The sequence below is a fragment of the Triturus cristatus genome, chromosome 4_2 (assembly GCF_964204655.1).
Source record: "Triturus cristatus chromosome 4_2, aTriCri1.1, whole genome shotgun sequence".
NCBI lineage: Eukaryota > Metazoa > Chordata > Amphibia > Caudata > Salamandridae > Triturus > Triturus cristatus.
The window spans coordinates 283217816-283361994 of NC_140586.1; the positions used below are offsets into that span (position 1 = coordinate 283217816).

General features: G+C 43.9%; 1 protein-coding gene across 1 annotated transcript; it reads right to left on the reverse strand.

The window, feature by feature from the left end:
• Window positions 1-3801: 3801 nt before the first annotated feature.
• Window positions 3802-115281, reverse strand: RNF2 (ring finger protein 2). The gene is made up of 8 exons (XM_085601521.1): window positions 115098-115281; window positions 73999-74060; window positions 65965-66053; window positions 64852-65012; window positions 38940-39155; window positions 37659-37931; window positions 20480-20651; window positions 3802-5786 (listed from the first exon to the last, which is right to left on the reverse strand). Exons 2-8 carry the CDS (start codon window positions 74024-74026, stop codon window positions 5685-5687), a joined length of 1041 nt encoding a protein of 346 aa, XP_085457647.1. The 5' UTR covers window positions 74027-74060; window positions 115098-115281; the 3' UTR covers window positions 3802-5684.
• Window positions 115282-144179: the final 28898 nt, after the last annotated feature.

A 144179-nucleotide genomic window follows, 5' to 3' on the forward strand; every position in this document is an offset into this window, starting at 1 on the left:
GGAGACACTGCAAGCAGTGCAATTAAATTGAGTAAACTCCGTTACCTACAAATGCAAACCATTGACTCCATCTGGAGGAAAATGACAGCTAAAGGGCCAAGGCGAAATCATCTTCATTGTGTTTAATGTATTACAACCTTGGGAAAGGTCCTGCCGGTGACCTTATAGACAATACTATAAACAGAGGGTTGAGTGTCTCCCCAAGATTGGTCAGTAATATCCCAACTTCCACTGACTAGGACAACACCAAGAGTATCATAAGACCTGGTGGTACTTTTCATATTGTTGCTACTATAAATATTTCCTTGAACATTGTAAGCTTAAAAGCGAAATTACTGGATACAGGTTCAATTTGCGTTCCACCAAGAAACATGGGCTATTGTTTGCACCCGTAGGTTGGACTACAACAGTGGTCACATTGAGGCCCAAAACACGCATGCTGGTAGACCTCGGATGGCCTGATCGTATGATAAAGAGCTTCACTGTCTTTCACCATAAAACAGATCCTAGCAGCCTCCTCAGACGTATTGGTGATTACCCCTAGTTACACGAAATTGTTTAGGTTAAATATTTGGAATAGGAGCATTACCAAGTCTAAAGTATCTACTACTATTTTATTTCCAGTAATTCCAAAAGCCAATAGTAAACATCACCATACTATTGTTGCAGTCAATTTTAACACAAAATTTAAACCGCCTGGTTTAACTTTCGATCTGGCCAAGGACAAGAATGCATATTGGGGCATCCCTGATCTAGCAGCGCCTTGTAGGAAACACTTCAGTAGGTCCGTCCTTCAATTTGAGGATATTACTCTATTGTACAGCTTGCATGCCTGTAATGGTCCTATGTCAGACAACAATTGCAGTCCCACATTTAAGAGGGGTAAATTATACAAGTTACATAGATTACATCCTTTTGGACCAACGTTTTTGGTGTGTAATGATCGATGTGGCTGTAATCCACAAGAATGAGAGTGATCATGACCCCTTGGTTCGCCATTTAAACAGTACCCTGATTAGTGACTTGTCTGGTTCAGCGAGCCCAAGTGCTGATGCTTTGGCAATCACAAATAAAAGACAAAACGTAAAATAGGTGGATATTAGTTGACGTACCATTGTTATTAAAGTGAAATATGAAAATGAAATCCCTGCACTGGTCCTTTCTAGTAATAATGTAGACTGTGAGTAAGTATTAATAGAAACACAATACTTTATTTGATAATCTGAACGAATGATTTGAGGGACCTAAAGTTGTACAGGAGAGCGCCTTAATTCGCACTGTAGGGCAGCTAAGAATCATCTTATTCCTTCTTTTAAGCAGGGGCGATAAAGGGAGGAAAAATGCTTGCAGGACCATCTATAAAAACATCCTTAGATTAGCGAAATAGAAATGGGAAACTGAAATCTGGGAGGATCTCCTTAGAAGCTGCCAAAAGAAAAGAATCAAAAATGTTACGGTAACAAATAAGACCTGAAGTTCACATTAGGTGAACCACTGGGTTGCACACTTTAAGGCCCTCTACTCTACTTCTTCCTAGACTGATACTACTGATGCCTCCATAGAAGTATGTTATGACTTGAGCATAACCGATTATTCCCCTCCGATTCTCTTAATGCTATTTGTGCCCAGAGACTGAGTAAACCCCAGGATTAGATCCCAGCTGATCTTTTTTGATCGGACCCCTTAATATGATTGCCTTATATGAACATGTCAAATGCTAAAACAGCAGCTGTTCCCATCTCGAATTCTTGGAAAGGTACAGGGATAAGTCTCATGCCTAAAAAGGGGTGCCAAAGTCTGCTGGAGGACTAGTGTCCCATCTGTCTTCTAGATAACATCCCAAACGTTTTTGCCAGCAGGTTCCTTACAAATTGACAGCCTGGATTTCTAATTTATATGTTGTCTTTGTTGATCCACGGGCCGCTTTCGACTTGGTCTGAAGAGAAAAGTTGCGTGAAGTGCTCTTCCAGATGGGTGTTCACTCAAACCTATTGCAGATAACTATGCAACTCTACACAACCAAAGATGTCCAGGTATGGTGGGGTATTACCGGGGAACTCTGTGAAAAACAATGTCAGCAGAGGAGTATGCCAGAGCTGTGTCCTGGCTCCTACCCTCTTCTTCTTTTCATCAATGTGTGTGATGCTTTTTTAACAGACTGAGATTGATTTGTAGTTACTGGCAGGCCAGAAGGTGCCCACACTCGTTTTTGCGGATGACATCTTATATTAATCTCGAAAACCTCAAGAAGTCTCTACATTGTACTGGAGAGGTTCTCTCTATTTTGTGCAACCCGTGGCCTGCAGATCAATGCTCTGAAAACTAAACTTATGGTGTTTAATTAACCCTCATAAAGCTCTAGGGGTAGGATAACTTTGGGAGAAACTATCCCAGCGAAGACTCCGAATTCTATTATCTTGGTTTCAGAATAATTCATTCCCATACATAGTCTGCGCAAAATACAAAAAGCTCAACTTTGCTGAGCTTTAGAGTGTCAGCGATACTTACGTTTCAAAGAATATACGTTTTTATTCTTTATCTGTATATATGGACATATTTACATATATGTTTAATAAAGTACTCCAGGAATGCATGGGTGCGCCAATTTAGTGCTTATGTCTATTGATAAAGATACCCTGGAGAACAAAGGAGCATTCTTTCTCAACCTCCCATAAGAAACATTAAAGGTTATAGGGGTATTCTTTCTCTTCTGAGCCTATCAGTGTTCTTCAGAAAGTCCCTCACACAGGTTTCCTTCCCTGGACACTTTGGCAGTCAGATTGAGGCTTTTCAAAAGGAACAGTGGGCATGGCCTTTAACCAACTCTGTTGCAGCACAGTTGTTAGTACTTTGACTCCTTAGACGCAGGCATCCCATCTGAAAAAGAAAAAGGCCCTGGTCACTCATTTGTCTCCTGTTATCTCTTAACAGCTTGACTGACACACCCTCAACAAAGATCGGGGGGATATGGCACTGTAATTAAAAAGGTAGCCAAAACATTGGATTGCCAAAACCTTGCCACCTCACTGAATAGGGAGCCTCATTAGTCTTCATTATTTACAGAGATACTGTCAGAAAAATAGACAGAAGAACTGATCCTCCCTTTCAATGAGGCACAGATGGAGCATGTAAAAAAGGCATGAGCCAAAACTGTATCAGCACCTGGTGATACTGATTTCTTGATACAAGTGTTAAAAATGTCACCCCTATTATTTCTTCAGGCTAGGAGGCAAAGACAATGGGAAAGAAAATGTTTTCATTGAGTAGTCAGGCCCCAAAAAAAATCGAGTAGTTAAGCCCTAAAAGCATCTGCCACTTGCCTTCTGCAAAGATCCACCCCTGCCTTATGAAAGATAGATGCGGCTCTGACTACTCCAAACTTTCCAAAGTCCTACAGGCAATCCTCTCAGGAGCCACTGCAGGATGGCATTGCAGCACCAACATAAGCTATTTAGAGTGGTGTGGGCACAGTAGTCACAAACGTACCAGATCTATGGGGTTCCATAGGGCTGTCTGGATGAAGCAAAGGTTTTTCAGGGTATGTTCAGGCACCATTATCTGATATGCTCTGTCAAATGTGAAAAAACCGACATAGGTCCTTGGCACAGGGAGTACTCTGGCTCTCCTCTTAAATGTTTTCATCAACAGCACAGAAAATTAAAAAAGAAAACAAGTGAAAATGGTAAAGTTGTTTAAGGTGAGGACTTAATCGGATACTGCAGTTGACCAATGTTTGAATCTAATGATACACTAGGCATTTAGTAATGCTTAATTCGCGCACGAATAAACCTCACACTAATGTTACTGTTCAACAGATGGTTTATCCAATGCATATATGTTTAAACAAGAACATAAATACTGAGTAAATTTGACATTGCTGTGAAAAGAAAATGGTGTTCACAAATCGGCTGCACGTTTTTATACACATTATATAGATACCGGAGAAGAAAAACAAGGACACTTTCTATACATATACACAATTCAGCTTCACACTTGCCTCTTTGTACCAAAATTCTAATATAAACCACAATGAAAACTGGATATTTTGCAGCTGCACTTACTACTTTTTTGTCTGCACATACCCCTGCTTAGCATTTAAAATAGGCTTGTAGTCAGTGGACATGCAGAGATTAAACATAGCACAGTAACAAACTGCATTAAAAAACAGATGCCCTCCAGGTGTACAAAGTCAGTTGTTCAGTTTCAATGTCATGGCACAGTCGAAAATGTCATTTTGGAAAATGTACATAACTTTTGTTTGAAGTACTAAAAACAAATATAAAATTGTATACGAAAGTAGCCAATGATGTGTTCATGCAGGACTCTGCCTGTGGACTTTCAATCAAAACGGACCATTCTGCATTTACAAATAGCTGTTGTGAATGACCAGGCTCTTCTATGTTATTTTTACTTAGGTCTCCTTGTTTTTGTTCCCACCTCAGAACCAGAAGGAAATTTGTGCCACAAATGGAACATACATTGGTTCCAAAGAGAATGGTACATGAGATGCTAAAATGTTGATTTTGTTAAATAGAAACAAACCATAACTAAATTACATGAGGCAGAAAAGCGCAGTCCAACCTAGGAAGTGATGTAAGTGGAGAGGTCCAGAAGCCCGGGTGTAATTTTAGGTACATAGCCAGAGTTTTCTTGGTACCAATTCTTGCTCAGCACCAGCTGCCAAGAATGTTTGGTACAGCTTTTCTTGCGTGGTGAGACAGATAAAGCGTTCAGAGCTCAAGCTACTTCTGGTCTCAAATTGAAAATGTTCAAATGCAGATAGCATACAATATCAAATGCAGTGGTAGAAATCAAGCAATCGGTGGCCCCTTGCATGAAGTATTCATTTGGGTGAGTTTTACAACCTCAGGCTGCTTGCGAAATATATCTCATGGGCAGCGGTACATATATTAGGATCAGTGGAAAAGTAGTAGACAAAAAAAAAAAAACAGATAACCATTTGGGAATTGAGGAATAACTTGGAAGTGCTGCTAATCTTAAATTCAACCTCCATTTTCTTTCTTGGGGCCATCACAAGCAATACTATTTAAGCAGCTTCATTGAGTCAGCTGGAATTGCATGTCTACAGATGACCTTTCACGCACTCTGGACTGCCCATGCCTGGAGATTAACTATTAAATGGAATTGTAAAAAATAAATAATTCAAAGTGTCCTTAAAGCCAACTTGTCCTGTTTCCAAAGGAAAAAAACACACAAAAATGAACCAGGGCTGAAATGAAACACTGCCAAGCCAATTGGATGAAAGAAAGCGGAACAAAGCACTAGGCAATAGTGTCCTATACACAGACCAACCAATGATGCAAATTCAAAGGCAGACTTGGCTGCCAGGAGGATCTGGCACGCAGGAAATTGAGTCATTATGTTGCTTTATGTAATTATAGTAACCTGGTGGCGACTTTCAAACAGGTAGTCTTACATTTCAGTTGCTGGTGAACTTTATGCCTTTGATGTTCACATGGAGATGTCTGCGCTTTGCTCCAACAAAAACGCAAAGGAATGTAATAAGCATACTGATGCGCAAAGTGAATCGAGATGGTGAGCTCTGTCATAGTCTAAGCCTTGCAGTATTATTTTCTTGATTCAAGGGAAGATGATGTCAGTCTCTTAAGAAATCACAGCTATAAAAGGGCGAGAGTCTTTACTTTCAGCTTCGCTCAAAAAGCTTATTTGTGCTCCTTTGTAGGCGCATAATATAGTTCCATGGGTTTGTTGACTTTCCAATACTTCTCGCTGACCAGTTCCAAAGAAAAAGAACCATTTAGTACCTAAGCAGAAGAAAAAGAAAGTACGTTATCAGACTAAAACAATAAATGGTGGTTTTGATTATATTTAAAGAATACACACTTAGTACATTTCCAATTGATGGAGAGCTTCAAAAGGATTGAAAGGTGCGACTAGTGTACAGTAAATAGGACTAATCTGATTCGGACTAAACGTATCTGAGAAAATAACACTAAACTTTGCATGCTTTGTCGGTCTGTTTACCAAAATATTACACTGAATTAAAATATCATGTTCTGTTGTAATTATTTATCAAATTAAGAAGAGGTAGAGTATTTCTACTGATTTTGGTCCAGAACCTGCATATAAAATAAGGTCAAATTTGAAGCAAAATGCCTTTCTCAAAATGTGTCAAGGAGATTGCCTTAAATAGCCTAACACATTTACAGAGTATTTTTATTATTCTTTAGCTCTGGTATGAACGTCCAGAAAGGGGTAACTACTCTACTTCATCATTGTCCCCCTGCTGCTAAAGAAGGTTTAGATATGGATGGAAGTACAATGGCAGATAATATCATTCTCTTTAGACTGCACTATAGTTTTAAGAAAAGCAAGGGTGGGAGGCATCTGCAACATAAAAGAGGCACCCACAAGGCACAGCTTTCACTTCCTGCTCCTGCGTTTACCAGGTCTTTTATCACAAATTCAAGATGATGAAAATACAGTAAACTAGTTCAAACGTTACAGATTTGTTTTGGAATTTGTCTTGAATAGATCTCAAGAACTCTTTTGTTATAATTTTCGTCTTGGGCAAAAAAAGGATGTAAATTAATGTTTTGCATTATTTTAAATCATTAATATATGTGCTTAGTTTCACATATTAGGATGATAACATTATTGCCTTTCATATATATAGCAATAACTCTACCCTTGCCCTTTGGGAGCACAATAATTTAATGAAATTACGTTATGTTTTTGTAGCTTTTTTTTATTAGGTTGATTTACACTTAGGGGCTGAGTCATTTCCCTTTTATTATAATAATTTTGATTTAGATAATGAAGATTGTGTGATAGGACTTTAAAATACTGTTTAACATATTGTCTGTAAGTTTAAGTCAAGATTGTTGCAGATTTGAAAAGTCTGAAAGTAAAGCTGTCTGAAGTAAAGTCAATCAAATATTTAGTGCTTCAAGCTGAATGGTTCTCCATACAATGCCAATGTAATTCCATTAATAAATGTTGAATCCTTGAAGCAACGCATGGCAACTCAATATTTGAAAGTGAACTTAAGCACTTAAAAAAAAACAGTTCTACTCTTGCAATTCCCATTGAGTTTCAATGTATGTTTTATTCTCATGTTTTATATAAATATTTCCTGTGCTTTAATATTTGAGAGTGAATTAAACCTTGCACCAAGCTGATGGCAACTAAAAGGGTATGTGCATACTTGGACAATTAAATAAATACTAAGAAGACAGCTTGTGGAAATCTCATCCAGATAAGGTTCTTGACTCCACAGTCACTTCAACCTAACCGTGAACCACTTCATAGAACTTTGCAGGACAGGAGTTGCAAACCACCCCTACTGGGCCAGTTATGAGCAAAATGATGTATGGTATGAACGTGAAGCTTCCCTCAATTACAGCCTTATTGGTAATAACGAACAAGTTACTTACCTTCGGTAACGATGTATCTGTAAGAAAAATTAGTTAGTTAGATTCCTCACCTTAGAATATCCCCAGGCGTCAGACTGGATCCGGAAGATTTTTCGTCAGCAATACCCCTTGCGCGTCGCTAGGCGTCGTCTGCGGCTCAGCGTCCGTCATCGGCGTTGTGCGCCGGAATGACGTCGTCGGAGTACTTAGACGCCGCCCTCGCGCGCTGACGTCAGTTCTTGTACATAGCTTTCCGCGCCAGGAACGCAGAGCCATGCAAAGACCGACACTGGTGCCAAAAATAAAATCTAGGGGCCTGAAAAGGATAACCTTAACCCTAGATGTCAGTTCGCAGAACGGGGAGGATGGGTGGGTCGGTGAGGAATCTAACTAACTAATGTTTCTTACAGATACATCGTTACCGAAGGTAAGTAACTTGTTCATCTGAAAGAAACACGTTAGTTAGATTCCTCACCTTAGAATAGATACCCAAGCAATACCATCCCCGGTGGTGGGTCTGCGAACCAAGATCACACCAGAAAGTCCTGGAGGACAGAACGGCCAAAGAAGCCATCCCTCCGGACTTGGCTGTCAAGGCAATAATGCCTGGCAAACGTGTGTAGCGAAGCCCACGTCGCCGCCTGACAGATGTCCTGCAAAGGGACACTCCGTTCCAAAGCAGTAGTAGCCGCTGTGGCCCGAGTAGAATGGGCGCGCAGCCCAACAGGAGGGTCCTTTTTTGCCAAGGAGTAACAAATTTTGATGCACAAAACGACCCACCGAGAGATGGTTTGTTTGTGCACAGCTTTCCCCTTCTTAGCACCCACGTATCCAACGAAAAGTTGGTCGTCCACCCGGAACTGCTTTGTGCGGTCCAAATAAAAGGAGAGCGCACGTTTTGGGTCCAGACGGTGGAGCCTCTCTTCCTCTTTGGAAGGATGCGGAGGCGGAAAGAAGGTGGGCAAGGTGACAGATTGCTCAAGATGAAATGGAGTCACCACTTTCGGAAGAAAGGAGGGACGAGGCCGAAGGACAACCTTGTCTGGATGAACAGAGAGAAAGGGAGGCTTTGAAGATAAAGCCTGGAGCTCACTCACCCGTCTAGCCGAGGTGATGGCTACCAGAAAAGCAGTCCTAAGCGTCAGCAGACGAAGAGGACAATTATGAAGAGGCTCAAAGGGAGCACACATTAGAAATGTGAGAACAAGATTCAAGTCCCACTGAGGCATTACAAAAGGGACAGGAGGGAACGTGTGAGTAATGCCTTTTAGAAAGCGTGTAACAACAGGGGACTTGAAAAGAGAAGGCTGATCAGGAAGCCGCAAGAAGGCAGAGATGGCAGCAAGATAACCTTTCAGGGTGCCCAGGGCAGAGCCCTGCCGGGCCAAAGAAAGAAGAAACAGTAGAACCTCAGAAAGAGGGGCGGAAAGGGGATCCACAACCTTTGCTGTGCACCATGCCACAAATTTGTTTCACCGGCAGGCGTATACCGTCTTTGTGGAGGGACGCCTGGCTGCCAGAATGATATCACAGACTTCAGGAGGCAAGTCAAATGGCATCAACTGCCGCCGCTCAATCTCCACGCATGGAGGTGGAGGCTGGACAGGTTCGGGTGGAGGACCGTCCCCTGCTGCTGCGACAGAAGATCCTCCCGAAGGGGCAGACGTATCGGAGGATCGGTCAACATACTGAGTAGCTCGGGATACCAGTACCTTCGTGCCCAATCCGGAGCCACCAAGATGACTTGGGCCCGGTCGTGCCTGATCTTCTTCAGCACTCTGGGCAGAAGTGGTATAGGCGGAAAGGCGTACAACAGACCGCAACTCCACTCGTGACGAAAAGCGTCGCCGAGCGAGTGCCGCCTTGGAAATTCCAACGCGCAGAACTGCTGACATTGCGCGCTCTCTTCGGTGGCGAATAGATCTAACCAAGGCTCTCCCCACTGCTGAAAGAGACCTTGCGCCACTTCGGAGTTCAGATGCCATTCGTGATCCATCATGCACCGGCGGCCGAGTTCGTCTGCTCTGGCGTTCAGAGAGCCCGCCAGATGTTGAACCACTAGGGTGACGCCCTGGTGTTCCAGCCATGTCCAGAGGCGCAGAGCCTCCTGACAAAGGGTCCACGACCCCACCCCGCCCTGTTTGTTGCAATACCACATGGCGGTGGTGTTGTCCGTGAACACCTGCACGACACTTCCCCTGACAGAGGGAAGGAAGGCTTTCAGTGCAAGTCGAATCGCTCTCAACTCCAACAGGTTGATGTGGAGACGAGACTCCGCCGGAGACCAGAGGCCTCTGATCTCCGCCTCTCCCATATGGCCACCCCATCCCAGGAGGGACGCATCCGTCACTACGACATGCTCCGGTTGGGGAAGGGAGGAATCTTGCCCTTGACCCAATCGCGGTCCGTGAGCCACCACTGCAACTGCTGTGCAGTGCCCTCCGAGATCAAGACATGGTCGGACAGGTTGCCGTGATGCTGGGCCCACTGAAACTTCGGGTCCCACTGCAGAGCCCGCATGCGCCGCCTGGCGTGATGCACTAGTAGGATGCAGGAGGCCATCAGCCCCAGAAGCCGCAACACTAGCCTGACCGAAACCCAGGATAGAGGCCGAAAGATGGGAATCAGGGCCTGTATATCCCGGACCCGCTGTTCCGGTGGATGGACCCGGAACTGCGCCGAATCGAGAACCGCTCCGATGAAGAGGAGCTTCTGAGAGGGACTCAGGTGTGACTTCGGCACGTTGATGGAAAATCCCAGCAAATGCAGGAGATCCGCCGTAGTCTGGAGGTGGGAGACGACTGTCTGGGGCGAGCCCGCCTTCAACAACCAGTCGTCGAGATAGGGGAAGACTGGAACCCCTGATCTGCGCAGATGAGCTGCGACCACCGCCATCACTTTCGTGAACACCCGAGGGGCACTGGTGAGGCCGAAGGGGAGCACGGTAAACTGAAAGTGCTCTTGGCCCACCGTGAACCGCAGGTAACGCCGGTGGGCCGGCAGGACGGGGATGTGGAAATATGCGTCCTGCAAGTCCAACGTTACTATCCAGTCTCCGGGGTCTAGGGCAGCTAGAACCTGAGCCAATGTTAACATCTTGAACCTTTCCTTCCGGAGGAAGGCATTGACGTTCCGGAGGTCCAAGATAGGGCGTAGGCCCCCTTTGCCCTTCTTGGGAACCAGAAAGTAGTGGGAATAACAACCACGACCTACTTCTGGGCTCGGAACGCGCTCGACGGCCCCCTTGGCCAAGAGGGCCGAAACTTCCTCGTGGAGAAGATTCAAATGATCCCCCGAGATACGGTGGTGCTGCGGTGGCATGGCTGGAGGGGTCGTCTCGAAGGGGAGGGAGTAGCCCCTTCGGACGATTTGCAGCACCCACCTGTCCGATGTGATGGACCGCCAGTGGAGCAGGTGATGGCGAACTCTGCCGCCCACTGGCGTGGAATGGGCCTGAAAGCTCGGACTAGGAAGGCTTTGAGGCGGATGCTGCCGGGGTGGATGTGGGCTGACCTCGTCGTCCTCCAGAACCGCCTCGGCGGAAACCACGTCCGCGACCGCGCGCAGGTTGGTTCTGCGGCTGGTGGCTAGGCGCACGTGAGGAGGCACTCCTTCCTTGGCCACGAAAGGGGCGAAAGGTGGAAGTTTGCGACCGCGGGGCCGAGAGGCCCAAGGACTTGGCCGTAGCCCGGGAGTCCTTAAAGCGATTCAGCGCACTGTCCGCTTTCTCGCCAAAAAGGCGAGTGCCATCAAAAGGCATGTCCATGAGAGTGCTCTGGACATCGCCCGAAAATGACGTGGACCGCAGCCAGGCGTGACGTCGAAGCGCCACTGTGGTAGAAATGGCCCTACCCAGCGAGTCCGTAGTGTCAAGCCCACATCGGATAGCATGTCGCGCTGCATCCCTCCCATCGGCCAGAGCCTGGGTAAGTCGTGTCCGGACCTCCTCCGGAAACAGGGGCAGCACGTCCTCCACCGCATCCCACAGAGAGTGGGAATAACGGTCCAAGAGACAGGCGGTGTTCAAAGACCGCAGGCCCAAACTAAGGGAGGAGAACAGCTTCTTGCCAAACTGTTCCAGTTTCTTGGAATCCCGGTCCGGCGGGGCGGTCGGGAAGGAGGATTGGGAGGAAGAGGCCTGGATAACCAGGCTCTCAGGGGTAGGGTGTTGGGACAGAAAACTGGGGTCGCCCGGAGCAGGGCGGTGGCGCCTGGCGACGTTCCTGTCCACAGGAGGAACTGTGGAGGGCTTGGACCAGGTGCCCTGCAGAACGTCAATGAGGGCCTCATTGAATTGCAGCAGAGGCTCAGTGGAGCTTGCTGCAGACTGAAGCACCTCAGTAAGGACGTTAGTCCTCACAGCCACGGCAGGCAGCTCGAGCCCAAGGGCTGCGGCCGCCTTGCGCAGCACCACAGAGAAAGCAGCGCCCTCCTCCGAAGCCACAGTCGGAGGAGAGACGAATCCAGTGTCCGGAGAGGTATCCAGGCCACTGGCCTCCCCCAGTTCATCTGCCCAGTCCTGTGACATTTGAGCCTGAAGGGCCATAGGATCCTCGGATCCCTCCCAGTTGTCCCCATCATCCGATTCCTGGTATACAGGAGGAAGGAACTGAGCCGGGCGATAGACATAATGTGTCTCCAGCGGCGCCGAACGCGGCGTCCATCGACGCCGTATCGGCGCCGGGCCCGGAGTGGGGCTGAACTGGGGCTCGACGTCGAGCGGAGTCGGCGTCCGAGGTGGTACCGATGTCGACGCCGGCAGAGGAGGCGTTACGAGGTCGACCCGCGTCGGCGGGGACTCGGGAACGGGTCCCTCTGGCGCTTGCGGCGTCGAGGCCGGAGCCGTCAACGGCGCCGGGGCCGGAGCCACCGGCAGGCAAGGCAGCCCAGTCGGGTCCGCGGGGCCCGAAGGCGCGCCAGCGGGCGTTGACGGCGGAGCCAGGCTCCTCATGGCCGAGAGGAAGGCACTGACTTCCGCCGGCGTCGCGTCAGTCCCAGGGACCGGTGGGTATGGGCCGGAGCCGCGGGGGTGGAACCACCCTGACCCTCGGCAGAGTCGCGCGACCGGCGAGGGGAGTCCGAAGAGCGGTGTCGCCTCTTGGACTTCTTGGAATGCTTCGACTTACCCGAAGACTTGGATCCCGACGACCGATGGTGACGTCGGCTGCGGCTCCGCGACCGATCCTTGGACCTCCTCCTGGACCAGGATCGAGAGGCGCGCGGAGCCGAGTGGCGAATCTCGAGAAGCTTACGGGACCGCTCCCGTCTAGCCTTCGAGGTCAGGGCCTTGCAGTCCGAGCACGACTCCGCGTCGTGGTCGAGGCCCAAGCAGTAAAGGCACCGGCGGTGATGGTCCGTAACCGACATCAAGCGGCTACAGTCAGCACAGGCTTTAAAACCAGGCATCCTACCGGCACCGGAGTCGAGACAAGATCAAAAAGGATCAAAAAAGTTAGTCAAAAATTGACTAAAGGGGTAGCTCTCCCGGATCTGCGCTTACTGGCGCGGAAAAAAGAAGAACTGACATCAGCGCGCGAGGGCGGCATCTAAGTACTCCGACGACGTCATTCAGGCGCACGACGCCGACGACGGACGCAAAGCCGAAGACGACGCCTAGCGACGCGCAAAGGGTATTGCTGACGAAAAATCTTCCGGATCCAGTCTGACGCCTGGGGATATTCTAAGGTGAGGAATCTAACTAACGTGTTTCTTTCAGATGCGTATGTAACCTGCCACTGGAGAGATGTAACTATATTACCACAAAAAGGACAGTGGTTGGCATTCAGATGGTAACTACACAATAAGAGAAGTTCCTTACAGGGAAGGATGCATGAAATGAAACGAAACATGCTTTTGAAAGCTGCGGTTCTGCCTAAGGTTCTTTAATGCCTTCACCTGAAAAATTGTGGGAAAGTGATGCTGAAAACTGCACCCCAGGCTTTGGAAGGACACATTACTGGAATCCCCTAAGTGGTCCATGTAAACCCACAAGCTATCTTACTATCTGTATGGCTACCAAAGCATGACTTAAGTTGCAGTTATACGCCAAACAATTACCTAGAGTTCACCCTTTTGAGAGCACGCAAACTAGCTCAACCAGCCTCCAAGAAGAAATCAAGTTATTTATTGTGGAAAAGAATATAGATCGCTCATCAATAGTTCATGGTTCCCATGCAACAGACAAGATTTTAGTGAAACGGTCCATTACACTACCAAGAAGCAGTTTCGAAGATCATACTTGCCTACCTAATGTACTTGTCTGCATTGACACATAATACAACCCCTGGAAAGGAATACTAATTTTATAAGAATCAATTAACCAACAACCAGAGATATTTTAAGGCGTGGGCAATTGCCCAGTTCTACACCTTCCAATGGCCTCCCTGGGAACATTAACTTTTTCTCAAGCTCACTTCCGCATATTTCTGTATCTTAACCTTTAACTTATAATTCAATATTGATAGGCAACTCAGGGCTTGAGTTAGCAAAAAATGAGTAATAAAATTAAAAGTTGATCCAAACGGGCCCCCAAAATATTTAGTACTCGGGGGTGGGGAGAGGTGGGGGGGGGGCAAAATCTTTAAGACAACACTTTAACCTAACCCTCTTATCACTAAGAGGAAAATATTGTAAGGCAAATTTAAAGCCGTGTAAAGGGATTAGGTTTAGGCATTGAATAGTTTCCTGGATAATTAAATCAAATAATACCATGCAGTAATTCCCATTATCTGATAAAGGAGCAGGTAGAGAACAGGGCGAGGGTCAGGCGCCCAAGATGATGGATGTGTGCAAGCTTAGTTCTGTGCTGCTTACATCTTGCCCCCTACTACAAGGTAGGAGGTCAATCTGGCTCTCTCCTGGCATGGTTTGAAACTGGGGTGCCTCCCGGAGTTGACTAAGGGAGAGTTGGACCAGACCAGAGAGTGGGGCGGGGACCGCACCTTCATGATAACAGCATGCTGCAGAGGACGAACCTGGCTCCCACTGGCAAACAGTGAACTGAGCTGCAAGTAGCAGTAGTGAGCTGCCCAACCGTAGGCATAAGCACCTCTGGGCGGATACCCCCTGTAGGCGGAGCCATCTGGTACATGCTGCCATCCTCCAACACAGCCCCTCGATACAATAAGCAGATTTCAGCACTGGAGTTGGGCCGCAGCAACTACAAGTTTCTAGGTGAGGAGTGAGGCTACAGTTGCCCAGTTACCACTTTACCATGAAGTTGATCAGGAGGCCAAACACAGCAGCACCTGACATTGCAACAGGCCTCAAATTACTCGCACCATCAAGATAGCCAGCTCAGTACCGGTACCTTGAGATAGTTCACCTCCATCTTTTTGTTTGTTTAAAAGGAATGATATTGGGGTGCTGCTGGAGTGGGGGGGTACATGGGATGCTGGTACTGATCTTCGGCTGACCCCTGACCTCACAATGGGACCAAGGGACTTCTTTCGGGATTAATTACTCTCTGTTGAGGGTAGATAAGGACTACATTCAATTGTTTGTGCCTGCCTTATCACAAGACATTATCAAATGCTGCAAACAAAGGGTGTGTGGTGGGCAGATGGAGCTTCACCCTCACGACCTTATAGAGGTACCCCTCGGAGACCATTACTCCTGCACACTAAATTCCTGGGCTCTGGCAGACTTGATGGGCTGACATTTTCATTCTGCTCCAGAAACTGCCTCGAACTTGCAATACAGCACCTCATAACCGGCATCTGTCAGCAATTACCTGATTTATCCATTTAGCTGGTATCAAGTAACTCTACTTTCTGCCTGCACCTATGCCACTCGGTGGCCCACATGGGAAGAATTAGAGACAGGAATAAGGTGCACCAGATGCTAAAATGATAACAATCAACTTCCACGCCTACAGCTTCTGTGATAGAAAAGCAGGTGCTGTGCAACCTTCTGGATTTAGATATGGCCACCCTCCACAAACTGAAGAAGATTCAAAGTATGCTTTACAGAGTAAGTTGTCAGAAGGTTTGCAAGGAAAGGAATTGATGTAAGCCCACAGGAGTGGAAGTATCCATAAGAACAGCCCATTGCAGAACAGGAGATACGTGGTGCGCCTGCACGGCTTGACAAATCGGAAAACCCCTGGTACAAACAGAATTACAAATTAATTTTTATAAAACTTACACCAGAGTGTTAGCTCCTAGGTTTGCAGCCTTAAGCAAGGTGACTTGGCAGGAAGGTTGCTTGCCTCCCTCGAACACTGAAGCCATCATATCTTCAATTTCTAAGGCTGGCAAGGACCCATTACTCCATACATGCGTTGCCTCTCCTTCCCGGATTAATAAACTTTAATCAGTTTGGGTTCATCCCTAGACTTAATATCTCTCATAATATCAGGAGTCTTTTTGCACCCTAGAGGAAATCCCCAAATCCTGGTCCGATTCTGTGTGTTTAGTCATAGATCTTAAAAAGGCATTTAACACTGCATATTGGAGTTATAGGACTATGGTTCTCAAGAGAGTTGGATTTGATAAACGTATGCCCGATAGCTTAGGTTGCCCTACTCCAATCCATCTCCTAGAATCCATAAAAGGCTTCTTCTAGTCAGAGGGTAAACTCATACAATGTTGCTGTATGTTGACAATATCCTAATGTATGTTAGAAAAGCAAGCATGATTTTACTCAACTAATTGAGTTTCTTTCGACCTATCAAATTATTGTGGGTCTTGGACTCAACTGGAAGAAATCCTGTCCCTTTCCTTTAAAAAAGCTTCTTAGCATTATCAACCTAATGGACAGGAAACTAAGGTGGGAATGGCATGTACTATAATCTAGGAATCAGAACTACTATTCTGACAGAAAACTACTAGACGGTAATATTGGACCAGCCATCTGTTCTTTTTGGTTGATGTTCAAGTCATCTCTACAGTGGTCAGCTGCTGGCAAGGTTGGCCTCACAAAGATGGATGTGCCGCAAACCTCCTTTATCTTTTTGTCAACTTCACCATGGTTATACCCAAAGATATATTCAAGATTTAAACAGTCTCATGGATTAATTAATTTGGGCAATAGGCAGAGTCGTGTTGAGGATGTTGCTGCTCCATTTTGTTAAAGGGAATCTGGGAGCCCAGGACTTTGAAGGCTACTACCTTGCAGCTCAGTTTCAGGGTCTGCGGTTTAGACGAAGAGCCAGGTCTTGAGGTCCATCCTGCTTGCGGCAGCAATGGTGATTGCCTGAGGTGCAGAGGCAGGGAGTTCCAGGTCTTTGCAGTGAGGTAGGAGAAGGATCCTCCTCCAGCCATGGTCTTGCGGATCTGTGGGACGGTGGCCAGGGACAGTTGGGCGGAGCGGAGAGGTCTGGTGGGAGTGTAAAAGGGGAGGTGGTGGTGGTGGTTGAGGTATGCAGGTCATTGTGGAGGGCTTTGTAGGCATATGAGAGAAGCTTGAAGGTCATTTGTTAAGCGGTAGCCAGTGAAGGTCTCCAAGGTGGCCGGTGATGTGGTTGCGGCGTGGGATGTTCAGGATGAGTCTGGCGGAGGCGTTCTGGACGGTCTGCGGTGTTTTGGGGAGTTTCTGGGTGGTGCCGGCATAGAGTGCGTTGCCGTAGTGGAGTCTGCTGCCGAAGAGTGCATGGGTGACCCTTTTCCTGGACTCGGTGGGGATCCACTTGAAGATCTTACGAAGTAGGCGGAGCGTGTGGCAGCAGGTGGAAGAGACGCCGTTGATTTGGCAGCTCATTGAGCGCGAGGAGTCCAGGATGATGCCAAGGTTTTGTGCGTGGCCCATGTGAGTAGGGGGAGGGGGGGGGGGGGAGGGGGGGGATTTCAAGTGCTGCGGGCCACCAAGAGTCATTTAAGGGGAAGGGGTAAGAACCCAGGATGAGGACTTTGCTTTTGTGTGAATTAAGCTTGAGGAAACTGTCCTTCATCCAGGTGGCGACATCAAGACTAAGGGGCCATCATAACCGGCCCCTTAGTCTTGAAGTCACTGTTCTCAAAGTCGCTGCCTTAATAATATATATACTGTATATTACTGTGTAACTTGAAATAGAGTGCGTCTCTCTCGAATGACTAGGGCGAGTATATAAACTGAAAACAAATTGACAAAGCAGCACCAAACTTGACCATCTTGGAAGAATTCTAGGGGTAGAATTGTCAATTTCATTTTTACCGACCCAAAAAAGCAAGCCACAAATTTTTCAAAATCTGCCTACTCTACCAACACATTTAAACAAGCATTTGCAATGCAATTGTTCTTGCCTTTGCCAAAGTTTAAGCTCTGGCGATTGTAAATGACAATGCTTTTTATTTATCTTTTTTGATCCTTAACAAAAATAAATGGCACTGTCATTTACAATGCGAATAGCTTAAACTCTTGTAAATGCGAGACTTCGCTAGCCACGGGCTGCTTAGAAAGTGAAAACGTGCATGGCGCGCTGAAAGTTGCACTAAAGTATGTCATGCCTCCAGTAGGAGAAACGCATTAAAGAAAATAGTGCTTACAGACTAAATAAGACATACAGTGTAACAATTTAAGAACAAGCATTTACAACGCAATGGTCTCGGCATTGTTAAAGTTAGAGCTATTGGCATTGCTCATGACATTATTTTTGTTTGTTTTTAAAACATTTAAAGAAACGGCATTGTTATTTACAATGTCAATAGCTTAATCACTCTCAAATGCGAGACCTATTGCATTTGCACCCACACACAGTTACCCACCCACACAAAGCCACCCACATAGAGCCACACACACACACAAATAGAGCCACACACACAAATAGAGCCACACACACACACAAATAGAGCCACACACACAAATAGAGCCACACACACACACAAATAGAGCCACACACACACACACACACACACACACACACACACACACACACACATATTCGCTTTCTGCCTTCAGAGGAAGGGCCACCGAGCTCAGAACATCCTGTTCTAACCAGTCATTTATCTGTCTGTGAGAACAGAAAGACTCCCTGCAGCGTGTGCCAGGCGCAGACAAAAGAGCCGACGCGACACAGACAACACACGTACACTGCCCCCACGGGGCCCTGCGCTTTACACGTGTGTGGGGGTACTGAGCTACACTATACAAGCCTGTTAACGCAACTTATAACGGGGTAAAATCAATCCCTACGGTTGTACCCGTGCAGCAACTGTGAATTAACATTCTTCCCACAAGCTTAGCCCGATGAAAACCAATATGCTAACAATGAATGAACATTCTTCCCATAAATTATAGATCAAAGATTGAATAAATTCGCAGAGAAACACGAGAACTGAAAACGAGTACTTGAAAAGGACCCGGGGGAGAAGATTAATATGGAAGATAACCTAGAAATAAATAGCAAGCGGTGCGGGTTATAACGTAAGAAGAACACCTAAATGTTGCTGCCTGACATGACAAATGGAAATAAGTAACACGGCTACAGGAAGTGTGGCGTGTGTTTGAAGTATGGGGGGATACTCAAAAGGAGTACGGGCTAAAGAGAATAATTAACACCCATTTAAGTGATCGAAGACTAGTAAAGAGCGGTCAACGCTCGCAGTCTCACCGTAATATGATATTGCCTTTACATGCACAGTTTACAGTTGCGGAGCCGATTTAACACGTTGAAAGACAGAATCAGTTGGAAACCCGTTTGCAATGTGGCTTTCAAATGCTGTTTGAAGGACTCTAACTGCAGATTATGTCCGTGGAGCGTTTGCAGCGTTGTTAAGACCTTAGCAGGAAGGAGCCTCGGTAGCTTATGTTCTGAGTTAGGGTGATGTTCATGATGCCATGAACACCACCGCCTTTCTCCGAGGTCAAGCAGAAATGCCTCGGAGAAACGCAGCGTCATTTTTGAATTCGGGGGCGTGTTTTTCCTTTCTCTCCTCTTCCCATTGGCTGGAATGTTTACATTCCAGAGGAGAGAAAGAAAGTAAAAAACACGCCCCCGAATCCGAAAAAGACGGGGCTTAAATGGACAGACGCCCCTCTACTCCAATGGCTGGCCTCAGTTTAGGAAGCCAGCCAATGGAGAAGAGGGGCGGGTTCAAGCCCCATACTAGAAAACATTAAATCTCGCGAGCGAGACTGCGCAAGCGCAGCCTTCGCTAGCCGAGACCTAAAAAGGGCCAGTTCTCATGGGAGGTTACAAATGAATATTAATCCACACATAAGATCACAGGGAGAAACCCAAAAGAGAGTGTGTACTGCTCCCTGTGTAAATTGTAACTCACAAATAGCACGTTCTCAGAAAAAATGTGCCATCATTACTGTCATAAGAAAATCTTCAGACTGTTAAAAGAATTCATATGTCAAAATGTCAAGTGTTTTGTTGAGGATGTGGTGAGGCCTTTTTTAAGGACGAGAACCCTCACTCACCCGAGGGTGACATGCTTCATCATAAGGCTCCCTCCTCACACCGGGGCCACAAGGTCCCAAGTGTGGGCTTCAACTCTCCAAAAATGGAAGAGGAGCAGAGGTGTTTTTTGTGGAGGGGACCAAAGTAATCGGTGGGTGAAGGGCAGAGTGCAGACAAGGAAAATGCTGAGTGAAGATGTTAAAACTGTCTCCAAGGAATCCTATAACTTTATTGTGCGGGGTCCTGGGACAGGATTAAAAAATTAAGAAGACAAGGGGTATCAACAAATATATCCCTGTTAAAGGTCCTAAAAAAGGTCTATTCACATCCTCAACAAAACACTTAACATTTTCACTTATGAATTCTCTCAGCAGTCTGATGATTTCCTAACGACACTAATAATAGCACATTTTGTTCTGAGAACGTACTATTTGTGAGTTACAGGATACAAATGAAGATAAGGTGGTACTAAGGAGGGACTAACAAGCCTATTAACGAATCAGAAGCCAGCATTTACAAGGGACAATGACACAAGCCAATGAAAAATATGGGCGGAGGTTCAAGTCCATACTCTAATATGGCATGCTTCGCAGAGCAGTGCATGCGCTGCCCAGGCTCAACTTAAAAATGAGCAGCTTCGGAAGACATGCAACAAAAGGTTTAATTATCTCAGCAGAACCTCTAAACCCAACCAACCTAACTAAATAGTCTGAGAAGTTTATTAGCAAACCAAAGATAACTTGGTGCCAAGACTACTCACTGTAAACTGTCCATTGGCTGTGGCAATGTAAATGGTGTACTGCTTTTCGCTGGCTGTGTCGAGACTCATCTGATTGGATTCTCCCTTATTCCGTAACTCCTCCAATGCCAGCCTGACAGCAAGATACTTGGATAAGTGATCCACAGTCGCGTTGCCTGAAGTTTTAATGTATCTGCAAATAAATAAATCACCAAATCAACAACCTTCAGAAAATTGGCAAACAGAGAAACATCCTGGAAAAACATTTGGTAGTCTGTTTACCATACATATGATTGATTGCTTTTTAGAATAAAAGACCAGCACCCGGGAACATTCTAGCAGCATTACAAAAACCTCTCTCAAGAAATGTAAATGCCTGCAGTGCTCCATTATCGAGTATATAAGCATCCTTTAACACCAGTTTCAGTTTTTGGATTCCCTGATAACACATCTACTTCAGAAAAGGAGCAACTGGATCCCCAGCATAGGCTCTTTTTAAAGAAACACACATCGTAATAACGTATTCACCAGTAAGGATCATCTCAAAAGTCTGGATACCAAGATGAGAAACACCAGAGGGAAGGAAAGTTTAACAGTGCTCTACAAATAATGACCAGGTGTCAGTTTTAGAAACGGAATCTACTTAAGAAAGTTTACATCAAGTGTGAATATAGGTGCACACTACTGCATTTAAAATTCCAATAAGATCAGCGTTACTTAAAAGTTTTGCTCTAGACTTCTATCAAGTTGTCTGTTTTTTAATGACCAACTTTGAAGTAAAGAACAAAAACGTTACTTGCCTGTATCCATAGTTTTGCTACATGAAGCGCTTTTACATTCACAAGCTTTGCATAATCCAGTGAAATGCATTCAAATTGTGTCGACCCTAGGCACGGCAAGATTGACTCATGGGATATCAATCCAAAACCTACAATGCATCACACAATTGTTAAGGTAGATTTTCCTATGGTATTAAAATTGCAAGCTGCAGCACGTTGTACTGTCTCAGCGCCTATTCTTCCGATAGTGGTGAAGGACCTTTTTTGTATTAGGAGTATTCAGGTTTTCTTACACTGGAGCTCAACAAGTGAAAAACTGGGAGAGTCACTGACAGCAAAAAAACAAGATTTACTGAAAGGCATTATGCACATGTTTTAAGATCTACAACTTGCAGATCTGCACAGATGCAACACCATGTCTTAATATTACTTGACTGTGGTCTAGTTTTACATTTAGTGAACTCCTTTCAGTTTTCAATAAATTTTCACCAAGGTTGGTGGATACTACATTTTGGCAAACACACTAATCTTTTCATTATCTTCTTCCACAGTTGCAGCTAATGCTAAGGGGATATGCTGCCCCTATCCATCTTTGTTTACTGTGTTTCAAGAAATATTGCATCCAGCCCTTAAAAGTGAGTGCCCTATGCTTCAAAAGACAATAACTCTATTAGTTCTTTTAGAACTTATATAGAGGTTGATAGGAAGCCGGCACTAACTTAAACATTATTGCCATGAAGAAACAATGTGCGTGTATTATTATTTATGCATTATGTCCATACACATACATCTGTCATATCCTGGCAGTTGACCTATAGGATGCCTTAGTACTTGTGCACAACTCCTTCCTTAAATGGTCACTCTATCATAGCCAAATATCAACCACTAGTCTTAGCCCTTCCTCTTTTGCATTCAAGGACACATCAATGCTTCCCCCAATGCTGTCCCGTAAATGGATAGTCATGCATTACAGTAATGCTAGGCATTGCACTGCTTGAGGTTTTTGTTTTTTAAAACTTGGCTGGATTGGTTCATATCCATGCCGAGGTGTTCTAATGTGGGCAACCCGCCCCCTATGTTTTAGTTTCACTAAAATGTTAATTTTTAGACTACATCGCTATAGGCTACATTTGATCATTGCTATGCTTATTTTGCTGTAACTGTACAGAGGTATGTCAAAACCATTTCTGATATAACTATGTGCGAATCCTTACAATGTATCTGCACAGCAATTTATGATTATACTGAAAATAATAAAAATGGTTTTGAAAAAACAAATGTGCATACATACACCTAAACAGAAGTCTGTTTATTTCATAAAAGCTAGAGGTCTGCCTGGAGGGACTCAACTCTATATTCTTAATGGGAAATCGTAACATGCTCCGTTTGAATGCCTCCTGATATGTAAATTCTAGAGAAAGATGCAAGTCTCATGTGTGGATTCTAGGAATCTAGGTGCCAGGCTAGCAGATCATGAGTGTTGGTTCCGGATGCCTGTTGGGTAGCTTGCAGATAATTAGCAGCGTTGTTGGAGGGCCTGGTCTGCCTGCCCAATGTTGAGCATCATGCTCATTCAAGACATTCTGAAGGCCAGAATACACATAGGTAGCAGGGGATAAATCGGGCTTTAGCAAATAGAAAACAGCTAAACCAACATGCTAAAAGGGCAGCCACCAGAATTATTACCAGATGTGAGCATCAATTTACAATGCGATTTGCCTAACATGACTTGCTAAGTTAAATGTTATCTTATGGAATTTTAATCTTGACTTCTTCAGTATTTTACCACTGATGGTATAGAAGCTGGCATGCATATTAGAGGTCCAGAAACAGTTAACTACATTCTTTAGTCAATATAAAAAAAATGGAAATGCTTTTGTTCGCCTTAAGTTCAGTAGGATAGTTTCAGAGGATGATATCAGTCGTGGAGAGTAAACGCCATCTTTGCCTTACTCACCACCTTTGTGTGTGTTCATTTTACAGTTTGTGATGGAGCATATTTTGGTATTTCTAAAGTGTAAATTCAGCTGGCTAGCAATAGTACATTGTAAAGAGTGCAGGCCTCAATGAGGATACAACGGGGCTACAGAGAAGGAACAGAGTCCTCCACTCCGCTTATCTGCCACATCAAGGACATAGACAAGACAAGAATAAAAGACAACAGCAGCCACTGTTTCTTTAGTGAACATTGCTTTCATTGTTCAGAAAAGGTATGCAAGTGTGAATCATCTATGAAACTAGAGAAGGCCCCTCCTTTGGCTGCCATGTTTAGTTTAGTTGTTCTAGGGAAAGGAGGGGTTGGGGATACTGATGTACAGAACGTCTTTAATACTGTCATAATGTTACATTATTTTCTGTTGTTCTGCTCCGGACAAATATCATTGCCACCATCTTCCTTATTTTCATAATAGTTTCTATTCATATTGCATGTACTAGATATGATTTGGATTTTAAAAATCTATTTCCTCAGATTTGTCTCTGACGAATACTTTTAGAGGAATACCAGAGTTCTTGCCTTAGTAGCTAGGGCTATTGCTTAGACCATCTGAGCACCGAATTTGTCTGAAGTAATTTTTTCAGTCTGGTAAAGTAAATGTGATTTTCTTCACCAATGTGTGTTGTTGGTAGGTAAGCTGGAATGGTAGGACTGGTTCATTTTGTTTGGTCTGACCTTTTGGGTCAACATTTATATTGTATGGACTCGTCTAATGGCCAAGTGGACTAATGCACCAGTGCACAGAACTGTGTTTGACCCCATGCTAGTACGTTTAAATCCCAGCAAGTCTATTCAAGCTTTCCCGGAGTGGGCTATCTGGAGGACTGTGTGGACAGGAACATATTCTCTAACTATACAAGGCTAGTGTAGCTTATAATCACGGTCATCAGGAAAAGTGGAAAGGAAGAACTTGGATCTTGCACATTTGAGACCGTCACAAAGAATATATCTGCCATTTCATGTTCTGCTAGCTATGGAATATATATGTGTTGTATATACATATATAAATTGTGTTCTACTTGTAGCGTGACTTCCACGAGCGCTTACTTTCATGCTCGTGGAGATCACGCGGAGTGTTGTGTTAAGTATGGGTGGTTCGAGGCAGGGACGGTTGAGGGATGAGAACGGATATGATGTAAAGGACTCGGGATGTAGCGGACGTGAATAAATCCTGCTGCTCCAACAAGTAACCTTCTGCGGTGTCTTTATTTCAATGTGGATGTTCCAGGCACTTTCCCACATTGGCAACGAGCGGGCACGGACTTGCCCATCCTCAATTGGATTATTTTCATTTTCATTCATTTTTTTTTTTTTTTTTTTTTTTTTAAAAAGAAGAAAGATTTCTTTTACAAGAAGGAAGCGAAAAGAAGTCTGCACCTTCGCTGATGTCATTTTTTTTTTTTTTAGTTGTATTTCTCGGAAGGCGTAATAATTTTCAGTCTACATTTTCATTTTGTGACTGGCTAAGATCGGCTGAGCATTTGTCACTTGCGGAGGAGACCTGCGTGATTTTGGAAGCCGATTTGGAAAGTTGGAAGTACGTGCACATAATTAAAACCACTCTACGAACATTCATAAAAGGAAGGAAACAGTAGAAGACTCCACAGTTACCGTGTCTCAGTTGGAATGTTGCCGCAACTTGTTTGGGGTTGCAAATAGTGTCACGTCTCTCGGCACGTCTCACTGGAAGCTTCGGACCTGTGTCCATTGTTTGTAGGGCTTTACTGCACGTCACACGTTAACGTGACCCTACGTAATTTTCGTCACAACGTGTTGCTGTAACCACGGCAACTTACTACGCTCTTTGACCCGACGTGCCGCCATTTTGAATTGGAAAAAGTGTAAACAAAGGAAATCAGAGACCGCACTCTGCGAGTTCGTTGGAAGCAACTATTGCTCTTGACAAATTGAGGATTTTGGAATAAACAACACGCACACTGCGTGTTACGAGGTACATTCCTTCACAGTAACTTTAAGCCACGAACTTACATTATTAAGTTTTATTCCAAATTTTAATAATATCGTTCTTCACATGTTAGGAAACAAAGGTAAAATAAGTTTAGTGTAATTAACATTTGATTTATAATATACTGTGTGCTACATAAATATGTCCGGCATTGTACCACCGCCTTCTTTTCTCACATCATCAGATGATCCCCCCATGCCATGGGAAATATGGGAACCGGTATTTCTAGCATATGTTGAAGTACTTGAAGGATAGGACTGTGAACCTGAGAGAAAACTGTCTTTGTTAAAGCATTGTCTTGGGGGTTTTGGTTTAAAGGAGTTTAAAACACTGCCAGCTCTAGTTAATCCTGGCAGAATAAATGTATACCAGTATGCTTCATCACAGTTGAACATTCGTTTCGGGAAAAAAAATGTAGTGATGGAAAGATTCATCTTCTATTCAAGAAAACAACGCCCAGATGAATCAATTGAAGTCTACATTTCTGCTCTCAGGTCATTGGCAGCTTCATGTGATTTTGAACGCATTTCTTACGAACAGGTTCTGAGAGACCAAATTCTTATGCGTACGAATAGTAAGAAAGTTCAAGAAAAGTTGTGGTCCACTTCTGATCTATCATTAAATGCTGCCATCGATATTGCCAAATCCATCGAACATTCAGAGGAATTTGTAAGAGAGATCAGGGGTAATGAAAAAGGAGATATATTTAGTATCACCAAAGAATCAAAGGACCACGATAAACAGAAGAAGATCTCCACTCAGAAATCCGATTACCAAAACAAAACTGAGAACAAATATAAGAACCCTAACACATATTCTGAAAAACGCAATCCATCCTTACAATGTTTTAGATGTGGGAGTATTAACCACTTAGCCAATTTTAAGGGGTGCCCAGCTATTGATAAGGTTTGTTCAAAATGCAATAAGAAGGGGCATTTCAGTAAATATTATAAAACCAATATGAGAAAAGTAAACTATATACAGTGCACAGAAGGTAATTATACTCCTGACAGTAATGATGAAAATGAAAATGAAATCAATACAGTAATTAATATGTGCAGTGATGATAGGAAATCAAAAATTCCCTCATGCATCATCAATGTGGATGGAATAAGTTTGGAATTTCTAGTAGACTCTTGTGCTTTGTATTCTATCATATCATCAAGGGTATTTTATGAAAATTGGCCGAAAAGAACATTAATTCATCCTGATGTATCGCCAGGGGGTTATACTGGCCACAGAATTGACCTAATAGGTTATTTTAATGCTGACATAGGGTTTTCCGGCAACCATACTTTTAGCAAGATATATGTGGCAAAGTCAGGAGAATCTCTTCTAGGGTGGCCACATCAACATGAATTAGGCATTAGACTTGACCCAAGAGCAAATCCTCCTGTTTTTGCTGTTGGTTTTAGTTCCCAGTGTGAACAAGGTGTAGTTGACAAATTGATCAGAAATTTTCCGAGTGTGTTTAGTGGGAAACTTGGTAGATATGTAGGATTTGAACATGTTATTAAACTTCATGAGAATACCACTCCCATCCGGCACAGAGTAAGGAATGTCCCACTTTCTTATAGGGAAAAGTTGAGTGTCATGTTAAAAAATCTCTGCACTGATGGCATCATAGAACCGATAGAGTCTTCTCCGTGGGTTTCTCCCATAGTTATTTCGTTAAAATCGTCAGGGGAACTCCGGTTGTGTGTTGACTTACGCAGTCTAAACCGTGTAATCTGGGTTGATGCTCATCCTCTTCCTAATTTGCATGAAATGGTATCCAGTTTAGGTGACGCACAAGTTTTTTAGTGCATTGATTTAGCAAGTGCATATCACCAAGTGGTCCTCTCAGAGGAATCAAAGAATTATACAGCATTTATTACGCCGGATGGGCTATTTAGATACCGTCGTATGCCGTTTGGTTTAGCTAGTGCGGCATCAGTATTCCAGAGATTCATGAAAGAAACCTTGGAGGGGTTGTCTGGTGCAATAGCTTTCCAGGATGATATTTCGGTATATGGGAAGGATGATGAGGAGCACGACAGACATCTTCACAACGTAATTGCAGCATTAGCAAAGAAGGGTCTTCGACTGGATAAATGCAAGTTGAAAGCAAGGGAGGTAGAGTACTTAGGGCATACAATTAGCGGGAAAGGCATTAAACCAAAGCAAAAACACGTTCAAAGTATCATCAATGCTCCGGTACCTTCATCAAGAGAACAGTTAGTTGCCTTCCTTGGGTTAACTGAATTTTATGCAAAGTTTATTCCTAATTATTCCCTTAAGGTTGATCCTTTCAGGTGTTTACTCAAAAAAAATGCAAAGTTTATTTGGTTAGATGGCATGACTGAAGCATTTTAAAATTTGAAGAAGTTCATAGTAAATGCACCATGTTTGAAACCTTTTGTTCCAGGGAAAAAGTGTATAGTCATGGTAGATGCAAGCAATATGGGCCTTGGAGGCGTATTAATACAAAAAGACAATTGCACTGAATGGGTTGTGGCCTATGCTTCTAGGGCATTACGAGATGCAGAAAAAAATTATTCTGTGATCGAAAGAGAGCTTCTTGCTTGTGTATGGGGGGGGCAGAACATTTTAGAAGTTTTTTGTGGGGCACTGAGTTTATTATCAAAACCGACCATAAACCTCTTGTGTTTCTAATGTCTCCTGGTGGAGGTCGTTCAATGTCAGCACGCTTAGCGAGGTTATCTTCAAGATTACAATCATTTTGTTTCAGTATTGAGTACGTTCAAGGGAAAGCTAATATGCATGCAGATTGTATGTCAAGGTTACCCATAGACAGCGAGAAAAATTATCAAGATGAGGATTGTGAGGTTGCATTCACCACGCGAGACCACAATCTAATACATGGTAAGGGTTTAAATCTGAGTGAGGAGATTTGGTTGTCTGAAATGGAAAAAGACAGTGAATTAAAAATTGTAAAGAATTACATAGTGCAAGGCTGGCCAGAATTAAGGAAATTATCAGGCGACATGATGAGTTTCTCAAAGATTCATGAGGAACTAGCTATTGAAAATGGGTTAGTCATGAGAGAGGACAAAATAATTCCACCTTTTGGGCTTAGGAACACCATCATGGAGATAGGTTATGAGGGTCATCTCGGAATTTCCTTCACTAGAAGACGGATTAGGAAAGCGTTTTGGTGGCCAGGAATAGATTCTTCTATTGAACATTTTGTACGCCAGTGCAGCAATTGTGCTAATAGTGATAAATCTGCTGTTCCTTTACGGGTGGAATCTCACCCTGTTGCTTATCCTGTTAGCCCATGGAGAAAATTAGGCCTTGATATCATTGGTCCTTTTCAAGTCTTACCGAAAGATAAGTGTTTTGGAATTGTTCTTATTGATTATTTTTCGAAGTGGCCAGAGGTTAAGATGGTCAGAGAAGTTACCTCACAAAGTGTAATTGAGTTTTTAGATGACATTTTTTGTAGAGAAGGTATTCCACAAGAAATAGTCACAGATAATGGACCTCAATTCATTAGCAAGGAGATGGAGTCATTTTTTGAGAAGTGTAATATAACACATAAGAGAATAGCTGTTTTCCATCCAGAGGCTAATGGTCAGGTGGAACGGTTTAACCGTGTTGTGAAGGAAGCAATACAACTCTCGGTGAAAGGGGGTTTAAATTGGAGTAATGCACTGCAATCCATGTTACTAGCATACAGAACGTCTCCAAATTCAGTAACGTTAGCTAGTCCATTTGAATTATTAAGGGGGCGCAAACCTAGTACCAATTTAGTACCGTGGTGGTTAAAAAAAGGGTTGAGTGACAATAAGTTTACTGCTGTTGACTATGAAGTGGTTAAACAAAGAGTTAATGAGCAGAAAGGAAAAATGAAATTGTTTATGGATAAGAAAAGAGGGTGTAGCAGTAAAACTAAAGTTGTAGTCGGTGAATTTGTTCGTTTGAAAAGGAATGAAAATGTTCCTAAAGGTTCACAATGCTGGTCAGATCCAAAGAGAGTTAAAGAAGTATTTAATAATGCTGTAAGAATAGAGGGAGGAAGTGTTTGGAATTTGAATAGGATTTCTCTGTTCAAAGGGTTTTCCCACTCAGATAGAAATGTTGGGATAAGTAGACATTCTACTGGTGAGCACAATGAACAACAACCTAATTGTTCAAATTTGAAGGGTGATTCAAGGGGGAAACGTGAGCATCATTATCCAGAAAGATTCAAGGATTATGTCATGTGTTAGTATTCTTGGAAAAAAAAAAAGAAAGGGGGAAGATGTGTTGTATATACATATATAAATTGTGTTCTACTTGTAGCGTGACTTCCACGAGCGCTTACTTTCATGCTCGTGGAGATCACGCGGAGTGTTGTGTTTTAAGTATGGGTGGTTCGAGGCAGGGACGGTTGAGGGATGAGAACGGATATGATGTAAAGGACTCGGGATGTAGCGGACGTGAATAAATCCTGCTGCTCCAACAAGTAACCTTCTGCGGTGTCTTTATTTCAATGTGGATGTTCCAGGCACTTTCCCACAATATGGTCTTACAGAGTTACATTCATGTGGGCATAGAGAACATAGCAGCTGACCAGCAGCTAAACCCATGAGGTTCCATGCTTTGAAAATCCTCTCCTGACATCCCAGCCCGATAAAGAGATATTTCCATAAGTAAAAAAAGATCTAGGGGCACCTGTAGAAAGGAACGTAATCCAGAAAGAACTGTGGCTAGGACTTAGAGCACGATGAATGACTGACTTGCGGCCTGAATCTGGGAGAGTGACCTGTGCAACAGGTATTGGCTTTGTCCCTATATTTTAGACAGGGAGCACAACAGCGCGGCTGCTGTGCAATATGGCAAAAAACTAGAAAAGTAAGTGTTATGATGGAACCAGCACTGGCCACCTCATAGTGCTTTGTTGTTCTGGTGGGGCGAGGGGGAAGCAACAAAGCCAGAAAGCAGAGATGCTGCAAGCGCTCGCCATTTCATAGCACCACAGCACTTTCATCTAGCCGGGGGGCAATGATGGGAGGGGCAAGTAACAATGACAGGAGGGGTTGCAAACTACGACGGTCGGGCAGGCAGCACCGTCAGGAGTAGAGAAAGCAATCAACAACAGGAGCACCGCAAAGAACAATGATGAGATAGCAAGCAATGACGACGGAAGTGGGCAAACAGCATTAATGGGAGGGCAAGATACAAAGACGGGGTGGGCCAGGAAGTAAGCAACAATGATGGATGGGAGAGGCAAACAACAATAATGGGAGTCAAACGGATGCAAGCTACAATTCGGGAGTGAGTAAGAAAATACGACTGTGGAAGTAGCAAGAAAAACAAGCACTGGTAAAGCAATTTGGTCTCACCTATGCCAGAGCTATTGGCTTTCCTAATGTGTGTTTAGCCATGTTATACTGTAGCGTGGTTGCTGTGCAGCATAGTTGAAAGTAAAGGGAAAGAAAGCACTATGACGTGGTCAGCGCTGGCCGCCTTATTTGACTTTTTATCTTTACTTTTAGCCGTGCTGCTTTACAACATGGCTAAACAAGCTATTGACAATGTCAATAGCTCTTGCATAGGCAAGACCTCTTGAGTTGTTTTAAAACTACTTTCATGAACTCCACAGAGAAGCTCAGAGGACAGGACTTGTGAGACCGCAGATTTCATGCTCTAGAACAAAATAAATTAAGAATAAAAATAATTGAAATTTCACAGTGGCTGGAACACTCTTCGAGTCTTCTCAAACACACTGATGACACAGTATGTGACATCCAATCCCATCTTTGTTAAAAAAGAAAATACATATATCTCTAAATGATCCTTCCTGGAACAGTTCTCAGGATCATGAGATGTGCAGTGGTGTAGCTAGATCCCAGAGGTGGTTTTGGAGCGGAATGTGGATTTTGTCCCTAGACTACAGCAGTGAAACTCTTCATTTTCACAGTTTGGGATGCTAGTGAGACAGATGCTGCCTGCCCAGTGCTGTCGCTGGGAGGAAAGACTGAAGGCATTTATGTAAGAAGGACAAGTCTGTGGAAGTCAAAAATCTAATGAGCGAACACTAAAAAAATGAGGAATTAGCAAAAACAACTTCAATGGAAGGGTTGTTGGGGTTACCAGCCTCGTAGATTAGTGGAAGTGTTGTAATTTAGCCATTAAAAATGTATGAAGATTGTTGAGAAAGGTGAGCTGGTTGCAGTGCACCTTTCAAACAATTCTTAAAAATGTATTTTTCTAAAATAGTTAACTTTTTAGTGCTATTATTATGTGGTACTGCAACACAACACTGTACTCTTTTTACTGACATTGGAGGGATAACAGGCTGAAAGGGCTGCTTTAAGGGTCTAGTACAGAAGCAGCAGTTTCCACAGATCTCTTCAGGGAGTCAATAGTTTAATGTTTGCAGTTTTATATAGCACAAACTCAGACCAATGCCTTTTAGAGGGCTTTAAGTGAGCACCCAATTAATAGCTTTAGCCATTAGGTCACAACTGACGGACTTGCCTTTTTTTGCTAATGATATCCCAAATGACTTCTGATATCATCAATGATAATAGTACATGCATCCGACATCATTATTGACACCTTACACACACTATTCGCAAAGTAAAAGCCGAACGAGTTCCCATTGTATGTATATAAGTAACGTAGAGGTAGGAATTTCACAGAAGTACACTGTGCTTGCAAGCAACATGGGGGATGGATGCCAATAATATAATGGAAACTGCTAGATAAAACATGCACTCTTGTGGATTGCTTCAGGAGTAAGCAATGGCACAACAAGCGATGGTGGAGGAAGAATTAAAAAAAAAAAAAGTACCTCAAGTGTGAGCAGGGGAATGACACTAATAAATACATCAATCAGTGCTTGGTCCACGCTCCATCAAAGGGACAAACAAACAAAGAGAAAGGGACAAACACACAAAGAGAAAGGGAAGCCTGCATGCTCGGACCAATGAGGACCAAGGAAATTACTTATGAAGCCAACCAGTGGTAAATAACGGGAGGCTAAAAACCCCTTTTAGAGTTCTAAGAAACAATAGATTGTTGCAAGCGACAGCACATTTCAAGTGAGCTGATGTGTTGGTGGCGATGGAGAAGGTGAGCGCGGATGATATGGCATTTTGAAGTAATAGCCTATGCATTTTCCTCTCTCCTTACACAGATTTAGGAAGTAAATACATTGTAAGGGACTCTGTGGCACAGGTGTGTCCACTGTAACGAAATTCTGATAAATAAGGTTTATTGTTTTCACATTAACATTTCCAACACCCGCAAGTAGGGTTCATTTGCCCCTTTAAAATTCCATTTTGCAATGTGTGGTGGCATAATGCTATTGGATTTCAAAGAGATATGTGAGGTGGCTGGGCATGTTCCAATCATTTTAGCTACATCCTTCAACCCCTTGAAGATTCCTTTGTGCTCCCACGAGGGTCTACAAATGTTTGAAACCCACACAGATGCAGGAATCTTGGTGACGAAGCTTGAGTAATTCTCAGAACCAACTAAGAGCGGCTGGTTTGCTAAATCCGGGAGCAAAATGGTTGAGTGACCTTATAAAGTGCCTTTTCCGCAGTGGACGTTTCCAACAGATCTCTGTCTAGATCGAACAAGAGGCATCCTCATGCATAGTGTCTCTTAAATTTTGGATCTTAAAGGCCAGCTGAGGAACGAATACAGTGAACAGAATCATACTGCCGAAAAAATTGATACCCTGACCGTGACCAATAGACTTAACATGAGCCACCCAGAAGCTATGGAGACAGAATAGGGTCACTGGGGAGTCAGACAACTTGAATAATTTAGCAAACTATGAGCAGCCACTGATTGCACTCTGAGACCTAAACGGCCTATAAGGAATGCAGACAGAGACGAAATTGACAGAGTCCAGTCTCTGATGTTATCAGTGCCAGCACGGAGGTGACAAGTTGTGACAACTCTGGAAATCTGAATATCGGCCTCGTGGAAGGCACCAACAGCTCTAAATATGTGCTTTAAGTGTGGTATGGAGTATTTATGTTTTGCACTTTGAAATGTGCTGCATTCACTTTAAGCTACCGCTTCAGAGCTAGTTTGATATTCAGGCAGGAGTTTATGGTACTGAAAATGACCATCCTAAAATGGCTATTGACCAAAGAAATTCACCTTTTTCATGCTTTCAACTTGAATTTCTCGACAACACAAAAATCAGTTTCTTGTAAGTAGCTAGCAAATCAGGCTGGCATAGCCTTAGATAAACCCATCAGGGCGCAGCAGTGTTACCATGATCTGGGTATCATCAGATTACTGTGAAATGTGAAAAAGTAACGCCTGTGGAACCAGCCTCTTTACAATTTTTTTTAGTTAGTCAGGGTTTATCGAACATTGTGGATGAGTCCAGACTACACAAAGACTGACAACTACCATGCTGCTGCCTGGCCATTTCAATATCAAGCACTTCCTCTACAACGTGAGAGAAAACAGTATGTTTGTTATTGGTCTTTTCGGTACCTGGAAAAATAATAAAACACCAAACAAGTCAGAGATTGATATCCCAAACAAAAGCACCACAAAATTGTGCAAACCATTTCACAGTGACAGGCTCTCAAAAAAATCATGCACTTGCGGAAGGCTACTACTACAAAGTGTCCCATGCTAAGGCCAACTTGTCCAGCCCTGGAAAGCAACTCATACAATTACATCCAATCTCGCTGCTAAGACTGACTCCTACAAACCACCATGCAACAGCAAGAGGTCCCAATAAACTGCGCTGCTCTGGCCACAGACTGCTGCTAAGCCAGTACGTCTCACATTTTGGCTTTTAATGCAGGCCCATTGTCATTGCCAATGCTTTTGCTGATGGTGTTCAGCATTCACACAAAAAAGGGGGAAAAAACTGCAATGATGCATACGTGCGGCTGTGTCAGCTTGCAAGCACACGTATGAATCACTACCGTGGCCACACCATCACCACACAAGTATGAATGAAATTGGATTTGTATAGCGCTTAGTTACTCCCTCTGGGTGGTTGAGTTCCATCCCCAGTTGGGTATCATCTGCTTAGGTAATGATCTTTATGCCGAAAGGAAGGACTATTTCTGCCAGCGGGGCCATGTAAGTGTTAAAAAGCGTGGGACTCAGGGAAGAACCCTGGGGAGTATCACCACTCGTGTGGGCATGAGAAATTATATGGTGGCATATTTGTTTTTGTTCTTTTTTATTTACTGTTTCAAGGTGGTGGACATCCACCTTGAAATGGTAGATGAAAAGCACCCAACTAGCGTGCCAAAGCATTTTGTTTCCTAACTGCAGCTGCTGGGTTCTCCAAAATATAATTTAAAAAACACACACAAAAAAACAAGCTCAGGAGGGGGAGCAACAACGGAGCGGCGTTTGGAATGAGTCGCAGGAGCAATCTGTAGGGAGCAACAGAGGAACTGGAGGAGGGGAGAGGCAAATTTAAATTAAACAAATGGAAAAAGTTGAGAAACCCAAACGGGATGGGGAGAGGGAGAAGCAACAGAGGAGCAGGGGGGAGGGGTGGAGATTTTAGTGGGGGAGGCAGTACAAGAGGGAAAGAGCAAGAAAATTATCCAACTGCAAGGAGTGCTAAAATGAAAAGAAAAATGAAGTTCTCTGAATATAAGCAGTGGAAGGATACAAGTCCCCAAACAAACCATGGTAAAGAAGCTATGCTTTGTGGGGGAGGGGGGGGCAGCAAAACAAGAAAACGAAGGAAAACCGTCAAATCAGAATCAAACAAATGAGATTGACAAACGTGCTGCGATTTCTTTTTAATGCAATAGTTTCATAGTTCGTGTTTTTTAATTGGGGAAAAAATACTTTTGTATTTGGAACAAGCATTGGAAAAGCCAGTAGGTTTCGCCTATGAGGCCCATAGCACCCTCGCTTTGCCGCATGGGAGATTTCATTGCCATATGGGACATTTCTTTAACACGGTTTGTTTGTTTACAGCGTTTGGTGCTACACCACTGCATCTTCCCAAGACCATAAACAAAATGTGTCACTTTTAACCAAGTGGACCACCTTCATTTTCTTGACCTCAGATGAGAGAAAGACTGAGTCCGATAAGTTGCATTTACGCTTTCGTACAACATTTATTAACCTTCTAAGGTAACTCTAAAGTTGTTGATCATGGCCATGAAGAAATCTACTCGAAAAACAGTCGTGTTCTCAAAGTTATTATTTTTTTACAATGTTGCAGCTAGAAAATAACGTTAAGGGGATTCCAGTTTTGCAAGATCCCTTTCAACAGGTACTGCACCAGTAGCAATGACCATGGAGAAAAAAAATGAAATTTTACAAAATACATGCAAAGGACACACAGTATGTGGTCAGCCAGTCTCCCATCAAACTGTTGAGTCATAGAACATAAGCCAAGAAAAATAGACAAGATGAAGGCTGGAAAGATCGCTCAGTTGGATGATGCGTCTGCTCTGCAAGTCACAGGTTCAAACCCCAGCACTGCGGGTTCAGACTTCCGCTTCCAATGAAGCTTGGATGTTCTAACCAGTTAACACTAGGACACTTAAACATTCTGTCGATTGAATGTGGAATTGAACAGGGAAGCTTAGCTCTGTGGCAAGAAGCCTCAATTGAGCTGTGTGCACCACTACACCAGTACCTAAAAACCTGTGTGGATTGCACAGGGGTAAACTGAATGTGCAGCTGCCTCAAAACTATTTGAACAATAAGCATGCAAACGCCGAGGGTTGATCTCTGTGACTCATGCCGCTCAAAAGTCCACACAAACTTGCAATTAATTGCTCATGCGCATTCCCATGAACCGGAAGCGCACTGACACAGTTAAAAGACGAACCAGGTGAAAGTACTGTTTTCTATTTCTAGGCTCGTTTATAATTTATTAACCTAGAGATGGGATTATATTTTGAGCGTCTGCTACGCATGTGGCGCGCCCACTATGAACTGAATGTATGAAAGCACGGGGGTGCAGGATCTGGTAGTCCACAAGGCATGGTTATTGTGTCGTAGAGAGACCACTAGCCTAGGTAGGGGTCAGGCCAGTTTGCCAAAAATTAATTGTGCTTGGGCCCTAGAGAGCACACTTGCTTGAACAGGGGAGAGGCGAGTCTGCACATGAAGGATGATTTTTGGACTGCCAGAGAGGACACTCGTCTGAGGTTCGGTCAGGTCTGGGTCAGTCTGCTCACGAGGGGGCAGACTGTTCTGGTGTTGGCTAAACCTTCTGAAGCACAAAGTGCTTTTTGAAACTCGGAAGCCACCTACACTCCAAATACTAGCGAGTTCTAGAAAAGCACGGGCGGCACGATTTGCCTCGTCTCCTACTAATGGCCCATGCTTTAACATTTCATACAGTTCTTAGACCTGCCAACCTGTAAATAAATGTCACAGTGTGAGGAGGTGGGCCTTGGAGGGGGCGGCGTTTTGTGGCAAGAGCTCCCTATGAGAGACTCTACCCTCCATCAAGCCCACACCCACTAACCACCCACAAACCCCCCCCCAAAAAATACAGAAGTTGCCGGGACCAACAGGAAAAGCGAAAGGGGGAGGGGAAAAGAAGCTGCCAGGACTGCCATGAGTATTAAAGTAAAGCTGGGTCAAATGCTGCCAGCCACGGGAGTCTGTGACTTCTAAATGGCGGATCATAACCCATGCCCTCTCCTCGGCTCTGGGTATGCTCACAGAGCCGCAGAAGAACCAACGCCTTTAGTCTCTGTGCAAAGAGCATTACCGGCACAGTAATTTAAGCAAGTACTGGCACTGTGAATTGCATGACAAAATATTTTGAGGGATTGCAATAACAATACCAAATATGCTTTCGTTTAACCCCTGCAAAGTGACCCTTGGCAGGGCTGCGCTCTTACGAGGCACCCTTACCTCCGTATCCTCCTCCACTCACAGACCCTGGACATGCCGACATGGTGAAATATGAGGAAGTGAAGCTTATTGCATGAAGCAGCCATGCTCCTCCCCCGCAGCGCCAGTGAGAGAAGACAATGATCTTAAGCGTGGCAACCATGAAGTGGGCACCGTTACTGTTTTGTTAAAATAAAAGCCCAGCGGTGTCCAAAAGTATATGAACACATTTTGTACAATTTAAACAGCAACAGGAGCGGAAACTCAGGAAGCAGTAAAAATGTATTAGGATGGGAAATGCACGAACGTGCGTGAACACAAACCTGAGGCAGAACCTAACAAAAAAATAGTGCCAGGAAGGAACGTAAATTTTTAAAAAATGTAAACCCACATGTAGCAGGGGCAGTCCGCAGTGAGGAGCTAAAAAACAAAAAAAAAAAAAAAAAGGCGGGAGTAACTATACATGCTGACCAAACAGAAGCATGCATTTCTAAAAGGCAAGGATGGGAAAAAATGAAAAAGAGAGGAGGGGCTTCAAGCCACAGTGTACATTACAGCATGCCTCACAAAGCAGCGCATGCGCTGCCCAGGCTCGACCTAAAAAGCTTGCTGTGTTGCACAGATTACACTTGTACCCAACTTTTGGTGAGCACGTACCTCGTCTGTGCACTATCATCCTTCTCCATGAGCGTTGGATGGGGCCGGAAAACCAGCTCTATTTCACAGGATCCATCCAGGCTGGGATCCATGGCCACAGTCTCATTGTTATTGTCCAGTTCAAGACCTGAATCATCCGAGGTCTTGGTCTTCTTGTTGCTGGGTCCTGCCTCTTGATTGCTGTGCACTGATGCATTGCTGCAGTGCGAACTGTCTCCGTTGTCTTCAGCGCCACTCCCATTCTCTATCAGCTGCTTTTTACCTCTTTGTAACCTGGTTATGTTTTAAACAGAAAAGTTAAACATGTGAATACTCAGAGTTTTGATCTATGTTCATATATTTCCTTGGGTCAGTCTTGGGAACAACATATGGTGAGATAAAGGTAGCCCTCCAGTAATTGTACAACCCACATTATAGCACTACTATGGTCAGATATTATAGTTGACTGTCGGGAATGTGCTTTTCCAAACAGTTCTGGGCCTTCTCACGGATCAGAGTCTACAAGAGCAGAGCAGTTCATTTAGTGCATCACTTCAATACATGTGTACCTGCAATGCTAACTTGAATCAGGCATTGGGGGCCAGGCCTTGAACGGGTGCTTTTAACTCTGTGATGGGAAAATGTTGGTCTTCAAAACTTTGGCAAGTTAAGTAGATGAGCTCTGCGTTTTTGCATGCTGAGAAAAGATGCTCCTATAACGGTCCATGCATAGGCATGCTATTTTTTAAAACCAATATATGCTGTTGGAGATTGAAGAACAAAATTCAAGATATAAATGTGATTAGTCTTTCAGGAAATGTCCAGCATGTGCTTGATATATGATTTCAGAGCTCGTGTCCTTTAGCAGGTGAAAGAATCGTCACATTCTACAACTATCAATGGTAGTTACTAGGTTTTTTCTTTCTTTAGAAATAATAAAGATTACTATGATAACAAACAAATAAGATCGTATGAGGTGAATTCCTTGTTATATGTTAATTCTTTCACTAGCATGGATGAATTGGGGGCTTGGGGGACTGGGATAAGTTTAAATCCCCAATTTCATCGACTGATTGCCTTAATTGACTTCTCACAAACTTCAATTTGTTTGTCATTATTTTATGTTTATTTACACAAGTGCATGCTAATTTCCTGATCTTTGAACTGTTATAATTCCATCATAATTTTTGCCATATTTTCCTAATGAAATGGCAATATAAAACATAAGAAATGTACTGGCCTAGTCTACTTCATTAAGAACCACTCAAATTCCAACCTCACCTGTCCTAAGGCCTCTCTCACCTGTTCATCGCCTGGATCTTAAGCCCCTCTTCAATACTGTGGCTCAGAGCTTGCTGGTTGTTGTGCTTGTTGATCCTCTGGAGGACTCGTTCCTGGTGGGCTTCATACTCGTCTCGGCTCGGATAGATTTTGCTGATGAGTGCATCAAAATTTGGATCTGGGCGAAGGGATCTTTTGGAAACTAGCTTCTTTCGACACGTGGGGCACTCCTTGTTCCTAGAAGATGGAAAAAAGAATATTAAAGGCAACACTATAAATTAGGGAAAAGATTTGCGGGTTTGTTTGTTCATGAATTGATTGCCAATTCTATAAAGCTAACTGTGTGACAGCTTCCCAAAAATGCTACTTGGAAAGATTTGTTAAATTCAAGTGCTCATAGTTTCACAATACATTTGAGAGAATAAGGCACAAATATACTACAAATAAGACAATGACTCGCTGACTGCTCGTCATGTCTTATTTTTACCTGATCCTTATCCACAGGGTTACTACGATTAAACTTGGTAGACTAGGATATCTCTGAGACAGTATAATATGTCTTACCTCAGGGGTGAGAAACCACCTTGAACAGACCTTGACCCAAGTAAGTATAGTAGTGAACACCAGACAGACAGAACCACATGTGGTATCTTCTGCTAATACTTGTTGCGTTGTTTTTTGTAAAATGTTATTGGTGGATCGGCAAGACCCCTGCCAATATTAAAATTAAAATGGGTATAACCAAAAATATTTTTGGGTTTCAAAAGACCCCCATTGCCATAGCAGTCCTGGGTATTGAAGGCATCTACGTTGTGCGTGGGTATGCTCGTTGTGAATGAGCAGAATTACACCAGTAACAGTGAAGTTTGGCAATGGCTGAAATGGGCAGACCCCCTGCCCCATGTTGTATGCTGTACTGGGAGGAAGCAATATGTGAATGACATTTCAACAGACAATAAAGACATCAAATATTTGGCAGCCTAATGCACCTATTTATTCATATCGGGTACCCCACATTCTCTTGGGATCTATAGACTGCTTTTGGCAAGATTAATCCACACAACATCCAAGCGCTTTGTCTCCTGTAACTTCAACAGCCTATTTCTGAAACCTCCCTACTAGTCGCAATATCTTGTGCCAAGGGTATCATTTGCTGAAAGTGCTTATAAGCCTCTCAACTAAACACATGTTCCTACGAGAAAATGTGACACTGAGGGCTCATGGTATGGGCTATGACTTCAGCAAACAGAGGAAGATGATGGATGGAGCACTGAAACCTTTCAGACACTCACCCCCAGTCACAGATCTGGGTTGAACCAATCATCGTTTTTTAGCTCACTTCGCCACTCCAGTTCAGACCCAGCCATATGCAAATCAGTCTTGACCCTGTTCCTCATGGGAACAGACCAGCCCGAACTGCCAAGCGAGGTCTTCCCTAAAACGGAAACAAGCATCCTAGGACCGGTTTCAGGGTTTCACCCCCTTATCAGCCAGGTTAGCTGGAATCCAGTGGCAAATTGAGCAAAGGATCAACGTTTGGGCATACATTGCCAACTTCGGGCGAACAAATCAAACACAAGGAGATGATTATGGAGCTCTGAAAATTTTCAGACACTCACCCCCAGTAACAGATATGGGTTGAATCTCATCCAGGAATAACCTGGCCTAGCAGTTCGGGCTGGACTGTTTCCATCGGGAACAGGGTCAAGGCTGATTTACGTATGGCTGGGTACAATCTGGAACGGCGTGGCGAGCAAAATGTATGATGGATTAAACCCAGATCTGTGACTGGGGGCGAATGTTTGACAATGTTAAACATTCCGTCCATCATCTTTTTGTGCTGCATAGGCTCTTACTTCAACCAGGAAATTTTTCTCCCATTTTGTCAATCACAGCATACACCTTACATTTTTACTTCAACAGATCCAGTGCTCTGCACTCTAGGGACTAACTCAATGTGACACTTACAGATACACTGAATGCCAGCCAAGCTACGACTAATGCAGCAAATACTGGTTTTATAAAATCCTTCTTGTCCGATGGCTAAGCACACACTACAGGAGCTAAGATTACATCAGTTACGTCTGTGAAATATGTGGCAGGCACCTTGATGTAGCTTTCCTTGCGAAGTGATGCACCAGTTTAGCAGGTGCTTCTGCAGAACCGGTTTGCTAATGCATCAGCTACCCAATGCTTCCTTTTCATCAGTCACTGTTGTGGAATCTACACATCCTAAGAATGGGAAAAGGCCATGATGTAAGAATAGGACACAGTTACCTTTACAAGGAGATGGAAACAAAAGTAGAAAAAGAAAGGAACTGGTGAGTTTGCACACTTGAACAAGTGACAGGGGTGTGCCATAGCATGACATACACCCTTGTGTGTAGTACCAGTTGCCCAAACCGCTATCATAAAACTACAGGTGATGTTTCTGAGCTTGCCATCAACAGAGACTGACACCAATAGGTTGATAATAGGAAACAGCCTTTAATACTATGAGTTACAGGGATCACCCATAAAATAAATTGACCCGCAAGACGTTATGTTATCTGTGGTTAGAGCAATCGTAGCTATTCAACATCTGCAAAGAGTTTGTTTAATAAATCAAACCATAATTAGGCTTTTCAGGAAAGGTTACTAATGTTGGACTTTTCTTTGTGGCAATAAAATCATGCACCGCTTCCGAGCTTGTTATAAACATAAGTTTCAAACAAGTAAACAACAAATTTAGCAATCAACTATTAGAATCACTCATTGACATTGCTAACCAGTGGGGGATAATATTAAGGTTACAGAAAAGCAAAGAACAAAATGACTGTATGAGATTTGTTTTCAAATGAGACTTGAAGTATCTCCGAATACATCAATCGGATATCGTACTTATGCACACAGGTGTCACCTGCCTCCTGCAGGAAGCCACTTGGGTGTTAGCCCTAAAAGGCAGGCTTTGAATGTGAAGCCGCCTTTGAAGGGCAGATGTGTAACACCAGGGGGAAGGGCTGCCCCATTGTTGAGTTAGACAGGCTGGCACGGGGAGCTGAGAGGTGAAACCAGTTGCCAAACCGGCTTCCCCAGGGACGTGTAGCCCTGAGGTAGCCACACAACAGGGTTGGCTAGTAAGGTCTGAACACAGAGAGAGTGGTCTTGCCATCTTGGGAGTGGGCAGAATGGTACATCCTGGGATGCAACATGCCACAAGAAGTGGTCACCAGGTGGGAGGTAACCTGGTGGCCCATGGGTTACGAACCACATCCTTCCCTGGCACCTGGACCTCAGATCTTGACCGTCTTGGAAGAAGGACCGAAGAAGGACTGATCTGCTGCATTGAGGGACCAGCAAAGAGAGTCTGCACCGATGAGGACTACACTTGCTGCACGGGGTGGCTAGGGAAGACAGGGACTGTGCCTGCCGTGTCCTACTCAAGTAGAAGCTGTCTCCAGACTCCAGTCAAACAAGAGAACTACAAGGGCCAGCTGACTGACTCCTGTTCACAGCACAAGACAGAATAACTGAAGTAGCATGCTGGGGGGAATGGTAGCCCAAAGTCTTTAAACAGACACCACAGCCTCCGAGTAGCATCAAAGACCGAAACCCGCCACACAGAAATGTACCCAAGTTCGCTGAGCCCGGGAGTGCTGTTGGAAAGTTGCTGGGACCCTCAGAAGGCAAGTTATCGATCCATGAAGGATTGGCCTGTGACAGCAACACCGGGCAACTGGTAGTCCAGTGTCGACTGGACTTCCGCCAGACCAGGGAGGAACTAGTGGAACGTCGACCCTGCAACCAGGCCCCCCCTCACCATCTTCATGGATTGAGGAACCCATGCAGGAAGACCCCTGTTGATCGCGTCGCATCCCCAACGTCCTTGGAGCATCTGCAGCATCCTTAATCATTTGCATCAGGACCACCCCATTAGAATCCATTGCAATATGGATTAAGTGTCTGCAACTGCTGAAGGACTGCCTCTCCTGTGGAGGTAACTGTTTCTGAGGACCTTGGTGGTCCCTCTGACTAGCTCCCTATCAGAGTTGGTCGCCCTAAGTATTCCTAACTGACTGGAGCGACACTTACCTGCGGTTTCTTTTTTTTTTTTTTTTAATTAAGTGTCCTGGATTTCGTTGATTTTGCCAAGGCTTGTTCGTGGCTGAGTGAAATTGCTTTTAATTATTACTGCTTGTAAAATCTACATCTACAGAATGCTCCATTGGATCCTTTTCATTCTACTGTCTAAATTCCTATAAAAATACAGTCTATTTTTTATAAAAATTGGGCTCAGATTTCTTGAGTGTTGTGTCAATTTCTTCAATTAGTTTAGCATTGTTTAAATGCTGCACACTCGCTCCTCTGTGTAAGCTTTGCTGCTCAGAGCCACAGCTATTGAGGGTTGAACTGAGTGTTTAACAGAGGAAATCCAAGGGTCCTGATGAGGTTGGTAAGAGTAATACACGGTGAGGTTGCACCATGCAATGCATCCCATTTCCTCACTATAGCGAAACTTAAACAAGGGGGAAAGAAAAACATTTTAATGAAGAGGCAGGATGTATATGAACGTATATTTGGGGTTGTCAGTATTCAGACCACATAGGGCTTCCTGTTTGTCCAAAGAGCTACCTATGTGGGTATGAATGGTGGCAAACAAAAATATGAGATGGGCTGAAACAGCGCACTAGCTCAGCTGTGCCTGTTTTCTAACAAGCACGTCCCTTTCAACGAGTGCAGACAAAGAAGCATTCGGTATTTTCTTAAACACAGGCGGTTCGGCATTAAAGTACAATTTAGAATCCTGCACTCCAAAGGTGACTTTGTACCAAAAGCAATGCAATGGCATAGATCTTTCACTTCATTTTTACGTCTTAGAGAAAGGTTTGCATGTGTATGTAGAGTTCCATTCATCCAGAAGCATCCACCTTGATAAGGGACAGAGAAACAAAGTACTTGTCGCACTCGACAGACATTTCACTCTGGAGATTACAGGTCTAATCACAGTTCCACAACTCCGCATTCATCACGGTATACACATACACACAGGAATTCAAACAACTTTACATAATTGGTGACAATTAATTCACTTAGTTCATTGGATTCCTGCTGGAACAAGATCACAATGCCATTGAAATTTGACACGCATCACAAAAGAATGAAAAGAAATCTCAAAACTAAAGAAACAAATAAAATAAGTACCTAAACTTCTAATACAACTTTTGCCCAAATTAAACAAATGTGGAAATGCATCACAAGCAAAAATTAAATTAAATTGTTTTCGAAAAACAAAATTGATACCGAAGGAATAGACATTTCTGGCGTTCTGGGAACAGTACTTGGCTTGGAACTATTACAGGCTCACTACGTCTCAGCCAGCGTTGGGTCTTAGGCGACATTCAGAATATTTCGAATGGGACACAATGGTTTAGTAGGATTTGTTTTGGGTTCTAAACTAAAATGATTCGAACACAAATTCTGTAGGTTTCTAAAAATTAAAGCAATTAAGTAAAAGACCAGTTTGCCATGCTCTACTGGTGCTATATCACTTTTCGACAACAAAACTGTAACATGTACTCTCCAGCACAAATTAGTAAGCTTAAACAGTGCATGATACTTGCAAAATAGGAGTTCATTTTTTTTTTTTTTTTAAGAAAAACAACTGTCTGGCTCACACGTTTTTCACCAAACTTGGGAAAACATTTCTTATGGTTTGCCTCCTCTCCAATAAAGGGATATATGCAATAGCTTTAGGACTTGGATGACTGTAATAATTACCATATTGGCCAGCGAGGGCCCTTGGTTCACCATAAATACAAGCACACTGTGGCTAGAGTTTCCACAAGCCGTAGGCCATTATGCCATCATGTTTCAAGTGAAGGGCTTTTCTGTGACAACACACTGCTATAAAATTGGCCAATATATTTGCCTCAAAAGAAGCAAACCTAGACTAAAAATCTCAGAACGCCTGAGATTCTCAAAAGAAAGCACAAACATCAAAGTAGTGCTATTTTTGGGCAGTGCCTCGTGTGAATATATTTTTTCTTTTTAGAACCCATGTATGCGGATTCATCCGAAGAACATTGATGATTTTCTTATGAGATTTTTTCTGGTCCAGTTTGTATTCAAAATACTCCTGCTCAGTAGTCCTTCAATGCACATAATGTCAAACAAAATATATTGTTAAACAGGCATTGTAGGAATTTTGGAAAGTTTCTTCGTTGTTCATAGATCCGTTGTTATCTGTGATGATATCTTAAAGCAAAGGAAACTGCAGACATTAAATGAAGTATTGGAGGAATACCCCCCTCTCGGGAAGCTGTAAAACTGCTTTCTGAATATCGCTGCACAAATTCTGCAAAAAGTTTATTTAATTACGGACACCAGAGCAGCTGCTCAAGTGTGATAATAGATCGGCAAAAATATCTTAAAGTGAACATTTTCAGTGCCCTCCATCCTATAGAACACCCTGGAGGATAAAGTTACCTTCATGTTAACGAATCAATTTAAGTCCGCTGGGTGGCACTTCTTTTAAGTGAGTGACCTACCAGGCGGTTGGACAGAAGCATGCTCCACAAAGGAGTTTAATACAGCATGTTGTGTGGACATGTTTCATTGCTCTGGGGCACCCACTCACCAGTTCCCTCTTTTGAAACGCTGCATTTTGTTATGGTAGTTTTGACCCATGTCATAGGGGTAGGCAGTAATGTGCTGGGAATAGGACAGATCCAGCGAGCCAACGCAACACTCACTATAAAACGCAACCATATCATAATCTTATGTCCTTGGTCTGTAATAATCCCACAGCCAGTGATAATCGCACAGCCAAAGGGAAAACAAATAAGCAGAACCGATAGGTCTGCCTTGCTAAACTTTTAATTTTATTATTTATGTCAAGCATATACCATACAAACCAAAAACAACAAGCAAGCAAGCATTGGCATAGCCAATAGGTCTCGCTTTCGGGACCTTATAAGTGTTTAGCCATGCAACAGTTGATGTTGTTGCACCAAGGATATTGTGCTGCCTAACGGCGAGCTGTGAACCTGATAAGTATTAGGACAGTATGTGGGGTAGTGGGGGTAAGCACGGCCAGCTTTGAACCTGATGATAAGTGTTACGACAGAGCGGGGAGCCATGCAACAGTCGATGTTGTTGCACCAAGGATATTGTGCTGCATAACGGCGAGCTGTGAACCTGATAAGTGTTAGGACAGTGCGTGGGGCAGGGGGGTAAGCACGGCGAGCTTAGAACCTGATGATAAGTGTTACGACAGAGCGCGGGCAGGGGGTAAGCACAGCGAGCTTTGAACCGGATGATCTGTTTTAGGACAGAGCGGGGGCAGGGGGGTAAGCACGGCGAGCTTTGAACCATATGATCAGTTTTAGGACAGAGCGGGGGGCAGGGGGGAAAGCATGGCGAGCTTTGAACCTGATACGTGTTAGGACAGAGCGGGGGCAGGGGGGGTAAAGATGGCGAGCTTTGAACAGGATGAACTATTTTAGGACAGAGCGGGAGGCAGGGGGGTAAGCAAGGCGAGCATTGAACCGGATGATGTGTTAGGACAGAGCTGGGGGCAGGGGGGTAAACACGGCGAGCTTTGAACCGGATGATAAGTGTTAGGACAGAGTGGGGGGCAGAGGGGTAAGCACGGCGAGCTTTGAACCTGATAAGTGTTAGGACAGAGCGGGGGCATGGACGGCGAGCTTTGAACTGGATGATCTATTTTAGGACAGAGCGGGGGCAGGGGGGGGTAAGCACAGCGAGCTTTGAACCGTATGATCAGTGTTAGGGACAGAGCGGGGGGCAGGGGGTAAGCATGGCGAGCTTTGAACCTGATGATCAGTGTTAGGACAGAGCGGGGGGCAGGAGGGTAAGCACAGCGAGCTTTGAACCTGATGATAAGTGTTAGGACAGAGCGGGGGGCAGAGGGGGTAAGCAAGGCGAGCTTTGAACCGGATGATAAGTGTTAGGACAGAGCGGGGGCAGGGGGTAAGGACGGCGAGCTTTGAACAGGATAATCTATTTTAGGACAGAGCGGGGGGCAGGGGGGTAAGCACGGCGAGCTTTGAACCATATGATCAGTTTTGGGACAGAGCGGGGGGCAAGCATGGCGAGCTTTGAACCTGATGATCAGTGTCAGGACAGAGCTGGGGACAGGTGGGTAAGCACGGCGAGCTTCGAACCTGATAAGTGTTAGGACAGAGCGGGGGCAGGGGGGGTACGGACGGCGAGCTTTGAACAGGATGAACTATTTTAGGACAGAGCGGGGGGCAGGGGGGTAAGCAAGGCGAGCATTGAACCTGATGATAAGTGTTAGGACAGAGCTGGGGGCAGGGGGGTAAGCACGGCGAGCTTTGAACCTGATGATAAGTGTTAGGACAGAGCGGGTGGCAGAGGGGGTAAGCAAGGCGAGCTTTGAACCTGATGATAAGTGTTAGGACAGAGCGGGGGGCAAAGGGGGTAAGCACAGCGAGCTTTGAACCCGATAAGTGCTAGGACAGAGCGGTGGGCAGGGGTGTAAGCTCGGCGAGCTTTGAACCTGAGAAGTGTTAGGACAGAGCGGGGGCATGGACGGCGAGCTTTGAACTGGATGATCTATTTTAGGACAGAGCGGGGGCAGGGGGGGTAAGCACGGCGAGCTTTGAACCGTATGATCAGTGTTAGGGACAGAGCGGGGGCAGGGGGTAAGCATGGCGAGCTTTGAACCGGATGATCAGTGTTAGGACAGAGCGGGGGGCAGGGGGGTAAGCACAGCGAGCTTTGAACCGGATGATGAGTGTTAGGACAGAGCGGGGGGCAGAGGGGGTAAGCAAGGCGAGCTTTGAACCGGATGATAAGTGTTAGGACAAGGCGGGGGCAGGGGGTAAGGACGGCGAGCTTTGAACAGGATGATGTATTGTAGGACAGAACGGGGGGCAGGGGGGTAAGCACGGCAAGCATTGAACCTGATGATAAGTGTTAGGACAGAGCGGGGGGCAGAGGGCGTAAGCATGGCGAGCTTTGAACCTGATGATAAGTGTTAGGACAGAGCGTGAGGCAGAGGGGGTAAGCACGGCGAGCTTTGAACCGGATGATAAGTGTTAGGACAGAGCGGTGGGCAGGGGGATAAGCACGGCGAGCTTTGAACCTGATGATAAGTGTTAGGACAGAAGGGGGGCATGGACGGCGAGCTTTGAACCGGATGATCTATTTTAGGACAGAGCGGGGGCAGGGGGGTAAGCAAGGCAAGCTTTGAACCGGATGATCAGTGTTATGACAGAGCAGGGGGCATAGGGGGTAAGCACAGCAAGTTTTGAACCTGATAATAAGTGTTAGGACGGGGGGGGGGTAAGCACTAGGTATTAAGGGGAAAGTGTCTGCTTCTATGACATACCTAAAGCTGCTGGTTGAGAAGCTTGCAATGGACCCAGCCTCCCTTCCCCTCCCCTATGAAAAAGGGGGGGGGGGGAGAAGGAGGAGAGAAGAGCTGCAGAGTGAAGCTGCTAGCAGACTCTGACCTTGAAGCTTAGAGGTGGGGGCCAGAGGAGCAAGCAGCCCAGAGTAGAAAGGGAGACAGGAACACTTGTTTCAAGAAATGAAATGCACTGTTCATGCCCTATTGACAAACTTCCATGGCATGAATAGTGGTGAGGCTTGCAAACGGGAGCAGTTTCCCTCCTCCCTGTCCAAAGGGAGGGGTCGAGAGGGAAAAGAGCAGGCTGGAGAAGGTCTGCGGAATGCAGAGGGCGGAGAGAACAGCCAGGGCCTGTGACCCATGACGAGATAAGAAAGCCATATGCTCACGCGTGCCCACACACATGCATTCAAACTCTAGGCCACAGGGGTAGCATTTTCTGAAGCCCTTACTAAAAGTCTCGCCAGAGCACAGCGCATGCGCTGCTCTAGGCTCGACCTAAAAAGGACACTTAAAAGTGGCAGTCAATGCATTCAATACAAACATTAACTTAAGAATGAATTTATCTAGTACCGAAGGGTCTGGGGGAAATGGCTGGGCAACATACCATAAAAGTGCTGTTCAGAAGAGGGGGGGGGGGGGTGGGGGGGGGCGGTTCGGGGGTGGGCGGGGCGTTTTCATGCTGTGTTGCTGTATGGTGGTGGTTCGAAGGGCTCAAAAGTTTTTCATGTTGTACAAACCAAAAACAATAAAAACTTGTTTATCAAAAAAAAAGAATGAATTTATCTTGCATATAATTTTAACAGGACGGTATGTTTGCTTTCTATCTAGTATACTCGGAACAGGTATAAAAACATCTCTTTAGTTTTAATACACATCAAAGGAAAACATGATTCTTACTGCCAGAAAAAAGGCACCATCAGCTTTGAAATGTTGTAACCAGAAGTCATAGTTTAAACATAAGAATGGCTAAAAATTGATAAAGAATAGAGAGAGGGGTATTGGCAAAGTATAGTATACATCCAATAACCCTGGCACTGACATTTTGGCTTAATGTGCTATTGTGGTCAGGGCACAGTGCAAGATATCCAATGGCTGAAGTGGGGTGAACTCTTGCCCCATGCTATACGCTGTAGTGGACGGAAGCAAAATGTGAACTACAGATGAACAGACCAATGGAGGATAAGGAATGGCCCAAAGTCCTGCTATGCATCTATCAAGTGTGTATTTTTTCTGTTTACGATTCCTTTTGATTACATGAGGCTTGTGAGACAGCTAAAGCTCCCTCGGGGCCAGATATAAAGGTAGGAGGAAAAACAACATTGGGCAGCTAGAGAATTTAGAGTCAAGGTCCAGTGAGACCAAGAGTTGCAGACCGCAAGTGGTGTGACCGAAGTAGTTGAACTGAAAATATCTGCCTGAAGAGTGCAACACAAGCCGCCCTGGCTCTGAAGGACTGTGTGCTGGCTTTTGAAACATAAGTCTTCTGCTTGCAGAACCCAACAATAAGACGTAAAACCAGTTTAACCTCAACTGGAATAACCTAAGCTGTTTCCCATGCCCCGGGCACGAACCCCTAGATCCCTGGTAGCCATCGTTTAGCAGGACATCATGACTTAAAACTCGAAAATGTATTTGCCCTCCATGATCAATAGTATGAAAGAGAAAGGTCAGAGTCTTATAATCCTCATTCCAAGAATGCATGTTGGGAAAAGGAATAACAGCGCCTTTGGGTGGGTGGGTGGCCAGAGGCCTGGAGTCAGTAGGTTCAGAAGGCTTCCAGTATCCGTTATTGTTCCTGCACCTTCTGCACATTCGAGAACTGTGGCAGCGAGATAAGATAATTGAAGGAACTTACTACCATGCGCTTCTTTACGTGGTGAAGGCCCTCATACAACAATTTGGTGGCCTTCTTCCTCTAAACTACCTTTGGCACTACAAGGGAATGATAAATAACTTGTAGAAAGCAGTAGGCGTGCTACTGCAGACTCCTTGCATCACTAGAAATCTAAGAAAAACGTGCAGCTGACACCCGGTGAGTGGAAGAGCTAAGCTGAAATAGAAGCATGTACCTCCTCACAACTAGTAGTATAGGAAACTGGAAAAGGAGTGGGAGGATTGAGCTATGAACAATGACATATACAGTTTATCTGCAGCACCAAGCTTTTAACTTTAAACCTCATCAAGCAGTGCCACCGATTCAGAAATAGAAGAGACCCACGCTGTAGCAGTAAACAGAGATTTGGTTCCAATGCTTTTTCAGCAATGGTGTTTTCTAGTCATGAGCAACAAACCAACCTCGCATACTCTGAAGGGACGCTGCTCCTGACTTTCATTCCAAATTGACAAAGGAACTAAAAAAGCCCATGTAAAGCTGCCCCTTTTGTAAGGTCTCTAACATAATAGGGACAGTAAAGTTTGAAGTCCAATTGAAGATAGAAACTAAAACATTGTCTTTTTAAATGTTCAGAAAACTTCCCCCTAAAGCCAGAGTAGTGTCATTAAAACAGATCTGTTCAGGCAAGCTTTGGGTGACAACAAAACTACCCGCTGCAAGCAGAAATCTAGCCCTCCCCACCCTGCCCCTTCTGAAAGGCTCCCTATACCTCATATCATGTTAAGCGTACTTACAAGGCATAGGTCTAGCCACACCTACCAACATTCTGCCACAGTAAAGCAGACAGCTGGGCCTTCATCAACATTACCTTAACATTAAGATGCACGTGTCTGACAGGCATGAAAACTACACTGCAGTGTCACTATAAATGGCTGTAAGGAGACATGACCCTCAAAACAAATAAAATCGCATATACATTTTCCTTGCCAGAAGGAATCACAAGTCCAATCTTTCTTCCAGCTGTGAAAAGAACAGACAACAGATAAACTTCAACCTACAACGAAATTCGGTTAAACAGAACATATGCTAAGATGCAAAAAAAATGTGGAAGTTGAATTGAGACCCTGGGGAAGAAAACACTTCCCAACCAACTGAAAATTTGGACTAAGGTGTGAAATGGTGTTCGACAGTAGCAAGAGTCTTTGATGGCTCCATCAATCATCAAAGAGATTGTGAACAGATGTATGTCCCTTATATTAGTAAACAAATCCCCAAAGAAATAGAACACTAATCAATCACACAATTAAGATTTTTGTTCACCCGAAAATCATTTGCAGATAGAAACATAAAATTTGAGAATTACTATACAACAGTCTTCAAGAACAAACCTTAGCACAATTGTTTCCACAATTTATTCGTATGATTTACTGGGTATTCAGATTTATTGATGCATGGTGGTTGTTGGGATGGAAAAATCCCTCGCATGGTGACTGATGTGTACCCCTGCCATGAGTACCACAACTGCAATGATGTTTGGATCCCCAGTGCTGATTTTTGATGTCATGGGCGAACACAGATCATGTGCCAGGACATAGGCCTGTCTTACGGACTGCGGTCTTGTTGGGCCGGTAGGGGCACTGAATGTGCTACCCTCATAGTGGTGAAAAGCAACTGACCTTGCAAGAAGTTCAGCAGCACAACAGCAGTGGTGACATCATAGCGTGTAGTGATCAGTATAAGTGAACAGGCCCTTTTTAGGTATTGCCTGCAGAGCACATGCGCTGTGCTGCGAGACGTATTGTTTACAATTGAGCTTACAACCCACTCACAGTATGCCATTAGTTGTTTTCGTTGTACCCTAGTTTGCAATTTTTAAATTTCTTAGCTCCTATAGATTTCCCTTCCTTTCTTGTGTTAACTCCTCCCTGGAGCATGTGATCATGATAAATGTGATCCACCTCCTTTATTCTTCCTCATCTTTTTGCAACACCCATAACTGTACTACTCTACACCACTCCACTCTGTGGTCCTCCACTCTACTGTGTGCCATTCCACTCTGTGACACTACTCGGCACAATGTCAATCTATGGCATTCTACTCTAAGCCACTCCACAACACTCGAAGCCACTCTCCTCCAGGGCACCCCACACAATGCCACTCACACCATTTTACGCCCCTCTACTCTACGCCACTAAATTCCACACCACTCTAGGCCACTCCACACCATTCTTCTCTATGCCATGCCAATCTCCACTTTATGCCACTGTCCACTTTACACAACTAACTTTTAGCCATGCTAAACAGCAGCCACTCTGTACAACATGGATAAAATACATGGGCAAAGCCTATAACTCTCACATCAGCGAGGGGCTGACTGGACGAGCATGAGTAGGTAGAGGCATTCCCCCAGAGAGAATTGTGGATTACTGCATTCCTATAGGCAGGGTGGGATGCACACTTGAGAAGGAAGAGCAAGGCTCTCCTGCACACTTCAAAGGGTGCTCTTTTATTCAGAGCAAGGTCACTGGAAGGGGGTCTAGGCCCATCTCTGTAAGGATGGGGCTGATAAAGGAACCATAAAGAGTAGAGCCGAGCCCATCGGCTAACCTTTTGATATACATATTAGTGTGACCGATACGCAGGTGTGAATCTCTAGTCACTACCATGCCCTGTGTTGTGGGGCTATGAAGTTCAGGGTTGCCCCTATTGTGACAGACTGCTTTTTGGAGGAAAGGCAAGACAGAGGAAAAGAGAGGGCACTTCAAAGGGAAGTAGATTTCCAACACAAACTTCAAAGACTCAGATCCTAAATTACATTTCGGGTTTGGAAATGGGCAATAAGAAGGGTAGCTCGAAGTCTTCAAAACTGTCTTCTGTCAAGCAGCCAGATGGGCTGTGGGAGGAGGGGAAGCGCTACAAGGCTACAGCTGAAAGCTAGGGGCTGTCAGTCTCCCAGCTAAGTGAGGGGACTTCACCCGGGACATCTAAAGACAATCTGCCCTGGAGCCCCAATGTCTCCCTGCTTGCCAAGAACAGTAACCCCTATGTGGAAGAGGAGAGCTAGAGGGAGCCCAGGGGGGGATCCTGGCAAGTGGATCCTTGTAGCGAGTGATGAGACAGCTGTTGCACCAATCGGGTCATTGCTTGTGGGCAGATTTAAGTCGGCAAGCCTCATATGCCAGAGAAGGGCCGCCATAAAGAGGAGAAGATGTGGCCTAAAGACTAGGGTGGTCAATCTCAAATCTGGGGAACCAGGTTCGAGTCTCTGCAATGACGCTCAACATCCTGTGATTAGGGACAAATCACTATCTCCCCATGCCTAACAAAAATGAATGTGTCCTTGTAACATAACTGGTAATCATGTAAAGCGCTCTGATACCCAGTACCTTTAGGTCAAGTTTGCACTATACAATACTCCGGAAAAAAGAACAACCACCTTTGCTGCAGTGATCGTCATTGCCCGTTAGCAGGTTCAAGTCAGCGACCCCCATAGGCCAGAGGAGGGCCACCATGAAGTGAGCCGTGAGCTTTGCTGCACCGATCGGGTGATTGCACATGTGCAGTTTTAAGCTGGCGACCCTGTATGCCAGAGGGGGCCGCTGTGAAGATTGCTGTACCGATCAGGCTGTTGTCCATGTGCAATGTGAGTCGGCGGTCTTGTATGCCAGAGGGAGCTGCTGTGAGGACTGGCATGCCAATTGGGCCATTGCTCTTGTGCGGTGTGAGGCAGCAACCTCAGAAGCCAGAGCTGGCCACGATGAAGAATAACCTGCAGCCGTGCCGATTGAGCCATCACTCAAGTGAAGAGCAGATGTGGTGACTCCACATGCCAGAGGGACCACCAAAGGAAGACATGGAGAACTGTCTGTTCGAGGCATATGAGCTGCAGAATACATACTTGTGCACAGATCGCCATCTGGTGTTGGGCTCGGATGATTGCAGTTTGTTGTAGTCTTGGAAGAAGTCTTTGTAGTCACGTGATAGGTGACTCCTCCCTTGGACAATAGTGCGCATGAGCATCGACTCCATCCGCGATTGGGTCCGGGTGTGGCTTTCGGTGCTTCGGTTCCGTACCGTGTTTCCAAACCTTTGACGCACAAACCATCATTTCTCGACGGTATTGTTTCGTTCGCGTGACTTTCGACACGCAAACTCAAAACTCCTAGATTCCGGTCGTCGACGCGGGCCGCTGGGCCGATCGGGGCCTACGGCTAATGGAAAGGACTCCATTTAAAAAATGCCCCCAGTGTGGAGCTAAATTTCCACACAGTGAACACCACAAGGTCTGCAACCTTTGCCACTCGCCAGAGCACGAAGAAAAGGATTGCCAGGCCTGCACCTCTTTTCGATCTAAAAAGACTATCCGTGATCGCCGGGCTCGACGACACGTTACGGCTCAACAGGCTTCACAGGTGCCACACGACATCTTCGACGAGGGCCCCGATGTTCCAGAGGCAGCGGTGGAACTCGACATCGTCTCCGAAGCCGATGACTCCGGTTCCGATGACCACATCACTCCAGGTCAATGAGTGAGTACAAACGCCCCTACCCTGGCCCCCTTAGGAAAAAAAGGCTGCTCCGGTCAAAACTTTGCCTGAAGGCCTTCGTCAAGACCGAGGGAAAACTTTAGAAGCCCCGCCTCCAGGTCCGGCTTCGAAGACAAAGGAAAAGCTTTCCGGCAGCTCGTGACCGAGCAAGCCCCATATCAGTACCCCAAAAAAACAGTCTGTACCGAAATCAGGAATACACCCTACTCCCGTTACATCCAAAGAGGCCTCAGCATCGAGCTCTTCGGCACCGAAAGACCATAAGGCCTCGGATCCGAACAAACACCGAAAAACTTTGGATCCGAAAAAGATTTCCGACTCGATATCGAAGCCAAAGGAGCACAAGACCCCTCCTACGGCTCCAGAGCACAAATCCAAACCACGTTCGGAACCAAAATAATCGGCACTGAAAGGAGACAACATGGAGGAACAACTGTTTCAACCAGATCCTATAGATCCGGAACAAAAGACATTACGTGTGGACCCTAAAACAGGCCATATTGTCAGCCTCCCAACGAAGAAGAGGAAATTAGATACCTCACACTCTACTGAGGTACCGGTGAAGAAAAGAGACTTTGCAACATCACCCCTAAGATCCTCTTCTCCTGTTCTTCCTATTAAACCTTTGTCTCCTACAAACTCTCCCATACACTCTCCTAGACTCTCTCCATGTTCACCCTTACCACCACTGGATGAGGATGACCTAGGGGACGGGGGTGCACACCATAATGATCCTTTAGATGACCCTGATGAGGACACTACTATACCACAGGAAACATGGGTAGATTGTAACGATCCTTCAGACCTTCCTGATCCAGATGCATACCCAACAAGACCATCTCCCCCAGATGACAATATAGGATTTAGTCAGCTTATAATCGGGCTGCGCAACATCATGGCGTTCAACTACATTCAGACCCCATGGAAAAAGACTTTCTACTAGATAGTTTTGCCCAGTCACAAAAGACAATACATACATTGCCCATGCTCAAAGCTGTAATTAAACATGCACCTGACTTATTTAAAGACCCTGTCAGGGCCAGGATTCTCAATCCTCGGATTGATAAAAAGTATAAACCTGCCCCCAACCATCCCACCTACATTAAAGGACAACTCCCGTCAGATTCTCTGATAGTGTCCAATGCAAGAAAACGAGCTAATTCACAAACCTCTGGTGATGCTCCACCTTCAGACACAGAATCTAAACTGCTAGACACATCAGGCAAGCGAGTTGTCTCCCAAGCAGCCAATCACTGGAGGATAGCTAATGCACAGACACTACTTGCCAGATAGGACAGGGCTCACTACAATGAGCTTCAAGACCTAATTCAACATTTGCCAGACCAATACAAGGCCAAAGCCAATGATTTGGTCCAGGAGGGCAAGTTAATTACAAATGCATCCATCAAATGTGCCCTCGATGCAGCAGACACCGCATCTAGATCTGTCAACACCAGTGTTTTACTACGCAGACATGCATGGTTGGGCATTTCTGGTATTAAACAAGAAGTGCAAACAACTATCTTAAATCAGCCATTCGATCAAGAACACCTATTTGGCCCAGCTGTAAATACAGCTTTGGAAAAAATTTAAAAAGACACAGACACTGCAAAATCTATGGTAGCATTACAGTCTCAAACAACATGAGGTTCCTTTCGTCGCTCCTTTTATAGGGGCGCATCCACAAACATTAGTACAGTCACTACTTCCTCCTCCTACAAAAGCCCCACACAAACATCCCCCAACAAGGGATATTTTAGATGTGGGTACAGGGACAATAATAACAAAGGGAGAGGCTGAGTTAACAACAATTGAACCTCCCCCACTACCAAACAATGACTTCCTTCCGCTCCCTCCAGACCATTCCACTCCGGTCGGAGGAAGACTCTCAAAGTTCCTACCTGTCTACCTGTCTGGAAGTCCATCACTATAGACAAGTGGGTAAGACAAATTATCCAGTATGGTTACTGCCTGGAACTTACCGCAACTCCCACAAACATACTGCCCAAACAACGTCCAATGTCCACGGAACATCTAATGCTCCTCAAACACGAAGTTCTCTCACTGCGTCAAAAGCATGCAATAGAACCAGTTCCCCTCTAGCATCAAGGTACAGGGGTTTACTCCCATTACTTTCTCATCTCGAAAAAAGACGGTACTCTCAGACAATACTGGACCTCAGACCTCTCAATATCTACATACAGTCAAATCATTTTCACATGTTCACTCTTCAACAGGTCCTTCCACTGCTCCAACAAGGCGACTTTCTTGCCACTCTAGATCTCAAGGACGCCTACTTCCATATTCCTATACACCCTTTTCACAGGAAATATCTAAGGTTTACAGTGGACGGTCAACACTATCCATTCAAGGTCCTCCCATTCGGAGTAACCACAGTACCCACAGTCTTCACGAAATGTCTGGCGGTAGTAGCTGCCCACTTGCGGAGACAACAAATTCATGTGTTTCCATACCTGGACGACTGGCTCATAAAAGCCAAGTCATACAACCAGTGTGCTCATCACACTCAACAGACAATTCATCTGCTACATAACTTGGGGTACGCGATAAACCTCACCAAATCACATCTCCAGCCCTCCCACATACGTCAGTATCTAGGGGTCACAATAGACACTTCCAAAGCTCTTACACACCCCAATCCAGCCAGGATAGCCAGTATGCAAACCCTCGAAACAATTTCAACCCCATCACTCACTACCAGCTCGAGTGTATATGCAGCTCATAGGAATTTTCATAGTACCTCATGCAAGACTTCAGATGCGCCCTTTACAGGAATGCTTAGCACGTCAGTGGAACCAGGCTCAAGGTCAACTTTCAGATCTGGTGTTGGCAGACAGCCGCACACATCGCTCTCTGCAGTGGTGGAACACACAAAACCTTTCCAAAGGGCAGCTGTTCCTAGACCCAGTTCCACAGTTAGTGTTAACAGCAGACGAATCACTCACCGGCTGGGGAGCCCATCTCCTAAACCACACGATTCAGGGCAGGTGCAACAAAAAGTGCTCCACATCAACCACCTGGAGTTACTAGCAATCTTTCTTGCATTAAAATCATTCCAACCACATCTCACCAACAAAACTGTCCTTGTCCGCACAGACAATATGACAGCAAAGTATTATATACAAAAACAAGGAGGAACACATTCTTTGCAGCTTTCTCAACTAGCACAAAACATATGGAGATGGGCCATCCCACAAAAGATATACCTTCTAGCAGAACATCTTCCAGGGGTACACACTCAGATTGCGGATCTGCTCAGTCGTCAGACACAGCAGATACACGAATGGGAACTTCATCCTCCAGTTCTTCATCCATGTTTTCACATGTGGAGCCATCCAGACATAGATCTCTTCGCCACACACGCAAACGCAAAATGCCCAACCTTCGCCGCCAGGTATCCACACCCATTGTCCAAGGGCAATGAGATATGGATGAAATGGTCAGGCAGATTTGCGTACGCTTTTCCACCACTCCCACTCATCCCATTAGTAGTACGCAAGCTCAAACAACAGTCTCTCAAAATGATCCTAGTTGCTCCAACATGACCCCGGCAACCATAGTTCACAACACTTCTGGAACTCTCAGCAGTTCCACACCAAAAACTACACCTCTCCCCAAAGCTTCTTGCACAGAACCATGGAGAGATGAGGCATCCAGATCAACTGAACCTGGCAATCTGGCTCCTGAAGTCCTAGAGTTCGGTTACCTCAACCTCCCACCAGATTGTATGAACATTATTAAAGAAGCTAGACGCCCTACTACTAGAGCTTGCTATGCAGCCAAATGGAAAAGATTTGTTATTTACTGCAACAACAACAAAATTGACCCACTAGATGCTTCGATTCAAAACATTATTTGCTACTTACTGCATCTACAAAGATGTAATCTAGCATACACGTCCATAAGATTACATCTTGCTGCCCTTGCCGCTTACCTACAAGGCCTTAAAAGGATAATTCCTCCCACAATCCCACCCTCTCCAGTGTGGAATTTAAACATTGTCCTTATTAGGCTCACGGGTCCTCCATTTGAACCTCTACACAAATGTGAACTGCAGTTCCTTACATGGAAAGTAGCTTTCCTAGTCGCAATCACATCTCTCAGAAGAGTACGTGAGATCCAGCTTGAACCATACAAGAACCATTCTTACAAATACATCATAACAAGGTGGTTCTTAGAACAAATCCAAAATTTCTTCCCAAATTATACTCTGCTTTCCATCTTAATCTGTGGAATCACCTGTTTTTTTTCCCAAAAACAGATTCTGTAGCAGAAAGAGATCTTCACAAACTGGATGTAGAAAGAGCTATACTTGTTTACATTGACAGAACTAAACCTTTTAGAAAAACAAACCAACTGTTTGTAGCTTTCTCACCACCTCATGACGGAAACTCCATCTCCAAAGCTGGGATTGCCAAGTGGATAGTCAAATGTATTCAAATATGCTACCACAAAGCAAAACGAACACTAACAATTCCCCCTAGAGCGCATTCAACATGCAAACTTGGGGCTTCCATGGCATTCTTAGGGAACATTCCCTTAGATGACATTTGTAAGGCAGCAACATGGTCTATGCCACACACCTTCACCAAACACTATTGTGTAGACGTGCAGGCAAACCAACATTCTTCTGTAGGCCAGGCTGTTCTTAAAACACTTTTTCAGAGCATTGCAACAGATACAGGGGACCACCGCTAGGGGAGAGCACTGCTATACAGTCTATGCACAAGTATGTATTCTGCAGCTCATATGCCTCGAACGGAAAATGCTACTTACCAGTATGCATCTGTTCTTGGCATGTAGAGCTGCAGAAAGACATACGCCCACCCGCCTCCCCGGAACCTCTATCTGTTCCAGTGTTCTCTTCCTTAGATATATTACACATGGACATCTTATTTGTTTCTTACAAACTCCATCATTTCCCATCATGGCGAAAAACAATCTAAAGATGGAGTCGATGACCATGCGCACTATTGTCCAAGGGAGGAGTTACCTATCTTGTGACTACAAAGACTTCTTCCAAGACAACAACAAACTGCAATCATCAGAGCCCAACACCAGATGGCGGTCTATGCAGGCGACCTATGCACAAGTATGTCAATCTGCAGCTCTACATGCCAAGAACAGATGCATACTGGTAAGTGGCATTTTCCATTGGATGCCACTGTCGCGAGGAGAGTCGACTGTGGTGACCCAAGTGGGTCCAAACCCAGACTGAGGAATGGTATTAGGAACCTCCAACAATACACCCCCCCACATCTCCTCCCACTGGAGGGGGAAGAGCCAAAGAGACTTAAATTTGCACTGCAGGAGTGCAGAGGACACCCAGCCACAGTGCACCTGCTGGGCCTGCAAGAGAAGCTCGCAGAGACTTCGGTGGGACAATCCCTGCTGGTGCGGTTAAGACTTAGTTTACGGCTGGAGAACCACAGGGGAACTCGTTAGCCAGATAGTGCTTCGGCGCTGGAACACTTTTGAATTTTCTAACATAATCGGAGTGGGACTCGAGACCCAGACTGCTAGTGGGACCGGACCTGAATATCACTTATAATGAATGGGGAATAACCGCTACCGCTAGTGAGAGAGACGTGGGACTTAGAGGACTGCCATTAAACACTTCAGTCTTGACGCAAGGGTGCTATGTGTATTCTTTGTGTATGACGTATTTCACTGTGCTTTCTTATATTAATACTACTTTTGTTGATAAAAAAAATAATTTTACTGGGCATTCATTTATTGCTGCTAATGAACGTATTTTGACTTGCAAGCCTCTGCTCACTTATTGTATCTGCCCCCTCCAAAAAAAAACAAGCACTGGCATAGCCAATAGGTCTCACTTTTGGGACCTTAGAAGTATTTAGTTATGCAGGACACTATCCTTGGTGCAAAATCATCAACTGTTGCATGGTTAAACACTTATAAGGTCCCAAAGGCGAGACCTATTGGCTATGCCAATGCTTGTTCATTATTACTGGCGTCCGGTTAGAATTCAACACACTCCTGTTTAAGCCTTCGTGCCGATCAGAAGAGGTTTTTTCACTCGATCCTAGGTTTACACAGAACGCTGTGACTGGTGGTAAATAAATACCGATGCTAACTCCAGCGTGCATTTTAATACCGAGTGAACAAAATCGTATAACTCAATAACACCTGCAGACTGTGAGAAGGAGAGAAAGAGTGTAAAGAGGACATTGAGTGGGCCAGGTCCTACTGGTGCTCAGCACCGGCAGGTCTTAAAAGCAGGTGCTGAGACGGCTCCCTCTCGGGCTGTCCATTTTTGCCTTCAGGGTAAAAAAAAAAACATTACTCTGCAGTATTACCACCCTTCACTGCTTGTTTGTAACTTCAAATATACTTTTTGGTATGTTTTATATAGCGCAAAGTCGGCTGAAGGTATTGGAGCACTTTACCTGGGCAACAGTTACATTACACAAGGACATATTTATTTTTTTAATCACAGAATGTTGAGCTCAGGTCAGAATCTAACCTGCTTTCTTAGCTCGAAAGTCTAGCCTTAAACCACAGACCCGCCCACAAGAACCGAAGCATTTCCATTATTATATACAAGGAAGTCATAGTTGTTGTGTCTCTTACGCACCTAACAACCATTGACAAAGCCAATAGTCATTGCTTGTAGGTGTAATGTTACTTGCTGTGTTATATATTTGAATGTATGGACAGAAGCAGCAAAATACCAGTGAGGCAGCACACTGTGCTAAGTACAGATTTTTAACGTAAATGTTTTAAGCCACGCCCTTAATTACATAGGTTACCCCCCCCAGTTTTTTCATCCCACTTAAAGCCCTGAGTGTAAACATTATTTAAACTCTAGTTAATCGTTCACTTTGCACATACGTGCAAATAGCTTGTATATGTGCTGAGACACGTGCACGTTGCGCAGGGGCGCCTCTAAAACAAAGCAAGAAAGAATTCCCCAGTATGTGCATTTCTTTTTAAAGTGTGGTTTCCATGGCGCCACTCTTATCCTCCCACTGTTTCAAAGCGCTCAGGGATAGAAGGTGGATGTGCTGTATGAGCACAGTACACATAGTCAGCCAAGGCATTTTATTTACTTGCTATGCAAAGTTCATAGCGCTGTATTCCGCATGTCTGGCAGCACCACTCACTTTCGACTAGGCCGCCTGCCCCTGGTTACCGAGCGTAGTTGATACTGTACACTGTCACGCATGAATCCTGCCGAAAGTGTGAGTCTGGCCTTACTTGAGCCCATAACTGTCAACCTCCAGCATTTTAAAAATCTGGCACCTAGTAACTGACGAAAAATGACAATTTCTCGCTTCGCGCGCAAGTTGCTTGTTGGCTTGCCTTAAGCAGCGGGTCATTTTAAGTCCTCTGCACCCCCCACTGCACCTTTTAAAAGACGGGCAATTATTTCTGGCAAATTAGTCTGCCCCCTGTGCTAATCACCGTTTCAAGTGTATTCGCTGCGGCGGGGATGGGATGGAAGTGGGGTCTTAAAGTGGCGGGCCTTCAGTGCCCTAAGGTTCAAACTTTCCAGTACTTAATTTGTACCGGTGGTTGCTTGTGGTGGCACGGACTTCGTGTTGCGAATTAGATCTTAATGTTTTTCTTCGGGCTTTTTCCAAGAGCAGTGTGCATGCAGGGAGCTATGTGGCAGCAGCAGCTAGACTGCGCTGCCATAGGCTGGTGGAGTGCACGCGCCCTCAAAGCTACGGCTTCTCTGCCCCTTTTAGTGAGCGGTGAAATGCCGGGTTTCCGATGTGGAGGGCAGAGGTCAATTGAGTATACAAGAACACAAACACAAGAAAGCAAACACGTGCCAGATGACATGATGTAACAGTATACACACATGCCGACACACACCGAGGCACTTGCACGCAGAGGCTATATATATATATATATATATATACACACACACACACACACACACACACACACACACACATACTTTGGTATGGATCACGGAAGCCTTGAAAATGGGCTGTTTCTGAGACGCAATGAATCCATGCAGATAAATGAAGTAAATCTCCTGACATCACCCACTGGAGGGAAAAAATTAGGGGAACTTTGATCCGCAAGGACCACAATGCACCAGACTCACTATGGGCGTCCACTAGGGGGCAAAGACCTTAAAATGTGTGGAAAAACTTGCCGGTTTCACTGTCCTCAACAATGTCAGCGGCGCACCTTTGAAAAAGTTCAAGGCGAACGAAACATGTCAGGATTGCCGACTGCATTAGAAATAAAATGGATACATCTATCATTGTGGAGTGCGGCTGATTCTCTGTAAAAGGAGCTTGTGTTAATATGTTATGGCTTGGTTCTGCCACAGCGACGCACCACCAGCAAGAGCGTCACCGTTTGCCCGCAAGAGAACCGTCTTTGTTTGAACGCGAAAGCGACAAGGGTAAACAGACGCCGCCAAAGCCCAACTTTGGTATGGATCACGTAAGCCTTTGAAAATGGGCTGTTTCTGAGACGCAATGAATCCATGCAGATAAATGAAGTAAATCTCCTGACATCACCCACTGGAGGGAAAAAATTAGGGGAACTTTGAACCGCAAGGACCACAATGCACCAGACTCACTATGGGCGTCCACTAGGGGGCGAAGACCTTAAAATGTGTGGAAAAACTTGCCGGTTTCACTGTCCTCAACGATGTCAGCGGCGCACCTTTGAAAAAGTTCAAGGCGAACGAAACATGTCAGGATTGCCGACTGCATTAGAAATAAAATGGATACATCTATCATTGTGGAGTGCGGCTGATTCTCTGTAAAAGGAGCTTGTGTTAATATATACACATATATATACATACACCATACACACATACAATAAGCGCGCGCCAAAAGTGAAAGAAAAGCAGGATTCTGAAGAAGGGGAAACACGCTTTCACCATTTATGAGGCAAAAGTGAAAGCGAACATTTATAAACAAAATCAGCTTAAATACGCCGCGGCAAAAGTGAAAGCGATTCACTTTCGGGAGCGAGCGGCGCCAGGAGAGATTATTGATAACACATGGCGAAAAAGCTCGCTCTCGCAAGGGAATCGCCTGACGTGCACGCTTTGCCATTGGAAGCAATGCAACGCGTGCACGTTTTTGGACGAAAAGCTGTGCTGCTTACTAAAGGTCTTTTTCCTAAGCAGCGCATGCGTGTTGCGTAGGAGAGACCTAAAAACTGGACTGCTCGACCCGCGCTATCACAGAGTCAACTGCTGAAGTAGCTCAGGATCCACAGTGGGTCGGGTCCCAGGACATCGCAATCAAAAAGCCTCAGCTCCCACGGTTGGGCCCAGTAGCTCCTGCATGTCCCATGGCGCTCTGAATGGACTTCTGACAGCAGTTTACTAGTCTGTGGATTTTAGAGGGTTTTTTTTTAGGTCTTACCAACTAGACAGTGCTTGTGCAGTCTGTTGCAAGACATATTGGGTGCTTACCCATTTCCCTCATGGACTCCCCCTTTGTTTACTCATCCATGTGCTTCTCCCCGGCCAACTCCACGTTGCGCTCTCATCTGTTGCTTCTTCTTCCTACTCCTACCCTCCATATTGCTTACCGTTACTTGCACCCTCTTCTCTAGCCCATTGCTTCTCCTCACCAACCATGAACTCCCCCTTTTGCATGCTTGATTGTGTGTTTCCCCCCCACCTGCCCTATCTTGATTTCTTGCCCATTGCAGACCATCCCCAACCCATGCCCCCATGTTGCTCCTGCCTCTCCCCAGGTTGCCTCCCCTTGTCCCCTTTCAAAAAAACAAACATGCTTTCACATTTTTTTTATTTTTATTTACTGATCCAACTCAAATTAATGAACAGAAAAAAAGCACCTGCATCATTTTGTAGGCATGTGCATACCTTTTATTCTTTAGCTGTGCTAAACAGCCTTAAGGATGCTCTACAGTGTGGCAAAAAAACACTGGAAAAAAACGAAAAGGTCCCAAAGGCATAACCTACTGGTTTGTTTAGGAGTTTGTAGCGTGCGGGCAGTTGGTGTAAGAAGTGAACAGTAGAAAATATGTGGTGGAAAACGTACACATTTATCGTTCTTTCCTAATGGCTTGCTCGCACTTGTAAAGCTCAACAAGAGTGTCTATGATATGTGCAACTTTAAACATCAAACCAGATAGTGGTTATGCTTAACATATGGATTTTGAGATTGAGTATTTACATACCCGCTTCTGAGGGCTGTGATGATGCAGTCGGCACAAAAGCGATGCAAGCACTCCTTGGTGGTCATGGTGTTTTTCAACATATCCAGACATATTGGACACATTAACTCACTGTGAAGGCTTCTGGGAGATACTACGATTTCAAGTCCATCTGTAATTGCTTCCTGGAAACCAAGAGAAAGGCATGCTATGGTATTTACGACAAAGTACTTGCTGATGCTGAAAAAAATGGCAACTGTATGATACAGACTCCAGCTTAAATAATAAACCCATCAATAAAAGGATCACACAGTGTGCTGTAACACTGTACAAGGTCTGCCGTATTACAGAAGACACAATCCCACAGAACACATTCAGCACCTATTGGAGACCGTTTATTTTATGAGAAACCAAACGTGGAAGGGTGATCTTGAGCGAATACCAGTGGGTGTGAATTCAGACATTTAATACATCACTTTGTTGTTTGTTGCATATGTGGCTGGCATGCCCAGACACGAGTCCTTTGCTCTATGTTCCAGGACTCAAGCTATACATCACAGATGCGTCTTACATAGGCCTATTCTGTAAGAGTTCTTATGTTCACATTTAGAGTGGAACCTGGCCTAGTCGTCCTTGCTGGACATTCCTAATGGTGCAGGACTCTGCTTTTGGCTAGTCTCTGTCTGGAGTAGCCACAGTGGATGAGAAGCGATGGAATGGAATGCAGCCACTGCAATAGCCAGTGGTGGAGATTAACTTAATTGTTCCCTTCATCATTTTGTTGTCTCTTGCAGTTGGTCCCTAACGGCCAGATGGGTGGCATTTGTTTACTAAGTAGCCTATCCTTCCCAAGTCATTAAAGTACTTCTATTAAACTGTGTAATATTAACACATGATATTCACAATGTCAAAGAAACGTAAAAAATTATACTATAAAAAAGTTATTGTTAACATAACATTTAACATGAGCAATATGAAACTAATTATTATACATACCTCTTGAAATTGAACATGGCCACTGTTGGCCTTGAATTTAAAAAGCTTAATCTCTTGTACATGATAGCATATACATGTTGATAAATAACAACTGCACAACTTTACCATGAATGAGTTCCATCATGCATTTTTTTGTTTTACCTGAGGGGTCCTCTGTAATTCGTACAAACTGAGCTCCCAGGTTTTGCTCAAAGGCTGGGCTCCATTTGCCTGCACAGCTTGAGCCATGGCTAGAAGGAAGAACAAAACAAACGTAAAGACTTTTGGATCTGTTCACCTTGTTATCTGCGCAGAGTGGTGACTAGCCCAACAATTTATTCTGGCGGCCAATAGTGTCAATTGTCAAAACATACAATAAGCGTTGAGAAGCCCTTACCGGCACAAAGAACGCAGTCTTCAGAACAAATTACACAAGGTTGCAAGGACCACAAATGGCATGAGCAAACCTACTGATCAATCAAATTAACATTTAAAAAAAAAAAAAAAAATGTTCTTTCAAGTTTATTTTCATCACTTTTTAGTTAAATAGCCTGCGAAACACAGCATTAGTCAAACCAAAGCATTTCATACATTTAACAATACATAAAATCATAAACAAACGTTAGCAGCCGAAAGAATAGGTAAGTGAGGATCTTTACAAGTAACAATAAGAACGTCCCGTAAGAAAGAAAAAAGTGGAACGAATGTATAACAGAAGAGAGTATATGTGACACAACCTGAGGTAGTAGAAGGTGACTGTGCGAGATGGAAGTAGATTCAAGGTGCAACCATTAGGTATCTGTTAGGATAGCTAGCGGGGAAGGACTATTGATCCTGGCTGGGACAGTCTCTGTATTAGTCATGTATTCATTTGCAATCTGAATCTTTTCTAATTCATGCTTTCCCAAGCTAAAGGTTTCACATTGATCTGAACAGATTGCATTAAATTTTGGTGTGGGGGAAAAAAGCAATAATTGTTGCTGTTCTGGTCCTTAACCTTTACTTTCCTCAGTACCTTTACATTTTGGAGACTTTTGATTCCTTGCTCCACACGTTTGCTCAGCTAAGCTAAGCTATTATTTATGAGGACCTCTTCAAGTTTTTTTGTTTTTTTACGCATAAGTTTTGTTTATCTTTTATAATATTAATTTTTAAAAAATAACTACAATGGTTACAAATAAATAGACTGAGTAGGAAAGTGACAGTGCAAGGTGCGTAATGTCGCTATACAAAGCTAATAAAACATCTCTGTCAGCCTCGGTGTGAAACTTAATCATGATCAAGGATAAAAAGGTAAAATACCAATACATAATTTGTGAATAAAACCCTTCATAACCCAAACAGGGTCCAAATCCTGTACTTAAAACAGATAGTCACCTTCTTAATGATATTAAAGTGACTGAGGTAAGTGAATTACAGTAATAATAAAAGGGCTATACAGGTATCAGTGCAAAACACAAAAAGGTAGTTATTATCTAAAACTCTTGGTAACCCAACTCGCGTTCCAATCCTGTACTTGAAGCAGATTTTCACCTTCATAATGACATTAAAGTGTCAATGCTAACTGAATTATAATAATTCTCAAAAGCGTGAACGGGCAAAAGGCAAACCTTTACTAAGCTAGGAATTGGTCCTTGTAAGCCCGGGTACCCCAGATCGTATAATACGTGGAAAATGTACCAGAATAACAGCTTACTGATCATCACCATTTTGGGCTTCCATTCCGAAACAGAGGGGTTAGAAGGTGTCTTCCAATGTTGGGCAATTAAAGAACAAGCTACTGTTATAGAAATGAAAATAAAAGCTCTGAACTTTTTCTCCACTGACGTAGCCTGGGCTATAGGTATCACACCTAACAATGCAGTGGCAGGTGTGGGAATAATAGTTGCACAGATTCTGGAACTGACCACCTGAAAGTTCTCTGTCCAAAAGTTGAACAATGCTGCACATGACCAAAGCATATACACCCAATCACCCATTTGTCCAGGGTCAATTTTTGCTCATATTATATTGAAACCTATTTAATCTGTTTGGGGTATAATATAACATCCAAGTGTTATAGAAAACCAGCCTATGAAATTTAGCCCCTCACAGAGACGTTTACCACAGATTTTTTTTAAATGTGCATTTAGCCAACCTTTGCCGTCTCGTACCACAAAGCAGATTGTGGTCCTACCACTTGGCTTTTTCTATCAACCTCCCGCCACCTTCCAAATTTAGCCTCAAGCAGTCTGTACACACCACCAGGCGAAATTACTAGCGCATCAGCACCCAACTGAGATCCACAATAGGTTTGATTGTCTTTCCGCATTAAACGGTGTGGATTGACTAAAGACTACTGATAACCTAAACAGGGAGAATCAGAGTGGATCGGCGACTCTTTTGGTGCATGAGAGGGAGCCACGTACAGAGATAGACGATGCATTTGAGTCCTTAGAGAGTTCCCTGGGCCTTGTATCGCCGACGACTCCCCAGTTCCGCAGTTATTACCCGCGGCGGTTAATACTCCTGCGGCAGCCCACACAGTTCTTTATTGGAATGTAGCTGGTCTACGCCACAAATGCATTACGAGCGAATGGTTTGCCTTCCCGTCTAAGTTTTACATTCTTTGCTTACAGGAAACTTGGGCTTTAAAACATTTCACAGCCCAGCGATCAAGTGCAATTGTGGGTGACCTAAATGGGGCTTGTGTACTTATGTGTCAAACACGCTGTCTCCTCTAAATATTACATTGATTGCTACAAGAGTGTTGTATCAAATTGTTTCCCTCGAAATTTCTGCACATTCGACTCTGCCCATTGTTAATTTCTACAATAACGCTTGCACATCAGAAAACATTACAGATCACCACCAACTAGACCATGACCTGAAGAAAGCTTTCCCCAACAACTGTAGAGATCCAATTATCTAATGGGGCGGAGATTTTAACATACGTCTCTGCCCTGAGTCATCTAACAAGGTGTGCGGCATGACATCTCCTGATAACTGCAATATTACTCACTTTCTCCATTCGGAGAACGGGGATACTTTAAATCAGTGTTTCCCAAACTGGGGTCCGAGGACCCCCCAGGGGTCCGTGGCACATTCCCAGGGGGTCCGCAGGCAGCAGTTTTAAAAGCACTGCAAAGTTCCTTGTAAAATTAGCAGTTTTCGAGCAACTATAAAAGTGTCAAGAAAATGCCAGTGATTAATGTACCTGCTGGAGAGAGAGGAAAGTTTTGTCTAGTGACAGCTTTGACTTCTCTAATGTGACACAGAGGGTTAATATGCCTACTGCAAAGAACGTGTACAATGCATTTTAAAAACAGTATTTTATGTGCATAGGTCAGTGGACTACTGATTTTGTCACAAAGATTCTTTTGTCACTGTGCAATTCATAAGGGAAAATCGTAATCTAGCACAGTGTCCTATAAACTGTCAAAGAGCTGCTTGCAAACTGCATGGTAAAAGTTAGCAACATATGTTTATTCCCAGTCTATCATTATCCTGATGCTGCTATGCTCCCACTTCCTGCACATGAACAATTTTGTAATGCCTTTTTGTCACTTCTATGTGTGCTGCCTAATGCAGCACACATGGAAGTTACAAAACGTCATTTTTATTAAAGATTGTTTATGTGCAGGAAGGGTCACCATCCTGAACATAAACAATCAACGGCGTTTTGCTTTTTCTGTTGGAAAAAGCAAAAACAAGGAGAAATAAGGCACTTCTCCTCATTTCGCCAAGTTAAGAGCAGGTTTTTCATGGTCTTAATTTTGGTGCTGTCTCCTATTTAAGCTGACCTTGTAAATAGAGGGCAGCGTCAAAATCAATGGGTGTTGGAGTGAAACGCCCACTGCAACTCCCACTGCCCACCTTTTTCACGCTAAGCATTGCGTGAAAGGGGGCCTTATTTACAAGGCAGCGTTAAGCCACAATAAGTGGCTTAACGCTGCCTTGTAAATAAGGCAAAGCCCCTATTGCCACAGGAACATCGCAAAAAGTGACGTTCCCATGGCGATAGGGACTTGTAAATATGCCCCTAAAACCCTTAGTAATTTGAGTATTTGTTTTGAGTGCACACGTTTGTTTATTTTTTTCGAATTACTGTTTTAATGTTTGAAATTTAAATCCTACAAATTGCTTGGGGGTCCCCGGCTTCCAGTGGTGACTCAACGGGGGTCCTCAGGAGTCAAAAGTTTGGGAACCACTGCTTTAAATGATTTACTTTTTAAACATAACTTGTGGTTTTGTAATGAACTTACCCGTACACCAGTTACAGGGAGGTGCACCTATAACGGAAGGGGCGAGAATAACGTCATAAGACTTTTTATTGTTTCCCCATCGCTATTCAGCACTGGTTTTAGAGTTTCTTATCCATGACATAGCACTCAGTGATCATTTCCTCCAAAGTGTTGCCCTGAATCTTGACCTTTTTGGCCAGATAGGAGATGCACAAAAAGTTACCGCATTAGAGGAAATTGGTATGTCCCGCCGTAATGGGACTATAGAGCAGGCCATTATTATGGACCTACTCATTGGTAAATATGTGCATATAAAAGGTGGCAATTTGTTTTCAGTCTTTGTAGATTTATCTTCTGCGTTTGATTTTGTGGCTCATGATAAGTTATAGTCAATCATGGCTAACATGGGCGTGGACTGCACTATTGTGAACTTTCTCAGAGAGCTGTACACCCAAGGCAGGGGTAGAGTTCACTATGGCCTCAATGGCAACTGTACCGGGCCATTTAAAATTGGAAGAGGGGTACGCCAAGGATGTGTACTGGCCCCCTTCCTGCTTAATCTCTTTCTCAACAGTGTAGGCGACAAACTGGCAAGCAAGTGTACGGATCTACCTCAGGTGGGATATCGGCCTATACCAGCACTTTTTTATGCCGACGACGCGGTATTATTGGCCCACACTCCACTTGGCCTCCAGCGTCTAATTGACGAGTTTGCCCAGTTCATGCAAAACCATGAGCTAAAAATTAACATCAGTAAAACCTTAGGCATTAAAATTGGTTATAAGGCCTCCCGCTGCTGTGACATCTTTATTGAGGGTTCTAAAATTCATTTCACAGCAACATTTTCATATTTGGGGATTGTGTTTAGTCAATCTGGGAACTGGCAAGGGGCAATTAAATCAAGGTGACTCCATTTTGTTAAAACGATAATGGCTCTCCTAAATTTAGCTAGACAGCTTGGCATTAAACACCTGAGGGAATTGATGACAATCTATAAGGCCAAAAGCAGATCCACTGCTATGTACGGGTCTGAGCTCTGGAGGCATGGGAAGATTGATACACTCCAACTTGAAAAAAAACTTTTCTAAGAAATCTCCTTGTACTCCCCAAAAGTAGCCCAACCTATGTTTGTCACTCTGAATTAGGAGCCCCTTACATAGCAAATCTGATTAGGATTCAGCCAGTCCTTCTCTGGCATACAATCTGGTCATCCGAACACACCGCTCACAATCGAGCCATAATTGCCGACTGTTTAAAATCTATGCATGCTCTCAACATCCCTTGGCTTAAATTTGTGCACAATGTCCTGACAGACCTCGGCCATCCCGAGTATTTCAATCACCCCGAGAGCCTGGTTAGCGTCCAATGAAAAGCCCTGAAACTGAAGTGCATTTCAGTATTGGAGGAAACTAGATTATCTTCTGAAATTTAGAAACCCTCTGTGTTGAGAAATCAGATGATTCTGACTAGTTACTACTTGCAACTATACTTCGTGAAAGTGTATAACCCGCGCCACAAGTTCGTGTTGAGCTGCTTTTGATTGGATATTTTCCACCGTTTAATTAGTTTCCCTACTATTAGCAACTGGTCACTTGATCTGGGGAATTTCCCTTGTGATGATACCTCACCACAGAGCACCATACATATTGTGCTTTTCTGGAAATATTTTCTGGGCCGAGAAAGAAATTCATCAAACCTCTGTTATTACAGCTGGGTTTTGCACAATGTCGCCCAGCCTTTACATACCTGCAAATGCTACCGAACCTATACACATGTGTAGTAATGTCAAGATTTCTGCTGGCCGTTATCAATTACAGGAAGCAGCTGTAAATAGTAATTGAGTGATCACGCAGTCGAGGACAGTTTTTATTTATAATAACCTTTTGTACTCTGTTTTAACTTGTATTTTTAAACTCTGTCATGGATGTATTTTGTAGCTTTTATGATTCATTTAGTGATTTCGAATAAAGCTTATTTTGATTAAGTGGTTGGCGGCTAAAAATGTAGGATTAGGCAGGATAAAAATAATGTTAAAGTGACAACATGAGAATTTAGTATGAATTCACTGGTGAGCAGAATGGAGCTGCAATCGTGGGGGGAACTCATCATGAGGTGCTGCACACCAACAGAGTGCCCCAAATGCAAATTGACAGACTAGGGGTGAGACCTGAAATGATACGTGGATCCTCTCCCAATAGTATCTGCTTCATTAGTACTTTATAATTTGATGTGCACTGTTAGACTATCATTCTTCTTGTTTTCTTTTCTTCATTTTTTGTAATAAGACTGTTACAAAATGAATCTCCGGGAATAAGATAACATCAGAAGCATTCAGCAGTATGTGTGACCTAGTTGCAAGGGAGTTCCTCTGATTGAAGTTTATTATCAACTTGGTATTTGCCCGAGATCTTACCTGCTTTTGCCACCTCACTCTTATTCCCCATTATCATCCACATCTTTAGGGTGCGTGCTGCACTGCTGTGAAAAAAGTGGAACCTTGAAATTCTTGCAGTGCTGGAGATGGCTTCTTCAAGGGCAACAGTTACACTATTGCAGTTGTCTCCAGGACAGATCAATGAGCCCCAGAATTTTAGGCTCTCCAAACAAGATAATTATGTATATATAATTAACTTACATGGAAATGACTTACAAAGTTAATGATTAGCCAGAGAATCAGACATTCCTGCATTAAAGCGGTGTACGCAGGTGCAATTGAGTGGAGACTTATTGGCCAACAGCACAGAGATATTCCCCTTTCTTCTAGTCCTGAGGCTGCTAGCAGCAGTCTGAATGGATGCCACAGTGCACCTGCATGGACTCACCAAGTTTTGACACAAGGCCACAATCAACAACAATGGCTGTCAGAAGAACTTGACAATAAAAGAAAGAGAACCATCAAATTGGACTCAACTGTGTTTAATCGTTGCTCACAATATGCAATTATACTAACTTTAATGACTGTCTACGTGTGCTGGGGATAATCTTTCACAATCAACACAACCATAACATCCCACAAGGAGAACCAAAAACTTCATATGCGTTCCCCAACTCATTCTGACCTCAAGGCTTCTGGTTTGTAAAGCTGCATGGCATGGTTTCTCAGCCTAGTCCAATATCCATGGGACCATAACTGAAAGTGTTAATGGCCCGAGCCCTGCACTGCACGGATGAGTAGAATAGATGGCATGGATTCAGGATGCCAACGATTCTGGTGTCACATAAAAAGCACTCATTGGCCGCTTCCATTGATCCCTCACACTATGACCATGAAAATGGTCTTTCGGTTTTCCTGTTCATTCATAAAAGAGAAAACAAGTTGATTTTAAGAGAAAGAAAATAAAATTTTACGGGAATGATTAAAAAAAACATCTAGTACTGGGGCCCTAAACGAGAGCCAGAGGGTGTTCCATTTTGTAACAATTCCATAGTGGAACTATTTTAAGCAAGACCTAATTTAGAAGGTGGAAAAAGTGTTGCCACATTCTTCAAAAGAATCAACTCCTCTGCTCATAACGCTCACAGAAATGGTGGTGTGCATAATGTACCTAAGCCTAAGTAAAAAAAAAAACTAACAGACTGAGGTAACAGCACACAACTCTTCTGCTTCTCCTCAAGCATTACAAACATATTTTGCTGCTCTGCCACTCTATCCTTTTCTCTCTGCGCTGTGGAATGCTGCTTCAGGACTTGGCTCGCTCATTCCCCTCCATAACCTCAGGTGCATTTCATGGCCTAATGTCTTTCACTGATGATCAAATTGCTCCCAAGCCCGGATCTCCCTCTCTGCCAGCAACTATCCGAGACTAGAGCCGCCAAGCTTTTCAGCTAGCTCCCCGTACGTACTCGTTGCTCTCTCTCCAAACAGGAAACAATCTCAAATTAGCACAAATTTCAGAAGCGTCCTTTGCACACAACACACTATACATTTTCAATTCGCCTTAACCACAGGTTTCTATAGATAACTGCATCTCACCTTTCTTGCAATGGAAGTCCTGTGTCATCACACAAATTCAAACCACGTCACAGAGGACGAGCCTACAAAATAAACAAAATGGTTTATTCAAACGTGAGTTTGTACGGATAAGAAAAGAACAATAAAATATTCAAATCAGAATCAAATTACATTAACCTTGAAAACCCACCTACTCGATCTTTCTCTAATATAGCTTATTTGGGTCACTAGTATTCACCAAGCAACAGAGGCTATGGGGACCGAAAAGTGTAAGTGCTTAAATCTTAGGCTTATGAATGCAACAGTAGCCATCGTACAGCTCCACGATAAATGGGGTGTGTAGGAATGTGCCTATTTTGGCATGGTAACCCCTACTTTTTGCCTGGTATTCGATGCAGTTTATACCTGAAGGGAACTGGGTACCCGCTAACCAGGTCCCCAGAGCCAGATCTCTTTCCCAAAACTGTTGAATTGTTCCCCCAATTGGCAAGACCTTTGGCACCCCTGTATGTCTCTAGTAGATGGTACCGCAGGTACTTAGGGCATAGATACCAAAGAGTGTTCCCAAGGCTGCAGCATGTATTGTGCCACCCTAAGGGACCCCTCACCACACAATGAGACTGCCAGTAAAGGCTGCCTGTCTTGCTGCAGAAAAAAGTGAAAAACGACATGGCACACAGCCCTGTGTACCATGCCTACAAACACTGCATACGGTATATGTAAGTCACCCCTACAGCAGGCCTTCCAGTCCTAGGGCAGGGTGCACTATATTGCATGTGTAGACATATCTGCCTGCACAGATATGTCCCTGTGCGGGCCAGTTCAATTCCTGCCAGTGACCAGGGAAGCCATTCAAAGTACATGTGCTTAAAATGGCACAGCTACATGATTGCTTCACTGAAACAAAAGATGTTTGTTATCAAACATCTCGTATTAATAAACCCACACTGATTCCAGTGATGGATTTATTAATATATGCACCCAGAGGACACCTTAGAAGTGCTGCCTGAAAACCTACCATCTACTAGTGTGCTGACTGAATGGTCTTAGCCAGCCTGCCACCACAGAAGGGTTTTTGATCCCCAGGGGAGAGGGCTTTGTTCTCATGACTTGAGGAACAAAGCCTTCTCGGGGGGAGATTGTTTACACCCCATCCCACAGGATGACCTACGAATTAGCATTCCAAGGCAGGGAGCTTGAAAGAGTCCACCACCTTTGGTAAGCAAATCTGCCTTCCCTCATAGGAGAAGATGCGGACCCCCCCCCATGTCCAGGGCCCATTTGGCACCTGGACAGGTGGGAAAATAAGTAATCAGAGACTTGTGGTCACCTTCAGGCTAGTTCCAGCCCTAGGATGGGCTACTTGAAATGAATACGAAAATCAGAAGTCTGCCATCTTTGTGATGGCAAACTTAGGAACTCTGGAACAGGGTTATGCCCACTTCCCACAGGAAATGGTCTTATAGGGTGCATAGTTACCCCAGGAGTAAGTAGCCCATTGGCTACTACTCTACACTCCCCTAACACCCCGTAATTTGGTATTTAGGGGAGCCCCTGGCACCAGGAAATCAGATTGTGCCAACCTAAAAGAAAAAGGAGAACCGAAGAGCTGCAAAAAAAACAACTGTGAAAGAAGCAAGTGACTTAGCGCAGACTGTGCCAGCCTGTTCGCTGTTCCCAAAAACTGCGTCAAAGTCGACTCACTCTGTAAGCTGCTGTGCCTTCAAAAGCCTGAGAGGACTGCCAGCACTTCTGCCAAGGCTCAGGAACTCCAGTGGAGCAGTTCCCCTGCACCTTCCAGGTACCAAAGACAGAACTGTGAGGACTCCTCCCCGCAGAAACCCAACACCAGCCAACACCACTACACCCGTCACTCTAAGCCCAACTTGAAATGGGCCAATGCTGCCAGCGTGATCCACCAGCCCTTGCCCCATAAAAGTGACAGTCTCTTAAAATGCAGAGGGGGATGCAGAGTCTAGAGCTTGTCAACCAGGATCTGTCAGAGACCTACCAACTATAAGGTGCTACTTCAGTACTTGTGTAAGACAGCAGATGTATATGAGAATTGGCTTACTTCACTTTGCTACAATACAGCTGAGAACATGGCTAAAGAAAGGCCCCACGTTTTGCTCAACAGCATAGCTCCTTTTGGATACTACATGGGGTCACTTCTTTTGTCCATTACTGAATGTACATAAGAGGCACCCAGAGGGGCCATCAGGAACTATAATTATCCCACCTAGGATGGCGTCTGAACCAAGGACTCTTTCTGAGAGGCACATAACTGGCTGAAGGCAGCCAAGTACTGCCATGTTATGATTACAGTATCCAAGCACCACCAGAGGTTCGATCTGGCATGGCTCGAAATGGTTTAAAATTGTCTGTGTCAGAGCATGGCATGTATGGAAACGCTTAGCAGAATGAGCACATCATCATCTCCGGATATCCCATGGATAGTATACTCACATATTATGCTCAGGATCTATAAATCAGTAGTTCAGTTATTTTTGTACAACTGTTTAAACTACATTTTGACTAGAATGTTTTATGTGGGGCTTTCATGTCAGTGGCCTTCACTCTTCACATCTAAACTGATGACAGATCACCCTGCCCTTCTACAAACGGTCAAGTCATTTTTAATATCCACTAACAGAAATGTACAGCATCCACTTAAAAATACAGAACACTGACTTGAAATCAACATTACACAGTAACATAGTGGGACAAGAGAAAACGTCCCACACAGACCACACTGTAAAGAACATATCCTACGAACCGTGCACAAAGCACTGAACAGCTATTTTACATGACCACCAGAAATCATTTTGGGGCCCTGTCAGTAGCACAGCTTAGTTCATGGGTCAGTATGTGCTTCACAAATAGTCCTGAGAACATTAGGATGAAAGGTTTGCAATAGGCCCTCGGCTTGGCCTGCAACCAACTTCATTGTCTGTGAAGTAAGGTCATTGAGCGTATGGGAAGCATAAACACTATTCTTGCTCCAAAAAATGTACATTTTTGAACAGGTGATAGGGTAAAAGTGGGACTCTCAAAAGTAAACTGCTGCAATACTTGTGCGTTCTTCCTACTAGCTTTCTTCGGTGATTTGATGCTTTTAAAGAGAATCCAATACAAAAGCAAGCCGATGGATGGAATGTTTAAATAAATCTCAGCCACTGGTAATCGCTCGGGCCGCATCCCAATCCATCATTTTTCACCCACCATGTCTTCTCAGTTTAGACCCAGCCAAATAAAAATCAGTCTGTACTCTGTTCCTCAGTCCAGCCCGAATGGCCAGGCCAGATTCTCCCTGAATCAGACCACAAGCAAGCCAGGACCAGTATCACCCTTGTTATGGGCTCTTCAGCTGGGAATACATCGGTTCCAGTGGCACAGTGAGCCCGGGACCCCACATCTTGGTATACCCAGCTCACTTAAGGCTTCCAATGCAAAAACAACAAGGTGATGGATTAAATGCTTCAGTTAATCTCCACAAGAAAAAGTCGGGATAAACCCTTGGAGGCTTGGGTAATATATATATTGATAAGTAACTGTGCCTACAAGGGATTTGTTACAATGTACATAGTTCAACAATTTGAAATGTTACAATAATATTAGTAAGTACCAGCCAGTGACTTGCAGTTGAGCAACCAAAAGTTCAATCAATTCATTTAAATCACAGTAAATGTACCAGAGATAATCTTTGAATGGGTGTGAGTTTTTTCAAGATACAAACTTTTTTCTAAATGTGAACTAGAAAGGGTACAAAAGACTGGAACAATACACAATGGCCGAGGTTCACAGATGATATGCTAAAACGTATACCTCTGGGTCATTAGTGTAGACATCTATTCCAAACAGATATATAAATAGAAAAATGAGCCTGATCGATATAGACATCAATTAGTATGGGAAAATAAATCACTGAGGATATAAATGAGGTTGTCGACGTTTCGGTCTTTGTGGTGTATACATCCTTCAGACCATCTTCAGGACGGTGAATTTAAAAATGTTGTATGACCCTTATACGCATTTCAAATGGAATTGCTAATCCTGGTAAAGTCAGCAAAAGATCTTCCTGGTCAGAGACTCCGAAAAGAAAGCTATACAACAGCTTAAAGTATGTCCAAACAAATTGTGACACTCTGATCACAGCAATCCACTGGGATTTGCTAGTGTTCTAACTTGCATCGGTCGAGCTGAGAAATGGCGCAAGGCTCCTCTGACGAACCACTGTCACTATTTAATTAACCAGGATTAGGAATTCCATTTGAAATACATATAAGGGTCTTACAACATTTTTAAATTCACCGTCCTGAAGAAGGTCTGAAGGATGTATACACCACAAAAGACCGAAACGTCGACAACCTCATCTATTTCCTCAGTGATTTATTTTCCCATAGTAACTGATGTCAGTATCTATCAGGCTCATTTTTCCATTTATATATCTGTTTGGAATAGATTCCTACACTAATGACCCGAAGGTATACGTTTTAGCATATCATCTGTGAACCTCGGCCATTGTGTATTGTTCCAGTCTTTTGTACCCTTTCTAGTCCACATTAAAAAAAGTTTGTATCTTGAAAAACTCACACCCGTCCAAAGAGTATCTCTGGTACATTTACTGTGATTTAAATGTATGATTGAACTTTTGATTGCTCAACTGTAAGTTACTGGCTGGTACTTACTAATATTGTTGTAACATTTCAAATTGTTGAACTATGTACATTGTAACAAATCCCTTGTAGTCACACTCGCCTCGCTAGCACCGCCGCCACTACCAGTGCCCGGATCCACTTCACTTACGTGTGGAGGACTTGGTTGCTGGTAGCGGGCCGACATCTTGGGTGGGGGCAGTGGTCAGCGCTCTAGGCGCTGCTGGGACGGTGACTTCAAAAGCGGATGCCAGCGCTACCGTGCCGCACACGCTGTACTCCTGAGGCGGAAGCCGGGAGGTATTTCATTTTAATCTCGCTCACCTTTTTTAAAATTTGTTTGGCTGACTGATTTCTGTCGTTCTACTCACCCTCTCTCCCAGTCACACTCGCCTCGCTAGCCCCGCCGCCACTACCAGTGTCCGGATCCACTTCACTTACGTGTGGAGGACTTGGTTGCTGGTAGCGGGCCGACATCTTGGGTGGGGGCAGTGGTCAGCGCTCTAGGCGCTGCTGGGACAGTGACTTCAAAAGCGGATGCCAGCGCTACCGCGCAGCGGACGCGCCGATGGCGCGCCGGAGGAGCGCCAAAGGTAAGCCCGTCTGCGCCCGTCCGCGGCCGGCTGGGGCCCGGGGCCCTCCACTCTGCCCTTTTCCTCTCATATTCACCCAGCGATCTACGTGCCCTCCGCGCTGACTGGCCCATCACCCCCCGCTTGAAGAATAAGCTTTCGTCCTGCGGGATCCATTCTTCCTGGCATACCCTCCCTGCACTCCCTCGTCCCCTGTCTAGAGAGCAGCCCTCCGCCTCTCCCACAGTAACTGCTAACTCCTCTTCTCGGGCAACTAAATCTAGCCTGAAGTGTCATTACCTCAACACTCGTTCACTACCCAAACATCAATTAGATATCTTTAATCTCCTTGACTTTTCCCAACCCGACATACTTTTTCTCTCTGAAACTTGGCTCACGGATGACTCCCTACCAGATATCTTAGCTGCTATTCCTACAGGGTACTACATTCTTCAGGCCAACAGACCCTCTGGGAAGCCTGGTGGGGGTGTGGCTGCTATCATCCACCATAATTTATGATTCACCGCCCTAACGTTCTCTAGCATCCCTTCGGTTGAGAGTCTTATTCTAAAGCTTGAGTCCACTCCTTCCTCCCTTATCTGTGCCCTCTTTTATCAGCCTCCCCAATCCATGCCTTCTTTCCCCCAGCTGGTTGGGGATTTGATGTCCCAATTAGTTATCAACAACGCTAAACTAATTTTAATAGGTGACTTTAACTATTGGCCCTCTGACCCTAAAGAATGCTCTAATTCCCCGGAATTCACGGACCTTCTCTCTGGTCTCAACTGCACCCAGCATGTCCATTCCGCCATCCACTCTAAAGGCCATATCCTAGACCAAATTTGGACGACCAATCTGACCATTTCCTCCCTCTCCATACTCCCTTGTCCCTGGTCCGATCACTATAGTATCCAATTCTCCCTGGATTTGCCTCTCGCAGTCAAACCTTTGACATTGGGTGGGCTCCAAGCCAGAAATTGGAATCGAGCGAACAAAAGCCGAGTTTCGCTCCTTAATTTCTACTTCCATCCCCGCGGAAGTCGACTGCCTCAACAATCAAGCAGACACCATTAAACACTGGCTCATTTCTGCTAGTAATATTGTTGCCCCCTACAAACTCTCTACCCTCAGACGACCTCATGACACTCAGTGCTGGTTTTCCAACGATTTAAAACTCATGAAACTCTCCCTTAGACAAGCAGAACGCAGTTGGAGACGAAACTACTCCCCCGAAAAGAAAGCCATCTTCATGGGACTCCTACATGACTACAAAAAATCCATAATTGCGGCCAAATCCACTTATTTTTCCACAAAAATCACAAACTCCACAACCAAAACAAAAGATATTTTCGCAATAGTGAATGAATTATCTCTACCTGATCGAGTAACAGTCAAACCCCTCCCTACTCAACAGTTATGTGATGCCCTCAATGAGTATTTTGTGCAGAAAATCGCCACCATCAAACACAGTATCCATCCATCAACCACTTCTACTGTCTTGGGGCCCTTGCCTAAGAACACGCAAGCACTGGATCAGTTCCATCCAATCTCAAGAGAGGACTTTCTCAGACTCATAAAAAAGGTCGGCTCTGGTTCCCCTACGGATCCCCGTCCACCCCCCTTTCTCCAAGAAGCATTCTCCTCCTGCCCCGACCCCCCTCTTGCACTTCTTAATAAATCTCTAAAACTAGGCTTAGTCCCGGACTCCTTTAAAATTGCAGAGATAGTTCCCATCCTAAAAAAGCCCAACGCTGCCCCCTCCAACCTCGTCAACTATCGTCCCATCTCTCTTCTCCCTTACCACAGTAAGGTCCTTGAAGCCCACGTTACGCACTGCCTCAGCTCCTTCATCAAACGTTCGTCCTTTCTCGATCCCCAACAGGCTGGCTTTAGACCTGCCCATTCTACCGAGCTGGTCCTACTCGCAGCCATGAATGAGCTCAGAAAGGGGGCCGATAACAACTCTTCTCAGGCCCTTGTCCTTTTGGATCTTTCTGCCGCGTTTGACACGGTCGATCACAAACTCTTGATCAACCGTGTCAGGGAGGCTGGTATCCATGGTACGGCTTTAAAGTGGATCTCTTCTTTTCTCGAAAACCGGTCGCAGGCGGTTCCGTCTGGATTCTTTCTCTGCTAAGAGGACCATCGTGACCTGCGGGGTACCTCAGGGATCCTCCCTTTCCCCTCTTTTGTTCAACTTGTACATGTACCCCCTGATCCATTCCCTCCGCAGCTTTGAGGTCACCTGCTTCAACTATGCGGATGACCTCCAATTAGTTTTCAAAATTGACTCCTCTCCCACTTCCATGGCAAGCTTTCAGGCTACCTTATGTTTTATTAGCAATTGGATGAACGCCAGCCAACTCAAACTTAACCCCGATAAGACCGAGTTGGTTTTGAGCGGCCCTTCCAATCCGTGGAATAACAACTTTTGGCCTTCAACATTAGGTAACCCCCCTCTACCTACTGAATCCGTGAGAAGCCTCGGCGTAATAGTCAGTAATGATCTGACTATGAAATCCCAAATCAGCGCTGTGACATCTTCCTGCTTTTTCCATCTACGCAGAATCCGCAAGATTTCGAGATTTCTTACCACCGAGGCTCTCACTGTGGTACTCATGGCTTTAGTCATCTTGCGTATTGACTACGCCAACTCTCTATATGCTGGTATTCCAGCGTACCAACTTCATCGCCTCCAAATGGTGCAGAATCAGGCCGCCCGTCTAATTTTTCAGCAACCACGCAATCAACATGTTCGTCCCCTGCTGAAAAGCCTCCATTGGCTCCCGGTGGCCAAGCGCTGTATTTTCAAATTGGGCTGCACCATCTTTAAAGCCCTAGCCGGTCTCGGTCCGGCCTTCATCTCCTCTTTGATCCTTCGTTACACTCCCTCCCGTGTTCTTCGCTCTTCCCACTCTAACTCTCTTGTCGTTCCTCCCTACAAGCGGAAAAAACACGGCGGTCTTAGCTTCTCATTTCTCGCTCCTCAGATTTGGAATTCCTTTTCTTTAGAGCTCAGACTGGAAACTTCTCTTCCTCGCTTCAGAACTCTTCTCAAAACTCTCCTCTTCACTCAGGCCTACCCATAACACCTGGGCCAGTACATTGTTGTCTTCCGTCCTACAGCGCCATGAAACCGTTGGGTGTACGTGCGCTTTATAAAAACTTTTAACATAACATAGACACAGTTATCAATTAATCCCAGCCACTGGCAATAGCTCTGGCAGAATTCCAATCTATTATTTTTCACCCACTATGCTACCTCAGTTTTTAACCCAGCCACATGCAAAATTGGAGGAAGCTCTATTTTTGATGAGATGAAGGAAGCAGAAGCTATCCTTTCTTTGCCTGATCATGGTAACATTTTTGTTTGAATAGAAGCTGTGAAAGAAGATATGTGATTAGTGGCATGAATATGATATAATGTTCCTGAAACAGGTAGTGTAGAGAGAATAAGAGATTCTTGGAGAGAGCGCCAACATGTAGGAAGGGGGTGGGGGGAGCGATGAGCACCAAGAAAATTTGACTGACATCTAAAGAGACACAAATGATTGCCAGCACTGCCCAGGGAGTGGAAATTGCACAAATGGTGTGGTGGTGGATTGTGTCAAACGCTCTGCAGAGGTCTCAAACAAGGGGGAACTGGGAGTGAGAAAAACTGTAAATATGTAGGAGGGTGGTCTCCATGGAGCAGCGATAAACAAAGTTGTGTTGACTGGGTTATGCAGCTGAATTTTTTCACTATGCTATGTGGGTTGGACTTCTTTTGATTCTTGTACATCAGAGGTCTTCAAACTGAGGGCCCATGGATGTGTTCTTAGGAGGGGCACAAATGGGTTAGCAATTACATGTAAGTGAAGATAGCCTGGAAGCGTGTTTCTAGGTTGTCTTCATTTACATGCAGCAGTTAAAGTCCATAAAAATGTGTGTGGACGGTATTACTGAGCGGCATGGGGCAAGGGCAATGAGTGTGAAGTCTGGGTCAAACACGTGGCTAAAAAGAAGAACAATTCAGCATTTTATTTGTGTTTTTTTCACCTTTGGGTAACTGCATATAAAAAAGGCACACACCTCAAAAGAAAAATAAATGCAAGTTAAACTAATCAAAGGGAAATATACTCTTTCACCTTAAGAAATCCCAGTTGGCTAATGTGATCACTACAGATCTCTTTGTGTGTGACCAGAGAGTCATAGAATTAAATCCTGATTGGTGAAGTGAGGATAGGGACTTGTTTATAGTGCTATGAGGTCCCAGTCTCGTACAGAAAGCACTGTGAATGTAATTATTTTAAAATTGTATTACATTGTATAAATCAGGCTGCTGCAAAAATACTGTTCAGGATAAAAACAAGTTCATTGAAATATACATTTTAGTGATACGCATTCAGACTATATTTAGTATAAATATTTGTATGTGCCCATTAAATGGGTGCACTTTTTTTTAACTGACACATATTGCCTCTCAAAAAGAATAAATATTTGTCACCATGAAGCTGACTGACTCAATTAAAAGCTACACTGGCTCCAAAGCAGCCTTCATAGTTGGTGATAAACTATTGCACACATTAACATTTCTATCAGGTAGCAGGCCCCTTGGTGAAAAGGCAAGTTTCTTCTTTAGTTCTCTACTATTTGTTTTGAAGCACAGGAGCATCGCCCAACTAAACTCTGCGAGTGGGCACTGGAGCCCAGTTATGGCAGTTTTACTATGAAAAGCAACGTGGGTTGCATTTTCACGAGGCTAAATGAGATTTTTGTTGTTGTTTATTTACAGCAAAAAACTATGAAGACCTCTGTTGTACACATTTGCAAAGTTTATTTTTCTAATGCAAGTCTAAGAAACTCTGTGCGAAGACAGAAATCATTTATAACTAACAAACAACCTTTACCACTGCATCCAAGACATCACCACTCTTCATACCAATCTTTCCACTACTCCCTGGAGCAGTCCACTATTGTCTTCATTATTAACTTTCTTTTCTAAACAAGCTCGTAGTCATCCCTATCATATAAGACAAATACACGCTGCTGAATCTGTTCGGCATTACAAGCTATTGCTCCTGTGGTGTAAATAATTGGAATTTTCCCAATGGACTGTCTTTGAGCTCTCGAGTTCCTGGTTAAGAGGAACTGGTGGCAGCTAGAACCCTTTAGGATATCCACATAATACACAATAATTTTACTGAAGTCTTGAAACCACAAATAGATATTTCTTTCGGTACCTTTTTTCAACGAACCACTCCCCTAGTGGAGAAGGAAAACACTCAATCAGTGCTGAACCTTTCCTTCCAGTTAGTAGTGGGTTAACCAGATAGGAGGACGTGGTGATTACCACATGAAAATGTAAGAATTGCAGGTTTAGAACACTCAAGCTTTTCTATTCAAGGGTTTAAAGCTACGAAACATCCTGTTCCAACACTCAGCAATCACGCAAAGAGATGATCACAATCCCCCAGAACACTCCCCAGGAGGACCGACACAAACGTGCACACAAGTTGCAGCTGTAATTTTTAAAAGCACAGCCACGGTACACAGTGGTGCTATTTAATTGTCATGGCATAGCAAATTGTGTCCACTCAAGACTGCCAAGTTACTGGCACGAAAAACCTACCTCTAAAAGCATACCACAAAAGAGTTCTAAGGTACAGTTTAGCACATGAAAAACACAATAAGCTCTGAACATGGTCACACAGCAGCACTGGGAATCTTCAACCTGATACTACCATCAAAAGATAATTGATAGATTTCCCCTGTAGTCTTCTCTGTGCAATTGTTTCCAGGCAGCCAAAAACTCCTTCAATTAATTAATAATTGGAATAAATATCAGATGATCCGTGGAATATCTACACTAACTGTAAATCGAGTGTAATGACTAGATTAGCATTTCAACTTGTGCATCGATCTAACAGGTGTACACAAAATTATTACACACAACCGGTGTCTATAGTGTTTTACCAAGTTATGCCATTTTCTTGCACATCATTGTGGATTACATTTAACAAAACAGCAACACTTTCACCACGTCATCAACACACCTCTTTACAGTTCACAAACTAATGCTCTCGGCAATTGAATTACCCTGTTCGTATCGCCATAGCCGTGCAGGTGACTGCATAGAACAAGTATTGGAAAAGCCATAGGGTCTCACTTTTAGGACCTATTGCCTTTGACAATGGTTTTTAGCAATGCTGTGCAGCATGGCTAGAGGAGGGGGGGAAAGGTGCTATGGTGTGTCCGCTGCAGAGGAGTGATTTTGTAGGCGCGTCGACTGCCCTTGCCTACAACATGCACGACTGGCTTTCTTTCTTTTTAGTTACTCATCCAAGTGGGATTCATACATTTTAAAAGAAGTAGTACAAAAGCTTTTTTTTTTTTTTAAGTGGGTGGGGGCAGCAACCAGGGCAGTGGGTGTGGAAGCAACACATAGGGCAAGGATGATGGGAAGCATCACAGAGGGTGGGGTCAGAAGACACATGGAGGGCAGCTGGAGAAGTACATAACACAATTATACATTCTAGCATGGAGCTAGGGGGAACATAATCAAATGCAGGGGAGAGAAGCACACATGGGCAAGCACGAGACTGGGTGGAGGGGAGAAGTGGATGGGCGAAAGCACCATGGAGTGCGGCAGAGGGGCAAAGTAAAGGACACGAGAGAGACAGTTGGAAAAGACATGCCCTCGGATACAGTTCTTAACCAAAACGAAAGAGTCCCTGAAAAGTAAGCAGTGGAAGGACAAAATGTTCACACAACCAGTTTTTAACAAGCATTGGCATAGCCAATAGGTCTCGCTTTTGGGACCTTATAAGTATATTTACTTTTGCTATAATCGCGGCACGTAAAGCGCGGGTGCCGCGATTATAGCAAAAGTAAAGAAATAGAAAAAAACATCTATTTCTTTACTTTTGCTATATTTGCGGAACCCGCGCTTTACTCGCCGCGATTATAGCAAAAGTAAACATACTTATTAGGTCTCAAAAGCGAGACCTATTGGCTATGCCAATGCTTGTTTACTTTTGCAATCACGCAGGGGAGGGGGCCTGCGAGATTCCCTTGCAGGAGCATGCAACCGTATGGCACTGTGCGCTCCCACAAGGAAATCGCCAGACGTGCACGCATTGCCGTTGCAAGAAATGCAACGCGTGCACGTTTTTGTCCCCAAAGTGGTGCCGATGGCATTAGGTCTCTCTCCTATGCCCAGAGAGCACTTGCACTAGGGTTCACTGCAACATCCTACCATGGAGTTCCTTATCAACCTTCACATACTGAGTTCCATAGAATAGGCTGACTGGTCGATCGATGACATGTGAATATTTCTGAATCTTTGATATGACTTAGCTTCACTAGATACCAGATGCATAGTTTCAGGTGAATACAGGTTATTTGAGTGTAAACAAATGCAAATTTAGGCCACAACTTTCTATGAAAACAAGAGCTTCTACAGCAATTGAGAGCCATGTTGAGTAAAGTGGTGGTAGGTAGGGTGGGCAGGGTAGGGTGGTGAGGAAGGTTGTGATGACTGTGGTGGTGAGGGTGAAGGTGAGCAGAGTGGTGGGTTTGGTTAGGGCGGACGTGGTTATGGTGGTGATGGTTAAGACGGTGATAGGGTTGCGTTGGTAAGGGTAGGGCGGTTGCTGTAGGCTGATTAGTTTATTAGGTAGGGTGGTGGAAGGCTGGGTAGGATGATGGTGAGGAAGGTGGTGGTGGAGGGGAGGGGGATGATAGCAGGGTGGTGGGTACGTTGGTGGTGGTGGTTATGGTGTTGGTGGTTAGGGTGATGGTAGGGTGGTGTGGTAATGGTAAAGGTGGTGGGTAGGGCAGTGTGGTGGTTAGAGTAGTGGGGGTGGCAGGGTGGTGGTGTAGGAGGGGGTGGTGGTAGGTGTAGGTCGCATCTGCGTTTTGAGTGCCTCTGTGTGTCTGAGTGGATGTGTTTGTTTAGAGGTTTGGGATCCCTTATAGACTGCCAGCAATATTTTTCCAAAAGCCTCTATAAAATATAATTTTAAACAGACAACTGGAAATATTAAAAAAAGACAGGTAGCTGCCTGGGTGAACTTCACTGTAGCCATCGACTCTAAATAGATGCTTGTTATCTTTAATTCAGAGCCCACATTTCTCAAACATTCTTTATTTCATAATCTCAGAAGCTACTGAAAAATATCATATTTTCGCATAGGGCTAGGCTTTTCATGTTTTCAGATTTTTCGTTTCTCCGATTGTTCCATCACTCTGAAATGCCCGAGGTGACGTGTAGCGCTTTACAAAACTCTTCAATATAAAATAACAGAGAACTATCCAGTTCGACTGCCAATGCATGGTGTCTTCTAGCCATAAATAAAAGTACTCCAGGAACTGTGATGTCAATTATCAAGCAATCGTCTCAAGAAGAAGCATGCCAATGCTGAAAGGATGAGGACCCTGCTTTATTGAGGAATCTGGAATGTAGCACTACCAGAAGAGCATCCACCTGCACTAAAACACACCTTCTCTTCAAGCTCAAACATTCGTATACACAATGACAACAAATTATTACATGTACTATCTAGTCGACTTGCAGCAGGCCACAACCACATTTTCGTTTCCACTGCTCTAAAAGTCACACTGGAAAAATCAATCTCAAGCGGATTATTTCACAAATACTGCAAAGATTCAAGAGGGGCTCTAAAACCTACGAACTTCATACGAACAAGCATTAAAAATGCAATAGGTCTCGCCTTTGATTAAGTTAAAGCCATTTGCTTTGCTATACAATACCATTAGCAAACCGAATGGCTTTAACTTAATCAAAGGCGAGACCTACTGCATTTTCAATGCTTGTTGAGTGAGCTGTGGGACTCGATTACCATGTTTAATACAGTGTTTCTGCCGCGACACCATGCTGTGCCAGGTTCATTCTCGCCTGCTACTCGCTGGTGTTTTGATTGTATTTTTTTTCTCTTTGCCTCATCCAGACCAGTAATCCACTTTCAAACCGGTGTGACGAGGCCACTCGTCAGCCCTGATTATGTTATCTGGAGCCGAGCCATGTTGACAGTACCTTGAAGATACATGCGGTAGCTATCTGTGAACTATTTTCCTGTTTCACGATTAGCAGCAACTCTGGGTATACAGGATTTTTAACCAGGAGCTACATCTTGAGAACACGTTTATGTTGGCAGTATTTACGTTTTTTAGATTGTAGGCAATATTTGAATTTATCAATGTGTACAGAGGGACACATTATTTTTAGGCCCAGGGAGACTAAGTGATTTGCCCAGAATCAGAGCCTACCGCCAGACTCGAACATGGTTCCCCAGCTTCGGCCGCTCTAGCCATTAAGCCACACCCTCTCCTCGGGCGATTGACGCCAGAACCCTATATTGTATCTTTTTTTGAAGAGATCTATTTCAGTAAATAAAATTTTGCAAAACAAATTAAAATATTACAGACGGCTTTGACCGCTGGTAGACTGAAATACCAGTGACACAGATCACATTATATATGAAAGGCCGACAAGTTAACACGAAACGTGAATCGACGTAATTTACTGTTAGGAAATTACCTGCGCGGTGGGTCATGTGAGACGAGCAAGGAGTTGGTGAACTTCTGCTCGCTTGATGCATGGATTGCTGGCCGCAGCAGAGCAAGTAGTAAAATGTGCCGTGGGAGCTTTGGAGTTGCCGCCACTCACTCACCCTAGCAATTGTATGAATAGAATTATGAAAACAATAAAGGATGTTTTACAACATCGGATGTGGATTTATGTGCATTGCCTTTTAAGAATTGGACTGGATTTTTAAAAAACTTTTTACAATAAGGAGTGTGCTGGGCATAATTTCATCAGTAATTCAATGAGGACGGCGATTTATATACATATATAGCTGCCCTCAAGTGGGGACTGGGTGATTGTTCCTTAAGTTTCGAGCACCTTAATAATAACTGTTAAAACAAGCTTCAGAAACAAAGATGGCGTGGGCCAGTCGCCATGGGCCGTCCCAAAAGGCGAAAGGGCGGTAACAACAAAGCCCGATATCCAATCACGTGCCACCGTTTACCATAACGGATGACGCAAGCCAATCGGAAAGAGGGGCGGGACTTCAAGTCCCTTTCTAAATCTTGTTTACTATAGCTCTCGTAGGCGAGAAGCACATGCGAGCTCCAACGCCGGGCGAGACCTAATAAGGTACGTAAAAATGTTGTAGGTCACAGAAAATAGCCGGGAATGCGATCTCTTTCATGGCTTGAAATCTTGTTCCCTTATTTACTCTGGTCTCTGCTGGCTTTTGTCACTACAGCACAGATGTCCAACAAGACAAGGCTGGTGGGTGACTTGGTTAAGCTGGTTGCAGCCTCATGTTACCTCCACCAACTCTCTGGGCAGTGTAACTGTATTTGCCTGCGGCATATGCCATTCTCTGAGCTTTAAATGGCAGTCAATATGCCAGTAGCGAGTATTTAGTGAGCTTGATCACTTTCTATCCTTCTGCTGGTTTTGCTGCTATTTCAGACACATGCAACAGGGCAGTGGTAGACCTGCTGGAGTTCCACTGCGCCAGGACTGGGAGTGGAGAGCTGGATGGAGTTCACTGTGCCGCTCAGTCCCCCCTCTGTGACCATGTGGTATGTTTCATGTGGTAGTCCAGAGAGGAGTGGCTTCTCTGAAGCTGCCGGCATATCCTGACAGTTTTACCGGACAGCGAGTTCCACTCTTATATAATTCAGAAGGACTGCCACTTGAGTCAGACTACAACAAGACAGCCATCTTGGAGTGGTTTGAGTATTTTCATTCCAGCTGAAGGCCGCAGTCTACACACCCTGGAACTCTGAATTTGTAAACTCTGGTAAGAGCTGATTAGTCAAACAAATTTGAAGTGCAACATCTGTCCTAAACTGCAGTAATAGCGAGGTGAGGTCACCTATAATGCATTGCTTAATCACTGCTGAATTCTTAAGCAATATTAACAATGACCACTATGTCCCATCTTCATTGATAACTGGGGGAATCAAGAGCCAGAGGTCATGGAGACTGACAATCACACCACTGGAACAACCAAAGGGCAAGGAGGCTAGAGTCTAATAATCACAGTGAGGCATTCAACCAGACAAGATGCGTTTGAACATTACTTTATACTGAGGAAGAGGACCGTCTGGTAGGAAAGCGATCTATACTTTAGAACCCTAATTATGATATAGAGCATTACTTTGGATTGCAATGTGCCTCACATGTCTTGCAACTAACACAAAATGGCAAATGACTGTAAACCTACGCCACTTTATCGTGTTAGGAGACTTGAACCTTCATTTTGAAGACGTAACGGACCTGTCGGCTAGTGACCTGCAATCTGGCATGAGTGCTATACATATGGAAAGAATCAATTCAGGTGCGACCCATGGGAAGGGTCACCTGCTCGATCCTATTTTTTCCAATATGGAGCAACTATCCGCCCTCCCTCCCCTTGCTCTACCTTGGTCAGACCATTGCCTAGTTTTAGCTAGCTGGTCTCCTGTGGGCTGGGATGCTTCCACACCTAGGACATTCAGGATAGACAGAGCTTGGTCGAGGCTCCCCATGGATAAATGGACTGCCCACTTGGAGTCAACTTGCCCCCAAGGGGGGGTCTGACCCGGAGGAGGCGGACGCCAGCTTGGAGAACTGGTTGAGCAGTTCCTTAGACGCCATTCTTCCTAAAAAAAAGATGCTCATCAGGGAGAAGAGAGCGGGCTCGGCCCCTTGGTACTCTCCTGAGTTAAGGGCACTGAGAAAGAGCTGCAAAAGGTCAGAACGGGTGTGGAGGAAGGACTGGGGGATAACAAGTAGGAACGAGTATCGCCTAGCAATGAGATCGTATAAGAACGCGATAAGGGAGGCTAAGATCAAGTACTTTGACGAAAGAATCTGCAAAGCCACCTGTTCCTCGAGAGAGTCCTTCAAAGTAATGAAGGAGTTGCTCAAAACCCCCGATCCACCGGTGATTTACGATAATGCCCAAGGGAAATGTCTGGAGCTGGCTACTTATTTCAGTTCCAAAATTGAGACCATCCTTCGTTCACTCCCCCAGTTAACCGCAGTGGCAGTGCCAACTACTCAGCATAGGGCAGGTACACCGGAGTTGGATCTGTTCGGCCCTGTGACGGCGGAAGATGTACGAAGTGTACTTGGGAAATTAAAGAGTGGCTCCCCGAAAGACCCTGTCCCGATGCGATTTTTAAAACAGGCTGCACCGACCATTGTGGCCCCAGTGACCGAGCTGATTAATCTGTCTCTGTCACAGGGAGTGGTGCCATCGGGATGGAAAGGAGCGGTCGTCAAGGCCCTCCTGAAGAAGCCGAGCCTTGACCCCTCGGATCTGGCTAATTTTAGGCCGATATCGCTGCTCCCGGGTGTAAGCAAGATTGCGGAAAGATTGGTTAACCACCAGCTATCTAATTTCTTGGAGACCAATGGCCGGCTACGGGATTCCCAGACGGGATTCCGCCCTGGTCAGGGTACCGACACTGCCCTTCTGGCCGTGGTGGAAGAAGCCAGGTGCATTCTGGATTCAGGAGGGTCAGTGGCAGTGATCCTCCTGGACCTGAGTGCTGCTTTTGATACCGTAAACCACCAGGTATTACTCCAACGGTTGGAAGGGCTGGGCGTCACAGGATTGGCTCTGAGATGGCTTGCCTCCTTCTTAGGAGGACGGTCATTCGAAGTGTGGGAAGGAAGTGTGAAGTCGCCCTCCTTTGCCCTCCAGTGTGGGGTCCCCCAGGGCTCGTCGCTGAGCCCTACTTTATTTAATGTATATATGGCCCCCCTGGAGGATGTGGTGTCTCAGTTCGGCTTTAACATCATCAGCTACGCGGATGACACGCAGTTGGTTGTTGGGCTCTCCCAATTAGAGAAGCAACCTGCGGTACTTCATTCCTGTTTGGAGGAAGTGTTTAGGTGGATGACGACTTCATCCCTTAAATTGAATGGCTCAAAGACGGAGCTCATGATCTTAGGCCATACGTCTTTTGCTCTGTCTCCCAGTAGTTGGCCTGACTGCATGGGGGTTCCTCCCAGCCCGAAGAAAGAGATCAAGAGCCTGGGGGTGTGGCTGGAGCAGGATCTGACATTTAGAACACACGCCAAGAAGACCGCTGGTGTATGTTTTGGTATGCTCCGGTCAGCCCGCAAGATTCTGTCACTCCTCCCAGATACCTCCCGTAAATTGCTTATACAGGGGCTCATCATCTCAAGGCTGGATTACAGCAATGCAATCTTTCTGGGCGCGCCGGAATCTACGTTTAAGAAGTTGCAGCAGGTGCAAAATGCTGCGGCCAGACTGCTGACAAACGTTCCCAGAAGGCAGTCCGCCAAACCGGCACTAAAGGCGCTTCACTGGCTTCCGGTGCGTGAAAGAGTAACCTTCAAAGCACTCTGCATGGCACAGAAGAGTCTGCAGGGGAAGGGTCCGGCAATCTGAGGAACATGATTCAACCCTATAAAGCAGCAAGGGCCCTCCGTTCGGATCATAAATTCCTCCTCCAGTCTCCTAGAGTAAGACGAGCCCGTACTGGAGGGAGAAGGTTCTCGGTGAACACGGCCTCCGCGTGGAACGCGCTTCCACTTGTTTTGCAGGCTGAGACTAGCACTCGGCGTTTCCGCAAACTTCTAAAAACTCATCTCTTCCCAGAATAGCGTGTCACGTGTTAGCCTCGGTTGGTCTTCGAATGGCGCTGGAATGCTCAAGGGTAACCGTGCGCGATATAAAACTCCAAATAATAATAATAATAATTAAATCAAATGAACACCACAGAAAGAAGATTTTGCCCAAGGTACAAGTTGAAACAAAAAGATATGGATGACACCAGGTGGACTTCAAATCAAGTAATGAAAAAGCTGATTGATTCTGGATAGGAGCAAGTGGATAAGGAAGAAGAAAGATACCCTGGCACTGTTTATTCCATCCTAAGGTACAACATCGAGATAATAAGGGACAGTACAACTGACAAGAGTACATAGTTTCTGCCACTAAGCACATGGGTACATGGATTGATTTAGAAGACTGATCTCAACGCAACATCCTCAGGTGAACTGGTGTCAACTGATACAAATATGAGTTTTTGAAGACACACGTAAAGACTCCAAGGACATTGTCAACATTGGGCCCTTTATAAACCTTACTAAAGACCTTTGCCTAGCTCTTCTCCCACAATGTGAACAATATAAACACTCACATACCAAGCCCTGCAGATACACCAACTCCAAAAACCTCCTTTGAGTCCAGTCTGTGATGGGACACCATGGTTTTTACGTCCCTGGAGTCCTGAATATTCTGCAATCCCAGTGCAATGACCGATTGTGTAACAAGATTCTCAGCCCAGCTCGTAACAAAAGGACGGCTCAGACGGCCTCCTGTTAGAATTTTTTTCCACCTTTGCTACACAAGTGGTGCCGCAACTTGAAAATGTTATAATGTGTCTCTTGCGGAGGAAGCGTTACCCCCTACCACTTGGGAGCACTAGTGACATCCCTGTTGACCTCCTATAGACCACTATCGATCCTTAATACCGAATATAAAATTCTAATTTAAAATTCTGGCCCGCCGATTACTCCCACGACATACAGATCAAAGTAGTTTCATGCCTCGCCTCAACACTTCTTTAAATATACAGCGTCTGTTTGGGATAATGGATGCGCCCCATAATAATCACCCATATACCAGATGCCTCTCTTTAGATATCCGGCAGGCCTTTGACACTTTGGACTGGGATTATATGCTTGCAGCCTTGGCCATCATGTTATCCCCTGGTAGGTCTTTAATGGGTAAAATTATTAAATTCCTTACCCTTAGCCGAAGCCGGCAACATTTTTCCCAATCCTATCAGATATTCTATGGTACCCGACAGAGCTGCCCCCTGTCCCTGCTCATTTTCCTGTTGGCGGTGGAGCCACTCTCACAACATATCCGCCACATAATGGTTCATGATGGGATCCCAATGGATCGAGTTGTGCATTCCGTATCCTTAAACGCTGATAATAAGGTCCTGGATCTCAGAGATCACTGGATGTTATAGACAAAACATTGTTGATGCGTTCTCAGATCCAACAGCTCTCCGGCGTGTGCTTTAGCATACTCTGTATGCTAAAAAATATTTTTGCGCTCCTGCCGTTAAGAGTTTAGAAGGATTGTTGTGCAGGATCTTGTGACTTCTAAAATCGATTATGTCAACTGCCTGTACCTTGCTCTTTCTAAATCCTTGACCCAGCGCCTCCAGGTGGTTCAAAATGCGGCAGCTAAAGCCATCGTGAGATCTAGAGCTAGGATGACCCAGATTCCGAAATCCCTTCACTGGCTTCGTATTAAAGAGCGAATTGACTTTAAAGCCATGACCATTTTCTTAAAAGCTTTTCACAAGGTAGAGTAAACCACTACCTTACTTCTAGACCTTTGTGATCCTCTAACGCCAATCTGGCCATTGTACCCAAAATTCCCCTTGTTCGCACTGGCGGTAGATCCTTTGGATTTTTGGGTGCCAAACTTTGGAACAGTTTGCCAGAGTTCCTGAGGCTTGACACAAATTTACTTTCTTTTAGAAAGAATTTAAAAACATGGCTCTTTAACCATTAATGGGCTTCTTCCACACCTTCCATCGCTGCCGTTTATGCGCCAGGACATTCTAGCTTGAGTAGCTGAGCGCTTTATCAAATACTGCATTTCATTTCATGAGTAAAGTGGAACTGGCCAAATTGCTCTGTCAGGGCTGCAAAATAATGCCCCTAAGTCCAGGGGATGATACTCCTTTAATATTTTCACAGCGCCCACTTTCCAATTTGGTGAGTTACAACGAAAAACTGAGCCTAACACCTTCCGTTACATAGGGATTCAGATATACTGGGAAACACAAGATCTACTTGAAGATAACCTTGTACGTGCGATTAATTCACTGAGGTCTCGGGTAACCTTCTGGGTCACGTTACCTATATCAATTGCAGGCAGGCTGGCATTGGCAAAAATGGTGATGTTACCACATTTATTGTATCATTTTGTGAATCTCCCGATGGTAGTTCCGGCCTTGGTATTTAAACTTGTGAACACCATGCTGATTAACCTCATAAGGGGGAAAGCGCGTCGTAGAGTTAGCTTCTGCCGGCGTCCAATGGATAAATGGGGGCTTCTGATTTTAAAGGCTATTTCATAGCTGTGCCGCTGCAATGGTTATCATACTGGCTGGCAGGAGATAAATTGTTTGAAATCGGATACACAACCACACACCTGCGGCAGAGAAGGTTACATAGAATGCAATGTCCTGAGTCCTCAGCATTACATGAGGATTCAATCTTGCTACACATAGCTCTGCCCTATTGGAAAATGGCACTAAAATATTCCAACACTCAGGCGTCTTACGCCCCGAAAATTTCACTCTGGCCTGCCTACCCCCACAGGCACATTAACTGCCCGCAGACTAGCTTCCTGGAACCAGGCCGGGGTAACGTCAGTCGGTTCGCTGATTGCGGATGGCATCCTTATGCCCCATGCAGACTTTTTACAAATTCATAGATTGCCCAACTCTTTGTTCTTGACACACGTTAGCAGCCTCAAGACCTGGCTTTTCGGCATGCCAACATGTTTCTGCCTTCTGTTAGCCTAGTGGTCTAAGGCATTCATCAGGGCTGTGTCTATGTGTCACTACACTGCATAAAGTCGCTGCAGAGTACCTATAGGCACGGTACGATCACAGTGGGCTCTCAACCTTGGCGAAAGTGTGATAACAGGAGAGACCCTCACCAAACAGACCATGCAGCAATTGGCGCAGTACAACTAGGTTATTTCTACGTAAAGATTTCATTGAGAGGTAGGTCCTACCAGTCTATTTCATCTATGGATAATTTGCAACGACTTTTTGCAGTGTAGGAGGACACAGACACAGCCCTGATCAATGCCTTAGACAATTAGGCTAACAAAAGGCAGAAACATGTTGCCATGAATAGTTATCTCCATACAGTGACCTAAAAACCACACCAGCAGGGAGGATGTCAGAGGAGATGAAAAGGCTGTCTGAATTTAATTTAAAAAAGAGTTTACATCTTAAATCTTAGGAGACTATTCCCAGTTCTAAATTAATTCAACATCGATCTGGAAGACTATCCTTTTGCTAATCTTAATTGGGATAAGAAGAGACGGGGCAAATCTGCCAAAACCTTAACGAAAATCTACAGAACTATGTTCAAGTATGTGCTGGGAAAAGAGGTAAAAGGTGTAGAAACAATGGTGAATAATCGTAAGATTTTAAACCAGTACTAAACTGTACTCGCCACATTTATTTACAACATTCCTGCTTGTTTATAGATTTCATTCAGCTTGTTTTCTAGAGTCTGTCCCCTTTGTGAAAAACGCTCTTCAGTTAGAATCTGAGAGTCTTGAAGTCAAGGTTTCAGACTCCCCTCACATATATCTGCCACTGCACACATTTTTCAGCAGCCTTTCTGAACCTTAAGAATAGAGAATATGAAACGTGCACACCTTTTTCTCATGCCCCCTTTTGCATGTCTAAAAACAGCACACACATGCTTGCTGCATTCAGATATAGCTGATATGAGAAAGCCTCCATTAGGTGACTAAGTGATATGAGCAAAGTCAAATTCTTGCATCTACTCACTACGCAGGCCAGCCTGAAACTCAGATGAGGTGCTGTTAAAATGCTAATTAAACTTCAGGAGCACCTTAGTGCCAATAGTGTTGCTTTTCGATGCTAAAGGTTGTCAGTGCTGCTAAGCTTCCTTGACTTCAATTATGCCACGTTCCCTTCTGATGTTCCTACATTTTTTTATCCACTTGAAATATCAGGCTCAGTTACAAAAGCTGTGAACATTTTCTGCAAATTAAATGATAAAACCAGAGGAAAATGTTAAAAATTAGGTGGTAAGAAATCTTCGTTGCACATTTCATCAATCCCTAAAATAAAGTGCTTGACACATGGAAATAGACTTCTTACATTGACTGATTTTGGCTTTGGCTTGGTCACAGCCAGCTGAATTTAAGTACAATAAACCTTCCCCAGGCAAGGTTCAAGATCAAGGACACGGTACCACCACGCTTTCTGGTACAGATCAGCATTCTTATTTGTGCTCGAATGGGACCCCTGGTGTGCACGATCAAAGTACAGTATGGGAACAAGAGAGTTTGATTTCAAAGAATCCTCTGTGTTGCTTTTTTAGGTCTCGCCTAGTGACGCAGAGCATGCGCTCCGCTCGCCTTGGCGAGATCTATTGTTGTCGGTTTCTTGGCCGAAGGGGGACAGGACATGTGCGCGCCTGGACAGGCAATGTTCACGCGTATGGCGTCTCCGGAAGGGTGACAGGACATGTGCGCGCCCGGACAGGTGATATGCATGTGTACGGCTCCGTCGGCTCCAGATCATCTCAGACAGGAGATGTGTACGCGCCTGGACGGGAAACAGCTTTGTGTCCTGGCCTAACGCTCGAGCCCCTCTTCCTCCTCTGTACATCCTTTGGTTTCACATCCCCTCCTCCCAACAAAACTTCTCTCCTTACGGTTTTGCACCCTCACGCAGAAAGCCCGTTTGGCTGCCGGTACTAGGCGCAGGCGCCTGCTCACGCGAGAAACCACGCGGAAGCGAAGCGCTGAAATCGGCTCATTCTTTCCAGGAGTCGTGTGAAAGTGGTGATATTAGCACAAGATTGGAACCCGCGAGCTGTAATGGCCCCGACAAAGAGCCATGAAGAGATAACACCCCTTCGGAATGTCTGGGGCCAGCGCCCTACAAATGTAGGACCCACGCGTGCAGGAAATTCCAAGACTCACCAGCATCAGGGGGGTTCGGAGAAGACTTACAGTGAACACGCAACGGAAGGAATAGGCGTCAGTAGAAAAATCACAGCGAGGGACTAGCTGGGGAATCAACATTCATACCCGTTTGAACCATATATCCTAAATGGCACTGAGTGCGTGCAGAGTGATGCGGGTGAACCTGAACCGAACCAGTCCGCCCGACAATCCATCCACACACACACACACACATTCATTCATCCACCCTTCTAACCACCCACCCACCCACTGACACACATTCATCTATAAATCCATCCATTCATCCTTCCACACCCACTGTCGCACGTTCATGAATTCATCCATCCACTGTCAGATAGCCACCCATCCAACCACAGAGACATCCACACATTTAGCCATCCAGGGATACGCACGCGCACTTGTGAATGTGCGTGCATTGCGGAATGCACTTTCGCAACAATGCTCGATGACCTTTTTTATGCTTTTCCTTAGAACGTGTGCACACAAACGAGGACACAGAGTATACTCCCCTTGACCTCTGAAGAGTGGGCGTGCAAAGAATGCTGCCTCAGTATTGTGTATGTGCACTGCGGGCGGCTAATGATCTGTGTGTGTGCACGTCAAAATGTGTGTGCGCACAGGTGGTACTCAGTGTATTGGCATGTGTGCATACTTGCGAATGTGAGTGGTGCATGTACATACTTGAGAAACTGTGCATGTCTCTTAATGATCTAGAAGGGAGGATCTCGGCGGGGCCAGTTCAGCTTTTTATACTGCCAAAATCAGTCAGTAAGAAAAGTAACAGTTTGCTGGTTAAAAGCACCGGCAGCGCTAGCTGGCTCCCCTCGCACTTGGCGCTGTACAAGTGGCCTCCGGTTCCTGGTAGAGTATGAGGCTGGTGGACCCAGGCTGTCGGCAGTGTGGGTGCCTGGGTGGCACCAGTGCTGGGCACTGTGTCGTGCAGTGGGGTGGTGGTGCCGCTTGCCGTCACTGGCACAAGCGGGCCTCTCAGTCTCATCGACTCAGGGGGTCACTGGCTGATTGAGCGGAGAGCCTACGACGGCCTGGTCTTTCTACAGACCAACCACAGACCGGGTCTGTTAAAGAATGTTTGTAAGGTGTACAAGGGGCCGCTAGAAGTAGGGTGTCAGGCGAATCCCCAGTTTGTCTTGAGAGACGGCCAGGGTTGGGTGTGGGGTCAAGGACCCAAGTGGGGTGAGGGCTGCTCCAGAGGGCCCCTGGCAATAAGCTAGCTCCTGGAGAGGGTGTTTGGTGATGCTAGCAGCGCTATCCGTCGCACAGGGATTGTAGGGGGGTTGTGTGTTTGTGTCTGCGGTTCACTACTTCTGTCAGTGCCCCTCCCACCCCCAATCGGCCACAGATTGTGTGCTTCACTTATGCTGTGTGTATCCAGGTAGACTTCTGACTCCAGGGTCGGCACTAGGGTGGTTCCAACGGTGCAACTCCACCGGGCGCTGACTTAGAGTGGGGGAAGCCATGTTGCCACAATATATTGTGGATGTAAAAGCACCTGCTGCAGATTCTTGGCCTCCAACAATTTCCAGGCAACAGTAACAATGTCAATATAATGCTGTGATTAATATTCATGGTGGAGAGAGATCGGAGTATTGTCTAATGGAAGTTTTGATTTCTCATAAGGTCGCGCAGAGGGTTAATATGCCTGCTGCAAAGAACGTGTACCATGCAGATCACAGAGGTGCATATCAAGTAAATAGTTCAGTGTGTTACTGCGTTTGTCACAGAGATCCTTTTGTTACTTGAGTTTATAAGTTAAAATCCTAATATAACACAGTGACCTATGACCTGTCATCAAAGGGCACCATGCACACTGCAAGATATAGGTTAGAACATTGTTTTCTTATCCAGCCTTTCATTATCCTACTGTCACAAAAAGGGTTAATTTGGGTAAAAATTGATTATTATTATTAAAGAGAACCCCCAACTATGGTGTTCTGTTTTTAAATCCTGAGTTTGTTCTTCTTCAGACCAAGCACTCTTAAAATATACTGCCTACCAGTATGGATGACATGTGACTCCTACACCTTGTAGTCGTCTGTCTTATGTAACCTTTCCTATACACTGATTTACACATGTATGATTCATTGTCTCTGTGTAGTGATTGTATGTGAGGTCTAAAGTGCTCTGACACCCTACACTGGCATGAGTGTTGCTATAAAACAAAAGAAATGCATGTGAGAGAGAGGTTTTGGAAACTTGAGGGGCGCTGTTAAAGGGTGGTAGGGAAGGGAATCCGTAGCGACAGAGGTCTTTGGGGTGCGCCAACAAACATTGTCATGCCTGCAGCACCAAAGCCAACCTAGCCTCTGAAAGCTACCACTTGGACCCCATGGCTCTTGGCATCATGCCCTATCTGGGGTAGGAGGTTCTCTCTTACAGACCTGCTGGAAGTGGACCCCATAGCTCCTGTCATCATTCTCTGTTGGCAGATTCTCTTACAGACCTATATAGTCCTTGCTTACGTGAAGCAAGGCTGGCAAAAAAAGACTGCCAGCCTTGCTTCTCGTAAGCAAGGACTAGTAGTACAAAGTGCATGTTTACGCACAGCTTGCAGGTTTTCAAACGCATAAATAAAAAGCATTGTCATTTACAATTCCAATAGCTCACACTCTTGCAAATGTGAGACCTATTGCATTGCAAATGCTTGTCTCTATGTCTGGAGAGAATAGCGAAAGAAAGGCAATTAATGGTTACTAGGAGGTATGTAGATTGAGTTCTGTTTATACCACGAGTGTAACGCACTCTGTTTGTACTCTTGACTGCCCAAAGGGAAATAAGCTCAGCAACCAAGGCTTACTCTAGTAGGGATAGTACATTGTCAAACTCCGATACAGTAGGACATAGTAATCTAACAACAAACAATTCAGTCAGAGCTGTTATTCAATAAATAATAGCCATTTATTAACAGAGGTAAGCTGGTGCAGGTGAAATTAACAAAACAATCCACAACCAATTTTTCTGCACTGTGCACGTCTCTAGTCTTTACAGTATGTCGGGTTTAAACAATGCTTTTCAAAATGATTGATAATGTTCCACCAGCATGTCGCTCTCACAACGTGATGACACCCTAAATTTTACATAATAATCCACAGACGCTATTTTGGAGATAAAAAAAAGAACAAAGCCCCCATCGCGAATGGATTTTTCATGAAGAGGTTTTAGAGTACAAAGGGAGTAAAATAAAATGCTTGATCATGAAGGGTTCTGGAGAAAAATATTTCATATTGAAGATTTCACAAGGTGTCTTAACTTAAGCAATTTGCGACATCCCTTGCCCATGCTACAGACTGTAAACTAGTCGTACTATGCTATAGTTAAAATGCTGCAACATTTTGAAGCAACAGAGTTCAACATTATCAAGTACATTTAACTGCAGTGCATTTATATTAAGAAAACATGGAAAGGGTATGAAAGTTTTTTTTATTAAACAACTTAAGGACCTTCTACGTTATAGGAAGAAGTTAACTAAATTACACTCAGTGATGCTATAAAATACATGGATATGTTATTTGCGATCTACAGCACCCTTCAAATTAAATTTTATATGAAGCTTCTTATTTGCTATATTAGTCGGCTGTAATTACTGTGTATTTCAAGAAAGCACCCAACAGTAAAAGTAGGTATAAATTGTAATTCAATTGTCTATTTTAATTTTATCTTTGTACATCTTTCACAGTTATCTGGAAATCTACTCAGATTGTCAGAAATCAAAAAGTTATGAGCAAATACAAAAATGTTTCTTTTCTAGAATTTGGAACTAATACATGAGTGCATGAAGCCTTCTGTCAAAATTCATTGTAATTTGTCAAAATCAAAACTTTACTGCAATTTAGGCTATGAATATATCAATTTTCAATTTAATCTAAACAGGTTTCTTTACGGTCCAACAGAAATATTAAATGTATTATCCGCAGATTTCATTTTCGTCTTTTTTAGGAGAAAGGGACAATTTAATGGTCTATATGTGAAGATTCGACACTTATTACTTTGGAGGAAAACCCATGCTGGTAGAACTTTAACTTTACAGCCTATGTTGCTATTTAGTTATTTCTCATTTAACCAACCAATCCAGCATTTTCTAGCACCTTCCATGGACGACATACAACCAAAACAGTTTTGCAGTATAAACTCAATAAGTCATCATTCATGTCTCATGGGTTTAAAGGACAGCACAGCGTTATCCTTGCCGCAGGATTATGAGTTCTCAGGTTCCATTGTCTAATGCTGAATTTGTTTATCCGGTCCAATCAATTGAAAGGAGATACTAGTATGTTCCAATTTATCAAGTATGCCTACACTCACTGTTGAGCTGGGATTCCCACCAACCAAAATCAATGTTTTCATCAAGTTAATGTCCACTGTTCAGAACACCGGTCTTTCAGTGTTCAAGGAGACCCATTACAACTCCAACAAGTCTCCAAAACCAGTTGTTCCAACACAGAGCCCAGTGCTCAGGATAAGTTACCCTTGGGTACCAAACAGTAAGACCCACATCTCATGGTGTCCCAACATCGTCTGTCAAGGGGGCTGATACTTATCTCAAACTGGGGGCATTGTCAGAATGCTAATGTCAACCAAAAGGAATGTCACGTTCCAAATCCAAACCTCGTTCAACCACAGTAAAGCAAATATTGTCTAGCTCCCTCTACCAAGCTGAAGCAGCAGCAAGGAAAAACTGGTTCAAAGGAATGCATATTCCAAGAGGGATGTGAAGACTTCCCAAATGCGGTCTCTGCAAATTCCACAGCTCCAAACACAGATAAAAAGGGAGATGTCACAGAATATAAAAGTATATAGATATGATGAGCTATATACACCAAGTAGGGTTAACTTGGTGCTTAGCAGGTCAGCAGAGACAGCTGCCAAAGCACGAAAACTGAAATCTAGTTTGGATTCATCCTTTCCTCTCCAGCAGGGCTCATACCTGAACTCTTCCCCAGAAGAACTACATTGTAGTGCAAAGGAAAACTGCTTAGGCTAGGCAAGGTAACGTCTGCAAGAAAACATGGAGGGGGAACATTAATCCTGCGCTACATTTACTGGGTCTTGAGTTAGGCCATCATACATAGATGAATACACTTTGCAGTAAATGCGTCTCAATTTACCAACTTATGACTTTAAATTTGATTTCAGGGTAAACACAATCAACATTGACAAATTAGCTGGAGGCGATTGTGTGAGAAATAACAAATACAAAAGTAATGTTTGGTTAACCAGAAAGAAAAATCCAGTTGGAAAGAGATGGCAGGCAGGCATACTAAAACAAAAAGTGGACAGTGGAAGTGAGAGCACATTGAAAAGAGAGTTTAATGAAGGCAGGTCTTTTAATAAGTGAGGTTTAAGTGGGAAGTAACCACGTAATGGGTGAAAAGTTTATATAGTATGAGAATACTCGATTCAAAGAGCACACCATATCCGGCCCTCCTTGCAATACCTCAAATCTTCAGTGGTAATAGCTGTTCTTTAAAAAAAATGATCTAAAACACTCATCTTAACATTTTCAAATGTGATTGGTCATAACAAGGCCTTAAAAAAGACCTTTACAAACATGCATGCAGAGGTTGCAGTGAAGTCCTCTTCCCCCTATCCTTACAGCTTTGCAATTCATATTGCACAAGCAGAAAATGTCACAAAAGCAAATGTATTGATAGAGCCGTTTCCCTGTATGTCTCCACGTTCACTTTAGTGTCTTTCCAAAGCCCTGTTCGGTCCCCCCCTTTTTTCTCCTTGATTCCCATCACAAGCCTCATATCTTGCTCAGGTCCACTGGACTTTTTTCCATCCAGCTTATTTCAGAAGATACTCCCCTCTGAGTTTTCGCCCTAAGAGCTAAACTGACTGGTTTTTTTAGGTCTCGCCTACGCAGCGCGCATGCGCTGCGTAGGAGGACCTTTTGCCGTCGTTCAGCTCTTTTAGGAAGCACACACTCGTGCTTGTGGCGGCATCTAGCTTGTGGGAGCGCGCCACAAGCACGAGTGCAGTGCTTCGAAACAGAGCAGACTGCGCACGCACGCACCACTCCCGGGCTCTCGCTATCTCTCGCTTTATTTTTCTGAAGGAAGCGGATAAGAAGTCTCTTCCTGATAGCATTGTGTCCCATGAGCATGCATTGTCTCGGGGGGGGGGGGGGGGGGGGGGGGGGGAAAGCACTGTACTTTTATTCATCTGTTTATTTTACGATATAGTGGCACTTTGTAAAGTCTAACTCCTCGGTATCTGCCCAGTCACCACTATGTATGTCTGTTGTTCAGTATTTACGTCCGCGCTAATTTCATTTTACACCTCTCTGAAACGGCTTCTCCAGAATTAGTCGGAATTTCTTCTATGACCTTTTGCTTGCTTGACAACCTAGTTACTTTGCAACGGATTACTCCATACGTAAACCATATACAATCTACAGGGTAATTAATAACACTGGTTAATCTGGACATGCCGTCTCCTGATATTACTCAATATCCATAAATATGTAGAAGTTGGTTTACTATTAAGCGAAAATTCATATTCATTTAAAGTAGTGCATGCGTGTGTTTTATCAAGGTGCTTGTTAGAATGCAGTGTTTGATTAGAGCTTCCACACTTGTAACAGAGACAAAGCTCTGTAAAATGTCTAGCACTGCCAAACTCATCCCAGCCGACAAACCCGTAATCAGGCCCGATGTTATTACGGTGGCAGGATAGCTCATAGTCAATATTCCGTACAACCTACATCAGGTTGCTGCACCCTTCGTGCAAGTTGCTTTTTTTTTTTTTTTACAGTGGGCTCGCAGTGTTGCACAAGGCTATGTTTTTTTCATAGCTTCACAACTTGACCGAGTTAATGCAGATATAAGAAACATGTGTCCAGCCAAATGGGAGCATCTGGAAAATATTGTTAAATGCCTAATTAAGTACGTCAATGACAAACTGCTGTAACAGGAAGTATTTAGGAAAAGCACATAATTGAGCTCTAATTCCAAAGAACTCGTGTCCCATAGTCTCGCTGTACTTTTAATAGCCTTGAGGGTTTTGTTACAGAGCAATCACTTTGAGCAGCTCGGGGATCATGAGGCACATATTTGTTTTGTCGCATGAATGGTGCAGAAATCAGCTTCCTGCTGTAAGGACGTGAAGCATCTGTTCACAGCCACATATCACCTCCTGGGGCTGCAATATAATGGTGCAAATTCCGCACCCACTAATAAGCGTCAGTGTGTTAGTCCCCAAACTAGCAGAACACAAATTGCGCCTCCTTCCAGGCTTTACGCCATGGAAAGTGAAATAAAGTACCAATAGCAAATGTTATTCCCCATTCTACCATGTGCGACATTTTCTACCGGGTCTTTCATCCACATTGTAATTTTGTTTTGGATGAAAGGTGGAGTTTGAATCGGAAACAGGATTACTGACCCTATTGTTATCAAGTCCTCTGTCTCACACTTGATGCATCCCACTTAATTTTCGCCCGAGAGGAAATGTTTAGTTGTGCCACGCATTCCTAATTTAGGGCCCTACTCAGAAATGTTTTTTGTGTGTATGTTACGCTTACAGTTTCTATAGAATATGTCCCTATAAATGGCACCCCTGCTTATCATGCAGATAATATCTCCAGATTTGGTGGATCGTGGCGCAGCCGCAGCCAGGACACCAATAGACTGCAGACTGGGAAATGTATGAAAGAAAAACCAAGCATTGACATAGCCAAAAGGTCTCGCCTTTGGGACCTTATAAGTGTTTAGTTATCCAGCACAATATCCTTGGTGCAACAACATCAACTGTTGCATAGCTAAACACTTATAAGGTCCCAAAGGCGAGACCGATTGGCTATGCCAATGCTTGTTTTAATATATCTTTTATATGAGGATTAGCACTGTAACAATCAAGAATTGTCTGAACAAGGATGAACATCCCGTCATAACTACAAAGTATCTCCCCTCTTACCCCATTTTGACAGTCTTTGTTTCCACATACATTATTGCAGTCATACTGGACCGTCTATTTAAACAAATAGTTGAGCTAACTCAAAAGCCACCACTACCCCCATTTTATTGTTCCTATAAAGAAGAACTTGACAGGTAAGAGGATATTAGAATTGGTTATTAGCTCAGTGGAAGGAATATGTCAAAGATGGGTAAAACTGGTTGCTCCAAGACACGTTCTAAGAAGGACGAGTAAATCAATAAGACCAACTAAATACTCACTACAAAAAAAATGGTGAGAATAAAAGGCAAAGGCCATATGCCACCGGATTATATGGTTCATGGTCAACAAGCATACGTAGGATATTTCGAGTGGATAAGGAGTCCTATTTTAAGCCAACAAAAGGCTTATCATGGGGTAACATTTTCTGATAAAGGTACGAAGGTGCAGTGGATTCAAGACTTTTGTGAACAAGATGTATGATTTTAAATTATTTTTCATACACAACCCAGCTGCATCGAGTTACTGGTGAGCTTTCAAGTCACAAAGTAAGAATGGCACTACGTTAGCAGATACCAAACAAAATAAATAGCAATGATGCGGATAACACTTTGGTGTCTTCCAGGAGTTGCCGATGTTCAGTGAGTTTTGATCGAAAGCAAAAGACATGACCTGGTAAGGAGGAGGTATTTTAACTGATCTCAAATCTGGCACTCAGTCGTGTGAAAGGCAAAATATTTATTTCAGCCTGTCCATTCTTGTTTCCGGTTGTAGGGAACAGTTACACAAATATTGTGCCAACAAAAGATAAAAGAGGATTGTCTTTGTCAGAGTTTTAATAGCACGCTGGATCTGTAAGGAGATACGAGAACCAACGAGTGCTTCCCTAAAGTGTAGAATGATATAAAAATGGCTATTTTCCTAAAACCACAGAAAACGATCTATATGTACAACCCTGGGGCAAAAAAAACTGGGGAAAAGCACCAGCACTTCTCAGCAGTGATACAATACATTGAATGGAAGAGTGCTGGTGATTGTCCGGAGCAAACTGGTCCAGTGGGAAGCACCCAGCATCTCTAGATCTCAATTTCAAGCCATGTTTTTAAAACCAATAAAAATGTTTAAACTTTCAAAAAGGTCAGCGAGGTTGATTCACTGGACAATACTCTTCGATTTTGAACAATTTTATGAAGAAATGACAATTGCCATATACGGAGCATGTCGATTACAAGTTTGTAAGTAAGCAAGACTAATCAGCATAGATGCACAAGAGAGCGACGGTGGAAGGATCCAAATGGGATGAGATATTATGGTGGAAGAGATATTATGGTGGAATAAAACGTGTTGAAGGAAAACAAAATAGAAGAGGGCATCCTCATTTTTTTTTTTTTTTTAAAGTAGGCCAACTCTCAGCAAGTACATCCAAAACTAGGAAACTCCGAGTTTTTCAAACAAATGAGCATTAAAGATTAATCCTAAAGGAGGGATGCTATGGATAGTTTTTAAGTACTGTTAGAGTGACGATACGCCAAATAGCTGTCCAGAAAAAGGTAATTTTCTTTGACTATATTCCTCATTAGATCCTTCATTTGTGGGAAGAAGACAGTACTAGAGCACATTACAAAGGCCTAGCTTAATTTGGAAAAATAATGACACCCTTCCACACAGCTCTGAGCTCAATTGAAACAGACGGCAGAAACTCATGCAGACAGAAACAGACCAAAAGTTTATCTCCAATGCGAGAGGTGGGAGCATCTGATTGAAAATGTACATTGTTGTGTGCCCGGGTTGTTTTGCTACCATTGCAACTAATGGGCAATTTTGAGCTATATAATCAATTAGGTTAACTTTAACTCCCCTTCTCACTCTTTCCTCCACCAAAGCTTACACTGCACTCAAGTTACTACAAAGACTTGAGACGTTTTACTATTTTAATAGGTTGAAGAAATCGGCCAAGGTCCAAAACAAAGTAATTTAGAAAGGCATTTATTATACAAGTACCAAACAAAAATACTCTCCACTAAACCAGATCTGAAAGAAGATTTTACTTTTAAGTAACTATTGATGATGTTGATTAAACAAGAAATCATTTTTGGACATACTGCAAACAGAATAACCTAATGGTTTATGATTTCTGTGAGTATTTACATACAAGGCCTAGGTTTATCCCGACTGGCGACCACACAGTAGCTGGAAATTTAATTTTCTTCAGTTAATGAGCATTCACTGATTTAATCAAAAGTGGCTCGCACAAGGAAATTGGAATTAATATTCCCATATTAATAAACTGGTAATAAACATTGCATTGCGTCTGGACGCTCTTAAATCTGTATTTATGTCCTCTTATGTACATACAGTTTACAATCTTGGACTAAAAAAGTGCATCTTAAATCCTGAGACTGAATACATCAGCAACTGCAACTATATTTCTTTTATATTTTGTTAGCTATGTCAAGTTCTCACTCAAGGTTTATGACATGTTTTAAACAATTGTGAATTATGCCTTTTTTGAATAATGAATCGATGCCAGCCAGTCTGTCTTTTTTTAAAACAAAATACTGACATTTTGACAGTCTATGATGATTTTTACAAGGAATGTGTGAAACCGTATGTAGGACTATTGCTAAGTTAGGATAATCACGAATACAAGTTTAAAACAAGCATTTGCAATCCAATAAGTCTTGCATTTTTTAGAGTTAGAGCTATTGGCGTTGTAATGTAAATGTTTTTTACTTGTGTGTTTTGGAGTGGAGTGGATGTATGTGATGGCAATTGTGTGTTTTACAATGCATCTAAAAAGGAAGCGCACTCCAAGCCGTAGTTTTGGAGCAGAACCAAAGCTAAATGCAAAGTCAATCCACATAATTGCAAAGCAATGTTTCACATCAGGGACGCAAAGACTGCAAAGCAAAAGACGACAGCTTGGAAAACGAACCAAGAAGATCAACTGCTTATTTAGCATGAACATCGGAAATCAACTTCGGTAGAAAACTGTGTGTCTGGAAAATTACCGTCTCACTATGAAAAACAACATATTGCATTCACTCAACCAGCTGACTTAATGGTTTTAAATACAGTCTCCTTAACAGAATTTCATCTTAAATTGTATTTGAACATAGGATTTATCAAGCCCTTAATAAGCTTAATGAGAACAATTATATTTGGTATTTGAGCCTCTTTGTATCTTCTAAAACGTTAAGTACCAGAATGCTACTGAACACTAAAACCTGTGAGGGACTTAGGATAAACTACTCTGGTTGGCAAATAAACCTTTAAAGACAAATAAAGGATGCCACCTTTCGCAAAATTTAAACATGCAGCCACTATAACTCAAATGAGTACATAAAACAGCAAAACATCTAATGTTTCATAATGAAACACCACCCTGGCTCTCACTAATTACTTATGTATTTATTTATAAAAGAAGAGCAAGGTCACACAATTCAGAAAAGAAAAAAAAAAACAATGAAAATGCCATCTCTCCCGATGTGCTGCACGAATCCTCCAGACTGGCGTTCTGAAGGCTGGCATGCGCTCTTTATTCCATGGCGATTATATCTCTTGCCCAATAAAATTACAATTTTTTCAAAAACACCAATTAGTTCATTTAGTGACATCAGTAATATTTCAAGCGACTGTTACTACTGGTCAATCGGGTCGATCTTTATCAAACCTAAGAACTGCGCCTCTCAGTGGTGAGATTGGAAACTTCTTTATTGGAAGGCTCAGTACCATGCACATATTTGATATGCCGGTGCTCCCATATCCACCACACAGGTGGCAATTTCGCTGGCTCACTTAGTAAGAAAAGGCGCCAATTGGTTTGGCCGACAGCCGATTAGATCTTCATCAACGCAAGTATATCTCATGCATATGTTTTGATGGTCTCATTATTGTCTGATGTGCAGACTGGAAAACAATAAGAACTGAAACAAAGCGGAGAAGGCTGCATCTACATCTTAGGTGTGGGCAGAATGTTTGTTAGCATCTTCTGGCCAAAATGAGATTATCTTCAAGAGGAAAACTCAAGAGCATAATCCCAGTAGAATCCACATATCTGTCCTACATCTTTCTGTGAAAGGAACATCTCTGGAGAAGGCCACTGCGGCGCTAGGAAAGTCTGAGGCTTTGTAGGTGCACGTCCGGCAGCAACCAGCTGACAGGATATCCATACACCATTAACCTGGCCTCAACAATAACGCCAGGGCTCATTGAAAACGCCTACATGCACAGCTGGGATATTAGTGACATCAACGTGGTGAGAAAGCGCTTGGCTCAATGGGACATGCAGTCCCTTAAAATCGTGCTATTTGTGTGCTTAGTGCATTTTAAAGGAAAAAATAACTAAATGTTCGGGAATTCAGTTAAACGGTATTTGAATTCTGTGACCTGTGAAAAGACAAGGAGCCGCAGGGAGAGGAAGACAACAGAGGGATGAATGTGAATTTTATGGACTAAACAAACAGCAGCGTGGGGATAGGTGGGGGCGGGCATGTAGCACATGGGAAGAGGTGTGAGACGTGGCATGAGGGATGAGAGAAACAGGAAACAAATAAGTAAAATAGTCCCCCAAAAGCAAGGATATCGTTCTAGGGAAATGCTCCAAGTGGGAGGAAACGAAAGACAAAAAGGAGAGACAAGATCAAAGATTTACCACTAGCAAGCAAGGATTTTTAAAGGACACCTAAACAGACAAATTAAACCAGTGGCCAGGCTGTGAGCCCACAAAGAAGTATATACATGAGGTCTGTAATGCTAGACCTAACAATATGGAATAGAAGAATGAACAGGGACCTTGAGGAAGGTTATAGTGGAAGAAGCAAGGCATTACCAGGATTTCTGCAGTGCTTAATTTGTAAAACAATAAGTTCTGGAGCCCACACTTGCAAAGAAGCCCGTAGCCAGTGCCATCAATGTCAGGGTGCTGAATAACAGGGCTGTGTAGTCTTGATTCCTCATCCCTCTTTCATCCACACCAAGACAATCCCGGTCCATTTATCTCACTCTTGCAGGTCATTTCTCAATCCTGCCTTTTTCCTTTCTAGCTGTTTTCAGTCTTTTATTCAATTCCTCGTTCCCTCTTAGTTTTTCTCTATTTTTCCCCCATTAGATCATAGTCTGAGAGAAAATAATGCTGGTCCCCAAAAATGAGTGCCAAGGGCCTACCTGCAACAACTGGCTCAAATTAAGCACTGGATTTCTGTTAAAGAGAGCTAAATTGCTGATTTCTACAACACTATGGAAGATAATTAATGAGAAGCAAAGAGAAGGATGATGCAGAGCACATATCTTGGTATGTATAGAGAGGGGTATGTGGGGTCAGAAAGGGGCAGCTACCTTAATGAAGAGCACCGCTAGGGACATGACCACCGTTGTTCTTCTGCTGCTTAGTTATAAGGCTAACCTGCCACACAAACAGGCTTTGAATTACCTTTGATTTGTGCTGGTTGCCTGTAAGTGCCATTTGTTTCTGAGCTGCTTGAGGGTCTATTTCACTCTTTCTGTGGCATTGGTGGATTGGATGTGCTGAAGTGAACATCAAAACTAAGTGCACAGAATAAACAATGACAGCATGTCCAAAGGGGGAGGTGGGCGGGGCACGCAGTAATGCAGCTCATGAGGGCATTTAACTGTGTATGTCAAAGGAGCATGTCAATGGGTCTAATGAGTTGTATGCAACAGTGAGGGTGCAGAGAGATTCAGAAGTGCCTATCCAGAAGAGACAGTGCTACTGTGTCCCCCGAGAGGAATGTGGCAGATGAGATCATCAGTGTGTGTTCAGATGGGACAGTGTCAGGGTGCACTTGAAGCAAGTAGATTTTGTGCTGCACGCCACGCTCAAACACATTGATTTCAGACTGATTGCTTCTCCATCACAAAACGTTAACCTGTACAGATATCATAACACTTATGTAAAAGCCTGGGTGCAGAGTTAGAAAGGACGAAGAGAAACATGGCCGATAACCTTCCCGTTTTCAGAGGGACTATCCCAGATTGGCCTACTGCCCAATAGCTTATGCCAGGAATGATTGAGGGTGGATAGATTGTTTGCATTTTGAGGACTTAGTAACCTGGGTTTACCGAACCCACTTAACACTACATTATAGTATGTAAAAATATTACTATTTCAGCAACTTGATATACAAATATAACTACTAAACTGACTACTTTTTGTGAAATGTCTGAAATCTTGTAATAGACTACAGATAAAAAGATCTGGCCAATTTATGCTGGCAATCTCACACCCTCGCTAACACAGGAGTCTCCAGTTTTGTTTTTACCACAACACTAATGATTTCTTCCTGGTTCAAGTTTTAAGATCCTAAAGTTCATTTGAGGACCACTTTGGATACATGTATCTGACGGTAGCAAAGAGATGGGTTGTCAAAAAGAAATGGTGCAGTAAAATATACAATTAAATAATTGTATTATGTTTCTAACTTTCACATGCAACATAAATATTGTGTTGTGACTAAGAACGATAAACCTTAATGGTGCTGGGTTTCCTGTGGAAAAGAGCCAGAAATATCCAGTTATCACAAGCCAGAAATTGTAATTTTAATTACCATCATGGTTCTGGTTTTGTGTTTAGGTACTTGTAGTTCTTGCCTCCCCACACACCAAAAAAAAACACTATCACCCCCACACCCTTTAAGAAAGCAGGAGTATGAGAATCAGAAAAACAGTAAGGCTGACATGGAGCAGCTTGAGAACTGATTTTAGGTAATACATTTTTGAAGTTTACAAGAATACCAGTGAAACACAGGCTCCCGATGTTTTGCTAATGTTGCATATGTGAAACTAGGCAGATGGAAAGGAAGGGGTTTGGCCGGGACTCCATTTGTGCAGAATTTTACATCGGGTTTAGAAAGGTGATATTTATAAAATGTTATCGTTTTGGTTAAATTAGATAATGACACAAAAAGATAAGGAAACAACATTTCCTGGGTCAAAATTCAACTTGACTAGGGATAGGGAGTTTTACTGGAACCAGGGGCCAGCATATCGGGGTACGGAAATCTCCTGCACTGCAATAGAAAAAATTCCAGTACCATTGCAAACGTTCTATTCAACTCTAAATGTTGTTTTTATTCAACTGTGAAAACTGCTAGTTTTTGCTGGACTTTTACACACATATGCCATTCTCCCAAATCTTATGTACCTCAACTGGATCCAGTAGATCCACTTTACAACCCGTCAAACTGAATTTCCAGCAGGTCGTGTGTGTATGTATATATGGAGAAGAGCTCTAATGAGATCAAAACACTGTGCCAGGGGTTACTTTTACTCATGTCAGGTTGGCTTGGTTGGTATTTTAACCGAATCAAAGCTGTAACATTGTGCCTGGAGTGGTAAATGGCTTTTGTCATTTTACAGTTCGGCATGGACAGTGCTGTGCAAATCCTATGCTTAAAGACCTTGCTGTAAAAATGGCAAAAGACTTTGTCACTTTTTATATCAGCGTGGATGGCACTGTGCTAATCCTATGCTTAAAGACTTAGAAAAGCAGACATTTGAGATGAGCAGATCTGGAGTGTCCCTTGTGTTGAGGGTGCTCTATTATACAGAAGCTGCTCTCCACCTAAATTTGAGAACTAACCAGAGTTTTCTGCTTTTTTTGTGCATAATTTATGAGTCACTATGCCTGAAAGGGTATTGTTTTAATATATATATAAAATAATAGGCCAAAAGTCTTTGTGTAAGTATAAGTATATATATTTTCATTCTCTCTCTCTCTCTGTTATTTTGTCACTCACTTATTTCTTACGCTCACCATAACATACAGCATGAGGCATGGGTCTGCCCGCTTCAGCCACTGACAAACTTCACTATGTGTGACAGCATTCTGCTCTTTCACATGGAGCATATCTGCACACAAAGTAGATCCGTTCAATGACCATAACTACTATGGCAATGAGTGCTTTCCTAGAACAATTTTTGTTTTGCCTATAGCCAATTTGGTTTAAATAAAATTGCAAATGTCTGACTTCGCATCCAACAACTAAAGATTACAAAACCCATGCCAAACCAAAACAAACAAATCTAAAAGGCTGGCAGCCAACGCCGGAACAATTTACTTTGTCAATGCGTGTCCTGCATATTATTGGGCGGATGCGTTGTTAAGGTTGCTGCTTTTGGGTTAGTATAGTTTGCAAACAGATGAATTATGACTTTCAGGAAGTAACTATTGTGTCAAACTAAAAAGTACATAGCAATTTGAGTTAAACTCGAGATGTTTTGCTTTCCATCGGCTGGCCCATGCAAAATAGAAGACTGGTGTAACAAACGAGCAATTTCGAATGTAGCAGCAAAGCCAAAAACGCTGACAGCGTTCAATGTTTGTTTTCTTCAAAGTGGAAGCAGAATTCTGAGCAGTTTACAAGCCGTCTAGCCTCTTTGGGTGGAGGACAATTTTTCTTTCCTCTTCAATTTAAGGACAATAGACGAAAAATGTATCAAAACAAAGGCTCTCCTTGGTATTCAGCAGAGGATATTAGATTGATTAATGCTGTTTTTGTAGCGTTGTTGAGTGTCCTCATATACAAAGGTGGTAGGGCATCAGTGTTTTGTGTTTTCAAGCGGTAGAGGGTGACAGGGGTGAGGACCAGTTACCAACTTTCCCTAAAGGCAGTGGGTCTACATTTTAAGACTTTGAAATCTCGTTAGATTTCGTCTTTGCGTTGCTTTCTTCCGAATAGATACACCACTTTAATGCACGTCAAGCACAACGTTTCCTCTTTCTCGAAATCCCCATCTTAGGCGTTCCAAAACATTGGCATGTGTGTGACCCATCACCCCCTGAAATCTAACATTCACCGTGGTAGTTTAATATGCTACAAGGTACTTTGTGGGATGTTAAAGATGACTACAAATAAAATACGACAGTCCCTTTTAACGGAAGCTTTGCCCCTGTGTATAAAGAGGAGGCTCCTATAGCACCCCTTTTATTACTTTTAAACGTAACAGAACGTTCCCCAGAACCCAGGAGTTCGGCCCCTCCGGATGGACCCTTGGAGGAGACCAAGGAATTTAACCACACTCGCACTGTGGAGCGCGGCCTAACCCGGGGGTGAAGCCTCGGTGTTTCCTGACGCGGCTTCCCGTATGTGGGCTTGGGGCCCCGGGGCGAACGCACGGCAGCCCGAGGCTCTCCGGGACGTGGTCCCCGAGATACATGGCGGAGATGGGGGGAATAATGTACTCACCTGTCGCCCTCCGTCCCGTGTGGGGGGCTGGCGGGGTCCCGCCGCGGAGCCCGAAGCCTGTCTAAGGAGGAGCTCGATCCAATATGGCTGAGGCCTGCGCTGGGGAGCAGACTGTCCTGCACAGAGCCGAGAGTGAGACACAGGCCGAGGGAGGTACTGCAGCGGCGCACACACTGCCAAGAGCACAGCCAGGGAACCAGCTGCACGCAGGAGCGGTGCTGGCTGTGGTGGAAGAGGAGGAGGGATAGAGTGCACTCTATGGAGTCCTACAGATGCCGAGGAGCAAATGCTGCTGTATACACACTGTCAGGAGCGCGGAGATTCAGGAGAAGTCATCCCGAAGCAAGGGTCTCTTTGGCGTGGTGAACGGAATACAGATTCCCCAAAAAAGTGACATTATGCTCTAAGAGTCAACTGTGTTTGGGATCAATCAAGTGGGCTGTGACTTAAGGGCGAGTTTTTATATTTTTATACTACGGATAGGGTGACCAGACGTCTCAGATTTCCCCGGACAGTCCCGGTTTTCGGTGAACTGTCCCGACACTTTTCTCCATCTTAAATTTAAAAATAGATGTCCCGTTTTTTTTAACAAAGGTCAGGCAATTTAGCAACGCAGAATTGAAATGTATGCTGTCCTTTAACAGGTGTCTCTGAAGACTGAAAAAAAAGTAATTGATCTGTTTCAGTTGGTAACAGGTGGGCTGCATGCTCCCAGCAGAGGGCAGACAGGGTGGGGAGGAGGGCAGGGGACTCAGGGTGGAGGGCCTGTCCATAATATTAATGTAGCATTGTAAGTGTGTGCGTTTTGATAAACGCAAATTGATGCAATTAACGTGTAGAAATAACGTGCAGGCCAAAAACGAGAAGCCGCATTTACAAAAAAAGCAAATGAAACAACTAGGCTTTCATAGCAAGTCATGTTAAGTTAGGAATACTTATAAATGCAGTTTTCTTTTTCATTTTTACTGACCTTCTGTCAACTTTCTTAGTAATCTGAAGATGTGAAGAGTTCAATGATAAAATGTTCTGAAACAACATGATTTAATATAAAAAGATAGTTTTCGACCTTCCCATAGACATATTTTTCATAGAATACTATAGGGCATTAAATAATATAGTTAATTTTACTTCAATGTTTCTTCAGGAATAAGATTTGTAAGTTAGAATATGTGAGAAAGAGATGCTTTCATTTGTGGAATGACAGATCTAACCGTGAACTATTTTGCTTTGCACATTATGAACCGGTGGAAACCAAACCACGACTTGTATAAAGTTATCAGTAATGTTGCTGTAGGAAGCTGGCTCTCTGTATACTATACCAAAAAGAGGTATAGTGTGCAGATATCCACTGGATCCCCTGAGGCTTTACAGAGGCTAAAGTAGAGAATACTAATGATTTTTTTTGGTGGTAGTGTGAGCAAGCAGTTAGGATTATCAGAGGGTAGTGTTAAGCATTTGTTGAAAACACAGTGGGGATAAATGAGACACACACTCAATGAATAAATCAAAACCAATTTCTAAAAATAATACTTGGTTATATTCATTTAGTAGAACCACCAAACTTCGTCTTAGGTAAATACGTTTTGCAATAGAAATACTTTTCAATATAAAAAGTGGGCACAGTGCAATTTTCAGACTTTGCAATGTTAACCTATGGGATGAATAAAACATTCAGCATACATATAGGTAACATCGACTTAGAGTACACCACCAGCGGCATGGGGGCGGCCGGATGCAGGGTGTAGATATGGTGACGGGGGCCCAATACAACTCAATGAAAAAGGGGGCAATAAAACAGAGGCTGCTAACAGGTAGGTAGCAGCAGCTTGGGGAGCCAGTCTCCAGGGGTTGAAGCAAGCACTGGGAAGGATCTAAGCAGCACCAACACTACACCACACCACAAGCGGCACAGTGGTGGCTGGGTGCAGGGTACCAACACAGCATTGGGTGCACAACAAAAAGCAATGGAGAAATGCCAAATCGTAAAAGGGCTGCAGGCTCAGGCCAGGAGGCCGGCCAAAGGACACCAACAGATGGAGAGGTAAGTCGCGATGCTCTGGGAGGTAGAGACACCTTTGGTCTTCTTCACAAAGGTCCAGGGCAAACGGGTGCAGGGGTGTCTTTTGGTGTTGGAAACGGCTTACCGGAACAGGTCACGATTGAGGGGGTCTCCATGCAGAGCCTGCAGGCGACATTGAGGGGTCCCAAAGGGGTCAACCCACGCTGGACTCCGGCTCTGGAGCACTGGGGAACCTCACTGGGACCAGTGGGCTATTTGGATTCAGGCCGTAGGCATCGGGTGCAGATGTGGAACCAGGAGCAGGGTTTCACGGTTCTTCAGGTCACAGTCTTTGCTTGAAGATGGTTATTTTTTAACAGGTCCGCTGTTCTCAGGAGATCTTGATCTTTGGCAAAGGCAGGCAGTCCTCCCAAAGTTTTGGAGGTTGCTGGGCTGCAGGTTGAGTCGCTGTTAGAAATGGGGGTCTCTAGTTGGCAGAGGTGGGTACCTTGTCCAAGTAGGGACCCTTCCTTCTAGTCAGGATAAGGGAGTTAAACTCTTAAAATAACCCCTACTCACCCCCTTTGTAGCTTGTCACAAGCAGTCAGGCTTATCTTAGAGGCAGTGTGTAAAGCATTTGCACACAACCAACAGTAATACAGTGTAAGCACTACAAAAGGACACCACACCAGTTTAGAAAAATATCCAATATTTTTATATACTTCAGACAAGACCAAAAACGAGGAAAATCCACAATACAGTACTTAGAAATCTTCAGTTATCAAAATAAACTTGAAAAACAGTCCCTTGAAGTCGATAACACTGTCTGGAGCTATCACGGAGTCGTGAACAACAAATCCAAACAGTTCCGGCTGACCATGGCGTCGAGGGCCAGCTACGGTGACGGAAATACCCGCAAAACAGTACCTTTAGAAATGCAGGGCATCGGCGACCTCTTGTTGAGCTCCGAAAGCACGGCGTCGGCAGGCGTTGGTTCTGGAGGTCGGCGCAGGAGTCGTCGGGCCTTTGAAGTCACACATGTTGCAGTTTGAACTCCTTGCGGTTGAAATCAGGGGCGCCGGCATCGGGTCAGCGGTGCAAAGTGCAGCGTGCGGTGCCCTCAGGTCACGGTGCAGGCAGCAACTCGGTGCATCCAGCGGCATCGGTTAGACCAGGGCTGCGGTGCCAAGTGATGCTGTGCTCGTCGCGGTGCTGGCAGGTCACGGTGCAAGCAGTGGCGTCATCGTTGCTGAAGCGCTGTCGTCAGTTGACGAACTGGAGTCGATGGCGCTGGCATCGGTAGGCCAAAGCTGCTGTGCAGGATGAGGGCGGCGCATTGTGTATTTTATGAGCGGTGCCCTTGCACCACAGTGCAAGCATCGGCGTCGATGACCGCTTGAAGTGGCGGCGGGGAAACCTGGGTGACAATGTGAAGTGAGGCGGTGCGGAGTGCAATGTCCACAGGTCGTGTTGCAAGCAGGGGCTCATTGGCTGCGTCAGCAGGCATCGTCGGTGAGACCAGGGTTGCGTTGCAGCGGTGCCCCAGGGGCGTAACACAGGCCCCCGCAGCCCCCGTGGTGCAGGGGGGCCCCCAACCTCCAGGGGGCCCCCTCAGCACAGCACTCTGGCCGGAGAGCCGGGCAGGCTTGCACAGTCGATGACCGCCTGCAGGTCAGGCAAGCACATGGGCCCTCCGCAAAGCGCTTTGTCCTCCTGTTATTACAGGACAGAGACACACTCGACCTTTACCCCGGGGGGGGGGGGGGAGCACGAAATGGTATTTCTGACGGAGAGAACACACAACGAGACACCTGCGCACTCTTCATGGGTTTGTCAAATGTAAAACAATCTTACCTTCTTTATCAGAAAGGTACGCGTTCCGAATGTAAACAACGTTTATTTCAAATTGATTGATTAAAAAACACATATTACAAAAAGAAACCTAAAATGACACCTCCCAAGTACACGAAATAAAAACATCATTGCAAACCAGGTCATAACAAGGGGGTCGAGGTGCGGCCAGGGAGTTTGTTTCACCCGGCAAATGGTTATTTTATCTCTGCTATAGTATTGTTTTTCCTCACGGTTTTATTTTTTGTGTGTGTGCCGATTCCCGTGTGTGATTCTGATGAAGTTATTCTTTGGTCAAAGTAGGCATTGTATTTTTAATTTCATAAATCCATTTGATAATTCGGTATTTGTTTAATCATATTCGCGTTTTCGTTTCAATTTGCTCGAGTTTGCGTTTATTTGACTCATTTATTCCAGTCTGGTGTCAATACAAAGGAGTTGTTATATTCCCATGCAAACAACTATTTTGTTTTTAACCAAATTTCGCTTTCCCCTTGAATCCAAGGACATGCATAAAAACGACAAACGAACGCCCAGCTGAAAATGTAAGATTTAGGAACCTAACCAGCATATGGGTTCGTTGACAGTTTATAAGAACCAATGCAAAAACGAGCATTTACATATGTGTATACGTGCGAGTTAAATATATACATGTACACAGACACACAAACAAACATATAGACGTACATTTGTGAGCAAAATCTATCTATCTGTCTGCATGTTGATTGATTTTTAATTGATAAAGTGCGACAAATGCCCATAGGCGTGAAGGCACTATAGTCACAAGAGCCAGCACTATCGGGCTGTAAATGAGACAGTTATGAGGCCAAGAAAAGAAACCAGGTCTTTAATGCCATTTTGAAAGGTAAAATAAATAAATCAATCCATCCATCCATCTACCTGTTTGCCTACCTGTCTCTAACATGGTGGCTCCTTGTAAGATAATGGACACAATCGGGGCACAAGTCGGGGGTACACGCAGGTACATGGCGTCCACCCACTCTTTTCGCAGGGTGGACGCCGCCCCCCCCTGCCAAGAAGTTGAGCCGCACTGAAATATGCTGAACTTGTCCCAGTGTAATTTCCAGACACCGGAACATGCTCAGCAGCACCTGTAGTTGTCTGCTTTCAATTCCTAGCAGCAACCTGCAGGCAGTGTAGGGGCTTTTTTTCACCTCCAGCTGGGCCAAAGTTAAGGGGCCATCAGGCCTCCTTTTATTTGAATATCCTGACTGAACCTGGCCTGGAACCTCACACTTAAATGTAAATGCCACGGAGGGGAAACAAAGGCACATCTTGTTATCTTTTCACAGGTACTTAGGAAAGGCATGCTTTTTCCTTTGTTCAGTCCCTGTATATAAGAGATGCATGCACTGTAAGAATGTCTGGTGTGTTGGTCTGTCCAAGTATTCACACAAATAACAATTTCAATAGCACTATTTTATTTCTTTTATAGCACTATGCAACCCAATGCAGGGTGTCAGAGCTCTTCATGTAACATACACATTATACATTGAGAATAAATCATGTACATGTGTAAATCAATGTACAAGATGAGTTACAATAGTCAGTGAAGGTTACAAGTAGGGGCGTAACACAGGCCCCCTGCCCCCGTGGAGTGGGGGGCCCCTGAGCTGCAGGGGGCCCTCTAAGCACAGTGCTCTCGTCCGAGAGCTCGAGTGGGGGGCTGCGAGGAGGGTAGAGCGGGTGGGCACGTCCTGAAATGAGCCGGGTGGAGATGACGAGAGAAAGAGACAGATCGGGGGTGAAGCCTTGGAGGGGGAGAAAAGGATGGGAAAGTCTGAGGGGGGAGAGGAGGTGATGGTGAAAGAGACAGACTGGGGAGGGTGATCGGTGAACAGAAGGCAGGTAAGAGAGGTCCCGAAGTGCATGAAGGAGTTGATTGACGTAGAACGAGAAGGGAAAGAGGCGAGGAGAGAGAGGTGGAGAGGAGACAGCAAAGCAGAGAGAGAGCGGGAGCGGCCGCACATTACAGAAGTCACCGTAATTGTATTTATATAGCGCTTACTATCCCTGACGAGGCACTGAAGAAGGAGATCGGGGAGAGAGAATAAAAATAGATACTTAGGAAAGATGTGCAGAGAAAGTGAAGAGAGTGTTGTAGAAAGGACAGAGAGAAATATAAAGGTCGACACCCGAGAGCGGATAAAGGAGAAACAGACAGAAGAGATGGCACTGATGAGAGAGTGTACAGGACGAAGAAAGAGATGGGGGAATAAGACTACAGATAGAGGGAATGAAATGAAAGACTGCAGAAGCGAGGGCACCGAAGACTTGGGACAGGGAGAGAACAAGGAGAAGTGAGGGACTCCGAAAGAGAGACGGAGAGGGATGGATGGAGACAAACAGGGAGCGTGAGAGGAAGTGATCGAGAAAAAGATGAGTGAGTACAGGGTTGGTGGAGGAGACAGACTAGAGGGAGTGGTGAACAGAGAGAGGCAGCAACAGAGAAAGAGAATGATGGGGACAGGAGTAGACATAAGTGATGGAGAAGAGACCTTTGTGTGGTCGAGAATGGAAGGAAAGAGTGCAAGAGATAAAGATAAAAGGGGAAGGAAACGACAAAGCAAGAAACAGAGAAGAGAATGAGTGAGTGATAAAAAGGAAATGTTGGAGAGACTTGAAGGAGATGATCTGATGGAGACACACAGGGAGGAGAGTGAGTGATAAAGAGTGAGCGATGAGAGAGACAAAGAGGATAATATATGATGGAGACACAGGGAGGAGAGTGATAAAGAGAGACAACGACAATATTGTCTGATGGAGACACGCACAGAGGAGAGTGAGTGATAGATAATGATTGATGGAGAGAGACAGCATGTATATTTTGTGATGGAGACACACAGGAGAGTGAGTGATAGAGAGGAAGTAAAGGAGAGACTCGAAGAGCATCATCTAATGGAGACTCATAGAGAGGAGAGTGAGTGATAGAGAATGAGCGATGAGAGAGACAAAGGATATAATATGATAGAGATACAGGGAGTAGAGTGAGTGAAGAGAGTGAGTGATAGAGAGGAAGTGATGGAGACAGACACAGAGGAGATTGTCTGATGGTGTCACGCAGGGAGGAGAGTGAGTGATAGAACAACAGAGTGATGGAGGGAGAGAGACAATGTGGATCTTGTATGATGGAGACATACAGGGAGGAGAGTGAGTGATAGAGAATGAGTGATGAGGGAGACAAAGAGGATATTATATGATGGAGACACTGGGTGGAGACTGAGTGAAGAGAGGGAGTGGTGAACAGAGATAAGGGAAATATTATATGAAGGAGACACACACAAAGGAGAGTGAGTGATAAAAAATGAGTGATGGAGACAGCGAGGATATTGTGTGATGGAGACACACACAGAGGAGAGTGAATGATAGAGAATGAGTGATGAGCGAGACAAAGAGGATATTATATGATGGAGACACAGGGAGGAGAGTGAGTGATAGAGAGGTAGTGATGGAGACAGACACAGAGGAGAATGTCTGGAGGCACACAAGGAGGAGACTGAGTAACGAGAGGGAGTGATGAATAGAGACACAACGACAATATTGTGACACACAGAGAGTGAGTGATAGAGAGGATGAGATGGCGAGAGACATGAAGAAGATAATCTGATGGAGACACAGGGAGGAGAGTGAGTGATAGAGCAACAGAGTGAAGGAGGGAGAGAGACATGTTATTGTGTGATTGAGACACACAGGGAGGAGAGTGAGTGATAGAAAATGAGTGATGAGGGAGACAAAGAGGACATTATATGATTGAGACGCAGGGGGGAGAGGGAGTGATGAATAGAGACAACAACAATGTTATATGATTGAGATGCACACAGAGGAGAGTGAGTGATAGAGAATGAGTGATGGAGAGAGACAGGATATTGTGTGATGGAGACACAAACAGACTAGAGTGAGTGATGGGGAGAAGTGATGGAAATACACACAGATGAGATTGTCTGATGGAGACACGCAGGGAGGAGAGTGAGTGATAGAGCAACAGAGTGAAGGAGGGAGAGAGACAGGTTATTGTGTGATGGAGACAAACAGAAGAGATTGAGTGATAGGGAGAAAGTGATGGAGAGAGACTCGAAGGGCATAATCTGTCACCTGAACCCACAGACCACAACCCTTGAAGAAGCACCGACAGCCTTGGAAGCAGACCTGAGGACAGTGGAGTAGGGAGACCTTTTGCCTGCCACCTCCCCCCCACCCCCAAGACATGTACCCTGTGGAAGTCCTACATGAAGAGGTCAACCGGAGGGTCCCCTTCCACATATCCTGCAGGGGGGCCCCCTCAAGTTTCGTTACGCCACTGCGGTGCCGTCTGCAGTGCCTTCAGGAAACGGAGTCGGCAGCGGCGTTGTAGATGGCGTCGGGTTGCTTTTCTTCTGTTGCAGCACAAAACACACAGTCCCCAGTGGTGATGGCAGAAGAACTTGAAGTCTTTGCTGTTCCTGAGACTTCTTGAACAGGGGCAATCTCTACCTCAAGCCCTTGGAGAAACTCACAAAAAGAGATTGCAGAAAGTTTAATTCCAGTCCTTTCACTACCCAAAACAGAAGCAGTCACTGCAGGCCAACATAGCAAAGTGGTAGTTCCTCCTCACAGCTTCTCCAGCTCTTCTTCTTGGCAGTCTTCTTGGTCCAAAAGAGTTGTACAAGTCAGGGGTTAGGGTCCAATATTTATACCACCAAATCCTTTGTTCTCTGAAGGCAGAGAGTGTCTGTACCCAGCCCAAACCAGTTCTGCCCTCACTGGTGCAGCTTCCTGGTAGGGGGTGGAGATGGCATTGTGCAAGGGAGACCAGGCCCATTCAGGTGCAAGGAAATCTCCTCCCACTACTCTAAATGCAACCCAGGTCTATTCAGCCCAGCCCTGACCATCAGGCTCTCTGGAGCCACTGCCCCTCTCCAGCCTCTCTCCAGCCCCTGTCATCCGAAAGCCAGACAGTCAATCCACAATCCCAGCAGAGGCACACAGGATGGCTAAGCAAGAAAATACCTACTTTCTAAAAGTGTTATTTTCAAACACAGAATGTAAAAATCATCTTCACTAAAAGATGCATTTTAACATTCTGAGTCCAGACATACAAAACTATTTTTCTATCTGTTCCCAGGGGTGGTTATGTTTATAAGATGGTATAAACAAACTCCCTATTCTGTTCTATGGGAACAGGCAGCCTTACAATGGTGAGAAACGAAATACACTGTAATTCACCACCAGGACATGTCACACACATCAGTACATGTCCTACCTTTAACATACACAGCACCCTGCCCACAGGGGTATCTTGGGCCTACCTTAGGGGTGGCTGACATGTAGAAAAAGGGAAGGTTGGGGCCTGGCAAGTGGGTGCACTTGCCAGGTCGCCATGGCAGTTACAAACTGTGCACAGACTCTGCGGTGGCAGGTCTGAGTTACGTTTTCAGGGCTACTTCTGTGCTGCAAGCCCACTAGTAGCATTTGATTTACCAGCACTGGCACTCTCAGTGCACTTTACTAGGGCCTCACCAGTAAATCAAATATGCCAATCATGAAAACACCAATTCATAACACAATTTACCCAGAGAGCATATGCACTTTAGCACTGATCAGCAGTGATAAAGTGCCCAGAGTCCTAAAACCAACAACAAGAGGTCAGGAAAAACTAGGAGGAAGAAGCAAAAAGTTTAGGGATAACCCTGCAAAAAAGGCCATCTCCAACAGTCGCCTTTTGGCACAGGATCAACGAGGGCTGCAGACAGGCCGGTATGACTAGGGCCAAGTCAGTAGTTTTCTGAAGTCTTCTCTGCTGGTGCGACTCTGTGTCTTGAACGGATCTTCTTAGGTCGCCAGTAACTGCCACCTAAATACTAGCTTTAGGGGTGTTTGAAGGGAGTGACAGGTAGTGGCCAATGGGCTCCTTACCTGTGGTGTCTACACCCTCTATTATGCCCACTTCCAGTAGGAGGGGGACATAGTCCTTGCCCTGATTCGATAAGTCCCACCATCTTCAAGATGGTGGGCACTGAAAAGTGTACTTCACCTCGCCTCCAGCACCTGAGGGGTGGAGTTGGCGAAGGGGGGCCCACCTCCTATCTTTCGAAGTTTTCCCGCCTGTCCTCACATCAAAAAGGGGGTGAGGACTGAAAGGGGCCTTGTTCCCTATAACAGGAGAAGCTGGGGTCGCATTAGAAAGGCGGCAAGGCCTTTGTAGCTCTCCGCTACAGATGGCTCTTCCTGTGCAGGGGAAGGTGTGAACACCTCCACCCAGGAAAGGCATTGTTCTCCACCTCTGAGTGCGCAGGCACTTACCTCATGAGCTTAGGATGCTGTCTGGTGGTAGCAGGCTGGCTTAGGCCAGTCGGTTACCACACTAAGGGTTGGTAGGTTTTAGGAGACCCCGCTAAGGGGTCCTCTGTGTGCAATGTTTAATAAGTCTGGCACAGGGGCATAACATAGGCCCTCGCAGCCCCCACAGTGCGGGGGGCCCCCAAGGTCCATGGGGCCCCCACAGTACAATACAGACTGGCTTGCCTTTTTTAACGTGCAGTCAGTGTCACGGCACGCATCGGCTGGACACAGTCTCCGAGGCAGAGGAGCATTTAAATAATGATAATGGCCTGCCGTCCATGTACCGCAAAGGCTGGCTTTGTGCACGGGTGCCAGGCCATTATTAAAACGGGTCCTCAGAGACTGGGCTCACGCAGCCGCAGTGCAGCACATTCACATTTGGTGCGCCAACTGCGCACCATCACACAGTGGTCTGCAGGGTGGGGCACGGTGGGTCATGTGCATACTGTAAACTGCACGTGCAATGGCACCAGCCGTCTGTGCCTGCCTTGTGCCTCCATGGACTCTACAGAAGCAGCCTGCAAGCAATAGGTAAGCTATTAAATATGGAGATTGAGCTCTTTATCACTTTACGAACTGCATTCAGTAAATAAATAGAAACAAAACAGTAGTCAAAAACTGTTCAGCTGGAATTCAAACATTGACAGTGTGTCTGCGGGTCATTGATCACACTGGTTTCTAAAGCTGTGCATTCTCCGTCTTCCTTTCAACCACTTCTCAATGCAGGAGTATTTATTCATTTTTATAAACTATGTGCTCCTATCTTTTAAATTAAGTCTGCACCAAAGAAATAAAGTTACAGTGGTGTAATGCTAAATTAAACTACGCATGTGAGAATAATTGGTACGATCCAGCATAAAGCACTCGTCCTTGAAGCAAGAATGAAGTGCATGCGAAATTTAGCTGCTTCAGAAGGTCTTGCCCTTAGACATCAGCTAATTCATAGCCCTCATTTGCTTGTAGAAATATATGCCAAGCACCGCACCAATCATTAAGGACCAGAAACATATTAAGGGTTTTGGGGGACCCTGCTCGGAGCAGCTTTGAATTTATGATTCAGTTTCAGCTCTTTCATGCCCTCTTTGGTCCAAATTCTAAATGTGTTTACATCTAATATTGAGGTACTGTGATGGTATGTTTTCAATACTGTTACACAGCAGCAGCTCACTAATATTACTGCAAATAATCTCTGACGCCTGCCCATTTCTCATCTATGAGGTCCTAATGTGATCTAAAAGAAACTATTTTTTATGGCTTTTGCATGAAACATTCCATGAAAAATGTGTGTAATAGACTCTCATATATTACCCACGTTAAAAATATATTAAACGAAAACTGCATTTAAAATAATCAGTTTTTTCAATTATTCAAGGTCGTTAGGGCTAGACTCTCTGCAGAACAGAGCTAGCTGTATGGGGGTGGGGGAGCCTGAAAGCCTGGGGCCCTGGGCCAGAGCCCACTTTGTCCATGCTTTAAAATGTCTCTGTTAAGGACAGGGAAACCAGAGTGAACACCACAAATGCTCCTGTCATGGCTGACTCTGGTTATTCTGGCACGACCCATAGAAGGTCCATGATTTCACATGTGATACCAATGTAACCTTGGAACCAGATGCATGTTGGGGTTCTCCTGTTTCCTTTGATTTAAACCTATTCATTTTCTCTGTGCCATTTTTGGTCACACCTTGAATTGGCTTCCCCTGAGTGCCTACCCGGTGACCCATGACTTCTGCATGTTCTACTTTTATAACCATAGTGAGAAATACCACTTTAGCACTCAAAAGAGATTGCAAAAATTGTAATCTTGAAGAGAAATATTAGTACTCACCTACTGTGGATTTTTCTGACAGGAAGAAACTCAAAATAGACAATAAAGTAAGAGGAGATGATTCCGAAAACCGAAGTGTTAGCTCAATTGCTCACCTTCAGGCTTGAAGAGAAGAGTAACAAGCTATTTGACTACACTATTATGGTTTCAGAAAGAGGTTTTCAAAACTTACAATCATGATCTTGATCATGGCAAGACATGCCTTAATAATTGCATCCAAATTACTTTTTCCTCCTTAACGAATTTGATAACTATCTATCTCTTTATATCTATCTATCTCTTTTTATGTATATATGAGGTGAGCAAAATTAGAGTGTCGCTGGTGTTGAGGGTGCTGTATACAGGAGCTGCTTTACACTTAAATTTGAGAACTACCCAAAGATCTCTGCAAGTATATATATATATATATATATATATATATATATATATATATATATATATATATATATATATATATATATATATATATATATATATATATATATATGTATATATATATCAAAAACAATTGTTGAGATATACACACATAAGACATCAATAACAATCAAATCTTCTTAGTTCATTTCTTTTTGTTGTTATTTATTTTTTCTTAAGCAGTCAAAACCTCTCCTGTCTAAGGTGACCTGTTGTATTCCAATAAATCTGATTCCGCCAATTTCTGTCAGTGGGAATGTAGTGGTTCTGAACCACAGTGATTACCACAATGAGGCACGAAAACGAGTTGGAAGTCCTTACTAGAGTTTAAATAATGGAAATATTTTTTCAGCAATTTAGAATTCTTTTTGAGGAAGTACAAGTGCTAACTCTAGAAGATGAAAAAAATATTTTTTTATTTCCTTAAATAAATAGATGAATAGATGTATAGGTACGGTAAAAGAAAAAAGGTGTTAGGCTAACTGCTTGTGGAGAAGGAAGATATGTGCTCAATGGACTTCTGAAGCTAAGCAGGGTTGGGCCCGGTTAATACCTGGATGGGAGACTGCCTGGGAATACCAGCTGTTGTATGTGTGCAAATCGGAAATAATTTCCATTAGCATAAGCTGCAGCCATCTTGTTTGTGGCATCCATTTTGTTAGCTATGTAATTCTTCCGTCTTCACTGTTGCTTGCCTTTCTATTCTGCTTGTGTCATCAGCTTTAGTTAACTCCTTCTGTACGGAACCAAAGCAATGTATGTGCTAAGAAAAGGCCTGCAGCTGCTAAAATGCACCTGGCTAAAGATATAACTGTCAACTGTGTTTTGCAACTGTATGCAGTTCTGTTCCCCCTCCCACTTTGCTGACTAAGTGATTACCCATCTGTCCATGTCTGGCTGTAACTTTTCCTGTGTAGGCCTGTACCTTCTATTTGTAACTACATGCTTACTCTGCAACAAACTCTGTATATAAGCACCATGGTCTGTGTATTCCATGTACTACCTCAGGCAGCACTTGAGAGTGCTGTATGGACATAGTCCCACTCATGAGTGAATAATAAATTTGTTATTTGAATTCCAGCTTCAGTGCCAATCTCTATTTTGTTGGTCTATGGACCCGTGGACAGAGAAGGGGGACCCCTGCACTGGTGTGCTCATTAAAAAGCACATTTCCACAGTTTGGCGCCCGAATGTGGGTCCTCATCGGAGACGCAGCCATCCAAAGGAGTGGTCTTAACGGAAGAGTGGAATTTTGCTGAGGAGATGTCCTGCATTAGGAGACCCTTGTCTTTGCAGCCAAAGTGATTTTTCCGGTTTTCTCGATTTGACCCTCCAGGTGTTGGCCGGTCCCGACTGAGGTATCCTTTGGCATTATTTTTGCAGTGACCATTAGGTCGACCAAGAGAAAGGCAATTGAGGTTGAAGACTCTTGTTTGGTAAGGTCGCTGAAGCGGCACTCTTGTTTGCTTGGCCAAGATTCTGGTTTTGTTTGTTTGATTTATTTTTGGCAAAAATAAATTAAGGCAGGTAATGTGGAGATTTTTCTCTACTTTTGAATATTTTGAAAAGTAATGTTTTACAAAAACCTGGTAGCATGCCTGTTTCCAGCACACTCCGTAGGCTGTTTTGCTGTCTTGGTGGTATCAAAATGGATTTAGAAAGAAGTCAGCCGGCTCCCCCAGAGGGGACACATAATAGACATATGTTTATTAAATACGGTATTTCTTCCATAATGTATAGTACACTGGGGAACAAATATACAAAAAAGGATTCTGATTTACGATGGCCTGTGAATGGGTCATTTGACTTTAAAAAGATTCAATATGTAGAGCAGTGTTTATTCAAGAAAAAAAGTCGACAAGATATGTTTGATTGTGTGCGAATGTGGGAGAAAGAAATGCAAGAGAGAGTGAGGAAAGAAGAAGCTATAGCAGAAACAGAAGAGCGAAAAACAATATATCAAAAAGCATTGGAATAAAAAAATAAAGAGATGAAAGCAATAAAAGAAAAAGAGGAAAGGGAGCGGCGTTTAGAGGTAACTGTCCAGTACCCTATTAGGCGCCCCATTTATCCCATAAAGATGGGCGGCAGACTCACTCTACTTTGACTGTTGATGAAAAAGCCACTATTAGATCCACTGCTCGCAAAGAAGCTCATGGGACTACTTCTGCCCCAGACCTTGTAGTGATGATTCAGCAGTGGAAGGATTTAGAGCAGTTATATTTTGCAGAGAAGTTTACTTGGGAAGTAATACTTATGAACGTTTCTACAAATTCAGAGCCCACTGATATTAATTCTGATTATAAACAATTAAATGATGGAACTTTCCTTTTTTCAAATATCCCTGATTTAATTAGGCGCGTGGTTAAATTAAGACATGATACACTACGTTTAAAAGCGGAGCAAAAATCAGCTGGTAAAGTTACAACCGCACAAACAGTTCAGACCCCAGTGCACAACGAAGAAATTTCGGGGACAGATAATGACCCTAGTGATACTCTAGTTACTGTGAAACCGATGCGTGAAGCTGCACCTCTGTATGTTCCTCCGAAGGGTGCGGGAACAAATGACGATAAAACTTCAGATGATGCAAAGGGATATGTTGTCTATAATTGGGTCTATACTCCTTGGAGTAGAGCAGATGTTATGGCTCTTAAGGCTGCTTTGCCCGACCCGCGGAACAATCCGGCCACTTTCTATGAGGAAGTGGAAGGAGCCATTAGCTCCTGCACTATGACCTTGCCAGATAGCGATATGTTTTTTGGACTTATTTTGCCCCCTGATATGTGGAGAACAATTCGGAAAATAGATGATAATGTAGCATATGGTGATACTTGGGTACATTTAGGAGAAATAGATGCAGCTAGAGAGCCTGCGCAGAAACCACAACAGGCGATATTCGAGCTTCCCAAAGCTATTATAACTAAGTTAAACTCTCATACCCCCTAAGAAAATAGATTGGACTACGTTAGCGTCTTGTAAACAGAAAGCGGATGAGTCAGTTTCTGATTTCTTTACACGATATGAAGAGACATTCCATGACTTTAGTGGGCAGTCCTTGACAGTTGACACAGGTAAGCATCTGTTAGTCGACAAAATTGTCGCCAACATGTTGCCAGAAATAGCTAGTCGCCTAAAGGCCAGCGAGAGTTCTTGGACTAAGTCTTCCCCAGTCTCCCTTTTGACTATGGCCCAGTATTAGGAGTGTCAGGAATTGGAAGCAAAAGGCAAAGAGGATAAAAAGGTTAAGGATTTAAAAGTTATGTTGGCTCAAGTATATGGTCCACCATTCAGAGGTGGTAGTAGAGGCGGACGTGCAGTATATACACCTGGTGTACCCCATTTCTCTCGATCAACTTTGTCTTCTGATCAGTGTGCTTATTGTAAAGAGCTTGGACATTGGCGTTCTGAGTGCCCCCTTTTGCGAGGTCAGCAGTATTGACGGGGTAGAGGAAGTATGAGAGGACGCCCAGGGAATTCAGGACAAAGTGGAGGAATAGGAACTCGTCCCAGGTTTGAGGCAGTTGAACATGGACCAAATTATTCTAATACCTTTGACAGACTAAATCAATATCAAATGCCTGATTATTCAGCCACTGGTCTTATGGATTCTGATTATGCATAGGAATGCCTAGGATGGGGTAGGGAACCGGTTGAAGTCCCAGTAGATCAGAAAGGTCCTTATGTTGATGCAAATGTCTTGGGCTCTATTGATGGGTTTCTGGTTGAAACAGGAGCTACTCGTAGTGCTCTGTCTAAAATAATTGGTTCCTAGGGCTCCCCTGTCTGGCGCAATGATAACATCGATAGGATTCAATGGGACACCTACATCTAGCCCACTGTCACAGCCACTTGCATTTAGTCTTGATAAATTCACTGCAGCATGTCCATTTTTCGTCTCCCCTACCACGCCGTATAACATTGTGGGTATCGATATGCTCAAACATTTTCGTGCTACAATACGTTGGTCTCCAGAAAGTGTGGGTGTTATCCTAAATTATAACTATCCAGTGGTTGAAAGGTCTTGTCTCATTAAAGACGATATCGCTTTGGCATCGTTACCTAATACTTTATGGGCTACATCAGATACCGATGTGGGACAAATGGTTATTCCACCAGTGCATATTAAAGTGAAGGAAGGTGCATCATTGCCTCGATTGCCCCAATATAAAATATCTCAGGAAGGCGAGGAAGCATTGATGCACATTGTGCAGGATTTGATCAAGGTGGGGGTTGTGGAGGAAGTCACTCATAAACATTTGTAATAGCCCTATCCTTCCTATTTTGAAAAGAGACACTGATACTAAGATTTACAGATTCATTATTGATTTACGAGAGGTTAAAAAAATGGTAGTGCCTCAATACCCGGTAGTCTCGGACATCACAACACTTCTTACTATGGTTCCTCCTACTGCCACTACATTTAGTGTCATAGATTTGAAAAATGCATTTTTCTCAATACCTATTCACCCTGACAGCCGTTATTTGTTCGGCTTCACTTTGAATAATAGATCATTCAGATTCTGTAGAGCTCCACAGGGGTAAACAGAGAGACCTAGCATTTATAGTCAGGCATTGAAAAGGCAGCTTGAGGATTCCTTTCCTGTGCCAAAAGGGGTGGCTCTTATTCAATATGTCGATGACATCTTGCTGGCTGCCAATACCCCTGACCAGTGTAAAGAAGGTACGCTGTCATTATTGTTATTCCTTGCCTCTCATCATCACAAAGTCTCTCAGAAGAAATTGCAATTGTGTAGACAGCAGGTTACATATTTAGGTCACCTCCTGTCTAAGGAGGGATGTGCACTTACACTAGACCGCATTCAGACCATTTTAGATACTCCTGTGCCCCACACTCAAAAGGATGTTTGTGCATTGATTGGCCTTACTTCCTTTTGTAGACAGTGGATCCCTAGCTTCTTCAACATTATTAAACCCCTGTTGGCCCTTTTGACTAAAGACACCCCGATGCCTCTCCCATGGCCTACTGAATGCCAGAATGCTTTTCAACAGCTACGTCAAGCTCTTTGTTCTGCACCTGTATTAGGAACTCCAGACTACACTAAGATTTTCACACTCTATGTACACGAGAGGGAAGGTTGTGCCCTCTCGGTTTTAACACAAATACACGGTGATAAGCAACATCCTTGTGCATATTTCTCAGCTGTCCTTGATCCAGTTGCCCGCGAGCCGCCTGGTTTTCGAGCGGTAGCGGCAGCAGCTGTGTCCATACGTCAGAGTGAGGGAATAGTCTTGTCACATAGATTGTTTGTGTTAGTACCTCATTCAGTCGATGCCTTACTAAATCAAACAAAGACACAGCACCTGACTAGTGCCCGCTTGACAGGATATTAATTGACACTTTTGGCCCCTCATATCACATTGAAAAGATGTTTGACTCTGAATCCTGCTACATTATTGCCACTTCCAGCTACCCAGTCTCAGTCACAAGAGCTACATGATTGTATATCCCTTACTGAAGAACACACAAAGGGTTGTGTTGACCTACAAGATACACCTCTTTCTAGTGTTGATGGGGAATTGAGGGTTGATGGATTCTGCCTGAAATTTCCTGATGACACTACATCTGCTGCTTATGCAATTACAACACTTCAGGCAGTAGTTGAGACAGCTCGTATCCCACAGAAGTCAGCTCAAGCAGCCGAATTGATAGCACTGACAAAAGCATGTGAGCTTAGTACAGAGTTGCTTGTTAACATTTACACTGCTAGCCAATACGCCTTCGGCGTGGCTCATAGCTTTGGGCAACTTTGGAAAGAAAGAGGCTTTCTTACTTCACATGGGACACAAATAGTGCATGGGGAATTAGTACATAATCTCCTTACTGCCTTGACCTATCCTAAGAAAGTGGCGATTGTTAAATGTAGCGCATACAAGAAAGTGGCCCATAAAATAGGAGCAGGCAATGCCTTTGCATTACACAGCTCGGGAGACCGCAATGCAGCGAAGTACCACATCTATGTATGTAGTTAAATCACAGACTGAACGTTGGCATGATGCCAGGCAAGAGGTGCTGGACATGCACAATCTGCCTCTGTTGATAAATTAGACCAATGGTCTACAGAGGGAGCATTGGATGATGAGGGCTGTTGGAGGAATAAAGAAATGACAAAATGGAAGTTACCCACAGCCTATTTACACCCTATGATTCACATGGCACATGGGCCGGCACATGTTGGAGCATCCTCAATAGCAAAGCAACTCATGCAAGTTTGGGATCATCCAGATATTGTCGGTACGGCTAAGAAAATAGTCCATTCCTGTCTGATCTGTCTCCAGTATAATCCTGGAAAGGGAACACTAACTCTAACAGGAGGATTTGCAATACCTACTGCACATTTTGAGGTCTTGCAAATGGATTACATCCAGCTTGAGCACTGTAACAACCTGAAGTATGTCTTGGTAGTGGTTTGTGCCTTTACTAAATGGGTGGAGCCATACGCTACGAAAGATAATACAGCTCTTACGACAGCAAAGGTGCTCCTAAAGGAGTTTTTGCCCCGATTCGGCCATTGTCGAATTTTGTGGAGTGACAACGGACCCCATTTTATTGGGCAAGTTGTTGAGTATCTCATAAAAGGATTGGGAATTAAGCAGAAGTTTCATGCTGCTTTTCACCCACAATCAGCAGGACTAGTGGAACGTTACAACTTCACGCTGAAATTAAAATTGGCCAAGATACAGGCTTCCACATCTTTGAAATGGCCTGATGCATTGCCCTTAGCATTGCTATCCATTAGATCGATACCACATACACGATCTGGCCTCACACCATATGAGGTGGTTTTTGGAAGGCCAATGAATATTTGGGGGGGTTCCCAAGCCACGCCCTATACATGATGTGCCCTATGTATTGATGAATGACTATTTGTATTAACTGTTGACTGACAGTTTGTCTTCTATTTATCAACAGGTTGGGGAGACTCTTCCAGACAGGTCGCAAGGTGAGGGCCACTGATTGCGCCCTGGTGACTATGTGGTCGTAAAGTCCTTCCAGAGAGCCAGCTCCCTAGCACCGAGGTGGCGAGGACCGGAGCAGGTACTACTGGCTACCAGGACTGCAGTTCGAGTGACGAACAGGAAGAACTGGGTCCACGCGACACACTGTCAAAGTGTTGCAAGACCTAGTGAGTCCAGCTGCGTTGGCAGATCACCGTGATATCCTGGTCACCGAGAAGGGACAAGCTATTTCACCTGAAGGATCTGAGGAGGTCTATCCAGACCACACGATTCCTGGTACATCTCGATATCTGCTGCGACCTAGGAAGAAAGACACTTCATTGCTGAAAGACTGTTTGAGCCACTGTCCTGGGTAGTTAAAGACTGACTTCAAAGGGGGGTAGTCTTTTAGTGACTATTCGTCTCAATGTTAGTGAAGAAATCAACGCCTGCCCAGGACCTTAGGGCACCATCTGTTGTGTTGTTTGTCGATGAAATGAATATGCCTAAGGAGAAGAAACCAACTGCTGCAAGAGTTTGTAGCAAAAGAACAAAAATTGCTACTGGACTTACTTTGACTGCTGTTATTGTTGCCATGATAACATGGATTGTAGAGGAAGTAGCCCCTGTCCGAAATCTACTGGCTACTACTCCTGTCCCTATTGAACACCACTACTTTACTCTTCCTTATCATGAGCAGAAGCACAGAATGTCTTACCTCAATAACACTTTCATTCAGATGTTGCACCATACACACAATGCTAAGAACGTTACCAACTGCTGGGTATGTGGAATGATGCCAGCTCATCAGGAAAAGGGAGGAACGCCTTTCATTCCCTTGCTGTTTTCACATAACGGCTCCTGCAGAGCCTGGTTTGCATTGTTGTGGGCTTCTGAAGTTGCTAATATTACTTATGCTGATGTAGGAGGACTAAATGCTCAGTTGAATAAAGTTTGTTACCCTGATGAGAAAGGAGATCCACGAGCTAAGGGAACTGTATGGGAAATGGAGGAGTATCGTTGAGGGAATTCCTCTGCGTGCTATGTTTTCGCTAGCACTCGATCAACCAAGGGAAATGGGCCTCCAGTTATTGCTGTTACTAGAGCTCCAGCGGATCTCTGTGTGAGCAGTATTGGCAAAATCCCCGTGGAAAAAAAGTGACTGTATTTTAGTGTTAAATATTATTGGAATGTACAATAGCAGTTTTTTGTCCTCACACAACACCTATTTCATTTGCAGAAGCAAAGGTTATTATCATCCACCTATTGGTTGGTCTGGCATCTGCTATGTGTCCTTTTTGCTTCCACCTGTGTTTTTGGCACCTGCATCCTACCATAAAGACTGTAAACTGTATAATGACATTTCCAAAAATAGATTCAAGAGAACGATAAACAATGATGAGGTGGATCAAACTGATACTGCACTACAGCAGTATATTGACTTTAATTTGGGACTATTCTTCTTTGTTGGTGCTGCCTTAAACAACAAAGATAAGGTGCTTGACACGTGTTGTAGAGGCTGTGACCAATTAGACAGCAATGGCGCTTGGAAACCTCACAGAAGAACTACAAATTGCGAGAATTGTGACGCTCCAAAATAGGATGGTCCTTGATGTCATCCTGGCTGACCGAGGTGGAGCATGTCACAACATCGGGAGTAGCTGCTGTATTTAGATCCCTGACCACGCCTCTTCTGTTCTTGATGCAATTTCCAAGAAGCACAAAATAGCTACTGAAATCCACCAGGATTCAGGGACATGGACTTTGACTGGATGGCTATGGAACATGTTTACTGTATGGGGCTGGAAAATTCTGTCAGCCCTATGTATAATTTTTGCGATTCTGTTCACTTGTTGCCTATGTATTCAATCTGGCCCAATGCTTTGTTTAGAATGTGTTTCTACTTGTACCTCATGTATACCGACAAAACAAAATGTTAAGAATATAAATGCCCGATTAGCAAGTGATCAATAAATTTGTGAATTAATGCAAACTGATGTTAGTGATATTTTTCGTATTCCTTCAAAAACATAGGAAGATGTCTTCAGCTGATGCTAAAAGGGTTGTCTGTGGAAATCGGAAATAATTTCCATTAGCATAAGCTGAAGCCATCTTGTTTGTGGCATCCATTTTGTTAGCTATATAATTTGTCCGTCTTCACTGTTGCTTGCCTTTCTATTCTGCTTGTGTCATCAGCTTTAGTTAACTCCTTCTGTACTGAGCCAAAGCAACGTATGTGCTAAGAAGAGGCCTGTAACTGCTAGAATGCACCTGGCTAAAGATATAACTGTCAACTGTGTTTTGCAACTGTAAGCAGTTCTGTTCCCCTTCCCACTTTGCTGACTAAGAGATTACCCATCTGCCCATGTCTGGCTGTAACTATTCCTGTGTAGGCCTGTACCTTCTATTTGTAACTACATGCTTACTCTGCAACAAACTCTGTATATAAGCACCATGGTCTCCGTATTCCATGTACTACCTCAGGCAGCACTTGAGAGTGCTGTATGGACATAGTACAGACTGCGGTTATGTTTTGACTGCTTAAGAAAAAATAAATAACAACAGAAAGAAATGAACTAAGAAGATGTGATTTTTATTGATGTCTTGTGTGTATATCTCAGTGATGGTTTTTGATATACTAATATAAAGAATACTGGTGCGGACCAGTATTTGAGATACGTGAAGTGCTGGGCAATTTTCCTGTTATCCACAGTGTGTTTTGTAACTTAACAGGAGCAAGCCGCTGTAGGTGGCACTTCTAGTGTAAAAATGGCTAAACATTTTGACAAACGAGAGGTATTAGCATAAGATCTATTTTCAGTAGTTCTTACAAAAGGAGAGGGGGCTACTAAGGGATCTAAAAGTTTGAAATAATTATTTATAAAATTAGAAAGAGTACAAAAGAAAGAATCCACCAAATGGTGGGATGCTATGACTCTAAGGAAATATTTAGATGCTGATAGAACACCGAGAGGTTTGAGGATCAATATTTTTCCTGCTGTCAAAGACTTAGATGAACAGAAGGCAGAAAGATGGGAGGAAAGATTGAAGACAACATCTAAAGAGCTAATGTTAATGCTTATAGAGTTTGCTGATGGTCAGAGAAAAACTTTATTGATAGAAATAGAAGAGATAAAAAAAGAGATAGAAGAACTAAATTGTCCAAACAACACAGTTAAAAATTATGAGATATTGGAAAAAGTTATAGACACTTATTAAGTGGAACTGCAAGAGAAAAAGAGGATTACATTTTCAAGAGACGAAAGAGACTATAAATATGGTAGAGTATATACATATGCAAGGAAATTTGATGGAGCATTACAGAATGAAGATAAGAACTCCAGTGCCAGGGAGAGAAATATCACCTTAAGTGAGACATCTAGTACTGGTCATAGCAGCAGGGAATCTGATTTGGAACGTACAAATACAATAGATCAAGGAGCAGGAACTAAGTCTTGGTCTTTTTTAAGGGAACTACGAAGAATGCGGAAATTACAATTTCAAACAGGAGGGAGAGAAAGGGAACAGGAAAAGAGAGAGGTAGAGGCAGCAAAGGAGGGGCACAAGATCCTTCTGCAGGAAACAAAAGCAGAGATGGGGTAAAGACCAGGCTACAGCTACAGAGGGACGCAGAAATTAGGAAGTAGAGAATTTGATTGTTAATTTGTCTACTAGAGTGTTAATGACAGATGAGACTAATGTTTTGAATAGGGGATTGAGTTTCGCACCAACACACAGATGGGATGATCTAAATGCCAATATTGATGTTAATCGTTTTGTATGGAAAATGAAGTTAAAATGTTTTGGGGGGAACAAACCAGATTGTGAAGAAGCTCTTAAGATTGAAAAAGATTTAAGTCATGTATCTATTAAGGAATTAATGGATATTGGGGTTCTTATGAATTTAGACAATGAAACTGACTGATATTAGAACTTGAGATTGAAACAGATCATAGTATTTCTAGCAATTTGAGATTGAAATCAAAGTTTGTACCGCCGATGAAAGGTGAGAATGTACTAGATATCTTTACAAACCTTGTGATGAGAGACTTTGATAAGCATGTACCTGCGAAACACAATTTCAATTTCAATAAAGAAGAGTTTCATGCGCTACATGACTTGTGTAATGACAAAAGTATTATCATACGGCAAGCAGATAAGGGTGGGAATGTAGTGGTTCTGAACCACAGTGATTACCACAATGAGGCATTAAGACAACTAAGAGATCAAAATAGTTATGAAAAAGCGAGCATGACTCAAGTAGTCAATTCAAAAGAAGCTATTAAAAAGAAACTGAGGTTTTATCTTGAAAAACAACTCTTAGATACTGATGAGTATAACTATTTATGGGTAGAAAATGCTAAGGTATCTATGATATACTTTCTACCTTAGATACATAAAAGTGGAAAAATACTGCCTGGGAGACCGATAATTTCGTGAATTGGGAGTATGACAGAACATATCTCCGAATATATAGATATATTTTTAGCACCATTTGTAAAAACATTAGTCTCTCACATCAACAAAGATGCAAAGGATTTTTTTAAAATAAATGAGTGGTATATGTTCATGGTCACTATCGACGTTAACAGCTTGTGCACTAGTATAAAACATGAGAGAGGGATAGAGGCAGTTAGATACTTCCTATATACTAAGTCAGCGAGTTATTTACAACATTCTAATATGATCTTAGATTTACTGAGATTGGTTCTTATGAATAACTTTTTTACTACAGAAAGGACTTATTCCATCTAGTGACAGGAACAGCGATGGGTGTGAGATTCGCACCCTCGTATGCAAATCTATTTATGGGACATTATGAGAGAACACACGCTTGGAAATTTGGGGAGGCTTATGAAGAAAATGTTATATATTGGGGAAGGTTTATTGTCTATGTTTTTATGATCTGGAAAGAGGATGAGGAGAAACTAAAGCTTTTTCATAATCATTTAAACAGGAACCAATATAACATTTCTTTAACTTTAGACTACTGCAAAGTAAGCATTGTGTGTGTTGTTAAATAGATTTACTATACGGAATTTCATGTTGTATTTTGTTTAGATTCTAATTGTAATGATCTATGTTTGTAAACAGCCCTGAAGAAGCGCAGTGGAGCGGTAAACACGTGTTGGCTTGGCAGCTATGTTTTGACTGCTTAAGAAAAAATAATTAACAACAAAAAGAAATAAACTAAGAAGATTTGATTTTTATTGATGTCTTATGTGGGTATATCTCAGTGATGGTTTTTGATATACTAATATAAAGAATACTGGTGAGGACCAGTATCTGATATACGTGAAGCGCCGGGCAATTTTCCTGTTACATGTTTAAAGACGTGTACCCCTGCACTGAGAGCTCTACTGTACTGTTGTCTGGATCCCTAATGCTGATTCTTTTGTCATAGGTGAGCACAGATCATATGGGTGTGACATGACATAGGCCTGTCTCACGGAATACAATCTTGTTGGACCAGGAAGGGCACTCAAAGTGCTACCGTCATAGTGGTGGAAGGCTACTGCCTCAATCAGGAGTTAAGCAAGGGAGGTGGTGGCAGCATACTGTGTAGTGAACAGGACCTTTTTACACTGTGTCACTGGAGTGAGGCTTACCGGCTCACTCACATTTTTAAAAGCTCAGATGCTGTGTGCTTGATTCACCCTTGACATACTTCAGGTAGGTGTGTAGTGCTATGCAGGAGTAGTGACTCTGCGCTAGATGCCTGTGTGCCTGGGAAGGGTACAGTGCATGCTGTACTTGTTATTGTTTAAAAAGTCACTGTGACATATTTGCACCTTCATGCGCAAACCAAAGGGTTATAGTTTGATTGAACTGGTTTGATTTCTGTATGCTGCTGTGCTTGTTATTGTTTGACCTGTCACTTTGAAATATTTGCACCTTCATGCACAAACCAAAGGGGGAAATGTTTGACCAACCTGACTTCATTTCTGCATACTGCTGGACTTGTTTTTATCATGCACTTTGAAAGTGTTTTCACCTTGATTCAAGAAGAAAGGATTGTTTTTACAAAACACTCGAGTTATTTATATTGCTGGATTGCTGATTGTTTTATTATGCACTTTGAAAGTATTTGCTCTTTTTCCTTTGCTTCACCAGCTACAGATAGTATAGATTCTGTCATTAGGTACTTGCTGACATGGTTTGTTTTATCCCACATGATGTGTTATTTATGGTTTGTTTGCACTTGTCTATAATATGTGCAACTTAACCCCTTCAGCGCGGCGCGGATTACCGCGCTGTGCTTAAGGGTACGTGCGCGGGCGGGGCCGTGACGGAGTGGTTCCGTCATCCGCACAGCGCGACCGACGCGCATGACGGAACCACTCCGTCACGTGCATCGAAGGGGTTAAATCTTGTAATTAGCATTGTTTACACTACAGCAATGATAAATACAGACCAACATCTGCATCATTGTTCTGAAGCATTCAACCAGTTTCCATCCTCGGTCTCGTTTGCCTACCTGTTTTTGTCCTGCTTACTAATAAAGTCATGATGGTAGAAATTGCTTCCTCAGTTCATTTTAAATACTATAGATTGGTTATTATCATACACAACCTCTGGCAGATGCATGTGTGTAGCATGCAGATAATTGACACCAGTTTATTTCTCTTGGAGCTGGCAGGATGCTGAGTTATATCTTATGTACTACTTATGAATATTGTCAGTTGAGTCTGTGGGATTGCAGGTTTGGGATTGTCTTTCAAAGTTTCAAGTTATTTTCCATCAATGTCAATTCTAATTCAGACCCTATGTAGTTGATCTTTGTTCTTCAGTGATCGGCAGTTTCTGCGACAACAGGCTAGCTCCTTGGCATTGTTCTGATTGCTGTCTCAGAAAAATAATCTACTCTTGACAATAATATTACAAATGGCGTAGCTAATATGTTGAGAGTGTTTCTCACTTTCTTATTCGAACTTTGAGCTAAGCAATATAGAGGCATATCATTAAATGTTGGAAGTTTCAATTATATACCAGATTTTTTGGCAGTGGGGCAAAGTGGTAGGTCGGGGGCCCCCTCCATGTACATTGTAGGGTGGCCCCATGATGTTTTGTCATGCCACTGATCTGACACTGGAAGCAGTGCAGGTTTATGTTGAGATGCTTGGTACCAAACACCCCATGCTTCAGTGAAGCCATCATGGAGCTGGGGAATTTGTAATGATGAGAGTCTAGCCCATTTACTTACTATGGCTTCCCTGGTCACTTACAATATCCAGGAATCGACAAGGATATTGCAGGGGCATATCTGCTCATGCAGATATGCTTTCACAGGAGATATAGTGCATCCTGCCTTAGGGCTGCCAGAGGGGTGTCTTTCCTATATCCCATGCAGTGTCTGTGGGTATGGCACACATGGATGTGTGCCATGTCGACTCTTCAGTTTTGTCTGCCCTAAGACACACTGGTGTGGAGGCAGTGTGCATGTGCTTGGCGAGGGGTCCCTTAGGATGGCACAATTTGTGCTGCCGCCCTTAGGGGACCATCATTAACCACAAGATCCTAGGTACCAGGTGTACCTTTTACTAGGGACGTACATTTAAGTAGTGCCAATTGTGAAAAGAATAGGTACAGTTAAGGGAAGGAGCTCTGGCACAGGGGACCTGGTTGGTAGGGAACCTGTGCACATCCTGTCAAAATTACATCATTTTCCAGGCAAAAAGTGGGGGCTAACCATGTCCAAAAGAGGCACTTTCCTACAGTTACATATAACACTTAATATCTATAAGTCTTTGTTTCGAGACAGCATAGACAGTGGAAGATTTGCATTCCCATGAAGATATTGTGCTCCAATTGGTGGACAAGATGGACTTCTGCAACATTTTATTTAGTTTTAGATATCAAAATGTTATATTAGTGCGTGTTCCTAGACTAGAGTGATCTTAGTAATTAGCTTCTTTTCCTTTCAAGACCCAGACTCTCTATGCTCTGTGCTATGAGCAGACCCATTCATTTCCCCTTATTAGAATCTTTGCTGTTTTTCTGAGACTTCACTGAATTTCCTGAACTTCTCTTCATGAGAAGTGCTATTTGAATTGCTTAAAGCAGTATGATATTACTTCTCATATTCAAACTCTTTATGGGTTCAAGATACTTTTCTCATCTTAAGATTTAGAATTGAGATTTTATTCATATGGAATGTCCTTTATGTTCTGTATTGTTATTTGAGAAGTCTTAATTAAAGATTAATAAAGAAATATTTGCAAAAAGATTTGAATAAAACCCTTTAAACACATAAAAATCTCATCATTGACTTCCTGTAATTGATATTTAACTGTGATGTGAAATTTTAATTTTGATTTGCAGCTTCTGATTAATTCTTTACCTACGTCCACGGTCCAGAGACCAATGGCCCCGTAAAAGCAGGGACTTTATATTTAGGTATGCTGAGAAACAAACCAAATATTTATTAAGGCTCCACCAAAGCTAGTAGCAGAGGATGGTTTACATAATGAGAAAGAGGAGCTGCAAAAATGTAAACGTGCCCAATGTACATTAAAACGCCCAATGCCCATATGCCCAAAGCCCAAATTTGAAGATTGATGGAGTGCGGTTTTCTGAGACGGTTGCAAGTGCTGAATTGAAGGTGTGAGTAATAATAAGGTTATGCATCGCAATTTGTGTTGGTTATTGTGATTTGCGATTTGTATAAGCATTGATGTGTTGAATTGAAGAGCTTGGGATTTGTTGAGATTCACATGCTTTTGTTGAAGAAGATAAAGAGGTCATCAGACTAAGAAGTAGTCTAATATCCCAGGATAGAGAATTAAACACAGAGTTGATGTTGGTATTCTTGTCTGCTAATGAGTTGAAGTACAGTTGTGAGACATCGTTGACTGCACAATTGAGATAGGGATCATAACAGTTTGTTATGACTGTAATAAAATTGATCAGTGTTAGTGGAACCTGATGCACAAAGGTGCCACTGCATTAATTAGGTGATTTCCCGCTGGTAGAGGATTCATTGGTGTGTGTGTCAAACTCTTCTTTTGTTTGAAAAAGTTAAAGGGTGTAAAAACCTGCTGCATTTGGGATAAAATTAATCTGGGCATTCAGCACGCACATCCCTACTGGCTGTGCTGTCCTCACCCTAGCAACAGGTGCTGCTGCAGTTACCATAAAAGCATGGAAGCATTGCAGTCTGAACAGTCCCTACTTGAACTGGTATGTTATTTGTTATGACTGGTTGGGTAACAGGCTTTTTCATAACAGGCTGTGTCATTACAGGTTGTGCTACAGCAGGCTGGGCCATTGGCAGTGGCCTAGCAATCTGATATGCATTTGCATCAACAGGGGCTATAGCCACATCAGTAGTTGTCAATCTTCCAGCATCAGTCACAGAACCCACATTAGATGGTGGATGTGTAGTCAGTAATTCATCCAAAATATCATCTCTTGACTCAATATCGAATTTTATTTACTCCCTTGTCTCTTTTTTCTCTTTGGCATTAGCCTTTTTGGGTTTCTCAGGTTTTTCTGGTTTCTCATTTGTAATAGCAGGTTCAACAGAACTCAGCAGAAAGTCACAGAATCGGTGCATAATTACTATGAAAGATTATTAAAGGCATTACAGCAGCATACAGTTAAGACGCATCTTGAACCTGCTGTTATGGCATTGTTTATTTCACAGTTCATGCTTGGTTTGAGACCGGAGATCAGTTAGCACATACAGTAGA

Excerpts from the sequence above, each read along its gene's own strand:
- RNF2 (XM_085601521.1), bottom strand. The coding sequence starts at position 74,026 with ATGACACAGGACTTCCATTGCAAGAAAG. Across the intron at positions 66,054-73,998 it reads GGACTTCCATTGCAAGAAAG|CCATGGCTCAAGCTGTGCAG; the intron begins GTGAGATGCAGT and ends TCTTCCTTCTAG. Across the intron at positions 5,787-20,479 it reads CAGCCAATGGACAGTTTACA|GTACTAAATGGTTCTTTTTC; the intron begins GTGAGTAGTCTT and ends TCTTCTGCTTAG.